The following is a 144,179-nucleotide window of genomic DNA, read 5'->3' on the forward strand; positions in this document are numbered from 1 at the left end:
AAGAGGGTGCTTATTTTTAGAAATGAATTTTCTTTTGATACAACGAAAAATGTTGGCCATTTCCCTTATGTTTATAACAACATTCCAATTTAATCTTCAGTTTAAAAATTCTTTAATTATTGCACAAGTTCTGTTGATTGCACAACACCCACATCGCTGTTCTACGTGTATGTGTGTACAGATTCCTTTCCGTTATGGTAATAATATACGTTAAAGCTAAGATTTACAATTTTCATTCTGCTTGCTTGGGAAAGCTTTAAACATGAATGATAGGGGGAAAAAGCTTGATAGAAAAAAAGTCTGCTATAAAAACATTATATTTTTACTAATTTCATTATTACTTACCCAAATTTTTTTCTGGTAACAACAGTGGAGCTGGAAAGGAGCATGGTATTGTACAGGTATCTGTTCCAAAAGTTAATTCTTCTTAATTCCACATCCCTATTCTCCACCACTTAATGTCATTGATTCTATGTCATATATATATATATACTGAAGGACTTCAAGTAAAAGTAACCAATAGGTGCTAGAATTATTTTTAGGGTGATTATTAGAATCTTGTACAGAAAAAGGCCTTCCAATCTAAATTTCCTTTGTTGGTTATCATGACTATCACTGAAAAATCTGGAAGAACATATGCCAAAACATACAACCGCATGTTTTTTTGTCCAGTCATACATAAGAACCCAGCATAATTATTCTTGAATTAAAAAGAGAGTTATGCTCTTTTAAATACTGAGGCCCCATCTAGTATTCAGTTGATAAATTCAGTGAAGTGTATTTACTTCACTTTTGTTTATAGTGAAATTAAAAGTTGAAAGACCAAAAAATGTCTTACCAATGTAAATAAATTATGTGAAAAAACACTGCATACCACTTTATACCTTTATATGTCTTTAGCATTTCTATTTTGAGCAAATATATTGTTCTAATGTAGGACAACTTTTTAATTTTCCTTGTCTTACATTGTTTTATAAAATTTAAGAGTGAACTTTTAAAAACAAACAAGCAAACAAAAAACAAAAGAAGTTTGTCTGCTCCTAGAAGACAAAACCCAAAAAACATTGGGTAAATTAAAAAAAAACACACACACATTAGTTTTGCTTCTCTACAATTTAGTCATTATAGTAGAATATAAGTTTCAAACACACAAAACCTCGAGTCTCCTGGTGCATCTTGTGTTACCATCTCCTATTCCACTGGCATTCCTATGTCGGAGCAGAGTGTTCTTAGGATAATTTAGCTGAAAAAAAGAAAAAGAAAAAGGAAAAAAAAAGCTACAGTTCTTCCTTGTTGTCTATTCAAATATCCAGAGATGCCAAAGGGAATTCTCTCATTTTTTCTTTAGATGCTCTAGAAGGGAGCAAACTGTTTTAGTATTGTTTTTAACTTTGATGAATGATGAACTTAAATTTCATTCTGTTTTCTAATAAGAGAATGTAATATAGCATCTTATAAGAGAAATAATTTTGTCAGTATGGGACTTTTTTTTTTTTTAAACTATATAGTCAACTGTTCTTCCCAGAGTTCCTTAAGTCACTAATGGTCAGATAAGAAAAGGCTGCCAGGTGATCAAATGATAAACCTGAACAATAATGTCCAAGTTATAAGACTGTTTTGAGACTCATTTGAGACGATGTAAATCATTACAGATGAATGTTAACAAAAAGTGAAAATGAAGCAAATATGAGGGATTATTACTGACTGTTCAGTGAAACCGCATTTGAGTCCTACAAATCTTCAAAGAACAAGGCCCAAAGTCCCATAACTGTGTCTAGTTATGCCTAGACAACCAAGAATGTTCTCTAATTATGTCATCTATTAAAACATACTGATCATGTAGAACTCTGGATGATTTCTGAATCAAGGAAACCATCCACAGTCTGCCCAGTATTTTCTAGGCCTGGTTATTCTAACTCACCAGCAGAAATTTAAAATTTTAAGTAAGAATGATAACAAAAGTTCCAATACCTGTCATAGCTTCTTAAGTTTTGTCCCTCTCAACGTGTTTACAATGACAGCAGCACATATAACACCGATTTACTGACCTTTCAATATACAAAGATAAAGCTTCTGATTTGCCATTATGGGATTCATGCTTTATGCTTTGTTTGCTTTGTTTTTAAAAGCTGTGATGATTTTAAGCGGATCTACGTGCACTGTTTTCTTGTCTCCTGGCATCTCATAGCATGCACTTAGGAAACAGCTGGCAAAGTTTCAAGGTGCAAATCTGTGGCTAGGAGTGGAGAAACACTAACTGGCTTATGCACAGAAGGTCCAACAGCTCTGTCCTAATTAGCCAACTGAACAAAGACACAACTAATCAGTGCTTCCTCTCTATGCAAACCATTTGTCTTTAAAATAAAATGAAAAGCTGCATACTCCCTAAGTTGAGGAAACCAGAGGGAATCACAGCAATGCCCTCTCTGCTAGACTGCTGCTTTAATATTTACCAAACATCACCTGTGTACCTGAATAAACAGATAGGTAGTGGAGTAAATATCTAAGCATCTACTATTATGCCTACTGTTTAGGGAGTACAAAGATGAAGAAATTATGGTTATTATGCTTAAAGGGCAATGTAGAAGGCAAGAAAAAAAAAGGTCCACAAATAAAAGCAATCCAATACTATATTTTATTCCCTCAGAAGAGCACCAGATTTCAAGTCCTGATTAAATAAAAGTGTTTCTGCGATCCAATTGCTTTTTCCATGCCATTGTGCACATAAGCCATACCTCTGGGTCCTCAAAACAGCTGCTGTCTACATCCACATGGAATCTTCGATGTATACGTTTAAGCCATCAGACTTACACATGCACATAAGCAATATTTCGTTTATTTACCTGGAATTGTGCCTAAGTACCCATGCTGTTTCCCAGTTCAAAATGTCAACTTCTCCTCAATTGTCCTCACAATACTTAAAAACTAAATGAATCAGTCTGGCATTGTTCTCCCAATCTCAGTAGACTAAATGGAAGTCAGCACAAGAATCAGTTTTAGAACCAAAATAGGAGATGCCTTAGATTAATGTTATTTCTTGCAGATTCTAATAATTCAACAGTTTATTAAATACATGAGATGAAAAATTAACAAAACTTAACAGTGTTTGTGCTACCTCTCCAGCAAGTTAACACTTTTCCAGAGGATGGCTTGTTCTCTGAGAGAATTAAAATGCATGGGAGTAAATTATGCATGGAAAACACTTAAAACAGTTTAACAGCAGGCCATTTTCTAAGAGTCTAATTAAAGACTCATTGGAAGTTTTAAACATTTCACTCTAGCAGATATTTTGGACCTGACCTTGGTTACTTCTCTTACTGACGGTTGTTACTACTCAGTATTTTACTACTGACGTCTACTGCTGAGGTAAATCTGATTTAGGGCTTCAACTGCTCCAGTGTTAGCAGTGATACTAGAACAAAAAGGTTTCTTCCCAAGTGACCTCTTCAAGATGCTTCAGGATTTTTGAGGATACCTGTACCTCTTCCTTTGTTCACACATCTACCAGATGGAAAACAAAACAGTGGTTAGATGTGGGGATCAACAGTAGGCTGACAAACAGAATTCTGAGTTCAGAATATTGTGATTTTAGAAGTCAATAGTTTTATATGTTGTTCAGCTGTTTTCCTGACTACTGGGAAGTAGAGAGGAAGGAAAACATCTGAGATCATTAGAATATCTGCCTCTATTTTCCTTCTACCATTACCAAGAAAGAGCCAAGACCCAGAGAAAGACAAGTTTGGAAACTTTTCTTAAATGGCAGTTATCATGTTGATTTTAACAACTTTTCAACTAACCTTAACCATAAAATAAAAACGTATCCTATAACAACAATTCATCAGTCTAAGTGTTTCCACATACAATAGTACTTACCAAACTGTATTATGTTTGTGTGTCTCAGACATCAACTCTAAATTCATGGAAAGAAGGGCTGTGGAAGTCTTTAAAAGTTTTTGAACAGGTACATTTATCAACCTTTCCCCCTCTAAGTCCACATTTTTTCCACTGTACAATTCTGAACAAGACTCATTCATTCATTCAATAATTTATCAAGGGCCTACTATAAGCCAGGCATTAGGGATTCAGCAATGAAAAAGACACGTATTATCCATAAACAAATGAAAATGACAGCCTAAGACAGAAATGAACCAATTAATTATAAAATATTAAATATAATTATAGTGGGCTAAATAATACAAATGAGACCGCGATTGTGACAGAAGAATCTAGCTTAGTCTGTGGGTAAGGAAAATCTTCCTTGAGAAAGGAAATGTCAAGTTTTCTTTGATGTGAGTTGAGTCCTGGAGGAAAAATAAAATATAAACTAAAAGTACACGTGTGCGGGGACTTCCCTGGTGGTCCAATGGTTAAGAATCCGCCTTCCAATGCAGGGGACTCGGGTTCAATCCCTGGTCAGGGAACTAAGATCCCACATGCCGCGGGGCAACTGAGCCTGCATGCCACAACTAGAGAGAAGCCCGCGCACCGTAACAAAGAGCCTGGGCGCTGCAACTAAGACCTGATGCAGCCAAATCAATAAATGAATGAATATTAAAAAACAACAAAAAAAAGTACATGTGTGCTTCTGGGAAGTGGGAAGTGGAAGCAGAGAAAATTTATTCCCAAGTAGAGGGAACAGCATTACAAACATTAAAGCATAGGGAAAGACTATTGTTCTTTAGAGAAGTATTTTTCAAATGTGAATTAATATCAAACAGTAGATTATGAAACCAATAGAACAGAACAGAATAAAAAGAGATCACCACATATCAAAAAGGTGGGTATTGTTTTATAAAACTTTTGCATCAAATATGTTTATTTTTATAGTATTGGGTCATGATGTAAAATGTTTTCCTTACTCTGCAGCAGTCAAAATAGCTTGAAGCTACTGCTTTAAGGACTGAGGTCAGTAGGGCTTGAGGCTGGCATATAATGAATGAGGCTGGTGCAGCAAGCAGATGCCAGATAATGAGAGCCAGGTTGAGGATTCAGTCTTCAGGCTAACAATGCGGAGCCACTGAAGAATTTCAGTGCAGAAAAACAATCAGATTTAAATTTGAAAAAATTCCTTGAACTCTAAAATATGGAAAGCGGGTGGGATTGGGGGGGTGTCAAGAATAGTTACAGGGAGAGTAACTCAGAAGTTATTGTGTTCATTAAGTGATAGATGCTAGCTTGGGCAAGAGTAGTGGCAGAGAAATATAGATTCAAAACATAAAATATAAAATAAATGTAAAGAATACAAGTGGGCATTGAAAGTACGATAAGAGACTACCAAAGATGCAGAAAATAACTGAAATAAGAAACTGAATGGATGTTTAACAGCAAATTAGACACAGTTGAAGAGGTTGTTAATGAATTAGAAAACAGATCTGAAGAAATTACCCAAAAAGCAATGCAGCACAGATGACAGAGGTAAAAAAATATGAAAGGGAGGGAGGTTCTTCTGGAGTGAGAACTCAAAAACTTGAGGACCCAAGAAAAGGAAATACCCAGAGATAATTTTCCAGAACTAATGCAACACAAAAGCCATTTTCGGCATCAGGAGGCCCAGTGAAAACTTTTCAGTATAAATAGAAGAAAATTCACTTAGACATCTCATTGTAAAACTGTAGAACACCAATGAAAAGGAAATGCTAAAAGCAACCTGAGGGGAAAAAAATGTAATTACAAAAAGAATGGGGGCTTCCCTGGTGGCGCAGTGGTTGAGAGTCCGCCTGCCAATGCAGCGGACACGGGTTCGTGCCCCGGTCCGGGAGGATCCCACGTGCCGCGGAGCGGCTGGGCCCATGAGCCATGGCCGCTGAGCCTGCGCATGTGGAGCCTGTGCTCCGCAACTGGAGAGGCCACAATGGTGAGAGGCCCGCGTACCGCAAAAAAAAAAAAAAAAAAGAATGAACAAGAAAAAGGGTACTATTGTACAAAATAATGTCTTATTTATGAGGTTACAATGAAAAGGACAGACTATGGACACAAATAACAAGCTGAGAGAAAGATGACTGCAGTCGAAGCTTTCTTCATATTGTTGGCAGGGGGCAAAGATATTAATTTTAAGACATTAAGTTAAAAAATACAAGTTAAAATTTCTAGGGTGACCACTATAAAAATAGAATGTTTAGCTACCCAACTAGTAGAAGATCAAAGAAAAATGGAACCATAAGAAGGCAAGAAATAGAGTGGAAAAAAGACAAAGTGGAACATATAGAAAGCTTATAATAAGATGGTAGAAATAAACCCATATATGTTAGTAATCATAATAAAAGGAATGGATTTAACATTCCAGTTAACAGGCACATGACTGTCAGGCTGGTTCCAAAAACTCCAGATAAAAAGCTGGAAACACCCTGTGTTCATCAATCCTTGAATGAATTAATTATGGTATATTCAGACAATGGAATATTACAAAGCAGTGAAAAAGAATAGACTACAGCTGAATACAGCAACATGAATAAATCAATATGGGTAAGTTTCAGTGTTTACAAAGCAAGCCACAGAATACAAAGCATGATTTCAATTAAATACATGTCAAAAACATGCAAAACCAGGCATTTTTGCTAGGGATGTACATATAAAGAAATTAACACAAAGGTCATGGTAATGGTTACTTCTCAGGGGCAAAGAGGAAAATACAATTAGTGAGGGGCTCACAAGCTCTTCAAAGTTACTAGAACCATTCAATTTCTTAAGCTGAGTAGTAGGTAGGAGATACTGGTAAATGCGTATTTTATTTTTCTTTAAACTGGAGATATTATTTATATATATTCTTTTGTATATTTCATATGTTAAAAAGCATAAACACACTGCTTGTGAATATATAGTAACTTTAAAAAAAGATACACAAGCAACTATTTAAGCTTCATGAACTCTTTTTCTCTGACGTGTTCCCAGTGCCTGTAAAAACTGCTGACACATAGAAGGGTCTATTATTGAATGGAAAAAAATAAAGAGCACAAAAAAATTAATCAGTATGTAATTTGTGCTCAACATCTTACTGGGACAGTTTACCTGTTATCAAAACTTAAGGTTAAATCCAGAACCAAGTAATTTGTTTTTATGCAAACCTCAAATGTGCACTTCAACAATGAACAAAGTTTGGTAATGTGTAAAAATGGCCATTAGTTATATATAGTTTGATTATTTTTCTGATTGATACTGGTAATCCATAGTGGCATCATCTTTCTTCAAAGGGCAGCAATATTTGAAAAGCAAAAAGTGGTAGAAAATGTGAACATTAACTATTCATATAATGTATAATCTTGAAGGAGTGGTACATAAATAGAAAAAAAAATCAGAGATATTCATTAAAGTTTTGTATGTTCCAATAGGTTCTTTTGTGAGGCCAATAGCATCAGATGATTATACTGGCTTAAAAAACAAAACTAAACTAAACACCCTATTGCTCTCATTTGAAGATAATAGTGCCAAGAGACTTAAATGGTTTTGTGGATCAAGATTCTCATTTACAACCTACTAAACATACATCCCATAACCCTACGTAAACTTAGTCTGGAAGGATTTATAAAGCAATAATGATGTAAGGCGAGACAGTGTGACATAACTGAAAAAGCCTGTTTTCAATTCCTTGCTTTAACATTTACTAGGTATGACCCTGAGTAACCATCTGTGTATATTTCCTCATCAACAATATATAAATATTTGCACAAAAATTTCAGTGTTTCCAGGCATAAGTGAGGCACTCAAATGTTAGATTCCTTTTCTTTTCCTTAGGGTTATTTAGATATATAGGTGTAAAAATGCCTGACACATAGTAAATGCTTACTAGTCACATACTATCTTTCCTCCCTGCAGTTTTTACAGGTCCACTAAGACGTATTAAATAACTGTCAGACTTGCTTTTAATTGCTAGTGATATAATCACCTAGAAATCTTTGCTATTAACATGGCTTGGTTGAGCTATTTTAAGATAAAAAGTGAATATTAATGATGCCTTTAAGAATGTTTTGCCCTTGGGTCACTGGTGAGGATGGAAACATAAGCATCTTAAACATTCTTCCCATTTCAACATAGCCTGAGTAATACATGCAACTTTATATAACTACTGCTCCATTTCTTATAGCTCTGTACTTTTGAGCCATGGAATTAGCTCCTACACATGAGGTAATGAGGGTCTGCTTCTATCTAGTTACTGATATGCCACTTTATGGTACTTTCTCTATGAACCTTGATCATTTTGTATTACAAGTGATCCTCTAAACTTGGCATTTTCACAACACTGGTTATAGATGAATCAAAAATTAGCATTTGGCTTACCTTGACCAGGAATCCTCCTAGCTTCAACACCTTTGGATTACAGCTTAGAAGAACCAATACCACAAACCACAGCACAAGGGCCAAATCTGGCCTGTATTCTCCAAATTTAACTGTATGTTGAGGGTGGCCTGACCAGGTGTCAAATAAAAGAACAGTATGCACGTATCTTTTATCTTTGTACCATTTGTTGAGAGCAGAAACAGAAACTTCTGTTGTGACTGGGTTTTAGTTCAACAATCAAAATGAAACATCAAACCACTTCTAGGTAAAGGAGACCCAACCAGGGCTTTATATACTTCTTGAATATCTTAGGTGTCTATTTAACTCTGTGTTTGTGTGTGTGCGTGTGCGCACATGCACAAAATATTCAAGGAGGTATTTATAAAATTCAACTTATATTCCTATTTAAGTCTCGGTAGCTGCCTAGTGAGTGACTAAAGAGCCACTTTAAGGAATTAAGAAATAGCAGCCTTATTTGTTAATAGCCCCAAACTGGAAACCACCAAAATATCCTAAAATACGTACATGGTTAAACAATCTGGTACATCAATGCCATGGAATACAACTTAGCAATAAAAAAAACACAAACTACTGATATATATGGTAACTTGGATAAAGCGATCTCAAGGGCATTATGAGTAGAAAAAGCTAATCTCAAAAGTCACATATTGTATAATTCCATTGCTGTAACATTCTCATGACAAAATTATAGAGACAGAGAACAGACGAGTGGTTGCCAGAGGTTAGGGCTGGTTGGAGTAGGTGTGACTCCAAAGGGGTAGCATGAGGGAGATCTTCATGATGATGATAGCTCTGTATCTGACTGCAGCGATGGTTACCAAAAAAGTGATAAAATGGTACAGAGCTATTCACACCATTGTACCAATGTCAATACCCTGGTTTTGATACTGTATTATAGTAACACATGAGGAAAAAATTGGGAGAAACTAGATTAAGGCTGCATAGGACCTCTCTGTACTATTTCTGCAACTTCCTGTGAATCTATAATTATTCCAAAATAAAAAGTTTAAAAAAAATCACACACTTACATACACAAGGAAATATAATGACATAAATGAAACATAGCCAATTTTATTCAAATTCTCCAAAACTTATGCTAAATATGTTAATTGTTTATAAAATGTTTCACCTTTGTATAATGGTTTTATTATTTCACCTTTCTTTTATAGTTTTTTCATTTTTTCTGTACAGTTCTTCAGTAGAAGCCAGAGTCCTGAGTTGCCCAGTTAGGAGCCTAAAATACACAAAGAGAAATCAACAGGGTGAAAAGAAATACTTTCTGAAAAGCCAGTTTCAAAAAAAAGTGATACTAGCAAAGTTTTTTAGCAATACTCCTCCCAAACCATTCTCTAAGATTTTAACAACCTCTTCAATTACTAAATGCGAGGTGTCTCAGAACAACAACAAAACACATCAAAATACCATGTGATACAGTTTCTCACCAATTATAAAGTATGACAAGGACAATATCACCAATATTATAACCAAAATCAATACAAATTGATCCTTAAGCATATGGAAACAACCATTACATAAAAGTTATTTTTCAGGCTCAGTTATTCTGGACTTGGATGGAAAAGGCAAGGACAATAATTTCCTAATTCCTCCTTCTCTTTTACAACTGAAGGACTATGCTAAGGACAAAATCTGATGCTAAAACTTCAATCAAATGAGATCTTTGAATGTGCCTCAACAGTTTCCTAAAAATGTCCTACCCTCCAGTTATACATAATCATAATGACTAAAGAGCATTAGAGGTAGTTTGGAATCCCAAAATTACAAGGCCATACAAATTCCTTTAGTATCTAATATGCAGGATTTCTACCAAAAAGGGGGATATATTTTTCTGAAAATTAAATATGACTTTCAGATAAAATAAAATTTTATAAAATCAATATATATAAGATCAACATTTTTACAGAAGTAGTTCTTTAGATTTACTGAATAAAAGGAAAATGAATTTCAAACACTTGAGAGATAACACATGTAAGTTATCATCTGCCAGTATCAAAATGATGTGTTAAAAACACTGAGGAAATGAGATAATGAAGGCACACAGGAAGGGTAAAAGAAAAATAACCCAATTATGGTTAAAACTAGGAACACTTAATTTTTTTTGCTGCCTTAACTAACGCATAATACATCTAAGAGAAACCTTTTCCATTTAGTAATTTCTTAAATAAAATGTTTATAGCCCCAAAAATACAGAATCAGATACAACCAAAATTAATTTGTTCTCAAATGAAGTCCATATAACAATTATATTACATTATTGCTAAATCCCAGACAGAAGAGAAGATGTGTGGTTCTTACCTCTGATCTACTGTTCTGATTAAGTTTCTTCTCAATATTCATGGCCAACATCTGGCTTCTAAATGAAAGGCTTTTGGTCTTTTCAATCACTTGCTGATAGGGTGAGACTGCATTGTTACCCATAACCACATGACCCTACAATGAGACAGAGGGAAACTGATCCTGTAATGTTAACAACCAAGTTTCTCAGGTAAGTCATGAGGATGACATCACAACCTACATGTCTGCTGCAAATATTTTTATGCACAGAGATGACAATATTCATCCAACAACACAAAATAGGAGGTTGCTGTTGCCTTCAGAAAATTATTATACATTAAAACAAGAATTCTTAATAGAATAAATGTCCTAATAAAAACTTCTCCCCAAAGTATCAAATAATCAGCAACTGATATCTAGTATTTTGCACAGATAACATAATACTCACTAATTTAGAATCAATCTTGGCATCCAGTCTTGCATTTCTAATCAAATTTACAATCCACCTTTCAGCTTCTTCTGGAGTCATGTTCAGTTTATCTGCCAACATGCTAATGAAAAAAGAAAAAAATGACATTAACTGGGTCTAAAAACTTAGTTTCACATACATAGTCTTTGACCTATGCTCTGAATAGAAACTTTTAGGTACTTATGGGTCACCTTCTCTTAAATATTATGAGTCTTAAAAGTGCACTATTGATGTTTGTGCTATTATCTTGTACCATTCACAATCTATCTCATTTCACCAACCAGACTGTAAGATCCTTGAAGGTAGGGCCCCATATTCTGTATTACAGAAATCCTATTACAAGGAACATCAGTAGTAAGAATAATAAAATGTAACACGTAACTAAAACTCAGGGCCGCTACATATGTTTGTTATAAATTCTAAGGACACTCCCTAGAACTAGAACACTATATAACCTAAATGACCACTGAATTTAAGGGAAAAGAGACAGACACACATACACAGAAAACCCGAAAGGAGAGGGGGAGGGAAAAAGATGACAGACACCAAGACCCTGATCTAAAGCCTTTGATGTCATCAACCAATCTGCATTTTCTAATTTATGGTCAGGTTGAAAAAGAGGCCACTGCAGAGCTTAATTTATCAGGATTAACACAAACACAAGCCTTGCTAGTAGGTAAGCCAGTCAGTCACCTGATGAAAGAGTATCTACATATGCATGTATAGTATTTGGAAGGATGGTATACATATATGCATATACACAGGTGTTAGACACAAACATTAACTGCCCCCTTTTACTTGTCTTCACTGAAGATATTGCACACTTGCTAGGCCTTTTAATGTTATCACTGGTTTAATGAAAAAAAAAAAACCTAGAATATCAGTAACAAAATAATTCCTTAGAATATTATAAACTAAAATTCCTGATCTGATTGCATTCCCAATTTTATAACATAAATATTCAAGACATTGCCAATCATATAATTATGTAATTCCGGAGCTCTCAACCTAAAAGTAACCAATCAAGTTAATAAAAATACCTTTATGGGAATAATATAATCTGTGCTATCCCTATTTTATATGTTTATTGTCAAAGAGAAGACTTTCATTCAAAATGTAAAAATTAAGTTAGGCTATCAATAAAATCATTACACACTAAATTACAAACTAAAGCTATGAAGACAATCATTTAAAATTTATCCCTAAAATATGCTTGATGTTAAAAACATCATGATGAGTATGAGCCAACTCAACCATAAAACTCCCTGGATTTACATGTCAAATTCTGTTGTCTGTCTTTTTATGGTTAATTTTGCTGTAAGTACACATTCTCAGCAAACACAAAGAATAATTAGTCCATGACTACTACTTCAATTTCATGATCAGGTTTCATCTTAGTCTCTTTGTTACTGCTCTCTAACCAAACCTTATTTTATTTAAGCTACTAGAAGTAGGGAAGTGTGTCATTTTACTGAAAGAACCAGGCTTTTTTTTTGACTAGGAAAAATTCCTGCAGCTGGTGTTTCCTGTGGCTTCCCAATAAACTCCTTGTGTTTCCTGCAGGTACTTGACTTAGAGATGTGTAAATTTCATTCTCCTGGGCTTCCCTGGTGGCGCAGTGGTTAAGAATCCGCCTGCCAATGCAGGGGACAAGGGTTCAAGCCCTGGTCCAGTAAGTTCCCACATGCCGTGGAGCAATGAAGCCTGTGCGCCACAACTACTGAGCCTGCGAGCCACAACTACGGACGCCCGCGTGCCTAGAGCCCGTGCTCCGCAACGAGAAGCCAACGCAATGAGAAGCCCATGCACCACAACGAAGAGTAGCCCCTGCTCTCCGCAACCAGAGAAAGCACGCACACAGCAAGGAAGACCCAACGCAGCCAAAAATAAATAAATTTCATTCTCTTCTGTGCTGCTAAAGTAACCAACTGCCTAATACTTTTATTTGAAGCTGCTACTCTAAAGGTAAAGAACATATTTTCCAAAAGATGTTACTTTATCGACTCTTGTAACAATTTCTCTTTTGTATGTCTCCTGCATTCCCCCAAAATACAACTCTTTAAAGTGAGGTCAAGACCATTTTACTCTGAAAAGCACAAATGAAAATAATTTATACTGAATATATTAAAACTCCAATCTTCAAGATCTCTATATACTGCTTTTCAAAATAGACGTTATTCCTAGTAGCTACTAATTGTGTATAGTTGGTTTTATACAGATTTTTAAAAATTATAATATAGAACCTGTTTATGCAGGCTGTTTACATAATTAAAATTATAATGAAACATTCAGTCTCAAGCCTAAGTTACTGATCAGATTCCTCTTCTTGCTGCCTATAACAAACTGAGAAGTCCTATCAATTATCTCTTTAACCACTGCCTCTAATCTAAGTTCCCTACCAAACTACTCTCATCTTGAAAGACTCTCCTCTTCACCAACCAGACTAAACCTCTCTGTTCATTAAACATACCATGTTTTTAACCACTTCAGGACCTTTGCACATGCTGTGCCTTCTGCTTAAAAGGCTAATCCACCTTTTTCTTCACTAAGCTATGTGTTACATGGCTATCAGCTAAAACAGCACCCTCATCAGCCTTCCAAGACACCTCTGCCAATCATGACAGATCTGTTTGATGCTTTCATGGCCCCCTATTTTTTTCAGAGCATTCATAGAGCTGTAGTTGTTTTACTGAGTATCGGCTTTCATGATAGACTGTATATGTACCCCAAGAGCATGCATCATAGCTTCTTTGTTCACTGCTATATATCCAGCAATTAGCACAGTCTACAGGAGGCAATTAAATAAATACTTATTGTCTGATTCCTACCCTAGTCACTACCCTAGGGCTCCATTACTATTTCCTAATTTTCTAATTAATCTACCTCGAGTCTCTCCTTAATCTATTTTACATAGTTGTCAGCTTAGTCCTAAAACTCAACTACCAGTTTATTCCTAAATTCCTTTCAAATCTTTAATAGAGCCCTTCTACCAAAACAATAAAATTCAAACTTCCAAGTTTCTCTTTCATGGTTCTCTACAATTTAGCTACAATCTACCTTTCCAGCCTTCTCTTATTCTTCCTCATTAATACCACACACCAACCAAATCATTCATTCAACAAAATATGAACTATGTTAGATGTTTGTGACAACATACAGTCTGCTCCCCACTTTCATAAAGTTTAAAGCTGGAGACTGGGAAATAGGGGACAATCACCTAATACCCCAAATATATAAACTATTTTTAGTGTAAGGATAAAAAAGTGAAAGGAGCTATGTGAGTGCAAAAGGGTTTAACCAGTTCCAGTCTGGAAGTTTGAGGACGGTTTAAGTAAAGAAATATTTAAGGTCAAATTTTAAGATAAAAGAAAGAAAATTCTACGCTGTATAACTCTACCTAGAATTTTCCATCCCTCTTTTTTCTTTACATACATATTCTAAGTCTCATATTCCATCATAGTTAGAGCAATCTGGCAACATGCAGCAAGACCCACAAATGTCTGCATACTCTGACCCATAATCCCACTTTGGGGATTTACTGTTTTGCAATGTGCTTGTTGATCCTTTACTTTTAAATCAAGTCAAAGAAAAACTTGAAATAAGGTCCGAGAAGTATCAGTAAATTATTGATGGTATCTCAGATTATCTAGGCTACCAATTACTCTGAGAATAAGTAAGAGAACGTGGCAATAATCCAGTTTCTTTCAAGTAACAGGAAAATATACACAGTAAAAGTAAATAATAGAAATCCTCAAAGTCCACAATTCTCTTACATTCTACTGATTTTATGAAAATATTAGTAAAGGTTTAAAAATAAAAATTTAATATCCTATTAAAGCTTAAAAAAACAAACTTGCCTTAAGCTATCCTACACCATGTTAATTTTGTGTTTTTAAAATAATTTAGTTTATCAATAAATTAAAAGACAAAATGTATCAAAAGGCAGAATTTCTGAGAAAAATACCTAATTCAATCTAGGTTTCAAACTCAAAAATAACTTCCAGATTATTTAGATTACACTAAAAATCTCAACCCTGTCAGTAGGCATCTTAAAGAAAATATTTTAGGCTTAAAGACTTATATTTAAGACATGACACCATAAAACTCCCAGAAGATAACATAGGCAAAACATTCTCTGACATAAATCATACCACTGTTTTCTTAGGTCAGTCTCCCAAGGCAACAGAAATAAAAGCAAAAAACAAACAAACAAAAAATAACCAAATGGAACCTAATCAAACGTAAGCTTTTGCACAGCAAAGGAAACCATAAACAAAACAGAAAGACAACCTACTGACTGGGAGAAAGTATTTGCAAATGATGCAACCAACAAGGGATTAATTTCCAAAATATACAAACAGCTCATACAACTCAACAACAACAACAAAACAACCTAGTCCGAAAAAATGGGCAGAAGACCTAAACAGACATTTCTCCAAAGAAGACATACAGAGATGGCCAATAGGCCTATGAAAAGATGCTCAACATTGCTAATTATTAGAGAAATGCAAATCAAAACTGCAATGAGGTACCACCTCACATCAGTCAGAATGGCCATCACTAAAAAGTCTACAAATAACAAATGCTGGAGAGGGTGTGGAGAAAAGGGAACCCTCCTACATTGTTGGTGGGAATGTAAATTGGTGCAGCCACTAGAGAAAACAGTATGGAGGTTCCTCAAAAAACTAAAAAGAGTTGCCATATGATCCAGCAATCCCACTCCTGGGTATATCCAGACAAAACCATAATTCAAAAAGATACATGCACCCCTATGTTCACAGCAGCAATACTATTCACAATAGCCAAAACATGGAAACAACCCAAATGTTCAATGACAGATGAATGGATAAAGAAGATGTGATATATATACACAAAGGAATACTACTCAGCCATAAAAAAGAATGAAATAATGCCATTTGCAGCAACATGGATGGACCTGGAGATATGATACTAAGTGAAGTCAGACAGAGAAAGACAAATACCACATGATACCACTTATATGTGAAATCTAAAATATGACACAAATGAACTTATCTACAAAACAGAAACAGACTCAAGGACAGGGAACAGACTTGTGGTTGCTGAGGTAGAGGAGGGCTGGGGGAGGGATGGACTGGGAGTTTGGGATTAGCAGATGCAAACTACTATATATAGAATGGATAAACAACAAGGTCCTACTGTATAGCACAGGGAACTATATCCAATATCCTGTAATAAACCATAATGGAAAGAAATAAAAAAAAGAATATATATACATATAACTGAATCACTTTGCTATACAGCAGAAATTAACACAACACTGTAAATCAACTATACTTCAATAAGATAAATTAAAAAGACATTTAAAATATTTTGTGTAAATCCCTTACTCCCATCTTTTAGTTGAAGAGCTCTCCTCCTCAAATGACACAACAACATGATATTGAATATGTTAAGTCAGTAATACATAAGACCCCAAGTAGCCCAAGCAATCTTGAGAAAGAAGAACAAAGCCGGAGGCATCACACACCTTGACTTCAAACTATATCACAAAGATACAGTAATCAAAACAGTATGCTACTGGCATAAAAACAGACACAAAGATCCATGGAACACAATAGAGAGCTCAAACCCAAGCATTAATTTATTTATGACAAAGGAGGCAAGAATACACGATGGGAAAAGAACAGTCTCTTCAACAAACGGTGTTGGGAAAACTGGACAGCTACATGCAAACAAATGAAACTGGACCACTACCTCACACCATGTACAAAAATTAACTCAAAATGAATTAAAGACTTGAACATTAAGACCTGAAACCAGGGCTTCCCTGGTGGCACAGTGGTTGAGAGTTCGCCTGCCGATGCAGGGGACACGGGTTCGTGCCCTGGTCTGGGAAGATCCCACATGCTGCGGAGCGGCTGGGCCCGTAAGCCATGGCCGCTGAGCCTGCGTGTCTGGAGCCTGTGCTCCGCAACGGGAGAGGCCACAACAGTGAGAGGCCCGCATACCAAAAAAAAAAAAAAAAAGACCTGAAACCATAAAAAAAAAAAACAAAAACAAACACAGGTAGTAAGTTCCTTGACATAAGTCTTGGTGATGATTTTTTGGACCTGATACCAAAAACAAACCCCAAAACAAAGGCAACAAAAGCAAAAATTAACATCAAACTAAAAAACCCCTGCACAGTAAAGGAAACCATCAATGAGAAGAAAAGGCAACCTACCAAATGGGAGAAATATTGCAAACCATGTATTTAAGGGGTTAATACCCAAAATACAGAAGGAACACATATAACTCAATATCAAAACAACAAGTAATTTAATTTAAAAATGGGCAGAGGATCTGAATATTTTTCCAAGGAACGTGAAAAGGTGCTCAGCATCACTAATCATCAGAGAAATGCAAATCAAAACTATAATGAGATCTCTCACACCTGTTAGAATGGCTATTACCAAAAAGATAAGAAATAAGTGTTAGCATGAATGTGGAGAAAGGGGATCACTTGTGCACTGCTGGTGGTAAAGTAAATTGGTATAGCCACTATGGAAGACAGTATGTTAGCTCCTCAAACAATTAAAAATAGAACTATCATATGATCCAGCAATTCCACTTATGAATATTTATCCGAAGGAAATGAAAACACTAACTTGAGAAGATATACCTAAACTCATGTTCACTGCAGTGTTATATACAACAGCCAAGACACAAAAGCAACCTAAGTGACCATCAATGGATGAATGAAGAAAATGTGATACACACACACACACACACACACACACACACACACACACACACACACACACACACACACAGAGGAATATTATTCAACCATTAAAAGAATGAAACCTTGCCATTTGTGACAACATGGAAAGAACTTGAGGGCATTATGCCAAGTGAATTAAGTCAGATAGAAAAAGACAAATACCATATGATCTCATTTATACGTGGAATCTAAAACAAACAAAAAATGCTCGTAGATACAGAGAAGAGATTGGGGAGGGCGGCGGGGACTGGGTGAAGGGTCAAAAGGTACAAACTTACAGTTACAAAATAAGTCATGGGATATAATGTACAGCATGGTGACTATAGTTTAGAGTAAATCTCATCACAAGAAAAAAAAATTTGCAACTATGTGTGGCGATGAATGCTGACTACAGTTATTATGGTGATCATTTCACAATATATACAATATCAAATCATTATGTTGTACACCTGAAACTAATGTAATGTTTTGTTATATGTTAATTATATCTCAATTTATAAAAAGAAAACTACAACAAAAACTATCAATATCCTTAGCAAAATTAAAAACCACTGTACTATTGCATTCATAAAATAAGAACAGAATTCTATAAAGGAAAAATATTCAGAGAAAAGAGTGACAGAGGGCTCTTGGAAATTAAAGAATAACATTAGAGATTTGTTGTTTTTAATCTACAGAAGATTTGAAAGATGTTGAGAAAATATCCCAGAGTGTAGAACACAAAGACAAAGTGATGGAAAATAGAGAAATGATAAGAAAATTGGAAGCCTGGTCCAGCAGGTCTAATACCTGAACAATAGAAGTTCCAGAAAGAATAAACAGTGAACATAAAGAAGAAAGAAATAATTCAAGAAAATTTCCCAGAACTGGAGAGCATGAGCTTCCAAATTAAAAAGGTCCTACATAAAGAATTAAAACAGACCTAAACTAAGGCATATCATTGTAAAATTTCAGAGCAATGGGGACCAAAAAAAAAAAGCTTCTTCCCCCCACATTTCTAGACAGGAGAACAAAACACCTGTATAAAAGATGAGGAATAAAAATGGCTTCTGACTTCTACAACAAAAGCTAGAAAGCAAGAGAATCACATCTTCAAAATTCTGGAGTAGTTTTCAAATGAGAATACCATGCCTGAGCAATACCACTACTCAAGTATGAGAGTCAAATACACAATTTTAGATGTGAAAAAATTTACCTCCAAAGTACTCTTCCTTATAAAGCCGCTGAAGAATATGATAATTACCAAATATGATAATAAACCAAGAAAAAGGAAGGCATAATGTCCACAAAACTGGAGCACTATCATAGTAGACAAGCTAAGGAAATCCCCAGAACAAATGACAAAGAGAGATAAATATGCACCTGGCAGAAAGAGCAACGAGTCCACATTTTTTTGAAGAAGATAAAACTAATAAAATAATCAATTTTCAGAAGAGATTTATAAACTGGCAAAGAACCTGAAGTAGAATTAATGAAAAAGACATTAGGAAGAACAATGAAGCAAATGAGGGAAAAATGGCAATTATCAATTACATGGAAAATAAATACTGAATACTAAAACATACTACAGATCTACCTTATTTGAAAAAAGGTACTAAGTTAACTTAGCACGTATTTTGTGCTAAGTTCAGAAATCAACACACAATTTATAAAAGATTAAAAAGTGCAGAAAAAGTCCCATATATAAATGAGAATTTAAAATGTGATACGGGTGGCATTTCAAATAGGTCGGGGGAAGGATAGTTTTTCAATAACTCATGTTGGCTAGCTATTGGGGGTGGGGGGAAACTATTCTCTATTCCCAAATAATCATTGATAGATTCAAGTAGAAGAAATAAAGCCATTAAGGTCCTAGAAAAAAACATATAAATAGCATATAAACCTATTATGAGAAAGAACTTTTTAATAAAATACAAAATCCAGTACCATAAAGGAAAAGCTTAGTAACTTTGACTAAATAAAAATATAAATCATTCCTTTGGGGGGAAAAAAATAGAATCCTAAGTGCTATTTCAAGGCATAGAAAAAATAAGTATTTCATTCTCTATTCAATTTCATTAATAAAACATATTCAAGACTCTTAGCACAAAACCAGATACTTTTCTTCTTTCTGGGAAGTAATTAAGACCAGTGGTCCCACTTAAGCACATAAAATATATAAATCTAAATCTAGAGAACCAATTAGGCTTTCATCAACTCTAGGCTGATTGTCTATCAGGTTTTCAATGACTAATCTTTTAGACAGTCTCCCTTTTCTGAACCCTCCCATAGCCCCTCCCTAAAATTAGTATCTTAACAAATAAGGATTTGGAGTCCAGCATTTCACAGGCATATGAATTACCTGTTTAAATAACCTGGCTTTCCAAATTTTATTTGATAAGCACAATTTATTTCAAATAGTATTGACTTTAGCATTAAACTATGGAAACTCTGGCCTGCTTTTCACTGAAGACTGTGGCTATTTAGCATATCCAAAGAGCAGCAGTCTTTTATAACTGTATGCTATGACAACTAATTAAAGAATAAGTGTTAAGTGTAAACTGTGTTTAACTGTAAGATTAGGAGGAAATAGAAAGAAACCAGGAGAAAACTGAGAAAATGCTAAATTCTGTGTGTGACAAATGAAAATTCTCAATGAATTTGGCAACATCGCATTAGTCAAAAATGAGAGTATAGAGCTTCCCTGGTGGTGCAGTGGTTAAGAATACGCCTGCCAATGCAGGAGACACGGGTTTGAGCCCTGGTCCGGGAAGATCCCACATGCCGCGGAGCAACTGAGACCGTGCACCACAACTACTGAAGCCCACGAGCCTAGAGCCCGTGCTCCCAACAAGAGAAGCCACCACAATGAGAAGCCTGCGCACCACAACGAAGAGTAGCCCCTGCTCACCGCAACCAGAAAAAAGCCCATGTTCAGCAATGAAGATCCAACGCAGCCCAAAATAAAAATAAATAAATTTTTTAAAAAAGAAACTTCTGATAAAAAAAAAGACAGTATATTACTTTATAGTTAACACAGAAATACAGTGATAATGGCTGTTAAAATGATTTAATCTCCATCTGGAAACACACCTTTTTATTTCTAACATCAGGAAGTATAATTAAGAATACAAATTGCTACATGGTAATAAAAACTTTAAGAAAAATATTAAGATCTAAAGTGTTACTTAATAAAATAAGCAAAGTAGAATGACTTCATAACTTAAATGCAAGAGCAGTTGGCAAATACATACTTTTGTGAAAAGCCAAAACTAACCCCCATAGGGAAATTATATTAATGTATGCTCCAAAATGTTTATCATACACATTCAAAATATTACTTCCATACTTTGCTTTTATCTACAATTGAAAACTGGTCCAAGACTTATTCTAGAACAGCTTTTAAATTTCAGACACACACCATATCTGATAAACTATTCAGCTATACTAAATTAAATCCCACCACAGTAATCTTTTTTGACAGATGTTGTATACTTTATGGTAAACAGATTCGAAACTTATCCTACAAATCTATAGGGTTGTATATAAACCGATAAAAACATTCTTAATATGCATTTTTACAAAGATAAGACTATCACATGTGCTTACAGCCACTTAGTGAAGAATCCTATCAACAGAGAATGTTCCAAATCACAAATGGAAAGAGTTATTTAATAAACAACCATGCGTTTTATAATACTGAATAGCATTTGATATGCGTCTGCTGGGGGACAGAAAGGAAGACAGAGACAAATCTTCCCCGCCCAACCCTAGAAAAGATCGAATATCAAATAACTTTAAATTAATTAGCAGCAGAGATAGGCCAGCATAAACTAGTGAATGGAGTAATTTGTCATAATTAATATATGGTGGAAGAGTCTACTTAAATATATCCCATTTGGAGAATTATCAGAGTTCACTGAACCTTCAATCCAAATTATTCTCTGATTTTTCAATATACAAATAATGTCCATGTCATTCTAATTACTCTGTATTTTTCTTCAAAATGCCTATCATAATTTGTAATCTTACCTTTATTTAATATCTGTTTCTTCCTCTGGATTTTAAGCTCTAAGGCTATGCTCCAAGAGGCACTCATTCACATCTGTAATATTTTCTTCTTCAACAACTGTACTAGTTACACTGCTCTTAACTAATTATATCTTAATGTATATCATATGTATTTATCCTCTTTAGAAAGCTGAACACTGGGCTTCCCTGGTGGCACAGTGGTTAAAAATCTGCCTGCCAATGCAGGGGACACGGGTTCGAGCCCTGATCTGGGAAGATCCCACATGCCGCGGAGCAACAAAGCCCATGCGCCACAACTACTGAGCCTGCGCTCTAGAGCCCAGCGGGCCACAACTACTGAGCCCATGTGCCACAACTACTGAAGCCCGTGCACCTAGAGCCCGTGCTCTGCAACAAGAGAAGCCCCACCACAATGAGAAGCCTGCGGACCGCAACGAAGAGTAGCCCTTGCTCGCCACAATTAGAGAAAGCCCCCGCATACAGCAACGCAGCCAAAAATAAATAAATAATATTTATTATTTAAATAAATAAATAATGTTTATTATTTAAATAAATAAATTTATTTAAATTTAAATAAAAATTTAAATTAAATCTTTAAATAAATATTTAAATTTAAATAAAGACTCAATGCAGCTAAAAATAAAATAAATAAAAGCAAATCGTATTAAAAAAAGAAAACTGAACACTATCTTTTAAAAATTTTGCACATTCTTAAAATGACAAAATTACAGAAATGGAGAACAGATGAGTGGTTGCCAGGGGTTAAAGAGAGGTGGGAGGGAAGTGGGTATGGCTATAAAAGAGCAATTTGAGGAATCCTTGTGGTGACAGAAATGTTCTGTACCTGAATATATCAACAACAATAATGATGGCTGTGATATTTTACTATGGCTTACAAAATGTTACCATTGAAGGAAACTGTGTAAAGGGCATAGGGGATCTCTTCATTATTTCTTACAACTCAAGGTGAATCTATTATCATCTCAAAATAAGAAGCGTAATTTAAAAAAAGAAGTTTTGCATCAGAGTTACTTAGAGGAGCTTTGAAAAATACAGATGCTGAGATCTCCCCCTCCCCACTCTGAGAATGCTTCATTTTTGGGGGGTTGGACCTGGGAAGTTTTAAACCAAATTCTCAAGCCTTGATCCCAGAGATTCTGATTCAGAAGGTCTGGGGTAAAGCCAGAAAATCTATTCTTCTTAAGTTTAAGTTGTTGGTGGTTTTTTAAGTTCTCCAGATGATTCTGATGTACAGCTAGGTTTAAAAACCTCTGGACTAGAGAACAATAATTTTTTCTATGGATTGTTTGAAGGTAAACATTAGCTATTTTGGTCATTATTATGGATTCCAAGTCCTTGGGGTCTGAATTAAGACATTTGTTGTACTTATAAAAGCCCAACTTAGATGCTTAACATAATTTTCAGCCATATTCCTAACCCATTAAAGCAGCTCTAAAAACATGAAGGGGGCTTCCCTGGAGGGGCAGTGGTTGAGAACCTGCCTGCCAATGCAGTGGACACGGGTTCGAGCCTGGTCTGGGAAGATCCCACATGCCGCGGATCAACTAGCCCCGTGAGCCACAACTACTGAGCCTGCGCGTCTGGAGCTTGTGCTCCGCAACAAGAGAGGCCACTACAGTGAGAGGCCCGCGCACCGCGATGAAGAGTGGCCCCCGCTCGCCGCAACTAGAGAAAGCCCTCGCACAGAAACGAAGATCCAACACAGCCATAAATAAATAAATAAATAAATAAATAATTTTAAAAAAACATGAAGAAGTGTAGCCCCCTGGACTGAGCCTATTGGCCACATACTCTCCACTATCACCCCGTAAACCTTACAACCTGAGATCTCACTGTTACTCTAAAAAGAATTATTTCTTTGTTCACATGAAGCTATACTTTATGCTCTGCCTCTACCTTCTTAATTCATTATATACTAAAAATATTAAATCACTGGTTTTTCACTTCATTACCCTAGCAGGCTGTAATTATGTGCCTAAGAAAAACTGGTGACCTGATGCAATGGTTCTCAATCCTGATGTGCTTTGGAATTATCACCCTAAATGGAACAGCATAGTAGCCCTATTTATTACACAGCATAGCATAGCATACACAGAAAATCTGACTCAGAAAGTTCGCAGTTGCTTCAGGGAATCTCTTTGTAAAATAAAAATCAAAATTCTACAGATTTTGCACAAAAAGATTAAACACTGTCTTATGGTTTCCATCTTTATCCTCTGGCTCAAGTGATAAACTAATGACAAATTAGTCTAAATCTGCTGTTTCTAAAAATATCAATTGCTCACAATGAAAAAGAAAGAATTTATAATGAGGGTGAAGACAATGAATGTCAGAGAGCTATTAGCTCAGCCTCTTTCATTAAATAAGCCCTAAGCTGCTTAATGTCTCTGAGCCTTCAGTTTCTCAGCTATAAACAGGGAGTTACAAAACAAAGGAGTTGTACTGAATCAGTGTTTTGTAAAATTGGGTTTCCAGAGTCAGAGTCGTATGGTTCCATAGAGTCAGGAGGAAAGCTGAATAGAGGCACAGGCTAAACAAGGTGAAGGGGCTCTTATTTTATCTGCATATATGTATACATAAATATGTATACTCATATACATAATATTGCATTTCACAACGAATGACATTTTAGGAATTGCCATGTATTCTTTAAGAGAATCAGATTTGTAAAATTATATGTCTGCTAGCTAAAGTACTACTAAAACAGGTCAAGCCTTCAACTACCATAGAAAAAGCCTCACACTCACACAGTAATTCTAACTCTGAGTAACCACTTCAATGACAATCCACTAAAATTAGGCAAGCAAGTATGGATGCCTTACAAAAACAAATGGCACTAAAGAAAAACTATGGTCTACATACAATTCCTAAGAGGCAAACATTAAAGTAGCTTAGTTTTTAAACATTAAGGAGCATTTACCGTTCGACTTCATCTGTGGCCAAAGGGCACTGTTATTTTTCAAATTCTAATATGTAATATTAGTTTCTAGTAGGTTATGTAAGTTTCACAATTATTTTTCCTAATAATTTCCTCACACAAGAGAAAATTCCAACTGAAATTCACCATAATTTTTCCATGTTTCAACATTTTAGAATGTCACAAGAGTTTACTATATGAGAATTCAAATATATAATTAAATAAAACAAATTCAATTAACTGAAATGATTACCAAATGTGGTCTTTTCAACAGCATTTCCAATTTACTAAGGACTAACTCCTTATTTGAACCCCTGTTAAAAACCATTCTAAAACTGGTCACTGCTCTTTTCTCCCTACGTAATGGTATAATAGTATTATTTTAAAAGGTAACTCTTTAAAAAGGTAACTGACAATCATAATACCGCCTTGAAGTTATCATTTTCAAAATTCATGCTTTCCCACACACATGGAAACTAAAGAAGATAAAGAAGGACGGTAGCACCCCGGAATTCAAACAAAAGCTAGGATTTTTAATAAATTACTAGGACAATGTTTCCTTTTTCTTCTAAAGCAAAGAGAAATAAAATAAAAATCCAATTAACTGGAATTCTATTAAGTATAACTTTACAATAAATGAAAATTTACAGGAATTTAGAAGTAGAAAATACAAATCAAATCAGAGTGCTCTTACTTAATGCTGATACATTGATGGATGCGACAAAAAGTCTCAAATATGAAGAGACGGGCATTTTCAATGAAATCCTCAAGACAAGCCACCAAGAAGAAATCATTCACTAGCACCTATGCATATAAAAAAAAGAAAAAACGGTGCTGACAAGCAATTTTGACAAATTTGTCACAAATACTTTCTTTGTACTTTACTCATTATTCCATTCACTATAATTCTCTCATCTATCACAAGCTGTACACCACAGCACTTTCTAGAACACTATATTCAAGTCTCTAACAATTTAACCAAGAAGTAAACGAATGCTACAGGAAAAAGAGCTAAGAACTGCACTGTTTCCTTGTTCCATTGATGACTTGAGCAATCTTGTGACAAAGCAGCTTTGTCCTGTCTCTATCCTACATAAATGTTCTGTAGATAACATATTTCCAGCTATTTAAGATAGTTACAAATGGACTAAAGATATGCATATTTTTGTGATAGTAAGTAGACCTGAAAATCTACAAAAGAAAAAAATTCAAAGGGTGGCACCTATTCCACAGATGGTATTATACTTAGAAGGGAATATTCTAACTTCAAGAATAGCAACCAAGTGCCCCACTGCCTTGGCAAGGCCTAGATACTTAGTATTACAATATACACCAATATTTAAATAACAATGTCACATTTCACTGCAAGTACACAAGTTATTAAACTGGATTCTAATTTTGTCCAATGTTTGAAAATCACCTCTAAAGGTATACTTACATAATTTCCTTTTCCTTAGATAAATAAGATCTTAAGTCCTTCAACAAACTCTTCCAATTTTTGTGCTAATATCTGGGTTCAAAAATGAAACTGACAGCTAGTAACTTGTAGATTTGGTAAATGCCTTAAACAGGTAAATTCTTAGTTTCTCAAAACTTGCAAACTAAGTTATTCAAAAAAAACCCGTAAATCTAACTCTTGCAGTTGCTCTCACAGAACTTTAGTTTCTACCAACTAACAGAAGACATTGTAGTTAAAAAATTCACACTCTTAGCTTGACTGATTTATAGCAAATGATAAATACAATCATGAGAAAAATTCTGAAGATAGGCCTGCTTACGTAACACACTGGAATTACAGCTGTGATGGAAAATTCCATATAATCTTGCCCATACATATAAAATATTTCACATATTTACTCATTCAGGATAAGACATGTGTGAATTTATAAAGCCACCATGTTTTAACAAACTGTCCTAACAAAAGGGATAGACTCAGGCAATAAGATTGAAAATGTCTGCAACCCAGCACATTTCTAAATAATCTGCATATTAAGATTAATAAACATTTCTGATATAATCACTTTAATAAAACCCTGTAAGGTTAACTTTTATAATATTCAAAATTTTAAGAATATTATTAATTTGTAAGTAAAAATTTGTACTTACTGATTCACATTCCCTTAGCTTTTTCTGAGCCCCATCAAAGTCAAAGTTAACATATAAGCATTCAACAAACTCTGTAATTGGGTCTTTATATGTGTAAGACTCCTGTAAAATTAAGTCAAAGGTTAAGTTGGATCTGATTCAACACTGTTTAGTAGACGGTCCCCAGAATAGCCCAATCTTCCTATTTTCTCCTCCCTTACCATTAATTTCTAACAAATTACCTAGTATTATCTTCTCAAAGCAATTGCTCATATCCTGATTGCAGGCCACACCTTAACCTTATAATGCCTTCCAGACCAAGTTCTCTAAATTCTCATCCTAGAACCATTCCAAAAGCTTTCAAATTCCTCTACTGCCAAAAGTCTCCCTTAGTTAATAAACAGTGATGAACTTCTCCAAGTAAAAGGGTATTCGTATCTTTCAGGATAAAACTGTCTTTTCGTACTTAAATTATTCTTAGATCAAATAAATGTTTAAGTTCTTTTTTAATCCATAGTTATTGCTAAGAAATTCACTAAAAATCAATCAGTAGGGCTATAGCTTTCGTACAACTTGGGGACTATTAAAATTATATTCTATGTAAAGATCACTACTCTGGAACTATGTAGGTAATGACCTTCCAACAAAAAGTTCCAAGCTCCAGATCTCCTTCACCCTTTGCAATAAGAGCAACACTAATACACAATGCATAGTAAGTATCTAACTAGCAGAGAGTAGTATTCATTCATACCACATCTACCATAAGTATATCATGAACTTAAAAGTAGTATATGCCCATTTGGGGTTCTTGGGCTCTTTTCTCTTCATGTATACTTCCCTCCTATTTTTAAACATTTTTACCTTAAGAACTAAGAGTCCTACTTTTTCAGAAAAAGAGGTTAGACTTAAAGTTTAGGCACATTTTAAAAATCAACAGATTTTAGTTTTTACCTGTTGAATAACTTTGACCAGATCTTTTAGCACTTGCCGGCGTTTTCGGACATCTTTGTTTGTTATGACTGCTGTGGTCAAATAGCGGAGAATATGTGGACACATTGTCTGAATTGCATTAAGATACCTAAGGTAAAAATATAAAAGTTACTTAATATTAATCACTTACCCAGTTTTTTTAGATCTATAATCACCTGTGATTTAAAAAAAAAACACTTGGGGCTTCCCTGGTGCTGCAGTGGTTAAGAATCCGCCTGCCAATGCAGGGGACACAGGTTCGAGCCCTGGCTGGGAAGATCCCACATGCTGTGGAGCAACTAAGCCCATGTGCCACAACTACTGAGCCTGCGAGCCACAACTAGTGAGCCCATGTGCCACAACTACTGAAGCCTGAGCGCCCAGAGCCCGTGCTCCACAACTAGAGAAGCCACCACAATGAGAAGCCCGCGCACTGCAACGAAGAGTAGCCCCCACTCGCCGCAACTAGAGAAAGCCCGTGCGCAACAAAGAAGACTCAATGCAGCCAAATATTAAAAAAATTAAGTTATAAAAGAATAAAAATAAAACACTTGAGCAGCCCATTAGATTGCACTGTTTCAGAAAACTAGGATTGCAAAAACTTAAGAATGAATACTATAAAGCAGCGGTTCACAACCTTTTTGGCACCAGGGACCAGTTCTGTGGAAGACAATTTTTCCATGGGAGGGCGGTGGGGGGGAGTTGGTGTGGTTCAGGTAGTAATGTGCTCGATGGTGGGGAGGGTTCAGGCGGTAATGCGAGCGTGCAAGCGATCGGGAGTGATGGGGAGTGGCAGATGAAGCTTTGCTTGCTTGCCCACCGCTCACCGCCTGCTGTGCAGCCCGGTTCCTAACAGGCCGAGGACGGGTACCAGTCTGCAGACTGGGAGTTGGAGACCCCTGCTGTAAGGGCCATCTCCTCCAAGAAAAAGTCTAAATGATGAGAATGCCAGCTGGTATTTCCCAATTTGGAGTGAGATGACAGACTCACTTAAGAGGTAAATAATCCTATTACCATTGTTGAATAAGAGGATTTTGCAAGGCCCTTATACATGCTGTCATTCTGTTTCAAAAGATTTCATTTCCCTAGAAGAACAAATGTGTGAAAACCTATGTGCAAAAAAACACTACTCAATTAGAGAATCAGGCACTCAACACAAAGAATTAAAAAAATAATTTCAGGAGATGAAAGACTGGAAACTATTTTGATGATCCCCAGCTGGTTACCCTCTGTCATTCAGTGTTTATCCTGTGTTTCTCCTGCTCAATTTCCTTATATAGCTCCCCAATTTTTATCCAGTAAGAACCTCTGAGCACCAGGTACTATGCCAAGCTTGGAAACATTTGTCAATAAAGTCCATTTCTCTTAGTTAAATCTTCAAGTCCCAAAGTACCCATCCAGATGCATCTCCCACCACACCACCGACTGCCTCTTGCTTCCCTCACTTCTTAAAACTCACTCCATATGGACTGCTCTTCCAAACACATCCCTCTAAAGGCCTAAATTCTAGCCATCCTTCAAGGTCCAGCTCAGATACCTTATCTTCCAAGTTCTCCCAGACTGTAATGTTAATAAATCTTTATACTTTGTCATATTGCAGATTCCCCATAAAATGCTGTCTGAACTCTTTAGAGGACCCTAGAATCTGATAGTAACCTAACACTTAAATAAAATCTAGTCCCACTTAGCCCTCCCTAAATTTCCTCTAAAAAAGGTAAGGTATAAAAATAATCAACACTCACTTAAGAATAAAACAATTTCTAAGAAAAGATAACTACACAAATCAGCTAAAAGTTTCATTATCTGAAAAATTAAGCCTGAGTTTTAGACAGAAAATTTTAAATGCAATGTTCACTCAGTACAAGTGATTGCCTCAATATTCTTATCAGAGACATCATGTACAGCAGAGCATGACTGGTGTTCTTCATCAGTTTTGAAGTAGGTAATTTTAGTAGGCATTTAGGAAACTCATTCATAGATTTTTCCATACAAAATAAAAAATTGTAAGTTTATTTTATATGATGTTAAACATTTATTTTTACTTATCCTTTCTCTGTATCATTGCACCACGTGTAACTTCACTGTTTTTATTGGAGAATGACTTCCTTAAAAAATCACCTCTCTTATGTGAGTATATGGTAGGGGTTAGCAAAATTTTTGTAAAGAGCAGATAATGAATATTTTAGGTTCGCAGGTTGAGAGGCAAGACTGAGAATATTAATCAGGTACCTAAATAACCTAAGTAACAAGAAAACAAATTTCCAAAATATTTTACTGACAAAATGCAAAATATAATAGTTGACTATAATTTTTTATAATTCAGGTCTACTAATGAGAAGAATAAAATTCCTTTAATAGGGTAACTTTGCTTAACTGTGTTCAAAGTTAGAGATCCCTATCACTAAAATTTATTGCAAATGTTTATCTGTTAATGCTGATCTGTAATGAGATTTTACATATTTGACCTCTGATATCAATTGATAAGATTTTAATTGAGCATATTTATCACTTGGAAGGCTTTTATGGAAGGCTTTTACAGAATTCTGTTAAGTTCTTTTGATACTGCCTTTTAGCATATCATTACACTACAGATAAATTGCTTTTGTTTCAATTGCACAGTTAAATGAATTTTCAAATACAGAAATTTCCTTTGTATTGGGTTGGTAAAAAGGTTCAGTTTTTCTGTAAGATCTTACAAAAAAACTCGAATGAACTTCTTGGCCAACCCAATACTTACAATGAGGTCTAAAACTTTCTGGAATTGTAACTTGAGCCCAAAAAACGTGTCCACTACAAACATGTGGGAATGAGAGTCTCATTTCTTCTTTTAACTTTTGAAAGAATGGAAAATGTATAAAGCAGCTGGACATAGGATTTATGCTATGTTAGGCATTATCAAAGTGACTACCAGAGTATAAGTTTTGCATATAAGTACTGTTCTGATTTGTAATTTTAGGTTGAATTCAGAAACATTATCAAGTCTATAGCTTAACGTCCAGAGCCATTCATGGCTTGATAATAGTGGTTGAGGGCAATTTTTTGTTCAGGAAAATTTCAGTCTTGCTCCAACCTCAAAAAAGTCACAACAAAACTTTGCCACTGCAAAGCCATCCTATCACTGTGGTAGCAAGAAAAATCAAGATATTCTATTGATCTGACAAAAATTCATGGACTGAGAACAGTTAAGTCCACAATAGCAAATGAAGTTCACTGTTGACACGAATGGTTCAGTAATACACCATGGATTCAAGAATTTTCCCCACAAAGTACCTGGAAATGAACAATGCAATGGATAACTATAGGCTTTGAACACCTCACATTTTCACAAGCTTTGTAAATCTGTTCAACTAATAAGCATTTTTCTCCTCCACACATATTTGCCACCAAAAGTTTTAACACATCTTAGCAGATTCCACTTCAGGCTGTACTAAATTAGTGTTTCCTCAATTTTGAAAACATTTTCACCTGTAGTTGTTCCAGACTATTCGTAGAGGCATGTTCTTCAGTCACTTCAAATCCATCACTGACTCCTCAAGCCAACAACTAGCCATATTGGTAAACATCTCTCAACTCATCAAGAGCCCAGGAAAACCACTAAAAATCATATACTTTATATTTTAATTGACTACTGATGCTGCTCCCAACATTTTCAATTCTGAGGAGCTGTTCTCACCAAAAGGCTAAAAGTTTTAAACAAGTTCATTTTTTCTGGACATATTTCTTTGGCTACTGCAACTGAACAGAATTTAACAAAATCACCACTGGTAAATGGCTTTCCTTACCTGGTTAACAAAAGAGCCGCTCAGAAACTTACTTTGGTTGAAGCCTCATTTTCATTAATTTTTGTGAGGAAATTCTGCTGTGATGAGATCTTCCGTTTTAAATTTCCTAATTTTTCTGACAGTTGCTTTGTAATCAGTTGGGAATATTGTAATGAGTGCTTACAGTCTGGTTATGTAGATGTATACTGTATTCTCTTAGCATATCTACATTGTCAGTTCAATGCTTTGCTTTCTAATTTGAAACAAAATAATTCCCACTGCACTGTGCCTTAAAATTTATGCACATTTGGTACTTCGCTGGTAGCACAGTGGTTAAGAATCCTCCTGCCAATGCAGGGGACACAAGTTTGAGCCCTGGTCAGGGAAGATCCCACACGCCACGGAGCAACTAAGCCAGTGACCACAACTACTGAGCCTGCGCTCTAGAGCCCATGAACTACAACTACTGAAGCCCACGCACCTAGAGCCCGTACCATGCAACAAGAGAAGTCACCACAATGAGAAGCCCGTGCACTGCAAGGGTAGCCTCCACTTGCTGCAACTAGAGAAAGCCTGCGCACAGCAACAAAGACCCAACGCAGCCAAAAATAAATAAATTAATACATTTATTAAAAAAAACATTTAAGCACATTTGAGTCCACTTTTCTAAAAGAAGTAAAATGTTGCAGTACTAGTGATACACATGGCACTTGAAACTTTGTCCAGGTACAAGGGCAGCGTCACTGGGATTCAAAGAGCACTGAGTAGCAGAGTGAGGCAGGGAGAGTGCAATAATATATGATCTCTGTCACAACAATTCAACTCTGCCATTACAATCCAAAAGCAGCCAAAGATGTGTGTGTGTGCGTGTGTGTAGATATATCCATATATAAATGTGTGTTCCAATAAAAATTTATGGACACTAAAACTGTAATGGCATATAATTATCACATTGCAAAATATTTTTCTTTTCATTATTTTCCCCAACCATTTAAAATGTAAAAGCCATTCTTAGATTGCAGGCCATAAGAAAAAAGGCAGTGGGCCACAAGACGTTTTAGCCCATGGTCCATAGTTTGCAGACTCCTGGTATACAGCATTACCATGGCTGACTTCGAAACATGCTAGGGCAGAAGTGATCCTTCCTATGTATGTATGTATGTATGTTATGTATATAGATCAATATATAAAGGAAGGGAGTGGGGATTAAGGGTGATTCTGGGGACGTTACCTTACTTCACACTTGTAGGATCCGTAATTATATATTTAGTTCGAACAAAAGCAAAACCATAGATATAGTTATTTAACAGCCTGTACATAACCATTGTACTCTTTTGTTCTACTTCTCTTTGTCATCATCCATCTCCTTTCATCTCTAACAATCAAAATTTAAAAGTCAAATCAATTTTCATCTTCACTGGACTCTAACTTCTCGAGGTCTCACTGGTAAGTGTTATATATTTACAGTGTGTTTAGCATGCATAATACATCTGTATTTAGCTAAGTAGGTTCTTAAAATACTTGTTATTTGTTTGGATTATAAATTAGGCAAGAAAGGAGGCTATACCTCCCCTATTTTTGAAATCTAACTTAAAATTATTTTTTCCTTTAAACAAGAGCTTCAGTATTTACTGTGTCTGGAAGTGTAATTTCATGATGGTTAAGTAAAAATGTTTATTTTTCCTCTAGCACAGCCCTGCTCTAATTGTACAATTTTATGGAAGTTTTTTCTACAATATTTTCTAATTGTAAGTCAGAACATTTAGAAATCAAAGGATAAGACAAAATATGCCACCAAATAAAAAATATTTAAGTATTATATGGGGGATACTATAAGGACATAAAGAATAAAAATTCTGCTCTCAAATATGCTTATAATCTAGTTGGGGAGATAAGGCAATTATAAGTTTTTTAAAAAAGACAGTAAATAATTAAATTCCAAATTATCAATATAAGGTAGGCACAATATACAGGACCTCATGTAGAAGTAAACCTGAGCTGGAGCTTGAAAAACAGGCAGGCTTTGAATTGGTACAAAAAAGGGAAAGGTACTTCCAGAAAGGCTTAAAAAATCAAAAAGGCAAGACTTAGTAGAACTGCAGAGGATGGATTTTTAGAGATCATCCTGAGCTAAAGCAGGTAAAACACCTGCATGAAAAAGTTTTCTTATCAGGAACAATTAGAAAATTTAGGAAAAATAAAGCAGAGGGTAAATCAGGACAAATTCTAGACACGATCTAGTTGACTGTTAACAGTAAAACTTGAAATTTCTTAGGATATTTATGATATCTTTATTTAGAAAACAAACATTCTTTTGCTAACTGAAGTTTGAATCTTTCTTTTTACAACTGGAGAGTAACTAGGGCATTGTATTACAAATGCATTCTTCTCCCTAATAGCATCTACATTTGGTGGCAAAGCCTCATCTCTAATAGCCTATGAACACTGTTCTAGCTTACACTTGATACTTTATCTTACATATTATATTACATTTAAAAGTTCAACATTTTTCAAATGTGTAAATCATCTCCATTTTGGATTCAGAATAAATTATGGCAGAAATGATAATATATATGATGTAAGAGACTTAACCTGCACTGGCATCTAAACTTTCACTTCAAGGACAAAAGTATAAATTATCTCAACAGTACTTTTGTATTTTAAAAAAAGCCTGAAATCACAATCTATATAAACTATCAATTTAACATACACTCAATGAACCACATTAAATTGTATTCCTGTGCTACTGGAAATTAAAAACAGAAAAATATGATACTTTCTCCATTAATACCTACTACCTATCAGAGACAACTGAAAAATGCATACTGACTGTAGACATACAAATGCAAATTACACACTTACTAGAAGCTATTCTACTTAAAGAATATGCAACCTAGGAAAATGGCTGAAACAATGATCTGTCAAGCCAACTGGGTGTATTCTCACGCGAAAAAAGTTAGAATCAAGCAAAAACCAGAATAAGTCATTAAGACATTACTAATGAGGAAGAAAATACGATGGCAACCTGACCCTATGGCAAGTGAAAATGGTAAGCACCGTATTTTGGTGAAATTTTAAAACTGTAATACTACTGAGTTTTCTTTTTCACATTTTGCGAACAGGCTACTTCTGTTTAAAAAAAAAATAGTCCAAATGGCATCAGGGTTCTTATTGTGAGGATGAAAATGTTCAAAAATTGACTTATGGTGATGGCTGCACCACTTGGTAAAGTAACTAAAAATCACTGAACTGTAAACAAAAAATGAAATCATCTGGTACCTTAGCACAAACCACGGTAGTGACATCATACTATAATAGTCACGGTTATTAATAACCACACTCTTACAGTTAAAAAAAAAGCCAATTTCAACTATATCTTTGATTAGGCAGTACAAATTATTAATTTTCAAAAATTTCAACCCATGCATACTTATCTTTTTAATATTCTGTATGACTAAAATGGGAAGTGTGTAAAAGATCTTCTGCTGTACACTACAGTGTCATGGTTGTCTTAAGGAAAAGTACATGTTCAATGATTGAGTTGCAAGGTGAACCAGCTGCTTTTCTCACAGAACACTATTTTTACTTGAAGGAGTGACAGTCAAACCAAAGCCATTCAGACTTGAGTATTTGGCAGACATTTTTCCAGATAATAAAGTTGAGCCTATCCTTCAATAAAAACAAATGATAAAAATCAGAGTTTTCAAAAAAAGGGTAAAATTTTGGAAAATCTGTATCTGTCATCAAGAGTTTGACTATTATCCAATACTTTTTGAAAAGCCTTTTCTAATGGGTTTAGTAGTGAAATTAATGAATGTGATTTTTTTGGTGTTGTATAATGGTGCTGTATATGTTGGAATACCTGCATAACTCCCTGAACCAGTATTTCCCAAACAATCAATGCATACGGTCATAAAATCATGCATGGGTAAAAGATCCATTTAAATTGCAAAATCAACCAATATAGTTTAGAATTCTAGTATAGTTTAGAATCCAAAACACTGAATGATATGGTTTCAAATCCCACATTTCAGTACCTTTTAAGAAACCACTACTTGTGGTTACTTCTGGTGTATGGTCAAAAAAGGATATTCACAATTATCTGAAAAGGCTAGTAAAACATCTCTCTTTCCCAACTATATGTATGTGTGAGGCTTGGTTTTCTTCTTATCCTTCAAACAAAATGACATATCACAACAGACTGAATGAAAATCAGATATGAAAAAAAACAAGAAAATCTAGCTGTCAATTAAGCCAGAAATGTAAAGGTCTGCAAAAATGTGAAACAATGCCACTCATCACTAAATTTGGTTTTTTAAAGTTATTTTTCATAAGAATATATATAACTATAATCAATTTACTATTTGTCAATTAATAAATATATTTTAGAATTTCTTAATTTCTAATACAGTATATATATCAATAAATTTAGCCAACACATACGAAACTACACTCAAAAACTCTTAATAGTGTAAGAGTTTCAAAACTAAAAAGTTTAAGAACCATTCACCAGTAACAATAATATTGCCAAAGATAATTCTGATGTCAGTACTATTTTCTTCTCAACATCCAATGTTTTTTCTCCTCAGTGTGTATATCTGATTTGGGTCTTGGAGGGGGTAAGAGGATCTTACTGAATGTTCTAATAGAGCTAGTCCTATTTGACTCACAAAATTGGATGCAGAATATCTCCCCATGTACACCTAGTTCTTTTAATCCTCCAAAATTAGTAATTTCAACATTTACTAATATATTACTAATTTTGTTTTCAGTGCCTTTGTTCCATTTTTCTGTACTTTTTACTCAAGTTTTTAAAAGTTGAACAAGTACTCAAAGCTATGAATTAATTTCTGAGTGCTGCTTTGGCAGGTATTTCATAATTATCAACATTTAATCTCTTCTTTGATTCAGTTACTTATAAAACTTTTAATAACTCCTAGTTTTACTGTTTTGTGTCCGGAAAGTACATGTTATAAAATTTCTAGCTTTAAAAATTTATTCAGGGGACTTCCCTGGTGGCGTGGTGGATAAGACTCCCTGCTCCCAATGCAGGGGGCCTGGGTTCAATCCCTGGTCAGGGAACTAGATCCCACACGCATGCCGCAACTAAGGAGCCTGCCTGCCGAAACTAAGACCTGGTGCAACCAAATAAATAAAAATAATAAAAAAAAAAAATTTATTCAGAGATTTTTAATGGCATAAGGTATTGTCTTTTTTGCATATGAACCATGGAAATGCAAATGAAGGCATTAAGCCTACTTGTAGAATACAGTTTGATAATTAACTGTCTTAATTCTAAGTTGTTATTTTAATTATATTTCTATGACCATGAACCTTTATCTTACTTTAAAATTTAAAAAACAAATCTACTTTTTTGCATTGTTTTCCTTTATAAAAGTTTGATTTTTTTATCTTTAACAAAATTTTCTGCAATCTCAACTGAACTACCTTTCTATTTCTAATATCTATAATAAATGATTCTACTAACGAATTAAATAGATTGTTTTGATTTCATATAAGCCATAAGGTTGTCAGGGATTAATCCATACTGTTTCCCCCTTATTTGTATTATAGAATTTTTACAGTGGGCTTGAATATTTTCACTTTCCTTGTTTGTATACTTCCTTTCATTACTTAAAAATATTTTTAAAAAATCAGTTGAATTTAATGTTCCTTTCTGGATACATACGTAACTGCAAAAACTACAGCAGAAGGCTTCCCTGGTGACGCAGTGGTGAAGAATCTGCCTGCCAATGCAGGGGACACGGATTAGAGCCCTGGTGTGGGAAGATCCCACATGCCGTGGAGCAACTAAGCCTGTGAGCCACAACTGCTGAGCCTGTGCTCTAGAGTCCGTGAGCCACAACTACTGAGCCTGCGCGCCTATAGCCCGTGCTCCGCAACAAGAGAAGCCACCGCAATGAGAAGCCCATGCACCACAATGAAGAATAGCCCCCCCTCGTCGCGACTAGAGAAAGCCTGCGCGCAGCAACAAAGACCCAATGCAGCCATAAATAAATAAATAAATTTATCAAAAAAAAAAATTCAGCAGAGTGAGTCTACCTGTAAGCAGTAGCATGGAAAGCCAATGCCTAGGGATTCCTATGACTGAGTTCAAGAAGAGCTGTCCTTATCGATCCTTAACCCACCTACTAGGTATCAAGATTAGAGCCAACTATTACAGTATCCAATGTTTGAGTCAAATCTGCTCATTCAGGGAAGGCTCTTACTCCCAGCCATGATTCTAGGGATATCAATCAACTCCTAAGACAATCGTACAGGCTGTATTATTCAGGAGGGAGGCAAAATACTACATAATAATGTTACTTTTAATCTCTTGAATGCATGTTCGATTAATCTCCATAAATACTGAGAAATATACCCTTAATTCTTGAGTTTGAAATTCTCATCAAACATCTCTTTTTATAAGATGCACGGATAGTTTAACATTAAAGATAAGTATGTAACTATTTTATATTCACCAACATCCCCAAATTTCTTGCAATGTTTTACCAATCATTTTTCTGGGTCCTCCAGATTCATCCATTATTGGTATGTCTCAACTACTGCATAAGATTGCAACTGTCAGTATCACAAATAAAAAAGCCTCTTCTAAAATATAATGGTTGCCCAAAGGGTGCATGAAAAAGGTACTTCTCAAGAATCAGAGTATAACAGAAATAAGATGGCCCTCAGAGGATTAAATAAACAATGCACCAGAGCAGAGAGAGATTAATCAATTTAGTAACAGAAAACTACCAGATCAGGAAGACTTGAGAAGAACTTGATACAAAATATTAACATATTTAAATCAACATAGGGGGACAGGGAAGGAAGATAGGAACAAAGTGAGAGATACTGATATGAAATGGAATCATAAAAAGAGAAGTAAAAAGCAAATCTTGGAAATGCCCATCCAAATGTTTAGGGTGACATAACATGTCAAAAAATGTTCATGATCTGGTCCTTATGACAAGGATATTCCTATTGTGGAAATGGAAATGTTAACCCGATGCTTAATCTGATGGTGCCATGAAACATTCCAATCACATAAATTAATTTTCTATTCTGATTCCAAATATTCATAAAGGAATCTTCTGTAGAATACAGAAGATTCTATGTATTAAACCTATAGGGTCAGAACAATCTGGCCATGTTTCATGTACTTAGTCCTCTAAGCACTTCTCATTGCAAATAATGATGGCATTCTGGTTTTATACTCAGTCTTTTTGAGGTTGGTTCAGCTTTGTTCTTCACAAATCAACCCCCAGGATACTGTAAAAATAAAGTTGCATGCTTCCTATACCAAAAGCCAGAACAAAATAATACCACCCTTGTAGGATCTTACTTTAGTACACAGTGGCTTTTCTTTTTTAACCTTTCCCAAGAGTTTTTTACTTAATGCAACATATGGACTACAACTTATATATAACTTTCCAGATTACAATCTATCATAGCATCCAGCAAACAGTAAAACATATAGCTTTAAAATTTTTAGATTTCCCACAAAATAGGGTTTCTTCAATAAAGGAGGAACAACAGCTCAGACAGAATGAAGCTTTTATGTTCACATTAGTGAATAATGTGAATCTAGAAGGCATACTTGAACATCTCTAATAAAAGAAGAAATAACTATAATACCATGTAAATTACAAAATCTTATCTCTTATAATTTACATTTAAAATTTAATGCTGGAATCACCATCTTCTACCTCACTTAATGCCATGTAGTTTTGTTTTTTCAAGGGAAGACCGAAATAATTTCCTATTACGAAAACTTCTTTGCCTGTGTTCAGTTTTAACAAATTGGACCTGCGTGTCATGCAAATACTAACTAAATACATTAATACTGAACTTAAGTTGTGATGTTAATACAAAAAATAAGCCAAGCATATTTCTGATAAAAGTGCTTCTATTTGACAGATTCAGGCGAACATTTAGCATTTAATGCAGAAAACACAATTTAAACCATTTAAAAATGGCTCCCTGGGACTTCCCTGGTGATCCAGTGGAATGCAGGGGTGTGGGTTCAATCCCTGGTTGGGGAGCTAAGATCCCACATGCCTCGTGGCCAAAAACACAAAAGCAGTATTGTAACAAATTCAATAAAGACTTTAAAAAATGGTCCACATCAAAAAAAAAAAAAACAAAACCCCTCCATTTCTACATTTAAAAATCACTGGCAATTCTTGGTTGGCAAATATTTTTCATCTGTATCGTCACCAATAACTTCATTTCTCTTAAATATAAAGTTCAGATGATTATGTTAACAACTTAACTGAATAGGTCAAATATTTTATAGTCTCAAAAATCTTACTACACGGAGTATTTAAAGAACATGTTTATTCATGTGACTCAGTTTAGATGATTATATTTCATCAACTTATATAAAAATATCACTAACGTATTATTACCTTATTTTCAAGACTTAAAAAATTACAAAAAAATTTAAAAATACACTGTTCAATGTTCATTGATTTTCTATTAGATGGGTATTACACCATCTATTCCTAAACTATACTTCTGTAAATTAAATATGCATTTTAGAAAAAAATGTTAAAATCTTAATTTGACAGACAATAAGCAGATATCAACTGAAATGTATTAGGATCTCCATCTTAAATTGAGTTAAAAATAACAAAAATATGGCTCAAAGTGTTATGTGAGACTTAACCAACAATGCAGTCAATAAGTCATACCAAGAATGCAATCTTGGGCTAAATTAAGTATATGTACTGGTCATAGGAGCTAATATTGCCACTGTAATCTATACAATCCTAGAATAAGCTTTCAATTTTAAAGATCCAGATTTTTAAAAAGCTGTGGATAAACTGGTGGTTACCTAAGAACAGCAGCCAAAATACTAAAGAATGTGACAAACTACATTACTTAATAAAACTAGAGATATTTAGCCTGAAGGAAAGAAAAATAAGGAAAATTATCTTCAAGTATCTGAAGTATTTTCATAAAGCAGTCTAGTTTTCTGTTGCTCCAACCAAATAAGAAATAATAGAATATTCAGAGGCATTGACCTCAAATGGAAGAATAAATTTTTAAAAATGATTTCTAGCTTATAGTAGAACAGTCTAGTTCATAAAGCAGCGAATTTCTTATCACCAAAAGCTGGATGATGGAACAAATAAGATATAAAAGGAATTCTCTTGGAATGTGTATCTTCCTTCCAAATAATATGGCCTAGAGCCTTAATTCTAAAGCTTTAATGTATACATGAATTACCTGGGTTCTTCTTACGTTGAAGATTCTGATTTAGTTCTTCTAGAATAAGGCCTGAGACTCTGCACGACACTGATGCTGCTGGCCCAGGGACCAAACTTAAATAGCACTTTAAAGGGCTTAAGAGTATACTTTTATCAAATAATTTACTTAAGAGTTACATGTAAGCTTTTTCAATTAACAAGCAAATCTACCACATGAAGAGGGGAAAAAAAATGTGACAACAAATTCAAATGTTAGAGAGAAGTACATTTTAAATTTTAAAAATCCTATTTGATTTCATATAATTAAAGTCAAAACTATACAGTGAAATAACTTACTGTGGCTGGTACAGGAAGAGATCAATAATGTTATCACGCCCTTTAGGGTGATTGAAGAAAACAAACAGAGACCAATGAATGAGCCATGTTCGCTGCTGAAGAGACTGAAGTGGAGAACTCACAGACTAAAGGATTAAAAAAGGTATACATAGGAAATATTAATATATGAAAAAGATGAAAGGGAATAAACATGCCTGATCTCAGAATTTTACTTTAAATGAGAACCTTCTAAAGCGTGCACAGTGATCATTATGATCAAAGTCCAATCCCCCAGACCACTCTACTCTCTGCATGACCCCTGACATTCAAAATTTCCCTGTTCTCAGAGACAGATTCAACAATGTCCACTAAGCCATTTTTACAGAGGCTCCAAGTTATTATACTTATTTCAGAAAACATTTCATAAGCAAGGACTAAATTAAACACTTCATAATAAGTTTTATTAGACATTAATAGTAGATGAAAACTGTCATCTTCTGCATTAGACTTTCAATAATGGGTGGCACTAAGAGTATTATGTCATTTCCACTGGAACAGATCAAAGAGGCACCACAGCTCTAAGAGCCAAAAGAAGTTTGACAGCTTCCTTCAAGGAGATTCAGTAAAACTAATCAAGCCACTAACCCACTGTGATTTTTATATCAGGTCAACATTTTAGTTTAGTCTCCCTCCCTTTCCTCCTTCCTTTTTGAAGTACACAGTGTTCTCCTTATCAGAAAGTATGAAGGATACATAGAAATTTCAGAAAATCACCCTGAAAAAGTGTAACTCACATTATTATCTATGGTCTCTTTTAGCCGTGTAAGGTCTTCCATGGCTGCATCCCAATTCTGCATTAAGATTTCAGAGGCCAGTTTTCCCCAGAGTGAACTCAAAGCATTTCTATCTGTTGCTGGAACCTGTTTAAGCAATCATAATTAATTGTATTCTGAATACTCTGGAGGAAAAAAAGATAATGTATATTTTATACCCTACATATCCCTCGGGCCTACTAAAAGATCTATAGCACTCTTCCCCAAACTCCAGTTATATAAGCCCTTATTTGGATCACACTGGTTAAGCTGATTCAAATAGATTTCATTTAACTTGATTTACTAAAAATACTCAGGTCTTTGATAGTCAGTCTAGATCAGAAGATAAATAACTTAAAACTAGGATATAGCACCAGTGTTTTAGTGTAACCCATTTCAGACCATTTATACACAATTAATCAAATTTTAGGGACTCAAAACTTTGCAAACAAAGTTAGATTCAGAGGCAATTTGCTGCTAAAAATTCCTGGAGTGAAGATGTGAAAATCAAGAATTGAGTGTCTCATCTAAAATTTAGAAAAATTATTTCCAGAACAAAAAAACTTCCAAATTATGATATAAATGGAAGAGGTCATAGAGAGAAAAAAAAGCAGGTCTACTGGTTAATAACATTAATAATTATCAAAGGAATATGTACTGAGAAACAGAAGTTCATTTTCTTATATAACCCTAAAACCCTGGAAGGTAAATAATAATTTTTATCCCTATTTTAAAGAGGGGAACTGATGCACGGAGAGCATAATTTGTTGAAAATTATACTTCTAATCATAAAAGCTATAAAATTTCATACTGCAGTCTTAACCCTACAAAAAAGGAGGAATGAGGGTCACTCTATCTCTTCTTGCCATTGATGCAAGTGGGTCATAAACCCAAACACCTATAAGGACTAGGCTAATAACAAAAACAAGTAAAGCAGGACTCTCAAAACAAAGCAAAGAAAGTGGATATAATGACTCTGAACTGTGCTAAAGCAGCAGAAGCAAGTGAGGGTACTGGAGGGAGAAAACATTTCTATACCCCAAGCTGAAATTTTGAATTTTTCACTGAAGCACTTACATGGTACTATTAATTGTAAAGTACTATTGGTACATATTATAATTACAAGTTAAATAAAATCATATGGGCAGGACTGGAAATCCAACCACCAATAATTCTGGCTCTACCACTTACTATAAGCAGCTGAACCATCTGTGCTTTAGCTTCCTCATCTATAAAATGGGGCTAGTAACAGAAGCCACCTCAGTTGTTGTATGACTTAAATTACATAATACATGTAAAAAGATTACAACATCATCTGACACATGATAAAAACTTGGGAAATGTGAGTCATTACCACAATGATAATGAGAATAGAAATGATTATATCAGAGTATTATAGGTTGCCTAAACTATGAGGATCAAAATCATACCTAAGTCAGACTCTGCCTATACTGAAATTCTTCCTTTGATGTCAGTAATTAATTCAAATGTACAGGAAAACACTTTAGCAAACTCTCAGAATAGGCAAATAGTAGAGACTAAATCTGCAAATTAAAATTTGTAACATAACCATGAAATCACTGGTTCTTATTATTATTACAATGTATGTCCACAAGAAACTTGTATATGAATATTCATGTCTTTATTTGAAATAGACAAAACCCAGAAGTAATCCAAATGTTTATCAATAGATGAATGAACTGCAGTATATTCATAGAATGGAATACTAGTCAGCAATGGAAAGAATCAAACTTCTGATACATACAATAATATAAACGAATCTCAAAAAACTTGCTAGTCAAAATAAGCCAGGCACAAGCTTACATATATCATTCCACTTACATGAAATTCTAGAACAGACAAAACTAATCTACAGGGATGGAAAGCAGACCAATGGATGAACCAGAGATGAGGTATGACTGCAAAGGGGAACAAGGGGTCTTTCTGGGTAACAGAAATATTCTTTATCTTGATTTGGTGGTAGTTGTACAGGTATGTGCATTTGTCAAAACTCACCGAAATCAAAAAAACCTTATATAAAAATCTGTAAAATTATTGTTCAAATTACAAAGGATAAAACGTTTTATCCTTACAAAGAAATCTAAGTACTAATATTTCATTGAATCTAAGATGTCATCAATTTTATGGTATATTATTTTAGGTCAATTCAGGACACGTCCTAATTTTAGATGTTAAAGTGGGATAAAAATATATCTGAGAATCGATATGAAATAGATGTCTTTTACAGTGACATTATCAGAGTACATCAGATCCAAATCTTCAGTCAAGAGCCTAAAACTTCACCAAATCATCATTACTCAAGCTTTCTTGAGTCAAGGGAAAGTACCTTTAAATCGAATGGCAAGTACTTACAGTAGATAAACTTTAAATTCTGAGTGAAACACACACACACAAATATGATCACCAACAGTCCTAGCATCTTAAAATCACTTTTATTTCAAATAGCTGCTGGATGAGGAGAGGGGTTATATTTTGGAGCCAGACCGAAGGCCACAGTGAGGGCAAATTCTAACAAAATAATTACAATACAGTTATAAATTAATAACTTTTAAAACAAAAATGTTCAAAAATTCCTAACAAATCTGCCCCACCATTTCAATTCAAATTAATGCATTTCTTAGAGCATGATTCAAAGAAGCTTCACAATCAAATAGGGTGCATTTAAGCACTTGGTGTATTCTAAAAGCCATGAAGTCTTTTAAAAATAAAAGTAGATTCTAGGGTCATACAGCTTTAATTTATACAACACTAACCTACAATAGGTCACTCAGAGAGTCAAATTCTAATCTCAGATCATAGTTACAATGGTTCTTTCATAGCTTATGTTTCCCTAACCATAGATTTAAAAGAATAATCAACCACCAGAAAAGAAATGAAAACAGGCTATTTGCAAAAAAGTAAAATTAAATAACTAATAAGCAAAAACATTGACATTATTTATCCCAAATCCAAAACAGGATTTTTATCTTTGCTATTAACAAGATTTCATTAGTGGTGTCTATCTTAATCAAAAGAAAAAGTAAATAATCCATTTTTAAACTTAGCTTAGTTAGCCTTTATCAATATGCCAACATGAAGTAACCAACTCCCACGTAACTCAATTGTTCTGTGGCACAAGATGGGACAAAAACTAAAATGAACTGCACCTAATTTCTGAACACTATCCAATCACTATATTTTGACTGCTCTTAACGTAAAACATTAATTTTGTATCCAGACCATGGTATTCAATCACTTAAACATCATTTGAGTTCCATCATAAGATCTGCTAGGCAATGTAAAAGCTTAAGATCAACCCAGAATTTTTTAAGACAGGAAACTTAATTAGATCTTTGTATTTTACAAAAGTAAATATAAAAACTCTGCAAACTTTTAAGTATATACCTATCACATGCAGAAATTTTTAGACTAATTATGAAACCATACTACATAAACATAATAATACTATTAAAACTAAAATATGTTACATGTGTTAGGATAAAAGCTTTTTGCAGCAGTGTAGCAAGTTTTTTAATCCCCAAAAGATTCATGCATACTACTCTGGCTCAAGTCCATGTCATTACAGTTGGCTCTTCATACCAATCTGCTTTCAAGGGTGGATATGCTAGAAGAGTTTCAATATCTGGATTTCCAGCAGTTACCTTAAGTTTCCATGTCTTAGCAAAATGGCACATTCACTCACTGACCAGCAACAATAAATTTACTGTGCTAGAACTCTAACATGACACTAAATCTTCATTCTCAAAATTCACTCCCAGCATTAACAAATGATATGAATAACCAACTCTTTTCATGTACCTGTAATCATATCAGGCTTCTGATTTTACAATCCTCGTCTAAGCTGTTTACATTTCCAAAGTAATCAACTTTTGCTCTCCTAAATCCTTCATAATATTCAAAGTAAAACTGATGGAATTTTCTGATAAGCTGCTACAAATTTAGCATCACCCATTACCTTCAATGCACTTGCAAGCTAACCACAGCTAAACTGTAAATTAAGAATTCGTTTACAAATGGGATAATTTTTTTTTCAAATCAAACTTGGAAATAAACTGAAATCTTTATTTCTTTGAAGGAAGGATGGTACTTTAAAAAATGAAGTTGTCTAAGCACTTTTTTTAAGTGTAGGATTTATTCGATTTAATAATACTGAACTCTTTCCTCACTTGCAAAAAAGGAAAATTTAATTTCCTAGAGAACAACCAAAGATAGCAGCCATTGAGTCTTTTCTTTGTGACTTGCAGGGCTAAAAGAAAAAAGGCACCAGAAAATAGAGACAGAAAGAACGGACTCTTCCAAGGTTGGAAGACAAAAAGTCCCTGTCTTAAAGAGGTCACTTCCCAACTTCTAGAGTTAACTAGAGATATCAGAGATGTAGGTACTTGCTTACTAATCCAAAGTAACAAATTATAATTTCTCAAATGAGACGCTAGTTAAAACAAGAGAATTTTGGTAACTTTAGAAGGCATTTATTAATATAATTACCTAAACAGAAGGCAGAATAAGAAAGAAATCTGTCAATGTGAAATCCTGATTTTTCCTTTGGCTTCATGCAACTCTCCTTCCCTAACAAACACAATGAATCTAGGAAACTTGTCAAGTAGACAAATGAAGAAAAAAAGGTTAGGGATTTTTTCTAGCAGTACTATTTAAATTCATCTACTCCCTACATAATGAAAAGAAATTGAGCTTTGTAGTCTAATACCTGAGGGCAGAAGTAAATAGAAAAAAGTTACTATTAAAGCATAAAATCTTTTCAGATATCATTAGAATTCCACAGCTGTTTAGAACAAATTCAAGGAATACATGCAGCATAAAATACTGAATTAAAATTAGGAATAATGGATTTATTCAGTAAATATTAAGCACCCACAATGTGCCACTCACTGTGCTGTACAGTAATACTGTAACAAATTCACTACATGATAGAATTCTAATGCTAAAATCATACAATTATACATAAAATGAAAAATTAGTGGCTCCTACTTTTGGATTTCAAGGACAAGTTAAATCTCCCTCCAAATTTTGAGGCCCTGAAATAAGGTTTCCTATTTCTATTTGGTTTTGTTGAAAGTTTATTTTTTTCTCCTTTTGCCAATAACTGTTGAAAACTTAATGGACAGATCAAATCTACAGACATGTTTTAAGGCACCAAGGCAACCTACAAAAGAGAAGAAAAAGAAAAAAAAATTACTTACCAACACTCTAAAGAAGTAAAGATATTCTGCTGCTCCAGAGTAATTTCCACATTCATATTGGAATTTTGCATACCTGTAGAGTGTATCTAAATATTCCTGCCTAAACTAAAAAAAGGAAAAATGCTTAAATTCTGTTTTTTAATTTTGAGTTTTAAAATTCAAACCATTTACTCTTTCAAATATCCCCAGATATCAATTCTTCCAAAAGTTACTACCCTCTCCCCGCCCCCCCAAATCAGAAAAGCACATGACCGTTAAAATACATATTAGGAATTGTTGGATTTAACTTTCATAGTTCTGAACTGTAACAATACCTACTTTGTTGTGATACAAACTTGAATTACAGCTGAAGGTCTGATGTGTGAGTCCCTTAGCTGGTGAATGAGCTTAGACAACTACCAAGCATGTGCATCCCTGTGAGGATTTTGTGATTCCGTACAAATAATGTGTACAGTAAACTTTAGTTCTCTGAAAAAACTGGCCCCCAAATTACACCAACTTTTACAGTTAATGATGCAAGCAAAGTGAAAGACAAAAAATCAAGAGAAAGGCTCCGAACCAGAACATTAACAAATACACCAAACATTCTATGTGGAAACCAGACAGAGTAATTTTGCAGTGGTCAGCATGTCTCTTGTTACAATAATTGTTAAATGAATGATAAAACCTGAATGCAAGTTAAAGAACTGATTATATACATAGCCTCACACTTTGAGTTAACGCAAGGGGAAGGAGACTGGGAGATGACTAGGAAAGCCTATAACAACATTCCTTATATATGAAGGTCTTGGTAATGTCCTACTGTATTCCACAAGGCAGCTTAATGCTATTGCTCAAGGTATTCTAATTCAAATTTAGTTCTGTTTTTACCCACTTGTTTATCCATCAGAAATATAAAATGCTAACTATTACATGATCATTCTGGAACAAACAATTTGAGAATTTCTGTTATCTAAAAAGGTAAGGATATTATTTTCCAATCAGGACCAATTTTTAAAAACTAAAGTTTCAAAAACATACCAGGTATTATGTCTAATAACTTAATCTGGAAATTATACTCTTGTCAAGCCATGAATCTATCTATACAGCACTATTCTTTAATTAGCCTTACTACAATATGACAACTAAACAATTTTTTAAAAGACCACTTACACCATGCTTGTCTGCGAGGTAGTCAAACAGCATCCGACCATCCCTTAATAATAAAAAAACAAAAATTATTGTAATTTATAGACCACAGAAAACAAAACAAGCCTATTCAACTTCTATCTTATTACCCACATAAAGCCAATTTAATTATATTAATACTTAAACACTAAAAATAAAACTTCCGGAATAAAATAAACAGAACATTACATGTTTTGAACATAAGGAATAGGAACTCAAGGACAACTGCAAACTTAACATTTCACTTTCAGATTTCTTTAGCTCTAATTGAAAATCATGTGTTCTGATTCACCACATGATCTAAGTTTTTTAGGTAATAAAACCAGAGCATTCTGACTATTCTTATAGTGAGGTCAGTGAGGTCTACTTAGGTGTTTACCTACTGAGAATGGAATCTGTTCTCTTGAGGATACTTTTCTAATAGGTAATATATTCTTAAAATAGGATAGAGATGGAAATAATGTACTATACAAACAAGCAGGAATTAATCCTGTACATAAATTTTGTCCCCCTCCACAATGTTAGTATTTCTCATACGGACAGTGATTTGGCAAATTTACAAGACTAATAAATCATGCCTAACTCACATGCTATCTATGCTACATACTCTATATGATCATTATTCATACCAAAGTGTCAAATAACCCAATGTAACATTTTTAAAATTAGCTTTGCATAACTTGAGATGTTGGCAGCCTTGTAAAAGACAAATTGATGACAAAGACACCAAGGAACAAGTGACAGGTGGCAGAGTTGCCCGCCTTCTGGGCATTTGCAAAAATGAAACCATTTTCTTATGCTCATTGTAAGAATGAATACCGTGGCATGTCTTTTGGGAGCATAATTTTACTTGAAGGTTTAATGGGGAGGGGATATGTTACCACTAAAATTAACATGAACATATTATAATACTAAATAAAAACATGCATGAAATTTTAACATAGAGATCTCAAAAAAAACCACTTAACACTTCCTGTAGGTCACAGTGAATAACTTTGTGTTATACGCCTTACACCTCAGGTATATAATCACTGTCCTCTGGCTGATACGGTATTTCTGGGAAAGTATGAGAAGTACAAAACTACATATTCAATGAAATTTTAAAATGGGGAATCGGCAGGGAGAGGTTATTACTTTGAAAATGAATAGGTTATAAATTAGATTACAAGTTTTTACCCCATTTCCATCCTTTCATTTATCTCCAATTTATTGCCTATTAAGCTAAAAGGAGTTATCTTTTTCTAATATTTAGTGAACAAATCTATATTCATCTTATTTATACCTTAATCCAATTACTTCCCAGTATTTAAGTGACTAGAATAAACTTAGAATTAAAATCCTAAATTTTCTGTCGTACCCTAACATCTGGATTATTTCAGCTGTCCCTTTGTGGGCACTTACACGTGACTTGAAGGGCTACAATTACTCATGATATTCTAAGTGTATACTAGTATACACAGACACACAGAGATAGCTATATACAAGCTATATACATATATATGAAAATACATATATATAATAGCTTTGTTAAGATATAGTTATCTTTGTATATATATACATACTATATAACATGGCACATTATAGTAAGGTATAGTAATTGTATAGTATTTGCTGCTTTTCTAAAACATACCTGGTAACACTTTCTCAAATCACAAATGAAAACTTAGAGCCAATCGCTCTAAAAATTTGGTTTGATGACATATCCTAAGAACTCAAGGTGCAACATGGTAAAATCCTAAACAATTCCTCAGGTGAATATATTGATAGAAAAGATTTACCACAATGGCAATATTCAATTTTAGTAGAAGACTATTTTTAAACATTTTTAATGACCCAAAGGGCTTCAATTAGTGAAGCCAGAGTAGGGTAACATGCTTTCTTTGTAAACTAAACAATAAGTCTATTTCTAGCTAAGAGGAAATCAGGAATAAAATATAACCATGTCAGCTCTATACTACCCTCCTTGGGCTGAGCATGGAAGGATATGAGATAACGTAGCAAAGTGATAAAGTGAGCTCAGTTCTCCCATACATTGAGCAACCCATGTACTCTAGGTATTGCCCAGGCACAGTTTCTCAACCTCAGGACTAATGACATTTTGAGCTGGGTAATTCTTTTGGGGGAAGTGAGGGTACTGCCTGATGCACTGTAGGATGTATAGCAGCATCCCTGGCCTCTCCTCTTTAGATGCTGGTAGCACCTCTCCAGCTGTGACAACCAAAAATGTCTCCAGACATTCCAAATGTCCCCTGGGAAGGGGGGAGGAGGGGGGAGCGGCTCAGCATAATCAGATTTGGATTAACTGGTAAAGAAGTTCTAAAAAAAATTTAGTTATTAACATTTATAATTAAGGACTTCCTGGTCCCTACACAATAAAGATAAATGAAAAAAGCAGATAAAGCTATCTCTTAAACTGTGAACTTTTAGACTGGGTTACTAAAGTATGAATTAACATTTGTATTAATCCAGAAAACAGAATTTTTAGAATTCAAATTAAGGAGAGGTTACCTGAAGGCAACAGAAATAAAAGCAAAAATAAACAAATAGGACCTAGTCAAAATTACAAGCTTTTGTACAGCAAAAGAAACCATAAACAAAACGAAAAGACAACCTACTGACTGGGAAAAAACATTTGCAAATGATGCAACCAACAAGGGCTTAATTTCCAAAATACACAAACAGCTCATACAGGGAATTCCCTGGCAGTCCAGTGGTTAGGACTCTGCGCTTCCACTCCAAGGGCAAGGGCTCAATCCCTGGTCAGGGAACTAAAATCCCGCATGCTGTGGCAAAAACAAACAAACAAAAACACAACAAACAGCTCGTACAACTCAACAACAAAAAAAACAACCCAATCGAAAAATGGGCAGAAGACCTAAATAAACATTTCTCCAAAGACGGCATACAGATGGCCAACAGGCACATGAAAAGATGCTCAACATTGCTAATCATTAGAGAAATGCAAATCAAAACTACAGTGAGGTACCACCTCACACCAGTCAGAATGGCCATCATTAAATGTCTACAAACAAATGCTGGAGAGGGTGTGGAGAAAAGGAAACCCTCCTACACTGTTGGTGGGAATGTAAATTGATACAGCCACTGTAGAAAACAGTATGGAGGTTCCTTAAAAAACTAAAAATAGAGTTACCATATGATCCAGCAATCCCACTCCTGGGCATATACCTGGATAAAACCATAATTCAAAAAGACACATGAAACCCTATGTTCATAGCAGCACTATTCACGATAGCCGAGACATGGAAACAACCTAAATGTCCAATGACAGATGAATGGATAAAGAAGATGTGGTACATATAAACAATGGAATACTGCTGAGCCATAAAAAGGAAAGAAATAATGCCATTTGCAGCAACATAGACAGACCCAAAGATTATCATACTAAGTGAAGTAAGTCAGAAAGAGAAAGACAAATACCGTATGATATCACTTATATGTGGAATCTAAAATATGACACAAATGAACTACAAAACAGAAACAGACTCACAGACACAGAGAACAACAGACTTGAGGCTGCCAAGGGGGAGAGGGTGGTGGAGGGATGGATTGGGAGTTTGGGATTAGCAGATGCAAACGATTATATACAGAATAGATAACCAACAAGGACCTAGTGTATAGCACAAGGAACTATTTTCAATATCCTGTGATAAACCATATGGAAAAGAATACGAAAAATAATATGTATATATATGTATAACTGAACCACTTTGCTGTACAGCAGAAATTAATACAACACTGTAAATCAACTATACTTCAATAAAATAATTTTAGAAAAAAGAGGTTACCTGGTTGACTGCATTTGCCTTGTAGTTTCTGGATCTTCAAACATCTTCACAATAGGTTCAGTTTCTGCCTGAAGCTGTTTCAGTTGTGCAACAACGGTGGTTCTTTTTTCTCTCAAAGCTAATTAAAAATGCAAAGGAGTACTACAATGTTAAACTATATTGCTCACTATGAGGATGTCTCTGGAAATTTTTCAGTCTATCTAAATTGTGCATTTATTTATCCCCAATATATGCATATGCCAGGAGCCACCAACTCAGTAACTTCCTCAGATCCAATTTCTTCTTTCTAGCACTGCAAAGGCACATAAAGGAACAGTGAATCCTCTTCTTACTCTTAGAAGTAACTGAGGAATATACAGATACAGCTAGGAGAAGGAGCTGTTGAGGAAACAATTATCTAACTCTACATTTCAGACACTTCATCCTCGGTGTTTTTATTTGTTTTCATTGAATTCTTTCAGGAGATTATCCCACAGTTTCTGAAGAGGCTCAGAGGGGTTTACATATTATTACTACAGGTTTTCAACTAGGTTGAATGGAATTTAAATCCAGTCAATAATTTCTCTTTTCACTTTAAATCTAGTTCTGTAATCTCTCAAAACCAATTCTATAGTTTCTTTTTACCACATCATGAAGTCAGAGAAAACTTGCACATAATTTACCCTGTTAGCATGTTTTAAAGTTTCACTAAGAAATAGTTTACTTTTTTACCACAAACCAAAATTTAAAGAGCTACTGTTCTTGCAGGGAACTATAATAGAAGTCAAAATAGTGATTATGTTTTATGTAATAATTTCTACATTATATATTACAAAGTACTAATACTAGGAGAGTGTTTCTCAAACACAGACGGGATCTGTGATCAAATTTTGAGAAATGTCAATTTAAACAAAGTAAACTGTATTTCTCTACTGAGTTCTTATAATCTTTTAAAATACTATGTGCATAGTGGGTTTTTCTGTTTGCTTGTTTTAAGAACATCTATTACTACAGAAAACAAGGATTTCGAAATATACCACAGTAGTTCCCTAATTTGAGTGCTGGTCTTCAGCCAACATTTTCTGGTTAAGTAGATCTGTGGTATGGCACAAGAATTTGCATTTCTAACAAGTTCTCCCAGGTGAGCTGAGGATGCTGGTTCTGGGGACCATGCTTTTGAGAACCCAGATGCTTCAAGACAAAAAAGAAATCTCTAAGGCACACAAGATGCCAACTGAAAAAGTCAAAAACCTGCAAAATTCCCTGATAATTCTAAGGAAGCAATCTGATTAATAAGTACAACTTTGATGCTGCATACTATGAACTGCAGACATTTGATGACCATGTTTTAAAGTAGTTTCACACCTTTTACAGGGTCCCCAACCCCCCCCCCCCACTGCAGACCAGTTGGTTAGGAATCCAGCTGCACAGCAGGAGGGAAGCAGCGGGCAAGGGAGCAAAGCTTCATCTGCAGCTCCCCATCGCTCGCACTGCCTCCTGAACCATCCCCTTGCCACCCCCAGACCATGGAAAAACTGTCCTCCACAAAACCGGTCCCTGGTGCCAAAAAGGGTGGGGACCACTGCTTTAGAAGACCTGTAACCTTCATACTACCTTTCATCCAAAGAACTTTTAAATCATTCAAATACTTATTAAGACTTCTGGCTAAAGCACTTTTATAAATCACAAAACTTTTAATACACATGGCCTCAGCTCACAAGTCAAGCTTCAGATGTAATGACAAAACTTACCATGAGGAATATCATCAGAATAAAGGTTTTTGTATACATCCATAGCAAAGTCTACCATGTTGGTATCACTAAGAAGATCCAATTTCCCTTGTAACAATTCTTTTTCATTATATATCTGCAAGAGAAAATTACTTTCTAATGAATAAATTGAAGTTCCCTCAAGTAAAGTGGTTAATATTAAGATAGTGTACCTGGAAACATATGTCCTGAACTATTTTTTTAATAAAATATATACTATTAATTCACCCTCCTACAACAAAGGCAAGCAATCAGCCTACAGAGACATAAAATACTTTGTTTACCTAGCAACTTTAAAATAAAGGCAATTACATACCACAAAGCCATTCCCACCAACTTCATTTTTTAATGTGTCCCTACAAGTCATCTTTTAGTCTTTCTAGAACAAGGCTGTGAGTAAATAAACCACACCAACTCCACTGATAAGCACATAGTATTGTTGACTCCTCTCCACATTCAGGTAACTAAGAATCAACCCTTAAATGTTTTACCTTCTTAGTCTCTCTCACAACCACATGATGCCTACCCATTTCTCGTTGAGGTGGCCTCTCCTTTTTCCCCCACATACTTTTCCACTAAATAGTTAAAATCCTTTATAATGCTTCCCATCCACACCCCTGAAACAAATTGGCACCCATTCTTTCAGTCAACCTTGTCATATCAGGTTTTAGCTTTTGCAAAGAGTTCAAGAAATGTAATTTAACCCACAGTTCAGGAACCAAATAGATACATAAGCAAACTCACATAAACATGAAGTGTACTGAGCAATATGTTAAGGATTCTACACAATAGCATTCAAGGAGAGAGACAGTAACATAATTCAAAACAATTTTTAATCAAATAGTCAAGATAAGGTTTCAGCAAAAGAAAAGATTTTTGTACTAAATCTAATTTTGTCAAGCAAAGAAAAATGAAGGAAGATTATACAACATTTTACTACCCATGAAAAGAAAAGATAAAGGTGGTCAAACGGTATAGCCATGAGATCAAACCTGAACCTTCCAAACTACATAAAGAACTCCTACAAAACAGTAAGAAAAAATAGACAATCCAATTGAACATGGCTAAAAGATTTTAATAGGCACTCCACAAGAGCACAACCAAATGGCCAACAAACACCAGAAAAAGCCCTCAACTGCATCAGTCATAAAGGAAATGTAAATTAAAATCACACTAAAAAAACTGGACAATACCAGTGTTGGTATAGTTGCAGAGTAACTGAACACCTTCTCTTCTGGCAGAACTACAACCACTTTGGAAAACTGTTTTTATCTTCTAAAGCTAAAATATTCTTTAACCCAGCAATTCTACTCCTAAGTACCCAAGAGAAATGGGTACGTATACTCAAAGGACATTACCAAGAATGTTCCCAGCAGAACTATTTGTAACAGCCAAGTCCTATCAACGTTAGACTGGATAAATAAATTGCAGTTATTCAGGATGTTTGCAACGTTTTATTTATTGATCTGGATGGTGGTCACACATAAGTGTGTTTCCTTTGGGGAAAAAAAGCATTTATATTTGCTCACTTTTCTTTTTTTTCTTTTTTTCTTTTTTTTTTTTTTTTGCGGTACGCGGCCCTCTCACTGCCGTGGCCTCTCCTGTTGCGGAGCACAGGCTCTGGAGGCGCAGGCTCAGCGGCCATGGCTCACGGGCCCAGCCGCTCCTCGGCATGTGGGATCCTTCCGGACCGGGGCATGAACCCGTGTCCCCTGCATCGGCAGGCGGACTCTCAACCACTGCGCCACCAGGGAAGCCCAGCTCACTTTTCTGTTCACATATTATACTTGATAAAAAGTTTACTTTAAAAAAAAAAAGAAATTTCCTTTCAGTTTGCCCCATAGAAACCCTAATCTTAGGTGAAAACATCCTCTTCCTGGCATGCCACCTCTCCTCACCACTTCATCAATAGCTTTTAATTTGTAATGTTTCTCCCAACTGCAGATCCAAAGCATTTCTCCTCTGCCATCAGACCTCACTGGGCTCTTCTTAAATCTATATCTGCTTATATCATCCTCTCTAAATTTTATCTCATAGGCACATTTATTCTGTAAAGAAGAGACAGTAAGATTTTGTGAGCCAAAAAGCAAAAATCAAGGATACTATATATAAGTACCATAAGAGAGAAAAGCTTCAATTTTCTTTTTGAAATAAAAAATATAATATGTTATAAAATTTTCTGTAATACAGTTCTACTAATGAGAAGAATGGAATTCTTTTTGGGCAGGAAACGTTTCACTTAACCTGTGTACAGTTATTGTTCTATAATTGAGAAAGGTTGCAAATCTTCACCTGTTAAAAATTTTTTTTAGCTGAGACTATACAAAACAGGCAGAGAGGGTTGTATCTGGCTCACAGGTTATAGTCTGCCAACACAGTCTATCAACCTCTTGAAAACAACTTCTACTTTTTAATAGATTAAAAATCTTCTTTTGACATCTCCTGCTATCATCCTCCACAAATCCAACATCCATACTGATAATTCTTTAAAACCCCAAGCCTTAAAATTCCTTTATCCCGCAAATCATAACTTTCATCAGCTCATCTCTAACACTTTTAACTTACATTCATCACCTCTTCCACTATTACCTCTAAAATGGTTCATCACCCTCAACATACCCTCTGTTCTTCCTAATTTTTACATCACCCTATTTGGTTGTCACTTTCTACATTAGTTTGGATATTGTTTTTGGCTATTTCAAAGCCCTTCTCTTTAGCGGTTAACATTTATTCCATTCATTTTCTCCAACCAAATACAATCAATGTCTATCTCTAGCACTGGAAAAAAGTTCCCTCTTTTCTATGTTATGGCTAAGGTCACCTATAAAATGTTTCAGAACTAGGCAATAATGTTATTCAATCACATCTGTGCTTTTCTCTAATCAGCAAACCTTTTCATCAATCTCTAGATGGCATTTATTTATCACCAGCCTACCTCCACATGTTTCTATACTACTCAAATAAACTACCATTTCTCTCACTCCAAGAATGACCACTTATAAATGTGTGATTTCCAATCTCAGTTAGGCCCTCCAAACTTACCAATCCTTGCATTTGTCTTTGGTCAGTTTCCCCAGTCACGATTTCCAGTCTTTATTTCCCTCCTCAAAACCCCAATTGAGGAATTCCCTGGTGGCACAGTGGTTGAGAATCCGCCTGCCAATGCGGGGGACATGGGTTCGATCCCTGGTCCGGGATGATCGCACATGCTGTGGAGCAAATGGGCTTGTGCACCACAACTACTGAGCCTGCGCTCCAGAGCCCACGGGCCGCAACTACTGAGCCCACGTGCTGCAAACTACTGAAGCCCGCGCACTTAGAGCCTGTGCTCCGCAACAAGAGAAATCACCGCAATGAGAAGCCAACGCACGGCAAAGAAGAGTAGCCCCTGCTCACCGCAACTAGAGAAAAAGCCTGCACACAGCATCGAAGACCCAAAGCAGCCCAAAACAAACAAAACAAAACTTAAAAAAACAAACAAAGCCAATTGAATGCCTCACTTCCCTCTCATATAGGATGGCCTAGCCTCCTAATGGAAAACACTTAGGAGTACCTACTCTGTCCCAGAAGGCTAAATACTTTATATGTACTATTTCATGTAATTTTTCTAACAACCCTATGAGGCTGGTGGTAGTACCAACATTTTATGCATGAGAAAAGGCTTAGTTAAGATGGGAAGGAGGGGCTTCCCTGGTGGCGCAGTGGTTGAGAGTCCGCCTGCCTATGCAGGGGACACGGGTTCGATCCCTGGTCCGGGAAGATCCCACATGCCGCGGAGTGGCTGGGTCCATGAGCCATGGCCGCTGAGCCTGCGCATCCGGAACCTGGGCTCCGCAACGGGAGAGGCCACAACAGTGAGAGGCCCGCGTACCGCGCAAAAAAAAAAAAAAAAAAAAAAAAAAAGATGGGAAAGAAACTGTTCTCAAGTGCACAAAGGTATTAAGTGACAGAGCCAGGATCCTAATCCAGGTCCCAATTCAGTACCCAGGCTGCTAAACACTATCTGGCCTTCCACTTCACTTGAGAATAAAGAACACTAAGGTTCAAATATATATTCACTCATTTATTAAATAGTCATGAGAAGCCCTTATGCCAGACTCTATCTGCTGAGAACACAGCAAGGAAATAAAACAAAGCTCCTGCTCCAATGGAGTTTATATTTTCCAACATATTGATACTATAAATATATTCAATTGATACCCTCATGTGTCATGATCATTGACTATCCTAACCATCTAGCCTTCAAAACTCAACTTCAAGCCTCTCTTCCTCAGAATCCTTTCTGTACCTCTTCAATTTTGATAGCACTCTGCCACTACTTCTGACATTTATTACTCTTAGCCTTATAATTACAGACCTCTAGCTCCACGAAAGGATGAGTTTTTTAGTGATGAGATGTCTGGATTTTATCTTGGATTTCTCACAATTCCACGGTAGTCCTATACTTAGTAATTGATAAATAAATACTCCAGCATCTGTCTTCCCCTTGGTGTATCACAGCCATCTTACCAACATTCTCTCCAAGGAAACAGGTTTTGAGCAGTTATTTTCCACTGATTCTCAGCTGCCGTTCACAGTTTTGGTCTTGCCCTATGAAAAACTAATTTACACTTATGTATTCCTCCCTTTCATCTGTCTGCATTGAAAAACAAAAGTGTAAAGACACATTACAAAAATATGAAGTTTGGCTAGTTCAGAAGCATAGAGGATATTTTTCTATTCCTTGATCTTTGGTAAATTATCCTAAATTATCCAAAAAAGAAACAGAAGGCAGACTGGGCTGTTTTATGCAAGTTCTACAATACAGGTTAAGTACATCCTATAAAAGAAAAATCAAGACAAAAGCATTTCAAGATAAAGCTTTATATGGCAAGGCATTCTTGAATATTTATTGAAAATAAACTTTGCTGTTCCCTAATATCATTAACTTTAGAGTTGTGTGTAGGTGTTTAGAAAAGGTTCATATAAATTTGAGGGTTATACCTATCCAATGAACCATGGGAAAATTTGAAAACTTATCAGAAAAATTTAATGTTTATTTGTAGGGCTTTTTTGTTTTATTGCTGTTGGAACACACAAAATCTACTCCCCAAATCTAGAGTGCCCTAAGTAGACTTGCGGTTTAATCTGCTTCTAGAAATGGAACGCATTTTTCTGACCAATATTCTAATTCCTTCATCACAGTAATATTACTTTATTGTAACTATTAAAATATATCAATTTCCCAATAAACTACGGTATAACTAAGCCTAATATCTCCAAACTTTTAGGACTGAGATATTTTTAAATGAGGTACTAGGACCAAATACTTTTTCAAGATATCCGGAATAGCTCAATGAACATTAACAACCAATTTAAATCACTCGAAGTCTGTACATCTATACACTGAAAAACAACTCTTAAGATAAAATTACTGTCGGATTATTTTTTGGGTTCCCCTCCCCACTAGACAAAATTTGCTACGCTTGGGCTTCCCTGGTGGCGCAGTGGCTGAGAGTCCGCCTGCCGATGCAGGGGACACGGGTTCGTGCCCTGGTCCGGGAGAATCCCACATGCCACGGAGCGGCTGGGCCCGTGAGCCATGGCTGCTGAGCCTGCGCGTCCGGGGCCTGTGCTCCGCAACGGGAGAGGCCACAGCAGTGAGAGGCCCGCGTACCGCAAAAAAAAAAAAAGAAAAAAAAAAAGCTACGCTTCTAGGAAGTGGCTATTTACCGAAACACCGGTTAAACTCCTCGCAAAGAACTCACAACTTTACGGAAACCAAAGGGCTAGATATTTAAGTGTAAGAAAATCATTCCAAACGATCCGGCAAGCAAAAACACAAAGCCAAGGCCACCCCTCCTACTGTGCCCAAAAGAAAAACTTAAATCTCTAACAGTCCAATTTGCTTCTCGAAGCAAGCTTTATGTTAAGCTCAAGCATTAATACAGGGAAGCCAGCCAATCGTCAACTTCCAAGAGGAACGATGCGCAAGTCCCAGCGGCACTGGCACCTCAAGAAGTGAAGCAGAGACCCCTCCCTTTCTCCCCTGAGTTTCATATTGTCACCTCACCCCCTACTCACGGCCGAATTCCGCGGTGCTAATCAACAGGGACGACGCTTAACTACCAGCAGATCCTTATTGCCCGACTCGGGACCAAACTCAGGGCCGCCTCACACGTGGGTAAGGCCTAAGGCTACCGCCACCGCCTTTCGGCCTTGCCCCGCATCTCACGCGCTCCCACGCCTTCCTCGCACTCAAAAACCCACTCACCTCTTTTACGGAGAGAAACTCAAGCAACGGAAAGACTAGATGCCGATCCAAAAAGTGCGCGATGCGAGTAGTCAAGTCGTACTCCGCCATCTTGCCAAGGAAAAGAGAAGTGTGCAGTCGCTAAAACTTTATTGATAGCGCCGACAAACGAACGGACAAGACCCTTACTGCGCATGTGCAGTGGTTAAACCTGCCAAAGGAAAGGGGCGGGGTTCAGCCTCGAGCGCTCAGGGAACAATGGCGCATGCGCGAGGTCCTCCCTCCCTTCCTCCTTCCCGGCAACTCTGGGACGGGGTGGATGGGCGGGCAAAATTCCTTTTGTTTGCAAGTTTGTTGGTGTCCCGCAATCCGTTCCGTTAACAAATACTGAAAACTCAGAATTGATTGCTGAGGCAATGTCATTTGTATTGGAGATGCGGCAAAGGACAAGATAATAAGGCCCCTGCTCTCCAGAAAATTAAGTACAAGGAGGAATAGCTGAGCTTTTATTTGGTGTATAGTAATCGTTTTGTAAGCATTTGTTAAATTAAGATGGGATGGTCTTCTAGACAAAAAACAAGTGAAATAATTTCAGATTATATTAAAAGCCATAACTTGGTGTCGGGGGGGCAGGGAGGTGAGGGAGGCGGTGCCAGTTTGGGGCTTTTCAATTAGGGTGTTTAGATAAAACTCAGGGTTACAATTTAGTCGAGGTTGTGGTAAGAGAAGCAGGTGACCAAAATTAGAGCCTGGGTGGAAACATGCCTGGTGGAAGCACAGCAAAGACAAAGTCCATGAGACAGGAAAGGGCTTGGTGTCCTTCAAAAACTGAGTATCCTACCAGACTGGAGAGTGAGGTTACAGACATGGAGAAGGGCCAGGTCTCCATTAAGGTAGGGAATGTGAGTATTTTATTCTAAGTACTCTTGTCTCCTTGTCGTCTTTCAGACCTCTGCATTTTGGAGTGCCTTTGGAGTGTCTTGGACCTTTTCACTCTCTAGCCCAATGCCCTAAGTGATGTCATTCAACCTAAGGGCTTTAAATGCAATCCACACATTGACAACTCCTAAATTAGAGCCCCAGCACAAACTATTAGTTAACAGCTAATAGTCCACATATTAGTTAACAGCTAATACTCCATATATCCAACATCTCAACATTAACGTGTCCAAAAGCAAATTCCCCATGTAGCTCATCAAAACCTGCTCCTTTTAGACTCTTCTCCACCTCAGTGAATGCCCACTCCATCTGTCCAGTTGTTCAGACCCAAAACCTTGGAGTCGTCCTTGACTTTTCTCTTTCTCTTATACTCTACATTGACTTCACCAACAAATCCTCTGGTTCTACCTTTAAAGCATGTCCTGATCAATCAGTTCACACCACCTACAAAGTTAATCCCTACTCCAAAACACCATTATCACTTGCTTTGGTTTTTGAAATAGTCTCTTCACGAATCACCTTGCTTCCCCTCTTTTCCTCCTGTGGTTTATTCTCCATATATAAGCCAGAGTGACTTTTAAAAGTCAGATTATGCTCAAAACCCTCCAGGCCTTGTAATCTCACTCAGAGAAAAACATGTCTAAATTAGCCTAAAAAGCCCTGCACCATCTGGACCTGTTACCGCTCTTACCTCATCTTCTCTATCTCCTCCTCTTGCTCATTCTACCACAGCCCTAAGGAACCACTCTGTAGATTTTCCCATTCAGGACTTTCAAATGAATGGAATAACATGATATATGGCCTTTGGGGTCTGATTTTTTTCACTTTACTTAATGTTTTCAAGGTTCATCCAAGTTGTAGCATGTATCAGTACTTCATTCCTTTTTAGGTCTGATTAATATTCCATTATATGGACATACCACATATTATTTACCCATCCATCCACTGATGGACATTTGGTTTTTTCCTACTTTCTGGCTACTATGAATAATGCTGCTATAAACATTCATGTACACATGTTTATGTGGACATATGTTTTCAGTTCTCTTACATATATATTCAGAGGTGGAATTGCTGTGTTATACAGTAACTCTACGTTTAATTATTTGAGGAACCATCAGAGTATACTATAAGTTTGTACGATGTTACCACTGGAAGAAACTGAGTAAAGGGTACACGGGATCTTCATGTATTATTTCTTACAACTGCATGTGAATCCACAATCAGAATAAAAGTCTAATTAAAAAAACAGTGACTCCTAGACTTTGGGCTTAAAAAACTGGATACCTACTGGTGACAGTAAAAGGTGGGTGGGGGAATGGCAAAGGAATATGTATGAGTGCTAAAATCAGGAATTCTGTTTCAGACAGAATAACATTCCTATTAGCTACCCAAGTGATGCTGTCTAGTATGCAAATGGAGATACTGGGCTTCCCTGGTGGCACAGTGGTTGAGAGTCCGCCTGCTGATGCAGGGGACACGGGTTCGTGCCCCGGTCCGGGAAGATCCCACATGCCACGGAGCGGCTAGGCCCGTGAGCCATGGCCTCTGAGCCTGCGCGTCCGGAGCCTGTGCTCCGCAACGGGAGAGGCCACAACAGTGAGAGGCCCGCGTACCGCAAAAAAAAAAAAAAAAAAAATGGAGATACTATTCTGGATCAGTTGATATAGTTGTTAATCACTTACCATCCGTGTAACCTTGTACTAGCTGTTTTCAAGGATTTGGGAGTATGATATGTCTCTGCCATAGTGTCATTACAGTATTGTTGGGAAAGCAAGGCTGCATTTCCATGAAGCAAAGAATAAGTGGTGGTATAGGCTGCTGTATTGTAGGGGATAGTCTTTGTAGCCTCTAAGAGGTGATAGCTGTAATATGAAGTTTCCTGTAAGCCCAGAGACCAAAGCTGTAATAGAATATAGACAGGAAAAGAGGAAGTTAAAGAGAGAAAAAGCAGGAACTGAGGCTTCCAGCAGAAGTGAGCCGCAGCAGAGGAAGGAAGGAAGCAGGTAGAAGTACGGAAACTTGCCAAAAAGGAACAGAGAGCATCTTTGAGAAGCAGTGAGAAATAAGATGCAATTCAATTTGATTAACATTTTGAACTTTTAATATGCCAGGTACTAAGCTAGGTGTTAATGGGACTATATAATCCGTAAGAGCTAGTCTCTGGCCCAGGAGCTTTCAGTCTAATAGGTAACAATTATTTGTTCATTCATTCAATATAAATTGAACACCTGCAATATGCTAAGCACTGGTCTAGGTCCTGGGAATATAGCAGTAAAGAAAACAAATTGTCTTCTCTAAAGAAGCTTATATTCAAGTTGGGGGAGACAGATAAAAACGTATTAACAAATACATAATTTGTCCAGTGGTGATAAGTGCTATGAAGAACAATAGGCAGGGTGAGAATGATGGGAAAAAGTTGCTAATTTATATAAAGTGGTCAGAGAAGGCGTCTCTAATAAAGTAGAATTTGAAAAGAGATATGAAGGAAGTGAGGGTGCCTGTGGCTGCCTAGAGGAGAAAAAGCCAGGTGAAGGAACATTAAGTATCAATGTATGGAACTGATTGAGCAAGGGGAAGTGTGGAAGAAGATGAGTTCAGAGAGGGAGTGGTGGGACAGATGACATAATGCTTTGTAGGCCACAGTAAAGACTTTGGGTTGCATTCTGAAGGAGGTGGGAAGGTACTGGAGGGTTTTGAGCAGAGAAGGCATATAATCAGTGTTTATGCTTTTAAAAAAGGCCACTTTGAGGGTTTGGAAGGGGGTGGGGGAAGAAGCTCATTCACAGAGAGACCAGTTAAGGGACTATTGAAATAACTCAAGCAAGAGATGATGGTAGCTTAGATCAGCATTGGTGGCTTAGGTAGCATTGAAAGAGTTATGGACAGTAGTGAAATTCTGAATATATTCCAAATGCATAGCTAGCAAAATTTGTGCATTAGGTGCATTAGATGAGAAGGAGAAGGGTCCAAGATGCATTAGATGAGAAGGAGAAGGGGCCAAGATGACTCTAAGGTCTAGAAGAAATGAGAGGCCCTTTGCTAAGATGAGGAAGGGTGTGATAGATGCATGTTTAGAGGAGAGAAATCAAGAGTTAAGTTTTGGACAGATTATGTTTGGGATGCCTATTAGACACCTAAGTTGAAATACTGATTAAGCAGTGGTACATATGAATCTGGAATTCAGGAGAAAGGTAAGAGCTGGAGACAGAAGACTACATCTTGTCAACCTCCTGATGAAATTTAGAACCATGGCACTGGATGAGATCAGACTGTGAGTATGTTGGGAAAAGAGATGAGGAGGGCTAAATCTTAGGCACTTCAACTTGTAGAGGTTGGGATAATTCAGATCAAGTAAAGACACCAGAGAAAGACTGGCCAGGAAGTGGAGGAGGAATGTGGAGGAACAAGAGAAAGTGGTGTTCCAGGCACCAAAGAAGGAGATTGGTCCAAGCACCAAGGAGCAATTAACTGTGTCAAATGGTATGGTTTGTTCAAGATGACAAATGAATACAGTAAGTCCCCTCCATAGGGACGAGTTCCATTCCGAAAGCACGTTCATAAGTCCAATTTGTTTGTAAGTCCAACGAAGTTAGCCTAGGTACCCACCTAACACAATCAGTTATATAGCACTGTACTCTAATAGCTTTCACACAAATAATACATAAAAATCAAACAGACACAAAAAATAAAGAAAACATTTTTAATCTTATAGTACGGTACCTTGAAAAGTACAGTAGTACAGTACAATAGCTGGCATACAGGGGCTGGCATCGAGTGAACAGGCAAGAAGAGTTACCGACTGGAGGAGGGAGAGGAGGTGGGAGATGGTAGAGCTGAAGGATCCTCAGCAATAGGAGACGGAGGGCAGCTGCAATTTCACTCATGCCTGACGTTGATGGCATAGGTTCTGGTTTCTTGCTGGATTCAATTCTATCTACCCTCTTAAAAAAAGTGATCCAGTGATGTCTGAGTAATAGCTCTTTTTTTCTCATCATAGATGACACAGTAGCACTGGATTGCACTCTGAACAGCTGCTGCAACCTTCCTTCATGTACCATTCTACACGGTCCTGTGCCTCAAAAACTAATAGTCCCTCCTCAAATAAAGAAAATCCCCTCGCCACTTCCTGCGTCATGAATTTCTTCAGTTCTTCAGTTACTTCTTCTTCCTCTTGTCTCTCTTTGTCCTTTCTCTGGGCCTCCAATTCCTGGCGCTTCTTAGCAGTACCAGCTACATCACCGCCGCTTTTACGCTTGCTTCCAGACATCCTGGGCTTGAAATAAAGGTACTGTACTACTGTACTCTATATAGTACTGTACAGTAAAGTACACAAAAGCACAAGCACGTGTAGAGGATGCATGTGACAATGTACACCAGACATGTGAACTAACATATGTGATTGGACATTTGAATGCACATTCACATCTTTGAAAGCTCGCAACTTGAAGGTTTATACGTAGGGCACTTACTGTGTTGCTCTTTGACTTTCTAAGATATGCAGGTTATTGATGACTTTGATAAAAGCAATTTCAGTGAGTGGTGGATGAAAGTGTGTTTGATGTGAGCTCAAAAGATGGGAGGAGAGAAAGTGAAACACCATATATAAACAGATCTTTTGAGGAATTTTACTAGAAAGGGAAGCAGTAAAATGGAACGATAGATGTGGGGTCTAGGGAGCGTGTTTTAAAAGATGTGTGTATGCTGATAGACATGCTACAGTACTTACATAAATAGCTATCATGGAAGGATAGAGTATTATGACAAGCTGTAGGGAATATAAGAAGAGCATGTGGTCCTAGGCAACTGGCTCCAAATGGAGATTGATTCTCCATGAGGGTAGAGAAAATGGAGAAAGCTTGGTGGATTGGATGTCTTTTGTATTGTAACTGCTGACTTTTAAAACAGATGTGGGAGAGAGCATTACAGGTGGTTCAGGAACGATTTGAACAGTAGAGAGACACAAAAACAGAAGAATATAAGAAATATCTGGGAAAGACAACTTGGGAAGTTGACTGAAGATTGAAGACTATAGAAGAGGATATGCCAGAAAACACAAGACCAGGGCCAAACAGTAGAAAGCTTATGTGAGGAATTTGAAATTCATCTGAAGTCATGAGGAGGCTTAAAATATTTTTGAGTGTGAGAGTGTTTCAGGAAGGTAGTTCTGACTGTCGTGTGGACAGTGAATTGGTTAGGTGAAATGCAGCCAGGCTGTGGAAGATCTTCAAAACCAGACTGGGAAACTTGGATTTGACCAGATAGGCAATGGGAGCCGCTCATTAAGTTCTTAAATAGAAAAAGACATGAAGACAGTGGTGTTTTGTCCTTTACAATTAAACTGGAAGTGATTTACAAGAAGGATTAAAGTGGTGACAGATTGGAAACTCTGCTGATTTGCCTGGCTTTTCCCCTGGAATTTTCCTTGCTGGTTTGTGAAAATATCTTATTTCTTTTTATAAGAGAGATTTAGCCCCAAATATGGAAAATCTGACTTTCTTGCTTTAGTCTCTTCCTAGTGTTTTAGTTAAAAAGAGATATTACAGAAGAAAGACAGGCAAGGCCTCACCTGGTAGGATCTAGGTGGTATCAGGTGAAGACTTTCTCATACATTCATCAGATATTGATGCAACACTTTTCATTTGCTGATCACCATGTCAGGCTCTGGGGAAACAAAGAAAGGAAACCAATCTCAGCCTAAAAGGAATTTACGGTTTAGTGGAGGTGACAAGCATGTAAAATATAAAATAATCATAGCACCATGTGAGAGAGTCTATGCACAGAGTGTCCGGAGGAGGAAGTGATTTGCTGCCAGAGAAAGCTGGAGTTTCATGGGGAAGGTAACACTGGACTACCTCTACCTGAATAGATGTTTAACTGACTAAGAAAAGGGAAAAGGGGCTTCCCTGGTGGCGCAGTAGTTGAGAGTCCGCCTGCCGATGCAGGGGACACGGGTTCGTGCCCTGGTCTGGGAAGTTCCCACATGCCGCGGAGCGGCTGGGCCCGTGAGCCATGGCCACTGAGCCTGCGCGTCTGGAGCCTGTGCTCTGCAACGGGAGAGGCCACAACAGTGAGAGGCCCACGTACCATAAAAAAAAAAAAAAAAAAAAAACCCGGAAAAGAATGTTTTAGGCAGAGGGAAGAGCAGGCACACAGACTTGACCTTGAGTAAAAGCATAGTGTGATCAGAGACATTGAGAAGGTCTTTATGCCTAGAAGGTAGCATGTGTGATGGCAAGTGGCAGGACATGAGTCTGAGTTGAGGGGTCAGGGCTGAATTGTCAAGGGCTCTGTGAACTATGCTGAGGAGTTTAGATTCTATCCTGCAGGCCCTTTCTCCTGGTAACTCTTTTATCATCTGTCTTTGACACACTTTCCTCTATCTTTCTAGTTCAGGCTCTGATCATCCCCCACACAGATGGACTATTGCAATAGTCATCCAAAGGGTCTCCCTGTCCCTAGCCCTGCACCCATCTAGCCTGTCCTCCGCCCTGCTGTCCTGGTGACCTAAATGTACATCTAACCTTGTTATGAACTGAATCATGCCCCCCTCTCCTGAAATTCATATGTTGAAGCCCTAGCCTCCAGTACCTTAGAATGAAACTGTATTTGTCGATAGGGTCTTTAAAGAGGTAATTAAGTTAAAATGAGGTCATTGTGGTGAGCCCTAATCCAATAGACTGTGTCCTAATAAGAAGAAGAGATTAGGATAGAAACATGTACAGAGGAAAGACCTTGTGAAGATACAGGGAAAAGATAGCCATCTACAAGCCAAGGAGAGAAGCCTTAGAAGAAACAACCCTGCCAACATACTGATCTTGAACTTCTAGCCTCCAGAACTGAGACAAAAAATTTCTGTTGTTTAAGCCACCTAATCTGTGGTACTTTATTTTGGCAGCCCTAGCAAACTAATACACTCTGCACTTCTAATTTCATATAGTATAACATAAAAACATCTTAGCACACTGTAGGATGTTCTTTAGAACTTTATCTCTCCAGAGCTGTACACCCCTTCCATGCTAACTTCTGCTCGAATAAGCCATCAAGTTTTTTGCTTCTCTACATTAAGAAGTGAGAAATAGCCCCAAAAAGCAACCTAATTCTACACCTTAAGGAACTAGAAACTGAGCTCAAAATTAGCAGAAGAAAGGAAATAATAAAGATTAGAGCAGAAATAAATAGAGGATAGAAAAACAATAGAAAAGTTTAACCAAACTGAGAGTTGGTTCTCTGAAAAGATAAACAAAATTGACAAACACTTAGCTAGAATAACCAAGGGAAAAAGAGAAGTCCCATACCAACAAAATTATAATTGAAAAAAGAGACATTACAACTGATACCACAGAAATACAAAGGATCATAAGAGGCTACTATGAATGACTATATGCCAACAAATTGGACAACCTAGAACAGATGGAAAAATTCTCATAAATGTACAACTTACCAACGGAAAAATAGAAAATCTGATAGACCAATTACTAGTAAAGAGATTAAAACCATAATCAAAAAACTCACACAGGGGCTTCCCTGGTGGCGCAGGGGTTAAGAATCCGCCTGCCAATGCAGGGGACACAGGTTTGAGTCCTGGTGCAGGAAGATCCCACATGCCGTGGAGCAACTAAGCCCGTGCGCCACAACTACTGAGCCTGCGCTCTAGAGCCCGCAAGCTACAACTACTGAAGCCCACGTGCCTAGAGCCCGTGCTCCACAACAAGAGAAGCCACTGCAATGGGAAGCCTGTATACCGCCATGAAGAGTAGCCCCCACTCACCACAACTAGAGAAAGCCCGTGCACAGCAACAAAGACTCAACGCAGCCAAAAATAAATAAATTTATTTTTAAAAAAATCTCCAACAAAGAAAATCCCAGGACCAGATGGCTTCACTGGTGAATTTTAACAAAAATTTAATAAGAAATTAACATCAAACCTTCTCAAACGCTAACAAAAAATGAAGGGGAGGGCACTCTCAAACTCATTTTATGAGATCAGCATTATCCTGATACCAAAACTGCAAGGGACACTGCTAGAAAAGAAAACCACAGGCCAATATCCCTGATGAATGTAGATGCAAAAATTCTCAATAAAATACTAGCAAACCAAACTTAGCCACACATTAAAAGAGCCATTCACCATGATCAAGTGGGATTAATCAATGGGATGCAAGGATGGTTCAGCATATGCAACTCAGTTAATGTGTTACATTACGTTAATAGAATTAAAGGAAAGAATGATATGATCATCTAAATAGATGCAGGAAAAGCATTTGGCAAATTCAACATCCATTCATGATAAACACTTTTTAACAAGTTAGGCATAGAAAGAACATATCTTAACATAATAAAGGCCATGTATGATAAGCCCATAGCTCAATGGCAAAAGGTTGAAAGCTTTTCCTCTAAGATCAGGAATAAGACAAGGGTGCCCACTTTTACCACGCCTATTCAACATAGTAGTGGAAGTCCTAGCTAGAGCAATTGGGCAAGAAAAAGAAATAAAAGGTATAAGAATTGGAAAGGAAGAAGTAAAATTGTCTCTATATGCAGATGACAGTGATTTTATAGACAGAAAATCCTAAAGACTCAATCAAAAGACTGTTATATTTTATCAATGAGTCCAGTAAAGTTGCAGGATACAAAATTAACACACAAAAATTAGTAGTGTTTCTACACACTAATAATGTAATTTCTGAAAAAGAAATAAATTGATCCCATTTACAATAGCATAAAAGATGATAAAATACTTAGGAATAAATTTAGTGAAGATGTGAAAGATCTCTACTCCGAAAACTACAAGACATTGATGAAAGAAATTGAAGAAGACACAAATAAATGTAAAAGCATCCTGTGTTTATGGGTTGAAAGAATTAATATTGTTAAGACAACAATACCACCAAAAGGCATCTATAGATTCAGTGCAATCCCTGTCAAGATTCCAATGCTATGTTTTACAGAAGTAGAAAAAAACACTTCTGAAATTTATACAGAGTCACAAGTTTATGATTTCTTTGCTTGCTCTCTAGCAGCTCCTTCAGACTAAAATGCCCTTTTGCCCTCTCCCACCCTGTTGACCACCTCTTCACTTTTTTTTTAAAATAAATTTATTTTTATTTATTTATTTTTGGCTGCACTGGGCCTTCGTTGCTGTGTGCGGGCTTTCTCTAGTTATGACGAGCGGGGGTTGCTCAGCAGTTGTGGCGCAAGGGCTTAGCTGCTACGCAGCTTATGGGATCTTCCCGGGCCAGGGCTCGAACCCGTGTCCCCTGCATTGGCAGGCAAATTCGTAACCACTGCGCCACCAGGGAAGTCCCAACCTCTTCACTTTTTAAGACTTGGATTAAGCATCATCTTCTTTATTCTGTGTCTCCCATTAGCAGAGCATATCTGAAGTAATCCCTCCAGCCTCTCACTACCAGTAACAAACTTTTATCACAGAGTCTATAACATTTTAGCCCACCTTTTTTTTTTTTTTTTTTTCGGTACGCAGGCCTCTCACCGTTGTGGTCTCTCCCGTTGCGGAGCACAGGTTCCGGATGTGCAGGCCCAGCGGCCATGGCTCACGGGCCCAGCCGCCCCGCGGCATGTGGGATCTTCCTGGACCGGGGCACGAACCCGCGTCCCCTGCATCGGCAGGCGGACTCTCAACCACTGTGCCACCAGGGAAGCCCTCTTTTATTATTTTTTAATGTTTGTTTCCCCCTATTAGGCTGTAAACATCTTGAGTGTAAGGACTATGAATATCTGTCTTTGTAGTCCTAGTTCCTGTCTCAGTACCTGACATATACCAAGTACTCAACAAATGCTATGGAAATGAATAAATGTGCATAGAGCCTGGATATCCAGACCTACATGTTCTTGAAAGAAATTCTTTCATATTTTGTTTTTGTTTTTTGGCCGCACCGTGCAGTATGTGGGATATTAGTTCCCCGACCAGGGATCAAACCCATGACCCCTGCAGTGGAAGCATGGAGTCTTAACTACTGGACTGCTAGGGAAGTCCCTCATCCATATCTTGGAATAGCCTAATGAATACCTGTCACTACTGTAGTGGACACTTTCAGAATGCTCATGCCTTCTGATTCAATAGCTCTCTTAGATATTTCTAAATAACACTAAATAATATTATATTTAATCCAATTACCCTTTTTACATACTGCATGCAGATGCCTATTGCAGTGTGCCTTCTTTAACTATATTTCCCACTCATTTATTCAACACACATTTATTCAGTCCCTATTCTAGCCAGACACAGTGCTAGATTCTGAGAGTGAGAAAATAACTAAAATGCTGTTCCTACATGAAGGAACTCATGATTAGGCAGAAGGGACAGATACCTAAACTAACAATTTATATTTCAGTGTGGTAAGTGCAATGATAGAGGTGTGCATGGGATATTAATGTAGTGCTTTAATTAGATTGAAAGCATGGACACATTGTACAGCTAGGTGTTTTCAGTCTTTCTTTCCAAAATAATTATTGCTTCTGGGAGTGTGTATCTTCAGAAGCTGACTTTTTCCTGACCTTATTCCCTTGCTCTGGGGGACCTTATTGGAACTCTTTATGTACTGATTCCACCTAATTCCTGTGTGAGAATTTCCAGAAGCCTCAGTCCTGCTGTCATCCTCATTAAAGAATCACACAGAGAGAAGGTGCCTTTGGAGGACTTAAATCTCCTTCTTTCTTCACTTACCACCTCATATAAAGCTAGGATTGACAGCTAAATCTACTTCACTTGGAGACGTTGTAATATGTGAAGTGAAGGATATCGGGCAAAGGGAAACATCACTGCTCTTTCTCATCTGTCCCTGATGCTAGCACCTGGAATGCGGCTACCCCATTATTTGGGGGAAGGTAGCAATTCCCAGTAGTTGGAAGTATCTCAGAGGAATCTGAAAGAGTTGTGATGAATCTTAAGAGTTGACAAGCTAAATAAACCACTAGCCACTTCAGAACATAATTAAAATACCTATGTATCTGTTCAAATACTTCTAATTCTGTGTGTCTTTTATAGCATATTCTGTGCCTGTGTTATCGGTCTTTAAAAATTCCTGCAGTCCAAATAAATGTTCACTGCCTGGTTACCAGACTAACATGGTTACTGACAGGAAAACGGTGACACCGAAATGCAGTACAGGCTTCTAATCATGACAATTATTATTTGACTACATTCTCTTGTGTGATAACAGCCAGCTTCAATTATCTGGCCAGACATCTTATTTAGCATTTATTTGAAAAATCTGACATGAACAATATGGGCTCTTTAAGAAAGTAATTTTTTAAAATATTTTCCCCAGTACTTTGTTATGTATCTCAAGCCAATGTTGGGATCTACCGGCTATGAGGGAATTAAGCTAGTAATGCATGCAAGTCAAGTTACTTCTGATATAGCCCAAAACTTAAAAGTAAATATTAAGATGATGTAGGGAGCCAGGAAGAATTTTCAGCCTAAAACCCAAACAGGTAAACAGGGTTTTCCAGGGACACCAGAGGCCCAAGACAGAAGAGTTAACCAGGAAGAACAGTAACCTTGTTCGTGCTTGTGGTATCCCCTTTGCCATGTTGTATTTTCTTATCTGTTTGCATGTCTGTTCCTTCTACTACACTATAGGTTCTCAAGGTCAGGAATGAGGCATATTTATGTACCTCTATATCCATGTACCTTTTGGAGGAAATGAAGTCACGGGAAAGAAGGCCTGTAGGTCGTCCCAAAGGGGAATAACAACTGGGATTCATATGAAAGCACTTAAATATCTTAATATTATTCAACTAATCAGATGATTTAAGACTAGGATGTGGTTAGAGTGATCTTCCCTGACTTTCTTATTTAGAACAGCGTCCCCCAACATTACCTCACTTTGTTAATTTCCCTCCCATTGCTTATCACAACCTATAATGATCTTGTTTCCATGTTGACTGGTTTACATCTTTCTCAGCTCATGGTAATTCCATGAAGGCAGGAACCTAATCTTTGGTCTTGTTCATTACTGCCCAATAACTATTTGTTACTTGACAACTATTTGCTGAATGAAGTTTTGAATGAATTAATATGTCTGATTTAGGCCAAATGAATATGTTTGTATTCTGAAAATTTCTTACATGATAGGAAAAGCTTGCTTACATACCAGGATACAGTGGGCACAGGGGGAAGTAGAACTATTGAAAAAGGAAAGAACATGAAAAATGCCTTAAGTCCTGGTATTTGATCTCTGAAAGGGAGGTCTCCCCTTTTTTATTCTCCTAAGTGACAATAGGAAATTAACTCAGTGCCATGGAGGACGGGAAGTGGGTTAGTGGTATTCCTATCTTTGAAGACTCCTGTGAGTCCTGGAGATTGGGAGTAAGGGAGTTGTCACAGGAGTTAAGAACCACTTATTTAACAAAGGTATTCTATACTTGCCATGTGACAAGAGCTGAGGGGGCCCACGAGATACAAAGACGCCCAGGAGGAAGACTGTGAAGCAGCAACAGGTAAAAAGCAGAGCTCCCAGTCTGTAGATGCTGGAAAAGATGTGTGCACTAGAGTCACTGTTTTTATCTCTTCATTTCTTTTATATTTTTAAAATAATTTCTCTCTTATTTTTTTCTTTTTTGGCTACATGTGGCTTTCAGGATCTTAGTTCCTGGACCAGGGATTGAACCTGGGCCACTGCAGTGGAAGTGCAAGCCAAGTCCTAACCACTGGACCACCGAGGAATTCCCTAATGTCTCTTTTAAAATGAAAAACTTTCCCTTGGCACTTTCTATTTCTTTTAAGGCATTCATTAATCTAATTCTTTTTAATTAATAAATTAATTAGTCTAATTCTTCACTGAGGTCTGTCACCTCAATGCTGAGCTTTTCTAATCCTGATTCATGATGTTCTTTCACATCTTGAATCATTTTCTTAATGTGTTTTATGTTTGTTTTGAAATGGTAGGTTACAGTTTTGAGCTCTTTTGTGGGCACATCTTCCTGGCCTGCTTTCCTTGTCTGTAAGGATGTTAGTTTGCTCCTTATTTTTTCTTATAATAAATTTTGTATGGGATTTCCCCTGGATATTTTCCTCATGCTCATTTCTATGGGAAATTGGGGGGGGGGGGTTGTGGGGTTATTTTGTTTTTCGGTGTCTTTTTTTTTTCCCCCCCTTGAACTTTTACAGTGAGGCTGGTGGAGAAAATGTTTTCTGACTCTAGCATGCTCCCTCTTCTGTTGCTTTTGTGTAGCAGTCAAAACCTTGGTGGCTTTCTCTCTGGAGTTCCCTGGCCCTGTTTCCTGCCCCCTGAAACTTCCTTTACTTTGTCCTGGTTGTTCAGGTGCTGCTGAGATTTATTCTACTCTCAGCGGCTTCTCCTTCTTCAGTGTTGGGCCGTGTCTCACATCGGAGCACCGACGAGTCACAGGGTGGCCCAGCTGCTCCGACCCCTGCAGTCCTGCGGACTCGAGCGCCGCCGGGGCGGGAGCCGACAAAGCGCTCGCTCCCTCGCCGGCTGCGCATTGCCCGCTGCTGAGCCGGGAGCCAAGCGCTCCTGGCGGCCAAGGGCACCTGCCCGCACCTGCTTCGCAGCCGTCGCCCGCTAGCTTCCTTCCTCCCGTACAGGCCCTGAGAATCTGACTGTTGGGGGTTTGGCCGCACCCACGTGTATTTTGGGGTCCCCTAGCTTTGTGGTATATGTTGCCCAGGCGTTTTGGCTTCGCCATGTATTTGCTCTGTTTATGTAGTGGTTGTGGTTTGCTTGTTTTTCCTTTCTGTTTTGTAGAAATTCAGAGATTTAAAACCTGGGCTTCTGCCATCTCTCCCAAGTACCCGTCAACTGCATTTAAAGCTGGGAGAAACCTGGGACTAAGCAGATAAGACTTCACACAGGCCCTTTGAATTAAAGGGTAATCTTAAATGTTTATCAAATGTGATGTCCCCTCTTTACCCCTATCACCACTTCCCATACATGTAGCAGCTTCTTTCTTTCCTAGGCAGCTTTGCTGTGTTCAGCTTTGCCTTCACCCTCCATGCTTGGTCTACGTAATCTCCCTAACGTAGAAATACACACTCCTCTTTCCTACCCAGTAAATCCTAAACTCCTGAGAAGGGCAAGCGAGACAGTCCATAACCGGGGCCTTTCTCTCTCTTTAGTCTGACCTCCTGTTGCACAACCTTCAAACCCTGCGTGTTAATGCTACTGGACTGCTTGTGATTACTCACGTCCACACTGTTTCAAGACTCAGTGCTTTTGTGCATCTTATTGCTTCTGCCTGGAATGCCTTTTCCACCTTTCGCCTTATGACTGATTCTTATTCAAGTTTCCAGCATTAACTGCACCCCTCTGGGATCTCAAAGCATCTTTTAGTTCTTGTCATTTACCAGGTAAGATCTATATAATCTAAGTGTTTCCTCCACTTCGCAGTAAACTAGGGACCATATCTTACTTGCCTTTGTGACCTGCATCATGTATAGTGCCTTGGACATAGATAATATTAACATTTTCACTGTGTTTTGCTTCTATCTGTCCTTTCTGAGTCATTTTATCTGCCCTTAGTACTTCAGATATGCTCTGTATCATTTACTGCCATGGTACATTAAAAGAAAAATATATCAAATTTCTCTCGCTAGATCAGTACGTCTTCTGAGCTCCGGATCATTTATTCAACTGCTTGGGTAACATCTGCACTTGTGGGTTTTAAATAGTACATTTAAAACAGTGAATCTAGTACACACATCTTTTCCAGGAGTCCAAATCAAGATCCAGTTCCTCACTAGTGTTCCTTTTCTTGATTAATGGCACCTTGTTGATCATGCCAGAAAATAGGAATCATGATGACTCATTCTGTTTTCTAAACTCCCTAAGCAACACGTCTTATTGATTCCATCTTCCAAGCCCATCTCAGATCCATCCTTTTCTTAACCACTCTCACTGTACCACTTGAAGCCATTTAAAATAGGTTACTAACTATACTCCTGTATCCACTCTTGACTTTCCCTAATCTGTTTTATATATAACAGACAAAATTACTCTTTGAAAATGAAAATCTAATCATATTGCTTACAACCAATCAGTGGCTTTTCATTGCTCTTAGCACGAAGTCTGAAAATCCTTACATTGGCCTCTAAGTTCCTGTTCTTCCTTTTGCTCACTGGCTTCCTTTAAACTCCTCAAATTCCGTCATCTCCTTCCTATTGCCCAGTTATTCTTTTTCCTCTGCCTGGATGCTCCTCTCCATCCTCCTTCCCCCTTACCAGGCCAAACACATACTTTGGCTTTAATATAGTAAACATTTCTCTGCTGTTCTTTATAGTTCAATTACTTATGTATGCATCCCTAAACAACATAGTTTACTTTTGCTTGTTTTTGAACTTCACATAAATAAAATCAAATTCTATGAATCATTTTATGACTTGTTTTATTTTTTGGTCACGCTGCGCAGCTTGTGGGATCTTAGTTCCCTGATCAGGGATTGAACCCCGGGCCCTCGGCAGTGAGAGAGTGGAGTCCTAACAACTGGACCGCCAGGGAATTCCCAGGACTTGTATTTTATATTCAACATAATGTTTGAAGGATTCATCTATAATGCTGAGTGTATAGTTTGTTTATTTTCATTGTTCTATATTTTCCATATATTCTATTCTACAATATAATGTTCTAGAGTCAATAAACTTTAGGTTGTTTTCAGATTGAGGCTGTAATGAATGATGAGGCTATGAACCTCATTGAACATATATCCTGGTCTACCTGTGCACCCATTTCATGGGGGTATATACCTATGACCTTTGGCAATTAATGACAAATTGTTTTGTAAAATGAGCATCAAGATTACACCTACACCAGGAGTATATGACAGTTGTTGCTATACATTCTTGCTGACACTTTTTAACTCATGCCAATCTGATGGAAGTACATTTTGCATATAACCTTTATAATAAATCTATGCTTTATAAAATAATAATATGGCAGTATGTGGTCATTTGTTTCCAGATAGGGCCTTAGCAATACCTCCAACCCCACATACCCTTCTGCAACATGATTTTGGAGCTCTTCCAGTAAAAGGTGGAGTCTTTTTCTCTTCCCCCCAAATCTGGGCTGACGCCATGACTTGCTTTGGCTTCTAGCTCTAGGTCTTAAGAAGCCTGACATTTCCACTTTTATTCTCATGGGATACAGCTGTGATATAAACACGCTCAGGTTAGACTACTGAATAACGAGAGACTATGTAGAAAGAGGTCAAGCCAGCTCCCACCTATTCCATCTACCCCCAGCTAAGGTCCCAGACACATGAGTGAAGCCATCTTAGACATTCCAGCCTCAGTCAAGCTTTCAGCTGAATGCAGCTGCATGCGTGAACCCAGTCAATACTATGTATTGAAAAATGATTGTTAATAAATGGTTGTTATATTAAGCCACTAAGTTGTGGAGATTTTGTTATACAGCAATAGGTAACTGAATCACAATATATATCAAAAGCCTTAAAAATGCTTATACCCTCCATATCAATTTCTTTAACAATCTATCTTAAAGAAATATTTTAAAATGAAGTTTTAAAATGTGTACAAAAATGTTCATCATAGTGTTCTTTACATTTTTTTAAAGTGGAAACAACTGCTATGTTTAAAATTTTAAATACAGAGTAGTAAAATAAATTATGATGCTTTCGTAAGTCAGAACATTCTACAGACAAAACTACATTGAAAGGGTTTTTAAGGACATTGGAAAATGCTGAAGAAAAATCGGGTGGTAATGGCAGGAACAATATATATTAATACATATATATATATTCTTGTTAAAAAAACTGTACATAGAAAAACACTGGAATAAATAAATCAATATATTAACAATGGTTTGGTTGTCTTGATTTAAGTTTTCCCATTCTTTGAAAGTTTTCTACAGAAAGGATATATTACTAGGATATATTCACTAGGGACTTAAAATTTTTCATTTTGCCATGGACTAGTAGAAACTTCATATGGGAGATGCTGCCTCAAGAAAAGAAAAAATCACACTAAAACTTAAAATTACACAAGGACACCAAATGTCCTATATATGTTGGTAGAAAACCACCTAGATTTCCTAATAAAATTATCTTTAAAGCTGAGAGTAATGGAACTTTTAGAGTCATAAGTCAAGCTAGGCCTCCTTTGAGGGCAAAGTTTCTCCAAGTGGAGGTGTTTATTTAATATTCAGTCTCAGGGACCCTATCCCAGACGTATTATTATTGAATCTCTGGGAATGTAGCCTAGGAATCTACATTTTAAACTACATCCTAAGGGAGAGATTTATACACCTAAAATTGAAGGAAACGTGATCTTTTAAGTGTTCTCTATCTTGATCTGGCTGGTGGATCATGGCTGTAACATGTAACAATTCATCAAGGTATACACTTAACTTTTCTACTTCATATTAAGTTATATCTTAGTAAAAAGTAAAAAGGAACAAAAAATACTAGGAATTCCATATTGCTTTAGCATAATAAGTAAATCTAATATTTAGTAAATTTTAGTTAACACCAGCAGTCATAATTTATATATTTCCATTGTTTTGAGGCAGATTATTTTGCATTTTTGTTAGAAAACTAAGCACTGGTCATTTTAGAAACAATCTTTTACATATTTCTGGTTAAAATAGTTTTATTTTTCAATGGAAAAATAATTCTAGTTTATAGCCAAATCTATTTGTTTGAAAAACAGGCCATCGTTTTGTTTTCTTTGAGATAGATAAGTCATTATTTTAGATTTTAAAAATTTTGTATTTCTTTAGAAAGTTGATGTTTCAAGTAAATGGTACATTTAAACCCCTGTAGTTTTTGTTTTTTGAATATGAAAGAGTGAAAACATCTGTATGAAAGAGGGAGGAAGAAAAGAAGGAATAGAGGGAGGGAGGAAAAGAAAGAAAAGGGAAGGGAAGGGAAGGGAGAGAGAGAGAAGGAAAATGGAAGAAACCAGTGCTCTTAAAACAAAATATTCCTGCCGATCTTCTCAACGTAAATCGCCTCAAAGAGCTTAAGACATTTCACACGTTTTCACTGTTAGTTACACCTCTATTTATTGATTCCCAACTAGACCAGCCTTCTTAACTGCATAATAGGTTATTGTAACACTTTATAGTTGAACATATTTTATAGTTGTTTCTACTGATGTGTATTTGCAAGCTTTATTATCATTATTTAGAATATATGACTATTTCTGTGTTGGAAAGAGAGGAGCAGGGACTCACTGTAAGAGGCAGAGTATATTTAAGAATTTGTGGCCTCTCATTTTGATGCCTGATTTATCACACACCTTCACAATTTTACTAGTGTCAGAAGGAGGCCTGTTTCTCTTGGAATGCTACATTCTTTGCGGATGAAGTGTTCAGAGTCTTTAACACTGTACTGGAGTGTCTCTTGAGTATTTAGCATCTGGATAGGGCTGTCATCACAGTAATGAGAGACAGAGCAGGCCAGAACTGACTCTGTCCAGAGGAAAAGCAGGATCAACACCAAATCTACCATGGCTTTTCCCAGCGTTGCAAAAATACTGGGTCAGGAAGACATCCATATGGAATACCTCTGCAGTCTCGCATTTAAATTGTGTTATTGTCACCCAGCCTACAAACAGGAAATTACTCTAATAGTTAATAATATAACTATTAAAATTTAAAGGATCATAGACCATAATTTTCATAACAACAGTTACAGGCTGTTATTGTAGACTCTGTTATTTTCATTCGCATATAACAGTATCTTTCTTTTTGTCAATGACAGTGCTAAAAATATTAGAAAGGTTTTTGAAATATAATAAATAATCCATGTTTGCCCAGAAATTATTACCTTAGTGTTACCAAGAGACAAACTTGTAAACTAGATGGACCATCTGACTTATTTTGTATTCATAAAAAAACCTTCTATTGCTTTTATTATGAAAATCATACATATATGTAATAAAAAGATTTAAAAACTCAGATAAGGGACTTCCCTGGTGGTGCAGCGCTTAAAAATCCACCTGCCAATGCAGGGGACACAGGTTCGATCCCTGGTCAGGGAAAATCCCACGTGCTGCGGAGCAACTAAGCCCGTGCGCCACAACTACTGAAGCCTGCGTGCCTAGAGCCCGTGCTCCGCAACAAGAGAAGCCACCTCAATGAGAAGCCTGAGCACCACAATGAAGAGCAGCCCCCACTCGTTGCAGCTAGAGAAGGCCCGCGTGCAGCAAGTAAGACCCAACATGGTCAAAAATAATAAATAAATAAATAAATAAATAAATTTATATTTTAAAAAAACCTCAGATAAGCTGAGAAGAAAATGATTAAAATCTCTGGGAGGACATCTACTTAGAAATAATCTGTAAATATTTCTATGTAGAGAATCTCATCTCACAATCTCAATCTCACTCTTCTATCAAGAGTGAGATTGATAGGTCACCATATTTATTTAGCACAATGTACTAGACCTTGTTTTATGAATATTAGCTCATCTAATTCAAAAAACAGTTCTATAAGGCAGTATACTATTATAAACTCTCTTTTACAAAGAAAGCTGAGGAACAGCTTTATTAAATGACTTGCCCAAGATCACATCACTAGTAGGTGGCAGAGCTGGGATTTGAGGCCAGGTAGTCTGACTTTGGAGTCTTATTTTCTTAGTTATTTTCTTAGCTAAAATAGTTCACCAATATATTCTTTAAACAGCTTTATTTATTTATATATACAATAAACTGCAAATTTTTAAAAAACACAGTTTGATTTTTTTTTAACCAGCTTGACTATTTCTAAGTGTACAGTTCAGCAGTGTTCAGTATATTTACATTGTTGTGTGACAGATCTCCAGAACTTTTCACCTTGCAAAACCAAAACTCTATAACCATTAGACAACAGCTCTCCATTTCCCCTCCCTCCCAGCCTTTGGTGATCACTGTTCTACTTTCTGTTTCTATGGATTTGACCACTTTAGGTAACTTATATGTATGGAGCCATACAGTATTTGTCTTTTTGTGACTAGCTTATTCCACTTAGCATAATGTCCTCAAGATTCATCTATGTTACAGCATATGACAAGTACTCCTTCCTTCTCTTCCTTTTTAAGGCTAAATACTATTCCATTGTATGTATGCACCAAATTTTGTTTATCCACTTATCTGTCAATGACATATGCCCTGCTTTCACCTCTTGACTGTTGTCAATAATGCTGCTATGAACATGCCTGTGCAAATATCTCTGAGATCCTGTTTTCAGTTCTTTTAGATATAAACCCAGAAGTGAGATTGCTGGATCATATGGTAATTCTACTTTTAATTTCTTCAGGCAGCTGAACCATTTTATATTCCCACCAATAGTGCACAAAGATTCCAATTTTTCCATGTCCTTGCTAACACTTGCTATTTTATGTTTGTTTCTTTTTTGATAGCAGACATTCTAACAGGTATGAGGTGATATCTTGTGATTTTGATTTGCGTTTCTCTAATGATTAGTGATGTTGAGAATCTTTTGGTATTTTTTTTTTGTCATTTGTATATCATCTTTGGAGAAACGTCAAGTCTTTCGTCTCTTTTTTTTGGCTGAGCCACGCGCCTTGTAGGATCTTAGTTCACTCACCAGTGGTTGAACCCCGGCCCTTGACAGTGAGAGTGCAGAGTCCTAACCACGGGACCATCAGGGAATTCCCTCCTTTGTCTATTTTAAAATCAGGTTTTTTGGTTTTTCTGTTGTTGAGTTGAAGGAGTTCTTTATATATTCTGGGTATTAATACCCAATATATGTTTTTAAATAAACATGGAATAATACTTATACACTACACGCTGTTTTTCAATGTGCCTTTTCATTTCATTTTATGTACTTTGAATATATTATTTAACATTATTTTGCTATAAGATTTATATTATGACATATGTTTATAATTTTTTTAATTAATTAATTTATTTATTTTTGGCAGCATTGGGTCTTCATTTTTGCGCGTGGGCTTTCTCCAGTTGCGGCAAGCGGGGTCTACCCTTCGTTGTGCTGTGAGGGCTTCTCATTGGGGTGGTTTCTCTTGTTGCGAAGCACGGGCTCTAGTCACGTGGGCTTCAGTAGTTGTGGTAGGTGGGCTCTAGAGCTCAAGCTCAGCAGCTGTGGTGCCCGGGTTCGTTGCTCCGCAGCATGTGGGATCTTCCCGGACCAGGGCTCGAATCCGTGTCCCCTGCATTGGCAGGCGGACTCCCAACCACTGCACCACCAGGGAAGCCCTATAGTATAATTTTTTTTTTTTGTGGTACGCGGGCCTCTCACTGTTGTGGCCTCTCCTGTTGCGGAGCACAGGCTCCGGACGCACAGGCTCAGCGGCCATGGCCCACAGGCCCAGCCGCTCCGCGGCATGTGGGATCTTCCCGGACCGGGGCACGAACCTGTGTCCCCTGCATCGGCAGGCAGACTCTCAACCACTGCGCCACCAGGGAAGCCCCCTATAGTATAATTTTTAATGATCCCTCTATTATAGATATGCTATTTCATAAGATGTCATTTTCATCTTGCTATTATATATTAAACTACACTTATCATATTTATTGATTTTATGGTAGTTTTTGTATTAGTTTCCAGAGTTCAGTTAACAAATTACCACAAACTTGGTGGGTATAAACAACAGAAATTATTCTCTTATAGTTCTAGGGGCTAAAAATCAGAAATCTGGCAGAGCCACACTGATCCTAGGCTTCTAAGGGAGATAACGTTCCTTGCATTTTCTGGCTTCTGGTGGTTCTTGGCATTGCTTAACTTGTGGCTGCATCATTTCATTATCTGCCTCTGCGTTCACATTGTCTCCTCCTCAGCTGTCTTTGTAATCTCCTTTTGCCTTAATCTTACAAGGACACTTGTCATTGGATTTAAGGCCCACCAAGAATGATTTTATCATCACTAGATCATTAACTAAATTACAACTGCAAAGACTCTTTTTCCTTGTAATGTTAACAAGTTCTGGGCATTAGGACATGAATTATACCTTTTGGAGGGGGGGCACCATTCAACCCACTACAGTTTTATTAAGATAAATTTCTAAAACTAGAATTATTAGTTCAGGTTAGGTAAAATTTAAATGTTTTTAGATAGATATTTCCAAATCGTGCTTTAGAGTGACTTTGAATTGTGTTTTTAATGTTCTTAAACATATGTGTGTGCTTGTATACACACCATGCAAAAACGTATGTGTACTCCATAAAAATTTAAAAAGGAAAGAAAAGAGAAGAGAAAATTGGAAGTGGAGAGAAAACAGAAAAAGAATTGGGAGGGGGCTTTCAACTTTACTCCTTTATAATTTGTCTGTCCATAGTTGTATCAGTAAAACATACCTTATTGGTCTAGGCCTAGAAATACAGCAAAATTTGTGTGCTTTCGATTTATTTATTTGATTATCCCTGTTTTGTTTCTGTCTAGAAATATGTTTTATTTTTAAATATTTGCATTTTATGTAGAATCATCTTCAATTATGACATGTTACATTTTCCCTTTGAAAGAAACACTTTTTCTGTTTTCTTCCATTGTCACATAATCTTTACACTGTAGAGTATAAATACTGGTACTTTTAAAATCATTAGATGAATGAGCTAAGAAAAGCTTTATATGTATATATGTATGTGTGTGTTGATGCGAGGTAAAATACCATCAGGATTTGGCATTTCTTTTCTTAAACATAGTTGAAAATTTCACCAAAAAGGAACTATGTCTCAGGATAAAAGAGCATTTGGGTAATAAATCATGTGGAATTGTATTTTCAATACTTTATCATGAATAGCAATGAATCACTAGCTTCTTGATAGAGGGTGACTTTGTGTAACCAACTGGCAGAACCTACACACCCTGTTGAGTGTGAGCCCCTTGAAGTTGGAGGCAATGCACTTATTCCAGGGATGCAACTGTTGCTCGAAAATAGGTTTTAGAGGTCTCTCTTAACTGCTTTAAACTTGTGGCTTAAGATTCCCCAAAATAGAGAGCAGAGAGAAGAAGCAAGAAGAACTACAATCCTGCAGCCTGTGGAACAAAAACCACATTCACAAAAAGACAGAGAAGATGAAAAGGCAGAGGGCTATGTATCAGATGAAGGAACAAGATAAAACCCCAGAAAAACAACTAAATGAAGTGGAGATAGGCAACCTTCCAAAAAAGAATTCAGAATAATGATAGTGAAGATGATCCAGAACCTCGAAAAAAGAATGGAGGCAAAAATGGAGAATGTGCAAGAAATGTTTAACACAGACCTAGAAGAATTAAAGAACAAACAAACAGAGATGAAAAATATAATAACTGAAATGAAAACTACACTAGAAGGAATCAATAGCAGAAAAACTGAGGCAGAAGACCAGATAAGTGACCTGGAAGACAGAATGGTGGAATTCACTGCTGTGGAACAGAACAAAGAAAAAAGAATGAAAAGAAATGAAGATAGCCTAAGGGACCTCTGGGACAACATTAAATTCAACAACATTCGCATTATAGGGGTCCCAGAAGGAGAAGAGAGAAAGGACCCGAGAAAATATTTGAAGAGATTATAGTCAAAAACTTCCTTAACATGGGAAAGGAAACAGCCACCCAACTCCAGGAAGCACAGGGAGTCCCATACAGGATAAACCCAAGGAGAATCATGCCGAGACACATAGTAATCAAATTGGCAAAAATTAAAGACAAATTATTGAAAGCAGCAAGGGAAAAATGACAAATAACATACAAGGGAACTCCCATAAGGTTAACAGCAGATTTCTCAGCAGAAACTCTACAAGCCAGAAGGGAGTGGCATGATATACTTAAAGTGATGAAAGGAGAGAACCTACAAACAAGATTACTCTACCCGGAAAGGATCTCATTCAGATTCGATGGAGAAATCAAAAGCTTTACAGAAAAGCAAAAGCTAAGATTATTCAGCACCAACAAACCAGCTCTACAACAAATGCTAAAGGAACTTCTCTAAGTGGGAAACACAAGAGAAGAAAAGGACCTACAAAAACAAACCCAAAACAATTAAGAAAATGGTAATAGGAACATACATATCAATAATTACCTTAAAGGTGAATGCATTAAATGCTCCAACCAAAAAACACAGGCTTGCTGAATGGATACAAAAACAAGATCCATATATATGCCATCTACAAGAGACCCATTTCAGACCTAGGGACACATACAGACTGAAAGTGAGGGGATGGAAAAAGATATTCCATGCAAATGGAAATCAAAAGAAAGCTGGAGTAGCATTACTCATATCAGATAAAATAGACATTAAAATAAAGAATGTTACAAGAGACAAGGAAGGACACTACATAATGATCAAGGGATCAATCCAAGCATAAGATATAACAATTATATATGCACCCAACATAGGAGCACCTCAATACATAAGGCAACTTATAACAGCTATAAAAGAGGAAATCGATAGTAACACAGTAAGAGTGGGGGATTTTAACACCTCACGTACACCAATGGACAGATCATCCAAACAGAAAATTAATAAGGAAACACAAGTTTTAAATGACACAATAGACCAGACAGATTTAATTGATATTTATAAGACATTCCATCCTAAAACAGCAGATTACACTTTCTTCTCAAGTGCAAACAGAACGTTCTCCAGGATAGATCACGTCTTGGGCCACAAATCAAGTCTCAGAAAATTTAAGAAAATTGAAATCATATCCAGCATCTTTTCTGACCACAACGCTATGAGATTAGAAATGAATTGCAGGACAAAAACATAAAAAATGCAAACACATAGAGGCTAAACAATACAGTACTAAATAACCAAGAGATCACTGAAGAAATCAAAGAGGAAATCAAAAAATACCTAGAGACAAATGACGATGAAAACACGACGATCCAAAACCTATGGGATGCAGCAAAAGCAGTTCTAAGAGGGAAGTTTATAGCTGTACAAGCCTACCTCAAGAAACAAGAAAAATCTCAAATAAACAATTTAACCTTACACCTAAAGGAACTAGAGAAAGAAGAACAAACAAAACTCAAAGTTAGCAGAAGGAAAGAAATCATAAAGATCAGAGCAGAAATAAATGAAATAGAAACAAAGAAAACAATAGCAAAGATCAATAAAACTAAAAGCTGGTTCTTTGAGAAGATAAACAAAATTGATAAACCATCAGCCAGACTCCTCACAAAAAAGAGGGAGAGGACTCAAATCAATAAAATTAGAAATGAAAAAGGAGAAGTTACAACAGACACCGCAGAAATACAAAGTATCCTAAGAGACTACTACAAGCAACTGTATGCCAATAAAATGGACAACCTGGAAGAAATGGACAAATTCATAGAAAGGTATAACCTTCCAAGACAGAACCAGGAAGGAACAGAAAATATGAATAGACCAATCACAAGTAATGAAATTGAAACTGTGATTAAAAAATCTTCTAACAAACAAAAGTCCAGGACCAGATGGCTTCACAGGTGAATTCTATCAAACATTTAGAGAAGAGCTAACACCCATCCTTCTCAAACTCTTCCAAAAAATTGCAGAGGAAGGAACACGCCCAAACTCATTCTATGAGGCCACCATCACCCTGATACCAAGAACAGACAAAGATACTACAAAAAAAGAAAACTACAGACCAATATGACTGATGAATATAGATGCAAAAATCCTCAACAAAATACTAGCAAACAGAATCCAACAACATATTAAAAGGATCATACACCATGATCAAGTGGGATTTATCCCAGGGATACAAGGATTCTTCAATATACACAAATCAATCAATGTGATACACCATATTAACAAATTGAAAAATAAAAACCATATGATCAACTCAATAGATGCATAAAAAGCTTTTGACAAAATTCGACACCCATGTATGATAAAAACTCTCCAGAAAGTGGGCATAGAGGGAAACTACCTCAGCATAATAAAGGCCATATATGGCAAACCCACAGCAAACATCATTCTCAATGGTGAAAAACTGAAAGCATTTCCTCTAAGACCAGGAATAAGACAAGGATGTCCACTCTCACCACTGTCATTCAATACAGTTTTGGAAGTCCTAGTCACGGCAATCAGAGAAGAAAGAGAAATAAAAGGAATACAAACTGGAAAAGAAGAGGTGAAACTGTCAGTGTTTGCAGATGACATGGCACTATACATAGAGAATCCTAAAAATGCCACCAGAAAACTACTAGAGCTAATCAATGAATTTGGTAAAGTTGCAGGATACAAAATTAATGCACAGAAATCCCTTGCATTCCTATACACTAATGATGAAAAATCTGAAAGAGAAATTAAGGAAACACTCCCATCTAACACTGCAATAAAAAGAATAAAATACCTAGGAATAAACCTACCTAGGGAGACAAAAGACCTGTATGCAGATAACTATAAGACACTGATGAAAGAAATTAAAGATGATACTAACAGATGGAGAGATATATCATGTTTTTGGATTGGAAGAATCAATATTGTGAAAATGACCATCTTACACAAAGCAACCTGCAGATACAATGCAATCTCTATCAAATTACCAATGGCAATTTTTATGGAACTAGAACAAAAAATCTTAAAATTTGTATGGAGACACAAAGACCCCGAGTAGCAAAAGCAGTCTTGAGGGAAAAAGATGGAGCAGGAAGAATCAGACTCCCTGACTTCAGACTATACTACAAAGCTACAGTAATCAAGACAGTATGGTACTGGCACAAAAACAGAAACATAGATCAATAGAACAAGATAGAAAGCCCAGAGATCAACTCACACACCTATGGTCAACTAATGTATGACAAAGGAGGCAAGGATATCCAATGGAGAAAAGACAGTCTCTTCAATAAGTGGTGCTGGGAAAACTTGACAGCTACATGTAAAAGAATGAAATTAGACCACTCCCTAACACCATACACAAAAATAAGCTCAAAATGGATTTGAGAACTAAGTGTAAGGCCGGACACTATAAAACTCTTAGAGGAAAACATAGGAAGAACACTCTTTGACATAAATCACAGCAAGATCTTTTTTGATCCACCTCCTAGAGTAATGGAAATAAAAACAAAAATAAACAAATGGGACCTAGTGAAACTTAAATGCTTTTGCACAGCAAAGGAAACCATAAACAAGACGAAAAGACAACCCTCAGAATGGGAGAAAATATTTGCAAATGAATCAATGAACAAAGGATTAATCTCCAAAATATATAAACAGCTCATGCAGCTCAATATTAAAGAAACAAACAACCCAACCCAAAAATGGGCAGAAGACCTAAATAGACTTTTCTCCAAAGAAGACATACAGATGGCCAAGAAGCACATGAAAACCTGCTCAACATCACTAATTATTAGAGAAATGCAAATCAAAACTTCAATGAGGTATCACCTCACACCTGTTAGAATGGGCATCATCAGAAAATCTACAAACAGCAAATGCTGGAAAGGGTGTGGAGAAAAGGGAACCCTCTTGCACTGTTGGTGGGAATGTAAATTGATACAGCCACTATGGAGAACAGTATGGAGGTTCCTTAAAAAACTAAAAATAGAATTACCATATGACCCAGCAATCCCACTACTGGGCATATACCCAGAGAAAACCGTAATTCAAAAAGATGCATGCACCCCAATGTTCATTGCAGCAGTATTTACAATAGTCAAGTCATGGAAGCAACCTAATTGCCCATCGACAGGTGAATGGATAAAGAAGATGTGGTACATATATACAATGGAATATTACTCAGCCATAAAGAGGGACGAAATTGGGTCATTTGTAGAGAGGTGGATGTATCTAGACACTGTCATACAGAGTGAGGTAAGTCAGAAAGAGAAAAACAAATATCGTATGTTAACGCAAGTATGTGTAACCTAGAAAAATGGTACAGATGAACCGGTTTTCAGGGCAGAAATAGAGACACAGATGTAGAGAACAAACGTATGGACACCAAGGGGGGAAAGCCACGTGGGGGTGGGGATGGTGGTGTGATGAATTGGGCGATTGGGATTGACATGTATACACTGATGTGCATAAAACTGATGACTAATAAGAACCTGCTGTATAAAAATGTAAATAAAATAAGATTCAAAGATTAAAACAAAAACAAAAAAAATAATAAAATAAAATAAAAAAGATTCCCAAAAATAAATCAGTTTCATTTATTTGATAAACCCATCTCATATTTTGTTTAAAATTTCTATATATTTTTCAGTTGTACCATCCATTGGATTTGGGTCTGAATAACTTTTGGTCTAGTTCCAAAAATCAAATCCGCTTTCATGGAAAAATAATTTGCCACCAGAAAGGATATTCAATATGTTGCTATGCTCTCCAAAAATGATTTAAGCAACAGCACTATCATCAAAATAAGTATATGGCCTCCTGAGGAGTACGCTTTGGGAGAGAGAGAAAACATGTTATTTGTGAGCGAAGTGTCATTTGTGATATGTTTTCATTAATATCCTGATACCCTTTTACAGAAGAAACACAGTAGAGTTATATGACACTAGATTTTAAGAGGAAGAAGGCACTCAAGATTTTCTAGTCAAACCTCTTAATTTTACAAATAAGGAAAGGTGAGATTCAGGCAACTTAAATTGCAGAAGGCTAGCTACATCCTTAGTTGGTGATGGAGTTTAGGTAGATACAAGATTTAAAAGTCGATTTTACGGCTTTATTTTCTTTTAACTGTAATATGGTGCAGCTTAAGTTGTGAATTGGCAAGTGGCTAACAAATTTCAACCTGCAGATGTGTTTGTATTGGCTAGAAATATTTAAATAACTTTAGGTGAGGAAGTAATTCGCCACTTGAAATTAGCAACAGGTTTTAGTCATGTATGAAACCTATGAATTTTGGGTAATGTTGCCAGATTTAACAAATAAAAATTAAAATTTCAGATTAAAATAATGGTTAATTTTTTTTTTTTTTTGGCCATACCGCACGGCAGCAGTGAGAGTACAGAGTCCTGAGCACTGGACCGCCAGGGAATTCCCTGCTGTTCTTGTTTTTTAATATTTATGGAGTTGCCATCAACTTTGTAGATTTGTTTGGAAGACTGAATGAGAATTACAGGTGAAAAGCTTTAGTGCTCTGCTGTATGGTAGGGTGCAACAAATGAGAATGATATTTAATAATATCATGCCCATTATGATTATTGTTTTAATTCTTGTAACAATCTTATAAAATTGGTGTTATTATAATTTCCATTTTATAAATAAGGGAAATGAGGTGGTTAAGCAATTTTCCCAAGGTTATTTCAACAAACCTCTAATTAAATATAGAGCTAGGCCTCCATTACAAGCCAGTCTGGCTCCAAAATCTGTATCTTCAAATCTATATTGCATAAACATTTGCCTGTGACATAAAGAAAAATCTCTATTCCATTCATTCTTTTAAAAAACATTTATGGGCTTCCCTGGTGGCGCACTGGTTGAGAGTCCGCCTGCCGATGCAGGGGACACGGATTCGTGCCCCGGTCCAGGAAGACCCCACATGCTGCGGAGCGGCTGGGCCCGTGAGCCATGGCCACTGAGCCTGCGCGTCCGGAGCCTGTGCTCTGCAACGGGAGAGGCCACAGCAGTGAGAGGCCCGCGTACCGCAAAAAAAAAAACCAAAAACAAACAAACAAAAAACATTTATTGATTGCTTATTGTGTCAGATGCCCTGTATTAGCATTAAAATACAAAGATGAAAGACCAGGCAAATCTTGCCCTTAAGAAAGTCTCAGTCTTGCACAGGCAAGTAAATATATAATTACAGATTGGTACAGTAAGATATGTGATAGAGGGAAGCACAGGCTTCTGAAGGAACACATGTTGGGAATGGAGGTGAACACATGTTGAGAGGAGGCTTCAAGGAGGTAGTGAAACTGAGTCTTGAGCTGAGTCTTAGAAGATGAATGTGAGTTGGCCTGACAAAAACAGCCTGGGTACTCGAGGCAGGGAAAACACATACTAAGCATGTACAGACCCTTTTGGTATGTTCAGGAATTATAGTTAGTTATACGCCTGGGTACAGCCACATAGTGAGTTCAGGATATTGGAGACAATATCCTGTTGTCTCCACCTGGGTTTCCTCAGAAGCAGACCTTGAGATGGAGATTAGTGTATGAGAAGTTTATTGAGGAATGCTTTCAGGATCAACACTCGTGGAAGAGAAGAGAATGAAGTCGGATCAGGCAGAGGTAGAAACTGAGGTGCAATGCAGTCAAAGTGAATCCTCAGCTGACCCCATGTGTAGGTGTGCAACTGGGACAGCCCTTCAGAGCTGTCTCCGGTTGGAACACTGGGATCAGACCTTTACACTCCCATGCTGATAAGTCATTGGATACCAGCTATCCTGGAAAGGAGTCGTGACCTTGGGCAAGGCAGTTTTCTTCAGCTGAGGGAATCCCTATAGAAGGCTGACAGCTGAGGATCACCTTCCAGCAGCCTTCCCAGAAGCTGGGGAAATGTCACAATGGCTACCACAATCTACCCCATGTGTCCCTCAATCTTTGCATACTTTCCAGAAGCAGCTCCCCATGTGCCTTTCTTCCTGAGGGAAATTTGGAAAAGGAAGGTTAGTGGGACAAGCTGGAGTGCTCACTGCTGCAGCTGGTCATGGCTGTCTCCCTCCTCTACTATACGTTCTAGATCCCCTCACCCTCAGCTATCAACTCTTCTGGTCTCAGTGGTTTACCTGGCATGACCCAGACCCTTTCTTCTGAGGTCTGAGCACTGCTTACCATGCCCTTCTCTGGCCAGAGTTACTACAGTTGGTAAATTCAGTTTACCATCAGAATTGGTCAAGGAGTACCAAGGGTCACCCAAGTGGATCACCTGGGCTTCACACATATTCTAACCAGCCCTACCTCCTCTTGATGATCAGGGTCAATTTCCCCTGCAAAAATGGTGACTCCTTATCTTGCTGACTGGTCCCTGGACACTAGGAGCTAGAAGTGCCCAAAAAGCAGCCATACTTTGTAGTTCAACTGGACTCTTGCTATGTCCCCTGGTTGAAATGTTCTCCCTCTGGGAAGCAGGATCTCTATCCACAGAGCCCTCAGCTTGATGCAAACAGTAACAAAGAAACCTTACAATTTCAGTGAAGATAACTTTGGGGCTCTTAAAAATTTAGAGGCCAAAAAAAAAAAAATTAGAGGCCAGGAAGAGTAAGAAAAAACAGAAAAAAGGTCAGTTTTGTAGAAGGGAAAACAGGTGTATGATGTCTCTGAAATCAAAAGAAGAATGTTTTTCAAAAAGTAGGCTTGATCAATTATTGTCAAATCCTGCTCTAGGAAAGGTACAATAAGATGAAGATTGAGGATAAACCACTGGATTCAGCAAGAATAATGACCCTGAAGAGCGTATTTTCAGTGGAGTGGAAGAATGAAAGCCTGACTAGAGGGGTTTAAAAATAGGAATAGGAGGAGAGCAAGTGAAGATGGTGAGTATAGATGCTTTTAAGGGATAAAGTGGAAGATTGGGATTGACATATACACACTACTACATGTAAAATAGGTAAGTACTATGGAGCTACTGTATAGCACAGGGAACTCTACTCAGTACTCTGTAATGGCCTATCTGGGAAAAGAATCTCAAAAAGAGTGCATATATTTATATGTATAACTGATTCACTTTGCTGTACACCTGAAACTAACACAACATTGTAAATCAACTATACTCCAATAAAAATAATTTTTTTAAAAAAATGTTTTTAGGAAAGTAGAGGAAAAGAAAGTAACTTGAGGGAAAAGGCACAAAGCATGTTTTTTAAAGGAGGCAGACATTCCAGCATGTTGATGAAAATGACCCAAGAGAGAGGGAATGATTGAGACCTAATTATTATTTGTCACAGATGCCTAAAAAGAAATGTTTAGTAAGCGCTAGCTACTTTGTTTTGTACTACTTTTTTTTTTTTTTTTTGCGGTACGTGGGCCTCTCACTGTTGTGGCCTCTCCCATTGCAGAGCACAGGCTCCGGATGCGCAGGCTCAGTGGCTATGGCTCACGGGCCCAGCCGCTCTACCGCATGTGGGATCTTCCCGGACCGGGGCACAAACCCCTGTCCCCTGCATCGGCAGGCGGACTCTCAACAACTGCGCCACAAGGGAAGCTCTGTTTTGTACTACTTTTAAAATGAGCCCTTGATAATTATAAAATCATCTGCCTACTTCCTTGAATTTTTAATTGAATTTTTGATTTCTAGGAAGTTTCTAGGTAATGTAACCAATATACCAAAAATGTAAGCTCCATGAATGCTGCTGTGAAAAATAATAAACAAGAAGTTTACTGTTTCTTATGACCACATGAAAATAAAATTACGTACATTTTTGGGGAGGGAGAGGTTTATGTAGGCTAGACTATGCATCTGAACATAAGCCTGTTATTTCCACAAAATAGTTCACAATTATGATAAGGTTTATTATTTGAGAAGATTTTTGTCTACAGTCAATAACAGAGTGCTCTGTGGATGTGTAGGGTCACAAAAACAGAGAAATATAAATAACAAACAACATCACACAGAACAAAGGATAATGTCAATGGAACTGTTGCAAACCATGAAGCACACTCTGAGCACTCAGATCAAAACTCTCCCTTTTTAAAAGTAGCTATGGGGAATTCCCTGGTGGTCCAGTGGTTAGGACTCGGCACTTTCACTGCCAGGGCCTGGGTTCGGTCCCTGATTGGGGAACTAATATCCTGCAAGCTGCAGGGCATGGCCAAAAATTTTTTTAAAAATTAAAAAAGTAACTATGGAGACTGGGTAACTAATCAGGGTGTCTGGGATTAGACCTAATACTTTGGTGACTCTAGGACAGAGGAAAAGGGAGAGTATGATGTAGAGTTTTTGTTATTTTGAATGAAAGGGAAAAAAAGTGAAGCCTCTTTACTTGTGAAATTGTTCAATTTGTGTGTGAGGAAAAGCCATGACTATAACCAATCAGAGCTTTTGTCCAAGTAAAAGATTACAGAGAATTATTGTCAGATGCTGGGATTTTCCTTCCAGAGGAAAAACAACCCTATACCTTGAAAATTTCAAGAGCAGTCTTCCAAAACCCCTATAAAATATTAAACTAATATACTTGTAATTTTAGTACCAATCAGGAAATGCAGAAATTACAGTACTCATAGTTATATTAAATAAGTTCACAGGGCACACATGTAGGACTTTTTATTCCAAAGCAGCCCAGTTTGATGAGTTATATTTCTTTAGGGAGAGAATACTTGTATTTTCCATCTTCTCTGAATTAAGATTAGAAAACAAAAATAAGTATTTGCATACTTCATTTAAAGTATAATTTCTTAAGCATTGCCAAGATGTTTGGCTGACCTCTGATTCTGTATCAATATTTAAGGGAAGGTATTAAATGGGAAATCATTTTGAGGCAAATTCAAAGATCATGTCATATACTAGGGCTTTTACACTTTTTCTATTTATACTGCAGTAATTTTATTTTGTTACTAGTTTCCATTATTTAAAAAGAGAAAAATAATATGTTTCCAAGGGCAAATATCCAGTATTTCACTTTCCTTTTCTTTTGGCCATGCCAGGCAGCTTGCAGGATCCTCCGACCAAGGGATCGAACCCAGACCCTGGGCAGTGAAAGTGCAGAGTCTTCACCACTGGACCACCAGGAAATTCCCAATTTTTCACTTTTTATGCTAAAACATTGAACAGAGAGAATCATGCAATTTAACATTTGATTTACTCACATTTCTCATTAAAATTTTTCTCATGCTGTGTTTACTTTTTTAATAGTCCAAATATTTTGATTTGTTTAAATATTCTGGAAAATATGCATATTGATTTGGGAGCTGATAAAATACTTCTTAAAGTCATGATGGCATATCTACTTGCCAATGTAAAAATGGGCATAACTAAAATATTCCTAAATCTCACATTTTTCAATTGAGGGGGAAAAAATTCCATTTAAGAAACATAGCAAATCAACCAATGTGATCTTATCATACGGGAACAGTCTGAGGAGCTGTGTGGAACATGCCTTAGAGTTCTCCACCCAAGGGGTGGAACAGGGAATTATTTCTCTACTGACTCTTGTCCTACATTTTGTTAATTCCCTCACAGTTCCCAGTTCCAGGTTTGTGTGTGAGTCAAAATTTAGCTGAACAGATTCCCACAGGCGCTACAGCAAAAATTTCCTGATGCAGAAAGCAAGGAATTGCAGTGGAGGTAAGTGCTGTCACATTATGCTTGTGTACGCCTGGTTGTTATAATAACACCCAGGCTAGAAGTATGTTAAGAGAATGTGAGGTGGGGCACAAGAGGTTTGAACAACCTCTCAAGATGAATTTTGGAAAAATAACATGGTGTAACTATCAATAGATGTGCTTACTTGCAAATGCAGAGTTAAGGTAATACGGGAATACCCAAAATTTATCAAGGTGACTACAAGTAAGAATGCCTGAGTCCAAACATTTACATTGTGTTTAAGTAAAGAAAAGATAGGCTATAGTTAACAAATATATCCCATGTTTTCAAGTCTGCACGGGACCTATTAAGAGGAAGGCAAAAAGTACTATAGAAGTTTTGCATGCCTTCAATATAGTTATTGTCTATATTGTCTCCTGTGAACTGGTCAAATATCTAGTCTGTTTAGCAGCATTTCTTTAGTGAAGGGGAGCATCAGGCAGTCATAGCTTAAAGGCATTAACTTGGAATATCATCTAACATTATCTACTCTGCTTCCATGTTCACTAAATAGCCTCTGATTCTGCCAAGGCTTCCTCATAAATTCCTGGTCTCCAGGGATAGGATGGACTCATTTTCAACATGAGTAGTTGCATTCTCTTCACAGTCATATTTATCACTATATGTTTAAAAATTGAACCATGGTTTATATAGCAGTCTTTTGTGAACTTGGATGGTGTGAGATGGAGAAGACTGAGCATGGGTGGGATATTGTTCAAAAATACATCAAGCATGAATGTGACAAGGAAACCAAGATGATACGACAGGGTTGAGTATATTAAGTTCTAGTAAGAAAAAGATTCTGATTCTTCTTCCCTGCTCTGCGGGCAAAGTGAAGGGAGTTTGGGAGACAATATAGTTTTCAATTATTTGAGAAAAAGTTCAACACTATTGTTTGGCTATTTTGACAGTAGAAGGGGTTCTACAAAATATTGTAGACCAAATTATCCTAAATTTTCAGTTGGCGTGTGGTGTAATGGTGCCTTCTATCTCAACAAAATCATTTCTCCAAGGTGGTGGTTTGATTTGATCCATTATCAGAAGTCTTTGGAGGTGGGAAATAAAGGTGACTGCAAAGCATTTGGTAAACATAAGTTAATATAAAACTCAACATTAGCAACTTTCTAGCAAATGTCTCTGAAATAAGTGGTGTATTTTGTGTAAAACTTCATAGAGCGGTTTTTTGATACATTAAAATGTTTTTCTCTTATTAGTGATGCTTTCATAGTTGGCTTGATTCACTTGATATCAATGATCTCCATTATAATAAAATTTAAGCAGAGAAACTTAATACAGTCTGAACTAGGAACCACAGCTTCATTGGGACTTAATGTATCATGTTGCAGCATAACATTCTAATATACATAATTTCCTAAATCATGCATTGACTTCAGGGAGTACTTAAATATTCACTTAATTCACTCTTAATTCTCTGGAATACAGTTAACAATATAATGTCCTGCATGAAGAAGGTAGAAAAGCTTCCCTCCACACCAGATTCGCCAGCCAGGCCAGAAAATGAGGCAACAGCTATGAAAAAGCTTCCTGGTAGAGTTATTTCCAGCACATTTTAATGGGACACAAAAGGAAGAAGAATCAGCACTTCCTGAATGCCTACTATGTGTCAACCCTTTTACCAGTATTTTGACACATTTTGTCATCAAAACAAATCTGCAAGTATATTTATTCATTATTCCCATTTCACTTTTAAGGAAACTAAGCTCAGAGATACTGCTGAGGTTAATACAGCTGTGGTGGAACTGAGACTGGAATACAATCCTGTCTACATTCTGTTCATGCACTTGACCGAGGACCAAATCTATGAATGCAAATGACTTCTGCTCAAGCATCCATCAGGGGTATTTTAGTATTATACCTTCTTAGGACAATCCTTTCAGTGCTGTCCAAGTAGGCATGCATTTAAGAAAGGAAAATCTTTACTGCTGCCTTAAAAGCAAGAAGGGAGTTATCAGACCAGTGTTTGCTTTCTTAGTGACAATAGGGATGGTTTCAGGAACCAAAGCTCTAACGTATTCACCAGCTGTAAATTCCTGAATGACAGAGGCCATGACCTTGACTTCCAATTTCCAATTTATACCTGGCTTAAAAGAATCTTGCCCCAAGTCAAATCATGGCAACAGTAGGTTATGTTTGAGTTGCTGAATTCTTGCTTCCTCTAAACACTGAAGACTCAAGCCCTGAATTATCTCAATTATTTATGAAATGAACAAATGCTCACATTAATAGAGTTCTTTATTTATTCGATGTAAGTAAACCAAAAAAAACATTTGGCAAATGCTAGCTTTTACAGTGAATTGGGTTTGGCCTGCTGACTGAATGGCGAAGGACTTGGATATGAATATTTTCAGTTGGCAGCAAGGAGGAGAAGGAATTCTCTGTTTGCTTTTTGACATTGTCAGTTTAAAGAATGTTTTGTGCTGTTATCCTGACAGACTTACAAATCAAAATAAGCAAGAAGAGGTAACCTACAGCTTTCAGAGGAAGACAATATTGGGTGGAAACACAAGTATGTTTTCATTCTCAAAAAGGTAAAATTTGTCAGTAGGAGGAAGCGGAACTCTTATTTTGAGGCTACCAGATAAAATATTGACTTCACATAGTTTCACAGGCAAACAGATTAGAATTCACTTTAATTCCATGAGGAAGTTAATAAATATATGAGAAAACTAAGGTAACTACTTCAAATGAAGAATGGAGAAGTCACCTTATAAAGGGGTGACTTTATAAAACAACCCCTTAGAACCCTCTTGCACTGTTGGTGGGAATGTAAATTGATACAGCCACTATGGAGAAGTGTGGAGGTTCCTTAAAAAACTAAAAATAGAACTACCATACGACCCAGAAATCCCACTACTGGGCATATATCCTGAGAAAATCATAATTCAAAGAGTCATGTACCAAAATGTTCATTGCTGCTCTATTTACAATAGCCAGGACATGGAAGCAACCTAAGTGTCCATCGACAGATGAATGGATAAAGAAGATGGGGCACATATATACAATGGAATATTACTCAGCCATAAAAAGAAACAAAATTGAGTTATTTGTAGTGAGGTGGATGGACCTAGAGTCTGTCATACAGAGTGAAGTAAGTCAGAAAGAGAAAAACAAATACCGTATGCTAACACATATATATGGAATCTAAGAAAACAAAAAAGGTCATGAAGAACCTAGGGGCAAGACGGGAATGAAGACACAGACCTACTAGAGAATGGACTTGAGGATATGGGGAGGGGGAAGGGTAAGCTGTGACAAAGTGAGACAGTGGCATGGACATATATACACTACCAAACGTAAAATAGATAGCTAGTGGGAAGCAGCTGCATAGCACAGGGAGACCAGCTCAGTGCTTTGTGACCACCTAGAGGGGTGGGATAGGGAGGGTGGGAGGGAGGGAGATGCAAGAGAGAAGAGAGGTGGGAACATATGTATATGTATAACTGATTCACTTTGTTATAAAGCAGAAACTAACACACCGTTGTAAAGCAATTATACTCCAATAAAGATGTTAAATAAATAAATATATAAATAAAATAAAAGTACAAAAAAAAGTAATAAAACAACCCCTTATAGGACTTCCCTGGTGGTCCAGTGGTTCAAACTCCACGCTTCCACTGCTGGGGGCACAGGTTCGATACCTGGTCGGGGAACTAAGATCCCACATACTGTGTGGAACAGCCAAAAGAAAAACAAAAAAAACCCCAACCCCTTATGCCTCTTGGTATTCACATCCTTGTGTAATCCCCTCCCATTGAATATTGGCCAGACTTAGGAACTTGCTCTTAATGAACAGAAAAAGGTGGAATTAATAGTGCATGTCCTAAGAAGCAGTGTTTCTCTCTCTCTTCCTCTCTCTCTCTCTCTCTATCTCTCTCTCTCTCTCTCATCATTCACTCTGGAGGAAGCCAGCTGCAGTACCATGAACAACCCTATAATGAGGCCCTTGTGTGAGGACCTGAGGCCTCTTGCCAACAGTCATGTGAGTGAGCTGGGAAGTGAATCCTGCAGCCCCATTCCAGTCTTTAGATAACTGCAGCCCCAGCTGACAGTGTGACTGCAGCCTCATGAGAGACTGAATCAGAACCGCTCAGCTAAGCTGCTCCCAGATTCCTGATCCTGAGAAACTGTATAAGATAATAAATGTTCATTGTTTTAAGCCACTAAATGTTGGGGTAATTTGTTGTACAGCAACAGATAACTTGCACAGAGGGGCAGGAGTGATAACACACAGTCTAGCCTGGAAAGGACAGGCAGGAATTCATTTCAGCAAGAGGACTAAACAGGACTATATCATGTTTAAGTAGGTCAGTTAAGAGAAGCAAATATATGCCGTAGGTCTCGTCCATCACCATGTCGAGGCTGGAGGATTGGACAGCCAGCAAAATTGGCACACTTTGGGAAAGTTGGCACCTAAGACTTTAACTCCAAAGGTCAGTAGAGGACACAGGTGAAATGACCTAAAGGAGGCAGTTACAGAGAAGCTAGAATTACTTTATAGATTAGGAGACTCTGTAAGACATTTGATGTGTAAGTTGTCCTAGCTATCAGAGTTTAGTCAATCGAATAGACATGGTTGCTACCCTCTAGGAACTTATATTTTTAAATGAACAAATTGACATAGACAAGCATATAAAAGGATGTGACACTAAATTCAAAATGCACGTTCTTCTTCCTTCTCCTCATTCTCTCTGCTTCTTTCATATCTCAGCCTCTCAGCACCTCACGCCTAGAACTTAATTGCTACCAGGTTGTTTCTTGTTCTTGAGCCTTGTCTCCTCAGCTAGACTGTAGGCTGCTGAAGTAAAGGATCATGTCTCATTCAGTAATCCTCTTCTAACCACAAGTTCTTCTCATTTGAAATGTGAGTGTATGTGGACTTATTTCTGTATACCTTCTCTGAAACCACAAGAATTTTGGATCACTATGCATTTCAAGTTGCCACCATTTTATCTCCAGTAAAATTCCAATTCCTCGGTTTATTTGTTTCTACCCTCTTCTGCTTCCCTATACTATTGGTTACATCCTCTCCAATTTTTGCAAAGGTGTATTATCATTTTCTTTATATTATGGGCATTATGATGTGGTATAAGAAATGGTACTAGGTGTTGGGAGGACATTCTGCTATAGATAAGATAGACATGGACCCTGCCTTCCTGTTATTTGCTACCCAAGTAGTCTGTACAATATTGGGGGAAAAAAGTAATTGATCAATAATACACATAAACTGCAGTAGCTCCCAGGAATGTTTGAAGGCAACACTTGTGGTATGTCATGATACTCCCCAATGGAGGATCCATTTTTTAAAAAAAATATTTTGGCCAGTCATTTTTATTTTCATTTTTAAACTTGTATGTTTATGTTGTTAAATTTTTTAAAATTAATTAATTAATTAATTTACTTTTGGCTGTGTTGGGTCTTCGTTTCTGTGCGAGGGCTTTCTCTAGTTGTGGCAAGCGGGGGCCACTCTTCATCGCGGTGCACGGGCCTCTCACTGTCGTGGCCTCTCTTGTTGCGGAGCACAGGCTCCAGACGCGCAGGCTCAGTAGCTGTGGCTCAAGGGCCTAGTTGCTCCGCGGCATGTGGGATCTTCCCAGACCAGGGCTCAAACCCGTGTCCCCTTCATTAGCAGGCAGATTCTCAACCACTGTGCCACCAGGGAAGCCCGGATCCATTTTTTGATCTGACATTATGCCATAGTGATATTTCTTACCAAAGAAAACCTTATAAGATCTTGCAACACAGAATGCTTTTCAGGACAGAAAGATATACTCACATAATAAGATACAAAGAACACAAATGTTGGAGAGACAGAAAAGTGAAGTATTTTAAAAGCAGGTAGCTAGCAATTGTCAAGAGCATATTGAAGGAGGTAAGTCCTTAGAAAATAACTTCTTAAACCTTGGTATCTAAAACTTTTTATTTGAGCAAGTAGATATAAAGCTATTTTAAAAAGACCTTAACACATATATTAAATGATTCGCTACAATTCTATAAAATGACTAACTCTTTCTAATCCCTTAGGTGTCCATTTAAAGTTGTTCCTTCCAAGAATCCTTCCTATGTAGTCCAATAGTCCCTTGTTCTGTACTTAGCATAATTTAGAGCAATCTGATATTTAATTTTCCCTTTCCATTCAGTATATTGTGGGCTTTCAGTGAGAGCAGGGACCTGTCTTTCTTAATTAATTTTGTGCCACCAGTCCCTAGCACAGTGCCTTACATATGGAAAGTGCTCTCAAAACATTTGTGTAGTGAAAAAAGGAATAAATAAATGGAGGTAAAAGAGGGTTTAAAAAAAAAAAAAAGACCAGTTATCATATTCATGCTTTCTTCAAAAAAAAAAGAAAAATATCAGAAAGACATGAAATCAACACGTAGGGCTATTCAAGCATGTCTGATGATAAATCTGCTAGGAACACAAGCATTCATTAATTATTTTTCATTTAATTCTTCATGTACTTATTACCTTCCTCCTTGATACTCAACAATGCCAGATTTTGCCTCTCCTGTTTGTCCTCTGGAGCCTTCCTGGGGGCCTCTTCCTAGATGTGGTCCTGGCAGAGACCTGACACTCCCAGAATGCCCTCTCTTTCCTATCTTTTGCTTTTAAGGGTCTGATATTGAACAGCCCAGTTTGTTCATTCCTAACAGGCTGAAATATTTGAAATTAATTCTGGCCAGCAATAGCAACATTCAAGGTGTACCAGCAAAGAAGCAGCATTACAAAGTAGGATTCAGGAAGATTTTTCTGTTGATATCAATTAGAATCATTTTTCCTCTGGAGAGTCTGATGTTAAAAAGCCACAGTTTTTAAGGAGAGGAGGTCCATGCAATGTTAAGGGATAAGGGAGCAATGCAATGTTTTGTACTTAGTTCCAAATGCGCACACTGGTATGAGTTCAGTGAAGGAGGAAATGATGTGCAATGGCAGGGTCAGGGGGCCCTCAGTGATGAAGGGGAATGTAAGTTAGCTTTGCAGGATAGAAAGGATTCAGATAAGTAATAATGCATATGACTCGTTTACAGGAAAACACACAATGTTCCTGTTCTTGTCTGTGCTGATGCTTGATTGCAGGGTGGTTGTCACGGCCACTGTGGAGCCTTGTCTGATGTTGGTGTTCTGTGACATGGCTCATGTTCAACAAGAAAACACAGTGCCCAGCTGTGAGGGCCAGACCAGATCCTGGATGTCAGTGACTGCTTTTCAGTTTTTCAAATGAGCGTGAGAAACTGATTCACTGGTAACAAGAAATCTGTATTCCTGAAAAAATGCCTGTGTGGTTCTGATTGAGGGAATCTGAGTACCAAACTTTCCGAAACACTCCTTTGGTAGGAAATAAAGCTGAACAAGAGGAGCAGGTTGAAAAAAAAAAAAAAAAAAGAGGAGCAGGTTGTAGAGATCCTTGAAAATTAGCTTAATGTGTTTGAACATAATTCTGCCAGCAATAGCAGGCATTAAAGGCATATGGGCAAAGAAGCAACACTGCAAAGCAGGGTTCAGGAAGAGTCTGCTGTTGGTAGTGAATAGAATGGTTAGATGGAGCACAAGGAATGGGGGCTCAGACTAGGGATGAGCAGAGAATAGAAGCCACAGACCACCAGTTAGGAAATGCTTGCAAAAGTCTGATCCTGACAAGATTATGAATTGGATTAAAATACTGGTAGTGGAGATGGAAAGAAAGTATTGGATGTGAAAGACATTAAATAAGACTCTGAAATCCATTCACTGTGAGCCTAGAGGGAAGAGACTTATCTTGATATTCTTAGCTCCCAGGCCTGTGCTTGGGGGCACAATGTATACCCAGGACCTATGTAAAGACTGAATCAATTAACCAATTAACAAGATTATGTGACTGATAGGATGTAAGGAAAGAGGAAGAAGGAAAAATCAAAAACAAGAGTGATTTGGGGACAGTTTGGAAGGGAAAGTTATTTCAGGAAAAGAAGCATTCAGTTTGGTCAGGTTGAGTCTCTGTAATGGTAGAACATCCAAGAGGAGACACCCAGCCAAAGGTCATCAATGTGGGTTTGGAATTTGAATTCAAGACAGAGGTTGAGGTAGGAAGTGCATGTTGAATACATGGGCAAATTAAGGTCATTGGAACACATGGAATTTCTAAGGGTGGGTAGGTGAAAGAATGGAAAACAGAGCCAGCCTCCTCCTGATTTGGCCTGGCAATTCTTGTTTTCTACCCTGGAAGATGAGTTGCCATTAGGGGAAAAAATATTTATTAACTATTTCAGGAATATGGTGTTGCTCTTATGAGCATGGTTCTGGAGTCATTAGTTGGGGTTTCCATTTCACCTTTGTCCCAATCAAGCTGTGAATTTTTATCTAAGTTAAATTTCCTTGATCTGTTAAAAGGAGATAATAAAAGTAGAGCCAAGTTCTTAAAAAGGTGTCTAGAAAGAAAACTATAATACATATCTCATGGGAATCAATGAGTAATGACATCCAGTAAGTATGGTGAAACTTTAGTTTGCTGCTAAGGCTATTTCTGCTTTACTAAACATGGCCTCCTAAGTAGAAGTCATCATCTTCAGTGACTATGCCCTTCCATATCATAGGACAAAGACTGAGAATTTAGACTTACCTAGTTGATAGTGGCATTTTTCAGAGCATTCTCCAGGAACTAAGTAGAAATAAGAGGGAAAATCCTTTTGAGTTGATCAGATCATACTGCTCCCTAAAACTGGGTTCACCCCTTGGTGAGTGTCCAGCCAAAAGAACACCACCAAGCCAAAGATTGGGAGAAGGAAGGAGTTATTATTTGCAGCAAGTAAGGAGAACACAGGGGGCTTTTCCAAAGCAGTGTCTCCCTGAATAGCAAAATTGGGGAAATTTTAAGGTAAGCGTATATGCATATTCATGAAGGGGCTTGGGTGGTAGACTGAGTCCAAGCTTTAGTTGATTGAATTCATGAGGGTCAGAAAAGGTCAACATCATCATACCTTAGGTTCCACTGTTCTGGTGGTTAAGTCCTTCAGGTTAATCTTTCCATTGAAACAGAAATGGGAGTCTTCACAACTGATATATTATCTTTGCTATTGTTACTTCTCTTGCCTGATAACAGTCTTCATTCTTTGTTCAAGATCATTAATTACTGAGACCTGTTCAAAGGCAAGCATGTGGCCAGTTTTAGATCACAAAATGGCTTAGGCCAAAAATGGCTTCTATTTTGTCAAGAAAGCCATGCCTGGTTCTCTTTCTCCCGGGACCCCTACCCTATCTGCTTACACAACCACTAATGGAGTTGTTAAATAAAAGTAAATATATTTGAGATAGCTCTTGCATAGCCTTTTCTGAGTTTTGTAAAGATGTATTTCCAGACAGCTCGCTTAAAACATATGCTTTTTCATTAAAACCTAACCAAAGGTGGCAATGTTCTATACAAATGCTCACCAATCCCTTAACTATTACCTGTACAATTTGTAAAATAAAATATCTCTATGCATACATTATAAGAATCAAATTATTAAGAATCAGAAAACAAAAATACCAGGCTTCATTGAGAAAATTTGAGATTAACAAGAAAACACCTTTAAAATAAAGGCAGAACACAACGCAATGTGTTAGGGTACTTGTGTTTCCACAAAGATTCCTATGATGCACTAGATATTGGAGATACAGAAACCTGAAGCATCACTTCCATACTTGATTCATACACAGTCTTCTTGCTTACTATACTGTCTATCTGAACACTTTAAACTTGATGAAGGTTTCTGTTTTCTTTTCTTTTTTTAACATCTTTATTGGAGTGTAATTGCTTTACAATGGTGTGTTAGTTTCTGCTTTATAACAAAGTGAATCAGCTACACATATACATATATCCCCATAACTCCTCCCCCTTGTGTCTCCCTCCCACCCTCCCTATCCCACCCCTCTAGGTGGTCACAAAGCACCGAGCTGATCTCCCTGTGCTATGAGGCTGCTTCCCACTAGCTATCTATTTTACATTTGGTGGTTTCTGTTTTCTTTAGACAAATATTTACTCTCCAGCCTTCTTCTCAGGGTGGCCCTCCAGCTGACTGCAACAGTTTGTGTAATCTACAGGAAAAGAGCACTGGCCTGCATTTAAAGAAATCCAGGTTTTAATTCAAGCTCTATCCTAATCATAAAAATGTAAGAAATAAGCATTAATTGAGCATCTACCATGCTCTAAGCCAAGATATATGCAATCTTGCTTAAGTGGTAAAGGAGACCCAATAAGATAAATATCATTAGTTCCACTGTATATATAAAGAAAATGGAGGCTTAGAGAAGTTAAGCAACCTATCCAAGGTCATTGACTAGCAACTAGTGTAAACATTTAAACTAACTTTGAAGGCCCCAGTTTTTCCCATTATGTCAACTCCTATGACTAGATTCTATTTATGTTTCTTGGTTGTTATTTGATACTAAAGTTAGGGGAAAGCTACTGCAAGTTAAGAACTTTTTTGGGGATATCAGCAGAAACTTTTATAGAAATAATTTTAATAGTTCACAGCATGAATTAGATGTGAAGTACAGCGATCTGGAATTGTGTGTTTTTAGTGAGTGCATTTTAATAATATTATAATAGATTAATTAGCTATGATGTGACAGTGTTCGATTTTATTCTTAAAGCTTAATGTGAAAAAAAGAGACTGAATTACAACATATGATCAGTATCTATACCTTATTTTTATGCATTAGCCTCCATTATTTTTCCTAGGGGCTGCACTTTCCAGTGCTGTTTAAAAATTTTAGATTCTCTAGTGTTGTGTTTTTCCAGCCCAAGTCTTTGACAGTCTCAGTCAAAATTCAATTGATGTCGTGGGCTGACTTTTTTCCCCTAATTTTTTGTTGAAGTAGTCTATTTCTCTGGAATATTTTATGGCTGTTCTTACCATTTCCTGCTGGGTGGAACTTTTTTTGGGGGCTATGCTGTTTGCTTAAACTATGAAGCCATTTCAAGTAGATGTGTTTTATCATCCTTTTTTCCCCTTCAGGGGAACCTCCCTATAATTTAAGGTTGTTAATAACCTCACCGAAGTGACATTTCTAATAGTTATTTATTTTCTCATTGGAAACACAGAATGAAGGAGAGTGGTTTTTTTAGCAGTAGTTCTAAACCTACTGAAAAACAGTGAATTGTTGATAATGTATCCTTTTAATAAAATTGTGTGTCATAAAAGGGAGTTTTTAAAAAACATAATAGAAATAAACCTAATAATTTTTAAAATACATGAGACAAATATCTAATATTAAGTAAAGTTAATAACATCTTAAAATATAGCTTATCCACTGGGGGTTGAATTTCCTAAAGTTGCTTTTGGAGAGCAAAAGGCATTGGGTTTAAATCACTTAAATGAGTATTTAGGGCATGTGTGTTATTATCTTCCCCATTATCATTATTATCAAGGCACTTTATTCACAGCAAGAATGTGGCATGTGTACCCATTTATGCTTATCATATAATTAAAGCAAGTAACATGCTTTTTGGGAACCTAGTAACGAAATGGAACAAAAATGACAGGAACTATATTATTAAGCCAACAAATACATGGGATCATTTAAGGTAGAGAAAATAATCGATATCCTTTCTCTTTCAGAGATGAAAACTAATACTGTTTTATAAATTCATTCCAATGTATATATTTTTTCTTCACTGGGGGTAGTTTCCCATTTTGAAATTCCCAGGCAAGGGTATCCTGACTTATTTTTAGTAAAGTTACCATTAGCTGCATCTTAGCATGATGCTAATGAAAGCAGATTAAACTTTCCATACCTCTTTATCTATCTGGCCAGCTGTCCTTCTAATGTGTTTCAACATTCTAGACCACTGGATCAAAGAGTGGGAGGGTTAGGCACCCTCAAAAAACAACTCACAGTGCATGTTATACTGATGTAAGCAAGTATTATGTCCTCTCACACCATGTAACATATAATCATCTCCTATTTCCAAAAATTGTAGGGGAAGTACGCTGATAGTCATTAAACTGAGGTTCTAGTTCTTCCTCTATTTCGTACTTATGAGGAGATACTTGGAAGTCACCTAGCCTCCCCTGGTCTCTGTTTTCCAACTGGTAAAATGAAGGACTTTTAGGGTATATTGTCTCTAAGATGTCCTCCACGTTTAAGACTTTAACAAAGCCCACAAAAATCTGTACTTAGTACAGAATCCAATTGGAATAACTATAAATTTACTAAGTAAAACACTGAGCACTATGAGGGGTCTGCACTCATTTGCTGAGTGATGTTTTGAAACTCTCTAAACTGAGTGACCCTTTCTAAAAATCAGAGCATTACACAATTCCCTTTATACTATTAGCATAGAAGCCACAAGAAGGAGTGAAATTCCTAGTTACAAAAATGCTTACAATTCTTTGGAAATTGACCTTACAAGAAATGTTAAAGGATCTTCTTTAAGCTGAATAGAAAAGGTGCTAATTAGTAACAAGAACACATATGACAGGTTAAATTGCATTGGAAAGTAAATATATAGTAAAGACAATGGATTAATCACTTATACAGCTAGTATGAAGGTTAAAAGGCAAGAGCAGTGAAAATAACTATGATTATAATAATTAGTTAAGGGATGCTCAAGCTAAAAAGATGTAAAATGTGACACCAAAATCATAAACCATGATGGGGGTAGAGTAATAATGTTGAGCTTTACAATGTGATCAAACTTAAGATGTTATCAACTTAAAATAGACTGTTATAGATATAAGCTGTTATATGTAAGCCTCATGGTAACCACAAAGGAAAAATCTATAGTTACCACTGAAGAAAGTCATCAAACCACAAAGGAAGAGAGCAAAAGAAGAAACAAGGAACAGAGAGAAACTACAAAAACAGCCAGAAAACAATGAACAAAATGGCAATAAGCACATAAATAGTTACTTTAAATATAAATGGACTAAATTTTCCAGTCAAAAGACATAAAGTGCCTAAATGGATTAAAAAAAAAATTAGATCCATCTATATGCTGCCTAAAAGAGGCTCTTTAGATATAACGACACACACAGACTAAAAGTGAAGATATGGAAAAGGATATTCCATGCAAATGAACACCAAAAGAAAGCTGGAATAACTATAATTATATCAGACAAAATAGATTTTAAAACAAAGACTGTAATAAGAGACAAAGAAAGGTATTACATAATGATAAAGGGGTCAAACCTGTGAGATATAACATTTGTAAGTAGTTATGCACCCAACATAGGAGCACCCAAATATACAAAGCAAATATTAACAGACCTAAAAGGAGAAATAGACAGCAATACAATAATAGTAGGGGACTTTTAATACCCCACTTACATCAATGGATAGGTAATTCAGAAATAAAATCAATAAGGAAACATTGGCCTTGAACGTAAGACCTGAAACCATAACACTCCTAGAAGAAAACATAGGTGGTAATCTTCTTGACATAGGTTTTGGCAATGATTTTTAAAATCTGACACCAAACAAAAGCAACAAAAGCAAAAATAAACAAGTGGGACTACATCAACTAAAAAGCTTCTGCACATCAACAGAATGAAAAGACAACCTACTGAATGGGAGAAAATGTGTGCAGATCATCTACCTGTCGAGGGGTTAATATCCAAAATATATAAAAAACTCATGCAACTCAATAGCAAAAACCAAACAATTCAATTTAAAAAATAGGCAGAAAATCTGAATAGACATTTTTCCAAAGAAGACATAGAGATGGCTAATAGGTACATGAAAAGGTGCTCAACATCACTAATCATCAGGTAAATGCAAATCAAAACTACAGTGAGATATCACCTCATACCTGTTAGAATGGCTATTATCAAAAATGCAAGAAATAACAAGTATTAAATAGGATGTGGAGAAAAGGGAACACTTGTGCATTGTTGGTGGGAATGTAAATTGGTGCAGTCACTATGGAAAAAAGTATGGAGGTTCCTTTAAAAATTAAAAATAGGACTATGATATGATCCAGGAATTCCACTTTGGGGTATTTATCCAAAGAAAACAAAAACTAACCCCAAAAGAAAGATATATGAGTACCCATGTTCATTACAGCATTATTTGTAATACCCAAGATATGGAAACAACCTAAGTGCTTATTGATGGATGAATGGATAGGAAGGAGGGGAGGAGGGAAGGAAGGAGGGAAGAGAGGAAAGAAGGAAAGGAAAAAACAAAAGGAGGAAGGAAGGAGGAAGGAAAGAAAGAGAAAGAAAGAAAGAAAGAAGAAAGAGAAAGAAAGAAAGAAAGGAAGGAAGGAAGAAAGAAAGAAAGAAAGAAAGGTATAGCAATCAATAAATCCAAGCTCATAGAGAGAATGGACTGGTGGTTGCCAGAGGCTGGGGGGCGGTAGGGGCGGGATGGGAGCAGTGGGGAAGTGGGAGTAATGGGTGAACTGTTTTTTTGTTTAAATAAACTGAATTATTCTTTGAAAAAAAATTCTTTGGAAATCATCTTCAGTAAACATTCAATACCTCTTAGAATGCCTAAATATGTATTCTAAACAAAGAGGCTAAGATAGTTACTACTTTGAAGGAAGAAAACAATTCAAGTGAAAAGCCATTTTATTTTCCTTTAGAGAAGCCCCAAATGTTTCTTTTATCTATTTTTAAAATTAAGAACACGGAATATTGCCATATACTCAATAAATATAACAACCATGAAGGAGAGGCAGAGATTAGAGGCAACAGAAGGTGGAAATGGAGAAAAAGAAAAATGAGAAAAAGAAAAAAAAGATAAAGACACTCACAGATATAAATAGGTGGACAAATCAAGAATAAAGAGACAAGGAAATGTATCAGAAAGACTCTCATAGGAGTTAAGTGGAAAGGCAAAGAGACAGACACTCAACAAATGGAACATGGGTCATTCTAAGAGAAAGGTTTTCATGGAGAAATAGCTTAATCAATAACATTTACTGAAACATTTAATAAACATTAGTGTTAAGCAATGATGGGTATATGGCAGATGATAACCTCTTGGTATTTACCTCTGGGCCAACTGAAGGGAAATTGAAGACAGAGATACCTAAACATTATTTCAGTTAATTAAAATTAAATTCTTCAATGGGTAGTCCCTACACTATTGTAGGATAGGAAATAACTTCATGATCATACCTCCTCTAGAAAAGAAAAACAAAATTTAGGGACAAAATAAAAAGTGATTTTTAAAACGTATTTTGTTCTCCATGGGAAAAACAAATAATTTACATTTTTTTATGAAAGTGATTCATTTGTTAACATCAATCTCTTTTCACATTATTAATTTAAAATAGAATATTTCTGATATTAAATAATTGCTCATTTTAAGTGTCATAGATAACAGCACAATTGTTACATTTAGAGAATCCTTACCAATTAGAGATGTAGTAGATATATGACTGAAAGGACATGATTTACTTTAATATAATTTGTCAAAAGAAGTTTGTGTGGGTTTATAGATAAAACACATGTAAAAGTATTGATAATAACTGAATCTGGGAGGTGAGTACATAAAAGTTCATTGTACAGTATTTTCCATTTTTGTTTATATTTGAAATTTTATGTAACAAAAAAAATGAAAGCATCTTTCCTTTAATTGAGTCAACTATGTATAAAACATTCACTTGCTCAGAAGAAGTAGCTCAAATGAATGCACAATCTCAGTTTCAGGGCATCACAAAAGACTTTTAAGGAATTTTTGTTACAGAGATTTCTTTGGTTCCTACTTTTTTGTGTGTGTGTGCAGTGACTTCTATTACTTTATTTTCATCATCATCTAAGTTTTATTTTCAGAACATCTGAACTGTGTTTTTATAAATTTCCACTTCAGAAACACAGGAAGTCTTAAGAAATGGATGAGAACCAGGTACTTAGTGAACATTTTTCCATTGTGCTTTATTTAGCCTAAGTCCCAAATTCGAAAAGCAGCAGTGGAAGTATCTTTATGCCTTGTGCAAAGATGTCTCAATCGTTCCATGAAAACCCGGAGAAAGGGTTGCATTTGGAAGACTTTCTTTGGCTATGGCCTCAGCCTGGTATCCTGCAAGTATAATGTACTCAGTCTCCTGGAGGAGAGGAACGCTTGCCTCTTACTCACACACTGCTTTATTTGCAAGTTAAAGTCTCAGAGGAGACTGTCTGTCTACCCAGCTGCAGAATGTGTATGCAATGACTGCATCTGTTGCCATAGAAATTGAAATATAACCGATAAACTACACATCCCAAACAGATTAAAATTGATTTAGAAAAACTACGGAGGGGTATTACAAAATGTATGTAAAACATTTTGTATACATTTCTTTACTGTACTTCCCTATTTAAAATGCTAGCTTATGAGGTTGAATTTTCATAGAATTATTATCCCTAACACAGTTTGTGGTGGTAGCAAGATTATTGCTGAATAATCCTTAAAGTGGTTAAGAAAAAAGGAAACATGACAGCAGATGGCTGAATGGTTAAATTATGTATATGCTATGCATATATGTATAAGGGTAATAATATAGTTATGAAAAAACAAGTCCTAAAAATTCAGGCCCAAACGTGTTTGAACATAAGAATACAACTGATTTCTATTTTAACATTCAAAGATGTGTATCCACTGTCTTGTTGAACTTATAGCAACCGGAACTTAATAATAACTACCACTTAGCATTTATTCATAATGATAAAAATCATAGATGTGGAGAAGTAATAATCAACACTCTTGCAGAGCATTAGTTGGTTGAAATGGAGGTATACTGTTTTATTCCTGAAGTGTGAATATCATACCTAGGGAGCTAAAATTAGTCATTTGGGGAAACAAAAATTATGGAATGATAATTATTTAGGTGGTATACATTTAGCAAAACCTTATTTTGGGGAGTCAAGGGTCAAAGTCATTTGATAGCAACAATAATTTATAAAAAAGTTTCCTAGCAAACATAATCAATGGTAGTGTATACTAAGGGAAAGTAACAAAGATTGGGATTGCATGTAAACGCTTTTGGATTTTCACTGTATAATGAATTAGTTCTGCATTAGAGATTTTTAAAAACAACTTTCCCAGTTACTCAAAGCAAGAGGACAACTTATGGAGGACATATCCCACGGAAATTTTGAACAGTTAATTTTGCCATCTTTTAAATCAAAGTGGGACTGAAAGTTCTATTTTCCTATTTGTTGCTCTGATGATTTATAGGAAGGGGAAGGTTCTTTGGGAGATGGCTAAAGCAAAGTTCCAACATTCTAAATTCTGTCTTTGGAAATGATGCATAGCTTCTAAAGTAGGACCTTTTAAATGTCCACGTGCAGATGTATGTAACACTTGATGGCTTAGGAATGGTAATAGCTGGATCTTAATCTAGTCTCTGTTCTGCCATTACCTGGCTATGGATCTCAGACATTTCTGGCCCAAGATTATCTTGGCTGTCAGATCTCGGTAGGGGGGTGCCAAATAATCTGTAATACTCATTTCAAGTCTAATTAGAATAAAACCTTATGGTACAATGTTTCTGGCTGGCTCAACCCCTATGTATAATTCTTTTTTCCCTAATCATCTTTTCAGTATTGGTCCAGGGGTAACCATGTGTCCAATTCTAACCAATAAGCAGTTGCTGGCTAAGATTCCAGGAAAGATTTTTAAAAGGAATGATTGGGTTGGAATGTTCCTTTGGACATTTTGAACATGTCCCCTTCTTGCCTGCAAAAAAATGCAATGCCTAGAGGTATACCAGCCACCTTATGACCATGAGGTGACATGCTAAATAGTAACGACAACAGAATCAGAGAGATGGAAAGAATGTATTGCTTCCTTGAGAAACTGTGCCAACCTTGGTCTGCCTGTATCTGGATTTCTTTTTTTTTTTTAATTTAATTTTATTTTTTTGTACAGCAGGGTCTAATTAGTTATCCATTTTATACATATTAGTGTATATATGTCAATCCCAATCTCCCAATTCATCTCACCACCAGCACCACCCCCGCCACTTTCCTTCCTTGGTGTCCATAAGTTTGTTCTCTACATCCGTGTCTTTATTTCTGCCCGGCAAACTGTTTCATCTGTACCATTTTTCTAGGTTCCACATATGTGCGTTAATATATGATATTTGTTTTTCTCTTTCTGACTTACTTCATTATGTATGACAGTATCTAGATCCATCCACGTCTCTACAAATGACCCAATTTCGTTCCTTTGTTTTTTTTTTTTTTGCGTTACACGGGCCTCTAACTGTTGTTGCCTCTCCCGTTGCGGAGCACAGGCTCCAGACGCGCAGGCGCAGCGGCCATGGCTCACGGGCCTATCCGCTCCGCGGCATGTGGGATCTTCCCGGATCGGGGCATGAACCCGTGTCCACTGCATCGGCAGGCGGACTCTCAACCACTGCGCCACCAGGGAAGCCCCGTTCCTTTTTATGGTTGAATAATATTCCATTGTACATATGTACCACATCTTCTTTATCCATTCTTCTGTTGATGGGCATTTAGGTTGCTTCCATGACTTGACTATTGTAAATAGTGCTGCAATGAACATTGGGGTGCATGCATCTTTTTGAATTATGGTTTTCTCTGGGTATATGCCCAGTCGTGGGATTGCAGGGTAATATGGTAATTCTAGTTTCAGTTTTTTAAGGAACCTCCATACTGTTCTCCATAGTGGCTGTATCAATTTACATTCCCACCAACAGTGCAAGAGAGTTCCCTTTTCTCCACACCTTCTCCAGCATTTGTTGTTTGTAGATTTTCTGATGATGCCCATTCTAATGGGTGTGAGGTGATACCTCATTGTAGATTGGATTTGCATTTCTCTAATAATTAGTGATGTTGAGCAGCTTTTCATGTGCTTCTTGGCCATCTGTATGTCTTCTTTGGAGAAATGTTTATTTAGGTCTTCTGACCACTTTTGGATTGGGTTGTTTGTTTTTTTAATATTGAGCTGCATGAGCTGTTTATATATTTTGGAGATTAATCCTTTGTTGGTTGATTCGTTTACAAATATTTTCTACCATTCTGAGGGTTGTCTTTTTGTTGTTTGTAGTTTCCTTTGCTTTGCAAAAGTTTTTAAGTTTCATTAGGTCCCATTTGTTTATTTTTGTTTTTATTTCCATTACTCTAGGAGGTGGATCAAAAGAGATCTTGCCGTGATTTATGTCAAAGAGTGTTCTTCCTATGTTTTCCTCTAAGAGTTTTATAGTGTCCAGTCTTACATTTAGGTCTCTAATCCATTTTGAGTTTATTTTTGTGTATGGTGTTAGGGAGTGTTCTAATTTTATTCTTTTACATGTAGCTGTCCAGTTTTCCCAGCACCACTTATTGAAGAGATTGTCTTTTCTCCATTGTATGTCTTTGGCTCCTTTGTCATAGATTAGTTGACCATAGGGGCATGGGTCTAGATTTCTTGCTACAGGAGAAAAATAAACCCATGGTTTAAGCCATTGTGGTATGGTTTACCTTATTTTCAGTAGAATTTATGCCTAAATGATACAGCCTAACCCAACAAATAAAACTAACATGCTCTAATTGAAGAAGGTTCTGTGAGAAGCTTCTCTCAAGGCACTTCTAATTAAGTAGAAGGCAAAGACAAGCGCTGAAATAGCCGCAGTACCAGATAGAATGCATTAAGAAGAAGTACAGTACCAACAATGTCTTAAGCAGAATGAAGTCATACTTGAGTTCAGGGAACAGTGTGGGGAAATCAAGCATAGAGCTTTAAAAATACATATTTTAATATGTGGAATCTAAAAAATGGTACAAATTCTGTTTTATTTACAAAACAGAAATAGAGTGACAGATGTAGAAAACAATCTTATGGTTAGCAGTGGGGAAAGGAGGGGAGGGATAAAATAAAAAACTTCCAAGTATTCTTGGAAGTTTATGCTGCCTCCTAAAATATTAGCTAAAATTTTAGCAAAATATTGTTTTCTAAGATATCCTTTCAAAAGAATTCCATATTTTTGGAATGAAAATGACTATCATAACCCATTTCCTTCTGTTTGATCAGCTACTGGTTTATACAACCACTCCTAGTGCCCTAATAATTTGCTGTTTGAAAAAATATGAACTAAACTCAATGCCTGTCCTCTATTTTTTTTTAAAATTAGATATTTCCCCTCCCTCTTCCCATAAAAGAATTTAAGCTCCATTTTTAAAAAATTTAATTTATCTTTTAAATCAGCAGGTTCTTACTAGCTTATTGAAGAGACTGCCTTTTCTCCATTGTATATCCTTGCCTCCTTTGTCATAGATTAGTTGACCATAGGTGCGTGGGTTTATCTCTGGGCTTTCTACCTTGTTCCATTGATCTATATTGCTCTTTTTGTGCCTGTACCATATTGTCTTGATTACTGTAGCTTTGTAGTATAGTCTGAAGTCAGGGTGTCTGATTCCTCCATCTCTGTTTTTTTCCCTCATGACTGCTTTGGCTGTTCGGGGTCTTTTGTGGATCCATACAAATTTTAAGATTTTTTGTTCTAGTTCTATAAAAAAATGCCACTGGCAATTTGATAGGGATTGCATTGAACCTGTAGATTGCTTTGGATAGTATAGTCATTTTCACAATATTGATTCTTCCAATCCAAGAACACGGTATATCTCTCCATCTGTTGGTATCATCTTTAATTTCTTTCATCAGTGTCTTATAGTTTTCTGAATACAGTTCTTTTGTCTCCCTAGGTAGGTTTATTCCTAGGTTTTGGTTTTTTTTTTTTTTTTTTTTTGGTGGTATGCGGGCCTCTCACTGTTGTTGCCTTTCCCGTTGCAGAGGACAGGCTCTGGACGCACAGGCTCAGAGGCTATGGCTCATGGGGCTAGCCACTCCACGGCATGTGGGATCTTCCCGGACCGGGGCACAAACCCGTATCCCCTGCATCGGCAGGCGGACTCTCAACCACTGCGCCACCAGGGAAGCCCCTATTCCTAGGTATTTTATTCTTTTTGTTGCAATGGTAAATGGGAGTGTTTCCTTAATTTCTCTGTCAGATTTTTCATCATTAGTGTATAGGAATGCAAGGGATTTCTGTGCATTTTGTATCCAGCAACTTACCAAAATCATTGATTAGTTCTAGTAGTTTTCTGGTGGCATCTTTAGGATTCTCTGTGTATAGTATCATGTCATCTGCAGTGACAGTTTTACTTCTTCGATTCTAATTTGTATTCCTTTTATTTCTTTCTCTTCTCTGACTGCCATGGCTAGGACTTCCAAAACTATGTTGAATAATAGTGGTGAAAGTGGACATCCTTGTCTTGTTACAGATCTTAGAGGAAATGCTTTCAGTTTTTCACCATTGAGAATGATGTTTGCTGTGGGTTTGTCATATATGGCCTTTATTATGTTGAGGTAGTTTCCCTCTATGCCCATTTCTGGAGAGTTTTTACCATACATGGGTGTTGAATTTTGTCAAAAGCTTTTTCTGCATCTATTGAGATAATCATACGGTTTTTATTCTTCAGATTGTTAATATGGCGTATCACATTGATTGATTTGCGTATATTGAAGAATCCTTGTATCCCTGGGATAAATCCCACTTGATCCTGGTGTATGATCCTTTTAATGTGTTGTTGGATTCTGTTTGCTAGTATTTTGTTGAGGATTTTTGCATCTATATTCATCAGTCATATTGCTCTATAATTTTCTTTTTTTGAAGTATCCTTGTCTGGTTTTGGTATCAGGGTGATGGTGGCCTCATAGAATGAGTTTGGGCGTGTTCCTTCCTCTGCAATTTTTTGGAAGAGTTTGAGAAGGATGGGTGTTAGCTCTTCTCTAAATGTTTGATAGAATTCACCTGTGAAGCCATCTGGTCCTGGACTTTTGTTTGTTGGAAGATTTTTAATCACAGTTTCAATTTCATTACTTGCACTTCGTCTGTTCATATTTTCTATTTCTTCCTGGTTCAGTCTTGGAAGGTTATACCTTTCTAAGAATTTATCCATTTCTTCCAGGTTGTCCATTTTATTGGCATACAGTTGCTTGCAGTAGTCTCTTAGGATACTTTGTATTTCTGCGGTGTCTGTTGTAACTTCTTTTTCATTTCTAATTTTATTGATTTGAGTCCTCTCCCTCTTTTTCTTGATAAGTTTGGTTAACAGTTTATCAATTTTGTTTATCTTCTCAAAGAACCAGCTTTTAGTTTTATTGATCTTTGCTATTGTCTTCTTTGTTTCTATTTCATTTATTTCTGCTCTGATCTTTATGATTTCTTTCCTTCTGCTAACTTTGGGTTTTGTTTGTTCTTCTTTCTCTAGTTCCTTTATGTGTAATGTTAGGTTGTTTATTTGAGATGTTTGTCGTTTCTTGAGGTAGGATTGTATTGCTATAAACTTCTCTCTTAGAACTTCTTTTGCTGCATCCCAGAAGTTTTGGATCATTATGTTTTCATTGTCATTTGTCTCTAGGTATTTTTTGATTTCCTCTTTGATTTCTTCAGTGATCTCTTGGCTATTTAGTAACGTATTGTTTAGCCTCCATGTGTTTGTGTTTTTATGTTTTTTTCCCTGTAATTGATTTCTAATCTCATAGTGTTGTGGTCAGAAAAGATGCTTGATATGATTTCAATTTTCTTAAATTTACTGAGGCTTGATTTGTGACCCAAGATATGATCTATCCTGAAGAATGTTCCATGTGCACTTGAGAAGAAAGTCTAATCTGCTGTTGTTTGAGGGCATCTCTTATAAATATCAATTAAATCTATCTGGTCTTTTGTGTCATTTAAATCTTGTGTTCCCTTATTAATATTCTGTTTGGATGATCTGTCCATTGGTGTAAGTGAGGTGTTAAAGTCCCCCACTATTATTGTGTTAATGGTCAATTTCCTCTTTTATATCTGTCAGTAGTTGCCTTATGTATTGAGGTGCTCCTATATTGGGTGCATATATATTTATAATTGTTATATCTTCTTCTGGGCTGAACCCTTGATCATTATGTAGTTTCCTTCCTTTTCTCTCCCTTGATCATTATGTAGTTTCCTTCCTTTTCTCTCCCTTGATCATTATGTAGTTTCCTTCCTTTTCTCTTGTAACATTCTTTATTTTAAAGCCTATTTTATCTTATATGAGTATTGCTACCCCAACTTTCTTTTGCTTTCCATTTTCATGGAATATCTTTTTCCATCCCCTCACTTTCAGTCTGTATGTGTCCCTAGGTCTGAAGTGGGTCTCTTGTAGACAATATATATATGGGTTTTGTTTTTATTTATTTGTTTGTTTTTATTTTTGGTCATGTTGGGTCTTCATTGCTGTGCACAGGCTTTCTCTAGTTGTGGCAAGAGGGGGCTACTCTTCGTTGTGGTTTGTGGGCTTCTCATTGTGGTGGCTTCTCTTGTTGCGGAGCACGGGCTCTAGGCATGCAGGCTTCAGTAGTTGTGGCACGTGGGCTCAGTAGTTGTGGCTTGTGGGCTCTTGAGCACAGGCTCAGTAGTTGTGGCACACGGGCTTAGTTCCTCTGCGGCATGTGTGATCTTCCCGGGCTAGGGCTCGAACCCGTGTCCCTTGCATTGGCAGGCAGATTCTTAACCACTGCGCCACCAAGGAATCCCTGGGTCTTTTTTTGTATCCATTCAGAGAGCTTGTATCTTTTGGTTGGAGCATTTATTCCATTCACGTTTAAGGTAATTATCGATACGTATGTTCCTATGACCATTTTCTTAATTGTTTTGGGTTTGTTTTTGTAGGTCCTTTTCTTCTCTTGTGTTTCCCCCTTTAGAGAAGTTCCTTTAGCATTTGTTGTAGAGCTGGTTTGGTGTTGCTGAATTCTCTTAACTTTTGATTGTCTGTAAAGCTTTTGATTTCTCCATCGAATCTGAATGAGATCCTTGCCAGTTAGAGTAATCTTGGTTGTAGGTTCTTCCCTTTCATCACTTTAAGTATGTCATGCCACTTCCTTCTGGCTTGTAGAGTTTCCTCTGAGAAATCAGCTGTTAACCTTATGGGAGTTCCCTTATATGTTATTTGTTGTTTTTCCCTTGCTGCTTTCAATAATTTTTCTTTGTCTTTAATTTTTGCCAATTTGATTACTATGTGTCTCGGCCTATTTCTACTTGTGTTTACCCTGTATGGGACTCTCTGTGCTTCCTGAACTTGGGTGGCTATTTCCTTTCCCATGTTAGGGAAGTTTTCGACTATAATCATTTCAAATATTTTCTCGGATCCTTTCTCTGTCTCTTCTCCTTCTGGGACCCCTATAATGCAAATGTTGTTGTGTTCAATGTTGTCCCAGAGGTCTCATTGGCTGTCTTCATTTCTTTTCATTCTTTTTTCTTTATTCTGTTCCGCAGCAGTGAATTCCACCATTCTGTCTTCCAGGTCACTTATCCGTTCTCCTGCCTCAGTTATTCTGCTATTGATTCCTTCTAGTGTAGTTTTCATTTCAGTTATTGTATAATTCATCTCTGTTTGTTTGTTCTTTAATTCTTCTAGGTCTTTGTTAAACATTTGTTGCATCTTCTCGATTTTTGCCTCCATTCTTTTTCTGAGGTCCTGGATCATCTTCATTATCATTATTTTGGATTCTTTTTCTGGAAGGTTGCCTATCTCCAGTTCACTTAGTTGTTTTTCTGGGTGTTTATCTTGTTCCTTCATCTGGTGCACAGCCCTCTGCCTTTTCATCTTGTCTATCTTTCTGTGAATCCTCTCTGTCTTTTTATACATTTTTCTTTACTGCTTCTGATGCTACCCTGACCCTACCATACTGTTGAAAACTTTCCCCAAACTGTTTAATCTATTAATGATTCAACATAGATGAGTTAACAAATAAAAATGGCTTAATGTTCTAGCAGTTCTTCCTCAGTGTTTGTATTTTCATAACATCTAACCCAGTTATAATTCCTGACTACATTTTAGAATTATCAGAGAAGCTTTAAAAGAATATCAAATGCATGAGCCCTCCTATCCAAGCCAGTCTGAATTTCACTGGTCTGCAGTGGGATGCGTGCATTGGTAGGTTTAAAAGCATCTTGGGTGTTCCTGATGTACAGCCAACATTAAGGACAAGGAGTCCAACCCACATTCAAAATATATATAGCAGGTGCCTGACATTGCAAGTTACTCTGAAAAACTACTCTCAGCCTTGTGGGATTACATGACTAAAGCACAACTCATTTTGCCTTGAGTGAAAAAGGAGTTTTGGGGAAGAATACTGGATTTTCTCAGGCATATGCAATGGTATCTCAATAGGGACTATACCCAGTTTCTGGAAAGCTGACAGGAACCAGGCAGTGGCTTTGTCTTTCTCTCTCTCTGTCTCTCTCTTTCTTTGTCTCTTTCGTTTTTGGTTCATTTTGCTCTGTCTGAAACCCAAATTTTTCTGCCTCCCCAGCTATGAAGAAAAATGCTATGGCTGCCCAAGGTCACTACATACATTTGTGCCCTGCATCTGAAGCTACATCTACCTAGAGGGCTGCCCTTTTCTTATGGGAACAAAATGGTCCCAATGGAGGGACACAGCCTTACGAGTACACCGGTAATGCTTCACAATTCTCTAGTTCCCAGCTCCTCCATTTAGGAGACAGATCCAGGCTAAGAGGTTTTTTTGTTACAAGTGCATAGTCTCCGAAAGGAGAATCTAGCTGGCCCAGCATGGTTAGGTCTCCTCCCTAATCTACTCACCCATGTTCTAAGAAACCGACTAATGTGGCAGATGCACAGCTGTGGAGGATTCACCCTCATATGGGGAAGGGGGCACTTATTTGAAAAGGGAATTTTCTATGAGGTGGGTAGTTAACTGAAAAGGTCTACTTGATCCCTCAAAGAGCTAACTTTTTTTTTTTTTTTTTTTTTTTGCGGTACGCGGGCCTCTCACTGTTATGGCTCCTGTTGCGGAGCACAGGCTCCGGACACACAGGCTCAGCGGCCATGGCTCACGGGCCCAGCCGCTCCGCGGCATGTGGGATCTTCCGGGACCAGGGCACGAACCCGTGTCCCCTGCATCGGCAGGTGGACTCTCAACCACTGCACCACCAGGGAAGCCCAAAGAGCTAACTTTTGAATATAGGAGAAAAATCTAAAATTCAAATGTCTCTTATAAGTCTTCTATCACAGGAATAAGCATATAGGAAAAATAAGAGGTCATTTCTGACTGGTGTGTTCTAGGAAAGCATCTAGACAGTACAGGGAAACAGGCCAGCCCAGACAGGCAGAGGGATTACAATCAACAAAGACATGGAAGTGAGAATGGCAACTATTTCAGCTTGATTGGACCAGAGCATTTAAAATGTAGTAGGAAATAGTTGAGACCAAATTGTGAAGATTCTTGAAAGTCAGGCTAGGGAGAAAGGATTCCTTTTAAAAAACTGTAAGATTTTTGAGCAGGGGAAATATATAATCAGACTAGTATTTTAGGAAAATTGATCTCTTCCATGGTGTCTAGTAATAATTAAAGAGGAGAAGATCTGAAAGTAGATCAAATAAAAGGCAAGACATGGTCTAATTTTGGTTGATGGCAATAAGAATAAAAAATAAAGACAGGGCATTCTTGTGAATCCTGGGGATTTCAGGCATCATGCCAGGAGCAAGAAGGGAGATATTTGGATTAGGAAGCATATTCCCAGTGCTCTGGCCATGTAAAATATGGTAAAGCCAGTTCTCTCTAACAAGTTAGTCTTTAAAGCACCCTATTGTTTATTTATTTCACTTTATTCATTCCATCATTCACTCACTTAAAAAACATTTATTGAGCACCTGATTTGATCAGTTACTATAGGAGGAGGTGGTTCAGATAAGATGAATAATACCAATCTCTTCTAATGAGGATATGGACGTGAAAACAATGAATGAGAAGACAGTGTGAAAAGTGCCACATTACCTCATAGGGCTGCTGGGAATATTAAATGAGATCACGTCTGTAAAATGCTTAGTTAGGCACAGTGCCTGGTACCTAGTAAGCGCTCAATAAATAGTAACTATTCTTCCATGTAAAATCCTGTGAGAGCAAAAAGAAGGAGTGATGGGCTGTCTCAAGATACTGAGGACAGCTTCAGAGAGGAAGTGAGATCATTAACCGGCAAAGACCAAGATGGGCACTCTAGGTTAAAGGAGCCATCTGAGAAAAAGCGTGGTGTGTTCTGAGAAAATGAAGTGGTCCATCTGGACTGTGGGATGTGTATTTAGGATTGGCAGGTATTGGGCCTATATTTTTGATAGCTTTTTATGGCCAGCAAAATTTAGACTTTATATTTTAGGCAATCAAAAGCAATGATTCAATTTCAAATAGAGAGTAGGTGAGCAGATTCCTCATTAGAAAGATCACTCTGGGGACAGTATGGAAGATGGACTATGGGTGGGAGGTGAGAAACAGGTCAGAGCAAAGAAATCACTACAGATCTTCCTTGACTTTCCAATAAACCCATTGTAAGTTGAAAATATTGTAAATTGAAAATGCATTTAATACACCTAACCTACTGAACATTATAGTTTACTCTAGCCTACCTCAAATGTGCTCGAAATACTTCCATTAGCCTGCATTTGGGCAAAATCATCTATCACAAAGCCTATTGTATAATGAAGTGCTGAATAGCTTATGTAATTTGTTCAGTACGGTACTAAAAGTGAAAAACAGAATGGTTGTATGGGTACAGAATGGTTGTAAGTGTATCTGTGGTTTACCCTTGTGATTGCCTAGCTGACTGGGAGATGTGGCTCCCTGCTGCTACCCAGGATCATGAGAGTGCATTATACTGCATATCGCTAGCCTGGGAAAAGATCAAAATTCAAAGTATGGTTTCTACTGAGTGTGTATCACTTTCACACCACCGTAAAGTCAAAAAATTGTTAAGTCCAACCATTGTAAGTTGGGGACACCTGTAGTCTACCTGAATTGTTTAGACAAGTCACGTAAGGCAAGAGCTTGAATCAGATGATTCCAGTGGGATGAAGGGGCAGAAAAAGACAATGATGTATTGGGAAAATGCAGTTCTTTCTTTCTAATGTAGGGAAAAACCCAGTTCTTCTCTACTGTGCACTTTTTCTCTGTGTATCTCTTTTAATACTCACAGAGAACACTTCATTTCTCCTGGTCACCAAGTGTGTGAAGGTTTTTCTCCACACCAACCAATTCTCTGTGACACCAGCTGGGTGTCCTATAATTTAACTCTATTCTAACACTATCTACCTGGACATAGTGTCAGATCCCACAGGTTAAGGTCTCAGTCCCATAAGACTGTTCCCATCCCACTTCAAATGTCAATACCAAATAATAGGAGTCCAGTTTACTCACAACCTCTATCTGATTTGGCTACAACTTGGAGTTTCCCAGTACCCCCAACCTCGGGTTAGATTAATTTGTTAGAGCAGCTCACACACCTCAGGGAAACACTTACATTTACCCGTTTATTAAAGGAGGTGATGAAGAACACAGATGAACAGCCAGATGAAGAGATACCTAGGGCTAGGTCTGGGAGAGTCCCCAAGCATGGGGACTTCTGTCCCTGTGGAGTTGGAGTATGTCATCATCCCAGTGTGAATGTGTTTGCCAACCTGGAAGCGCTCCGAACCCTATACTACCGAGGTTTTAGGGAGGCTTCCTTACGTAGGCGTCATCAATTATTAACCTCACTTTCAGCCCCTCTCCCCTCTCTGGAGGAGGGGGTGTGGGGCTGAAAATTCCAAGCTTCTAATCATGGCTTGGTCTTTCTGGTGACCAGCCCCCATCCAGACGCCATCCCAGAGCCCACCCAGAGTCACCTCAATAGAACAAAAGATACCCCTAGTACTCTAATCACTTAGGAATTCACAAGGGTTTTAGGAGCCCTATGTCAGAGATGGGGTCAAAGACAAATATTAGAACAAGAGATGATCCTAATGCTCTTATCACTAAGAAATTAGAAGGGTTTCAGGAGATCTGGGTGAGGAACCAGGGGCAGAGATCGATATATATTTTCTATTATCTCACAAATGATGATTTCTTTTTACTTTTCCAACTTTGTTTTGATAAAGCATTTTATGAAGCATTTCCAATAATCTATATACTTCTAAAACCCTAAAAATTTATGAGATGATGTTTGAAAACTTTTTATCTAATTCAAAATGAATTGCATTTTACCATCTCACTGTTTAATGTTAGTCTCTTCTAAAACACAGAAAAGCTCATACTTCAGGGAAAAAACAAAACAAAACAGATATAACATCCATTATAACATCCCAGGTTAGATTACTTTTGAATATATTATGCAAAAATAATCTCATCAAATATTTTAATGTTGTGTTCCAATTTTGTATATTCTTGACAATCTTATACATTTCAAGATTGTGAAATAGATACTTAAAGGCAAAAATATGTCTTCTGGTGTGCTAATGAAGAACATCCTTTTCTTATTGCATTACATGAGAAATGGTCAGATGACCAAGACATAGGTAATTCATGGAGGCACCAGCAACTTTCTAGGTTGACAAATTGCTAAGTTTCACCTTTCTCATCCCTGGAAAAGGTTACTGGGTAACTTCTAGAACTATCTGAGGTCTTTTTACTGCAACTCTTGTGTACAGTCAATGCTTATTCATTGACAATTCACTTAACTAGACATTTCAAATAATGAGTTTTTTTTATAGTCCTTATGTGTGATAACTCATCTTTTTAATGAAAGCCACCAAGAAAAGTGAAATTTTGTATTTAATTTAAAAGCAAACCAGAAAAATTCTATTTCATTTGCTACTATTTTAGCAAATTTTTTAAACTGAAATTTTATTTTGAGATAACTGTAGATTCACATGCATGTGTAAGAATTAACACAGAGAAATCCCTTGTACACTTTCCCAGTTCCTCTCTGTGGTAACATCTTGCAAAACCACAGTTATATTTAACAACCAGGATATTGACATTGATAGAGTGTAGGTCCATTTCTGGGTCCTCTGTTCTGTTCCCTTCCTTGATCTATCCATCTTTTCCTCCATCAATACCACACTGTTTTGACCACTGTAGTTATACAATGGGCCCTAATATGGGAAGAGTGATTCCTCACACTTTATTCTTCTATTTCAAGATTGTTTTAGGTATTCTAAGGCCTCATTTTAGTGTCTTTCATAATACTTTTTCTTTGAAAAATTAGAAACCCGGCATACTGTATATGGCATTCCTATTAACAAGAATATTAATTATTAATATCTCATTCATCAAAATTCCAAATAAGTAAGAATTTACTCTGCTTTTAATACTTACTTTAAGGTAAATTACAGTAAAATAGATTACAAAAGCAAGTTATGGAATCTTCTCTGTAGGTATTTAAAAACCATCTACTCCTATCTAGATATGTCATGAACATTTCAGGTCTAGTAATTCTAAGATATTCATTATTTAAAATGATTTTAAATGCCAGAAGTTTTACCATATTAAACCAATGGGGTGTTCTGTAAAACTGTTCTGTTTTATCAACCTTTAGTCATATTTACCTACCTATATAACCTTTATAAAGCAATAAATAACTGCAAGCACAGAATATGAACAAATCCTAAAACCAGCTTGTTAAAATGCAACTTTGTCTTTAAAGAATCTGCTGTGCCATTTACCTTCGGAGAAAGGTGAAAAAGACAAACAGAATCTTCAGCAAACTGATGCTCAGATATTAAATGTACTTAAGTGTGTAGATATATTTTTAGCCCTGAGAATGTATACTCACCAGCAGTGCTCTCTCATAATTGCCTGTTTTAACAAATGGGTCAGAATACATAAGATAAATCTGCAAACTATTGAATAAACTTGCCAAATACTGAATTTCAAAACAATCAGCATTGTAAAAGTTTATGCAACCGTCTAATCCATTGTACTCCCAATTTCTTTTTGAGGGAGAAGGAGTTTTTGTTTTCTCCCAGAAAATTGATTAAAATATTTGTGCTGTCTTTAAGCAATAAAACAGGCTTTTAACGAGGTATTCTTTTATCACTGAAAAATGAAAAGTCAAGCCATATTAGAAATCACTGCAGCATATAATCAAAATAAATAAATATAAAAGAAAAATGTCCCCACCATATGCAGTGCTTTTCTATTCTAACAAAGTCTTTAAACAAAAAGAGAAGAGCTTTAACATTTTAAAAAATCTTCCACAGTTTCGTTGAGATATAATTGACTTAAAGCAAACTGCACATATTTGAAGTGTACTAAAAAATATGTAAGTTTTGACACATGCAAAGCCCTGTGAAGCCACCACCAGAAGCAAGATAATAAACATACTTATCACCCTCAAACGTTTTTTTGTGCCTTTTTTATAACCCTTTCTACTTCTCCTACCCCAACCTAGGCAACCACTGATTTGCTTTCTGTCACTATATATTAGTTTGCATTTTCGAGAATTTTATATAAATGGAATCATACAGCATATATTCTATTTTGTTTGGCTTCTTTCTCAGCATAATTATTCCCAGATTCATCCATGTTGCTGCATGTAAAATAGTTCATTAGTTTTTATTCCTGAAGTATGGATATACCACAATTTGTTTATCCATTCACCTGTCGAAGGGCATTTGTATTGTTTCCAGATTTTGGCTAGTACAAGTAAAACTGCTACAAATATTTGTATGCAAATCTTTGTATAGACCTATGTTTTAATTTCTCTTGGATGAATATGTAGATGTTGAATGGTTGGATCACATAGTAGATTGTGTTTAACTCTTTAAGAAGCTGTCCAACCTTTTTCCAGAGTGGCTGAACCACTTCAGTTTCTACCAGCAGTGAATGAGAATTTCAGTTGTTTCACATCCTTACCAACACTTGGTATGGTCAGTTTTAATTTTAGCCATTGTGTTAGGTGTGTAGCAGTATCCTCTTGTGGTTTTAATTTGCACTTACCTAATGACTAATGATAATGAGCATGTTTTCATTTGCTCATTTGTTATTCATATAGCTCTTTGATGAAGTGTGTTCAAATACTTTGCTCCCTTTCTAAAAAATTGTGCTGTTTTCTTATTGCTGAGGGTTTTTTTTTTTTTTTTTTGCGGTACATGGGCCTCTCACTGCTGTGGCCTCTTCCGTTGAGGAGCACAGGCTCCAGACGCGCAGGCCCAGCGGCCGTGGCTCACGGGCTCAGCCGCTCTGCGGCATGTGGGATCTTCCCGCACCAGGGCACGAACCCGTGTCCCCTGCATCAGCAGGCAGACTCCCAACCACTGCGCCACCAGGGAAGCCCTGTTTTTTGTTTTTTTGCGGTACACGGGCCTCTCACTTTTGTGGCCTCTCCCGTTGCAGAGCGCAGGCTCCAGACATGCAGGCTCAGCAGCCATGGCCCACAGGCCCAGCCGCTCCGCGGCATGTGGGATCCTCCCAGACCGGGGCACGAACCCGTGTCCCCTGCATCGGCAGGTGGACTCTCAACCACTGCGCCACCAGGGAAGCCCAATTGTTGAGCTTTAAGAGTTCATTAATATTCTGGATATAAGCACCATGTTCTATATATGATTTGCAAATATTTTCTCCTGGTCTGTGGATTACCTTTTCACACTCTTAACAGTATCTTTTGAAGAACAGAAATTTAAAATTTTGATGAAGTCCAATTTATTGTTTTTTTCTTATGGATTCTACTTTTGGTGTTGTATTTAAGAAATATTTGTCTAAACCCAAGGTCTCAAAGATTTTCTCCTATGTTGTATTTTTTAGAAGTTCTATAGTTTTAGATTTTTACATTATATCTAAGATCCATTTTGAGTTAGTTTTTGTGTATTGTAAGGGGTATGGATAGAAGTTCTCTGTTTTTTGCATACGTATTTTCAAATGTTTCAGCATCATTTATTGAGAAGTTTATTTTTTTCTACACTGAATTGCCTTTACACCTTTGTCAAAAATCAGTTGTCTATACATGTGTGGGTCTATTTCTGGGCTTGCTCTTCTTTTTTTTTTAACATCTTTATTGGAGTATAATTGCTTTACAATGTTGTGTTAGTTTTTGCTGTATAACAAAGTGAATCAGCTATATGTATACATATATCCCCATATCCCCACATCCCCATATCCCCTCCCTCTTGCGTCTCCCTACCACGCTCCCTATCCCACCCCTCTAGGTGGTCACAAAGGGGTTCTTTACTCTTTTCCATTGATCTATTTGCCTGCCTATGCCAATATTGCACTGTCTTAATCACTGTAGTTTTATAATAAATTTTGAAGTCAGATAGCATTTGTCTTCTAACTTTGTTCCTCTTTTTCAGTTGGTTACTCAGACAACCAAGTAATGTTATGGCAGAGAATAGTCATGTTTAAAGATGCTTTTCACTAATTCTGGTCTGAGAAGATGGAGTAAAAACTCCAGTTCAGAACTGATGCATGAGGGATATGCTCACAGTTAATACGTTTGATGCTTTATCACTTCGCTTATATCTTAGTTTTGTTGAACACAGACCATGTTTCAATTATGTGGCTGAAAGCTACATTAGTTCAGTTCTTTACAAGTATTAACTATTGTATAGATAAGTGAAATTAAGTGCGGAGTATAACTTCCAAAAGACATCTTTGTATTTTGAAATCTTGATGCATTTAAAAGGAAGCTGGAGTGAGTTTTCATGCAAATTCCTATTAAAAAGTTAGACAGAACTAACATCTACTGTCTAATGTGGAATGATGAGAAACACATCTAATCTTATTGTCCAATTTCCTGCAACAATTTTCAGTGGTCTTTACCATCCTTTCAGCCTGACCATTTGCTTGAGACCATTGGGAGATGTGATAAAACAGTTGCTTCTATGATTTATTGGGTACTTACTAATACAACTCTGAAGAGATTTTTGTTTTGTTTTTCTTCTTTTTTTTTTCAAAACTGAGATTGTCAATATGCTATACCTTACTTGCATTGGGAAATTTATGAATAGGAAACTTGCTTAGGGCTAAGTTGTGTTATAACTGCGTGCTTGGACCTTGAATTTAGGCAAACAGGGTTTAAATATTGATTCTGCTTTGTACTAGTTATCTGGCCTTATGTTATCAAATATCTCTAAACCCTGTCTAGAAATTGGGGATAATATGGTGTCTGCCTCTTAGGATTATTATAAATATTAAGTTTCATAATGTTTATAAAACACTTAGGCCATATGAACTTTATGTAGATATTGTTATGCTCTAAGTCAGTGGTTTCCTAACTTATCTGTATATTAGCATCATCTAGAGACCTTTAAAAAATTTCAAAGTTCAGGCCACACCCATGACCACTTAAATCACAGTCTCTTGGAATGGGACACAGGGACCAGGAGGACTTTTCAAAGCTCCCCACGAGAGTCCAGTGTGCAGACAACTGCAGTAGATGACATATAAATTTTCGTATTTAATTTTACAATAACTCTCTGAGTTGTGCTTTCATTCCTTTTTATACATGAGAAAATTGAGGTTCACACTGAATATGTTGATGAGGGTCATGTAGCAAATCCAGCTTAAAGGATTCAGACCCCAGGTCTGTCTGACTTCAAAATCCTTGCTTTTAGCTACTTCACTATATTTATTTAAGCAAGATCCTAGATAATCCTAAATTTAACTAAAAAAATTGCACACACATACAGCAGAAGATTTATTGCAAATATCTGACCCATAGTTATGAATAAAGCAGTAGGGAAATTGGAAACAGTTTGGTGGCATTTGTGGAAAAGTCTACCATAACCTATTAATATAATCTTAAAAAATCAATAGGGATTCTTGATCAAGGTTTTGACATTATCTATCATGGAATTAATTTTGGTAAATAATACACTGGATCTTGACATGTGCTTTATTTTTTTCCAGTCTTTGCAGTAGTCAGATAAAGTCCAAGCTACTAGTAAGCAAGAGCTTCTACCCAATGTTTTCCCAAGAATAATTCCCAGATGTGCTACATGTACAATGGTCAAGATAACCTGATGACTAGTTTCTAAAACAATACTGTTAGCTATAAAACGCATTCCTATGGCATGTAATTTTTTCTCTACACACCTAATTTAGGACATCGATGAACCAGCATCACAGCTCTAGTGGGAGCACTACAACAGGTTTTGGTATCTAAGGGACAGATGGCTCTGGACATCACCATTAGCTATTGCTCTTCCAGGCCTGTAAACAAGTTATAAGAACTGAGCAAAAATGACATTTCTGCATACAGGATGACATAATTATGGGTGTAGACTTAATCTTAGAGAAGAATTCCAAAAGAGCTTATGTCAGTACAAATTGTAAAGACACTGCCACAGCAGTATTTTTAGGATTTCTTTATTCCCTCAGTAATTGCAAAGAACTCAATGTCATTTGACAGTAATTCTATCAATATTATTGTGAGAACTTTCTGCTTGACTAGTAGGCAACTATTCTTCAGTCTACCTGGCACTTTGAGGCTAAGGACTCTCCAGACTTTATCAACTGAAACAACAGTGGTTTGCATTCAGTGTAATATCGTGATGCAAACCAAGAAGTTAATAACACTTTGACATTCTGAAAAGTTTTCCCACCAGATAGTTCCAACACTACCAGATGTTATTTTCCAGTAGGCAACAAAGTACCTCAACAAGGTTGATTTTTATTTGAGATTTTCTGTTTTTGAAAGGGAAAACAACTTTATTTTCTTTTTACAGTTATAAAAATATTGTTAGCCATACTGACTGGTGTAGTGAAGAAAGAAATCATCTGAAATCTCACTATGCAGTGATAACCTCTAGGTATGTTGGTTTCCCTCCCTCCCTCCCTCCTTTTCTATTATCTTTCTATTTATCTCTCTATCTAAAAATAATGCAATAAATACACATTATGGAAAAATCATATATTAGAGAATGGACACAACATGTAAAGCAAATTCCTTCCTCCCATCCTTAAATCAGTTTTTCAGAGGTTAAATTGTTTATGTTTCACTGCTATATTTTGATTTATCGACTTTGGATATTATCTGTTGATTCCCAGCTATAAAGGTAAGAATTTAGTCCACCCATGTTACTTGCTACTTGTCTTTTCTTCCTACCAGTTTTAATAATCCTATTATTACTTTCATTTCTAATGGTTACTTACTGACTTATTTTTTTGTTTTTTTATTTGTTATTTATTTTCAGCTTTGAGGTATAATTGACAAATTTGTAATATATTTAAAGTGTACATTGTGATGATTTGATATATGTATATATTATGAAAAGATTTCCCCCATTTAGTTAATTATCACATCCATCACCTTAAAGCTGTTGACAAAGTACTTGGCTCCTAGTTGAATAAAAAAGGCATAAACATCACATTCATGATAAACACTAATTATTTCAAATTGGTGAAAAAAGTCATAAAGTACAAATTAACTGTGGTCTCCTCTGTGAAATGTATCTTAAAAGAACTATAATTTCTATGGTACTATTGCAGGAAGACGAGGCTATCATCCTATTCTGTGGACAGTACAAGCAAAGAGAACCATCATTCCCAAGGTAGGGAAAAAGTATGTGCTATCTTTTTTTTTTTAATTTTTATTGGCACATAGTTGATTTACAATTTTGTGTTAGTTTCAGGTGTACAGCAAAGTGAATCAGTTATATATATATATATATATATATATACGTATATGTATGTGTATATATATGTATATATATATATACGTGTATATATATATATATATATATATATTCTTTTGTTAGATTCTGTTCCCATGTAGGCCATTACAGAGTACTGAGTAGAGTTCCCTGTGCTATACAGTAGGTTCTTATTAGTACTGAAATTTCTATTGTCTATTGCATCAACTGCCAACTCTCTTTTCACTTTTTGTGTTAATAAGATGACACTAACATTACTATTCACACTTCCAGCTCTCCTGCCCATTTTTTAAGCCTCAATTTCTGTATTTTTGCAGTGTCAAGCTTTATCATATTTATATTTTGTTCTGCAAGGATTCAAATTCAAGAGACCTGGGTTAAAATCATATTTCTACTATATATAAGCTATATAATATAATTTCACTAGGTCTCAGTGGCAAGTATGTGACTTTTTCATTTTCCTTAAAGGTGCCTTTTGATGAACAGGTTTCTAATTTTGATAAAGTCCAGTATATAATTTTTTTCTTTTATGGTTATTGCTTTTTTAGACACCAAGAAATCTCTGCCTACTGCATGATTACAAAGATATTCTTTATGCTTCCTTCTACGGATTTTATAGTTTCGGCTTTTATTTTTAGATTTTCAGTCCAACTCAGGTTAATTTTTAAATATGTTGTGATGTACATGTCAGGATACATCTAGCACCATTTTTTGAAAATATTTTCTTTTCCCCATTGAATTTCTGGCATCCTTTTCAGTTAGCTGAAGTTATGGAGGTGGGCCTAATTCTCGATTCTCTCCTCTGTTCAATCTATTTGTCTTTTCTTACACCAATAATGCACTGTCCTAGTTGCTGTAGTTTTATATTAAGTCTTAAAACCAGGTAATCTAAGTCTTCCAAGTTGTTTTCTTTTTTTTTTTAATAGCTGATTCACTTCATTGTACAGCAGAAACTAACACAACATTGTAAAGCAACTATACCCCCATTAAAAAAAAAACAAAAACTTGTTTTCTTTTTCAAGATTATCTTGGCCATTCTAGTCCTTTGTATATCCATATAACATTTCATGTTACACTATCAATTTACAACAACAACAACAAAAAAGCATTAAGAGTTGGAAGTACATTGATTCTATAGATCAATTTCGGCTGAAATGACATTTTTATAATATTGTCTTGTAACAAAGTATGGTGTATCTTATTCATTTAGGTCTGTCTTTCTTTCTACAATTTTGTGACTTTCAAAGTAGAGATATTTTACACCTTTCCTTAAATTTATTCTTAGGTATTTAATGTTTTTTGACACTATTATAAAAGATATTTATTTTTAAATGTTACCTTCCAATTGTCTGTTGAAACAATATAGGAATACTGACTTTATATCCTACAACTTTGCTGAATTTACTTATTGACCCTAATAGATTTTTGAAGAACCGTGTAGAATCATGTTGTCTGTGAATAAAGACAGTTTCATTTTACCTTTTCCAATATTTATTCCCCATTACCCATTTCTTTATATGTTATATCCATCTTTTCTTGTAGACTTTTCAACATATTTATCACAGTTATTTTAAAGTCTTTCTCTGCCAAATCTAACACCTATGTCCTTTGTTGGTTTCTTTCTATTGACTATAAGTCACATTTTCCCATTTCTAGTAATTTTTTATTGTTATGCTGAGGGTAATACATTGCAGAATCTCTGAATCTTCCTCTGAAAAGTGTTGTTCTAGCAAGTAGTTAAATTACAGACAGGTTGCCTTCAACTTGGGGAGGCTTGGTTTTTATTTTGTTAGGGCAGCTCTATGTTTTAGTTTTGTGATGTAGTCTTTATTCCTAACTTTATGGAAAGCCCAAGGTGTTTATCAAGCCCTTCTAACTTAGTTGGATTTAATCTCCAAAGTGTGTCTTACCTGTGGTAGATAGCAGCTAAAATCTCTGCTTAGTTCTTGGAGTCTTCCCCAGATGTTACTTTCAGCTAGGTTCCTTAGATTCTCATTGGCACGTTCACAGTTGAGGCAGTAAGACAACATTTTGAGGGGAGCTTAGATACAGATTTTGTGTCTTCTCACCCAGAAGCTCCTTCCTTTTGGGGATTTCCCCCTAGATTTTTAGTTGTTCAGGCAGTCCCAAACTCAGTTCTCTAAATTCTTAGACCAGTAGGATTGTAGCTTTCTTTTAGAGTTCTGTCTTCCCATGCTGCACAGACTGAAGAGTAAGGGGCGCTATTTTTATAGATACTACTCTATTTATAATTAAATATATATATATAGGAAATCTGATGGGAATATATTTCCAACCTTTACAAAGTTTACCAAACTTTTCCCATTTCCTAAATGAATCTTTTCTCTCCCAAATCTGATCAAATGATTTGTAAGTCTTTTATTTTTCCTTTCTGTTCTCATCATCATAACTAGATCATGCTTCTTAAATTCTTCATTTGTATTCATAATTATCAAAACTTGGATCTCCTTTACTACTGGTGTCATAGAAGTAGAATGGGACTGAGGATCAGGAGACCACTGCTTTTTCACCAATCAGCTGTGTCATATTAGAATCAGGGAGCCATTAAACCATTCTGTTCTTCAATTTCCTATTTGAACAAAAGCTAAGAATGAACTAACTAACATCAAAAGACAATTCTAATCAGAGCCTATATACATACACACACACATATATAACATAGACAAATTATTTTGAACTTCTCTGAATTTCAAAAGAACTCTAAATATTTAAAAAAAAGATTTTTTAATATCTTATTAATCAATATATCACACCGCCAATATAAGTAACACCTTACTTAAGTAAGAAAATTGCCAAAATATAAGAACATTTTTTGTATTTTCCCCCTGGATCTTTTAAGGCTAGAGTAGGCAAAATAATCATTCTTTTTAAATGATAAATGTGAATGGTGTTTGATAACTTCTTAAAATGATTATATATATATATAGTTCCTAAAAATGAAATATTTTCTTTTTTATTGTGAATTGAGGGTATCATATATAAATATTTTCTACTTTTTTATTGAGAATTGAGGATATATATATATATATTTCATTTTTAAGAACTATTTAATCATTAAAGTTTTGAAAAATATGCCAGAAAAGCCAAGTGCTGTCTTTAGTAGGAAGCTCTATTATAAACATCTATAAGTCAATTTTTACAACTTGCTTGATCTTAAGGAAAATCATAATAATATCACAAAATTTGTAAACAAATTTGTACAGAAATACTGTCTTATCAATGTGTGACCAAACAAAATAATGGGACTCACATATTTGACATTTCACTGGATTCAACTCAATTCAAGCTAAATATCAAAGAAATATGTGGCAGTGTAGACTTAAAAATTAATATTGAACAATGTTTCTAGGAACCCTGCAAATTATTAAATATTACCTCACTTTGTGTCTATCTTTTTAATCTATTTCATCAGGAACTACTGATAGGAATATTACAGTTTTAGTTAGACAGTCCATGTCCCTAGGGCTTTTGCCCTCCCTCTCCACACACAGATGCAGACAATTTCAATGCATCTATACGTTCATTCTTCACCTCGCTTTAGAGTACCATTTACAATTTGTTCAAAATGGTAAGTTCTTTGTAAAAGCCAACTGCCTTCCTCTTGGCTTTTCATCAGAGAAGAGGATAACATCAAAATTATTAGACAAGATTGGGCACATTCAGGGTGGTGTGGCCATAGACAATATCAAAATTATAATTATGAAGAATCTTAAGCTAGCTAGCTAGCTGCTTCTTTTTCCGTTCTTAATTTCTTTATATTTAAAATTTTTATATAAGATAAGCATGCACATAGTAAACTTAAAGAGTTAAGTGATTCTTTGAAGCAACACTTCCCTCTCCCTTACTGCTCCTCTATTTTCTAATTCCCAGAAGCAATCATTTTATTTCTTTTCAGTATTTAAAATTTACCTGAATAGTTCTAAATAACTTGGTTTTATCGCTACATCGTGTAGATTTTATCTCGTGTCATCTCTGTCCAGATGAGTATTTAGCATATGTTTTTGTTTAAAACCGTTCACCCGGTGGGGAAGGATCGCCAGCGAGATCCCGAGGCGAGGCTCGCGCGCCTGCCCCCACCCTGGCCCCCAGCTCCCACCCGGTCGGCCCTGCTCAGCCATGATCAAGGCGATCCTCATCTTTAACAAACAAGGGAAGCCGCTGCTCTCCAAGTTCTACCAGCCCTACAGTGAAGATACACAACAGTAAATCATCAGGGAGACATTCCATTTGGTATCTAAGAGAGATGAAAATGCTGTAATTTCCTAGAAGAAGGATTATTAATTGCAGGATCTGACAACAAACTGATTTATATACATTATGCAACATTGTATTTTGTCTTCTGTGTGGATTCTTCAGAAAGTGAACTTGGCATTTTAGATCTAATTCAAGTATTTGTGGAAACATTAGACAAGTGTTTTGAAAACGTCTGTGAACTGGATTTAATTTTCCATATAGACAAGGTTCACAATATTCTTGTAGACATGGTGATGTGGGGGGAATGGTATTGGAGACCAACATGAATGAGACTGTTAAACAAATTGATGCACAAAATAAACTAGAGAAATCTGAGGCTGGCTTAGCGGGAGCTCCAGCCAGTGCTGTATCAGCTGTAACGAATATGAATCTTCCTGAGATCCCAAGAAATATTAACATTTGTGACATCAGCATAAAAGTGCCAAACCTGCCCTCTTTTAAATAAAAAATTTAAAAGGCCACTCCCAGGTAAAATCCAGGGAAAAAGTTGTCTAAGTTTACCATGCAGTTGTTTACCAAAAATAGAGGAGGAGAGTCAACTTTCGCTCTTGGATTTAAGTCAAGGTACTGTAAAGAAGTTATGTAAAGGCGGTATGGAAGTTCATTGTTGCTTTTCTTGCTCAGTGATTTTGAAGAAATTGAGTAGTTACAGTGTGATTTTTTCCTTTATTTTCTAAACTGCATTCCTATGGCCACCTAAGGCATGCCTCTATGTATTGGCTACTACAGTATTTTGAAAAGTGTTTGGGACATTTCTTTAAATTATGTATAACCCAAAATGTTGGTGTTTTGCATGGATCACAAATACAGCATTCTTTAATTCTTTCTGTTATTTTTCACAATTGTTATTTAAAGAATGAAGTATGTATTGCATGAAAACATTATGACCTTTTTCTCTTAGTTTAAATAAACTCCAAGGTAACTGGAAAAAATAAATAAATAAATAAAACCATTCACCCTACTGCCTGTATCTCTATTCCCCCACCTATATATTTGCTCCCTGTGCTCTCTTCCTCCAATATAGTTACATCATGTTAAGTTATATTAACATTCAAGGTTTGCATTGTTATACCTAGGTAAACAACATTTCCTGCTGAGCCACATAATATATAGGATTAATTTTACTTTCCTTTCATTAGAGTTCATTGTCATTTTTTTTATTAGTGATTTTATATACATAATCCTTTGGTTAATATATATGTATACTTAAATATATAATTCAATTTCAATCACTTTTAGTTGTTTATATCCCTCTAAATACATCCAGACATATTAAGTATTCTACCAATTTCATCTTTCTTAAAGAAATCTTTCCTAGATTAGTTTGACTTTTTCTAATATTCTATATTTTTTCTATAGCCTGTATCTTTTCTTTCCTAATATCCTGTATCTTTTCTTTCTTGGTTTATGCTCTCATTTAGTGAAATGTAACCTCTAACAATTTACTGAAGGGTTCATAGAAGATCAATTTTGGAGAGTTTAGATGTCTGAAATATACTTAGTTTCCCTCACAGTTGATTAGTAGTTTGTCATACTACTAGTATGTCAAACTACTAGTTTGTCTAAATACTTAGATTAGCAATCTCAGTATTTTAAAGTCATTGCTTCAGTGTTTTCTAGATTCCAGGGCTGCTGTTGAGAAGTCCAAAGCCATTCTGATACCTGACTCTACTAGGTACCTTCTCTTTGAAAATGAGTGGAATTTTCTCCTGCTCCCAGTGTTCAGAAAATGCATGATAATAGACATTAGTATGGATCTATTTTTTCCAGTGTGCTAAGGCATTGTACATCCAGCAGGCCCTCTGCATCTGTAAATTCATATCCTTCAGTTATGGGAAATTATTTTGGATTATCCTTTGTTGATTTCTTCTACTGTATTTTCCATTCTCTCTCTTTGGAAAATTTTTTATTTGGGTATTGGACTTCTTAAATTACTTATCTTTTCTCTCCTATTTTCTGTCTTTTTACTCTATTACCTGAAAAGTTTCTGTATTTTTATTTTCCAGCCTTTCTATTTTTTTTTAAATTTCTGCTAGCATCTTTTTTAAATTCTAAAAGCTCTTTAAGAAAAATTATGAATGCTCCCCCCCCCTTTTTTAATAGCATACTGACCTTGCCTCATGGTTATAATATTCATCATCTTATGATGATTTTTTAAAGAGAACTTTTCTTCTATGCTGTTTGTTTGTTTGTTTGTCTGGTAATCCTTAGTTGCTTTGGTTTTTTTTTTAAAAGGGGGCATTGAAAACCAGACCAAGTGTGAGTGTTTGGATGGTGCTTGTCAATTGTGGACCTCACTACTGGTGGTCTAGCCTTTTCACTAAATTTCTGATGTTCAGCGTCTTTAGTCTCTTCTTTTGGGCTGGTCACTTTGCCCAAAGAAAATTCCAATCACTTGCCTGCAGGATAGAGACCTGTCTTTCAGAGTTCTGGAATCTGAATGAGGGAAGAAGGAAGGATAGCTCTACATTTGGTATGTAAACATTGATTTAATCTCCATAATTTTAGTGTGATATTAGGGATACTAGTATCTCTGGTATCACCTGCTCCAGAGACCTTCTGTTTTACTCTTTCCAGAGAAATACCTTCAGTCCTCTACTAAAGATGAAGACTGCAGTTGTCATGCAGTTTACAGTGGAGTGAGGGATGTGAGATCTAACTGTTTCGTAAACAGATTTTCAAATAGTTTTCTGTATTTAGACTCATCTTCATTTGCACTTTTTCATTTGCCATGGCCAGAGACTTAACGGTGTTTTACTGTGGCCCTAATGGTGGTATTTTGGCTATCTAAACAGAGAATTTGGATAAAAACTTTTGTAGCTTTTCTTTACTGAGTGTCTGCTTTGTACCAGGTACATTACAGATGTTATCTGCAACTTTCTAAACAACCCGAAACTATAAGTTATTATCATCCCCACTGCATATAGTTGAATAACTAGAGTCACTAGCAAGCAAGTCAGTGGTTTGGGGATTCAAAACTAAGTCTGAATCATTGACCCAAAGTTGATGCTTTGTCCTACATGATTTGTTGGTCTTAAAAGAGTCAGCCTCTTAAGTCAGAAACAGTAAGACCTATTGGCACAACTGAAAAGTGTTACATAAATGCCTCTGCTCTCTACCACATTTCATGTTCATCAGGTGTTTTAAAGCTTAAAATTCTCAAAAAAAAAAAAGCTTAAAATTCTCACAGTGGCCTTGTATTTTTGGGTGTATCTGGAGTGGACATTGGGAGTGGAGGGTGAGAGATCACGCACCATCGGAATGATGACTTGAAAAGACTGATGGTGCAGCAACTAGTAGGAAATGGAAATGACCTGTGTAGGGGGAAAATATATTCATATTCTTTGTATTTGGGTAACGGTAAAAACCCAGATGATGAAATAAAATATAGGCTTTTTTTTTGGTGTTATGAGTCTTTCTTGGTTGAGTTTGCTTCTTAAGGCTAGGAAATTAAATGAGCCTTCCTTAGAAACAGAAATCAAGATCAGATGATCGTAGAGGTAATGCCCAGCTTCACAACTCAAAAATGTTTATTAATTAGGCAAGTTTCCCCACTCACAGACCTAGACTTCCTCTTCTGTTATAATCAAATATTGATTGCTATCATTTGTACCCCACACTTCCACTCTGTCTCCTGGACCAAGGCACATCTTATAAATTCTGAACCAATATCTACCGATCACCTATTATGTGCCAGGCATTATTAGACATAAGTGGCCCAAAAACATATAAGACAGACCAAGGTCTGCCTTATAGAACTTAGAGTTCAATGGGAAGGACTTATCTTTAATAAGCAACTGAAATAAACTAATAAGTAAACAATAAGGGGGCAGATCATACCATCCTTTCCAAACTTTTCCTCTTATATGTACTAAAGAATATGTTTTATTAAAGAATATACATTTATATTCCTTTCCATTTTATATTCAACATTTACCTAAATGACTTTCTCAGTCTTCCAGATTTTATTGTCCTTAACGTAGCCTGGCATTGCTCCTCTTCCAAGGGGGCATGCATTTGGTTTTCTTTCTCTGAGTACAGCCTTCTCCCTTGTTATCTGCCTCCTTTACCCAACAATTCTGACCCTTAGTAGTTCTTCTCTTTCATTTCATCTATTCAGCCCTCTTTTGGTATTACCCTAAAAATGTTCCTTACTCCCCAGATAAATTATTCCCACTCTCCAGCATCATTCCTGGACTGCCTCATTGGCATATTCTCATCAGTCTTTGCATGGGCACAGATTTCTTACTATTGGTAATTTTTCAACTGACACAGACAACTCATGGAGTCACTCTTCTCCTTTCAATCATTATCTATTATTCATATTCATTTCCCTCACAACATACTTCTTTGGCCTCTATTATACATTTTCCTTCAAACCATTCCATCAAAACTCTTTCAAGGGTGACAACTGACCTCTTACTAAATCCAATTACCTTTTCTAATCCTCTTTTTTTGGCTTTGGCCTTCTTAACATTTCTGCAGCACATGACCACCTTGTCCTTCTGAAACCCATTTGAAGGTTGGCTCCTGTGATCTTCTCTGGCACTGAACTTCCACGATCATCTTCCATTTGTCAGACAGTCCCTTCTCCAGCCTCTCCTCTGTCATAGTTCAGTTCTTAACCCCCTGACCATCACTCTCAATCTTCTTTTCCATTTTTGACTGACTCTGTGTTCTGACTTTAGCTAATAGGTTTATTCTTGATGAGTCTCCTCTTGCATTTTCCAAGTATGTCATGATATAAAGTATGTCAAAGGTTGACCACAGTTTGGAATGCTTTGCTTTAGCAAAATTATATAGGTTTCCTTACAGAAGGATCATTTTGAGTGTTCATTACCGTAATGTGCACTATGGATATCCAAGAAGGAGCAAACATTTTCCCAATTTATTTGGTCTCAAACTCTTTGAATGGGGAATTTGAGAAACACATTTTGGGAAATACTGATTAATATTGTGGTTGATAATGTCACACCTTAATTCAGTTTTGTGCCAGAAACTGGGCATGGAGTATTTCTACTTGGATATTCTACTAACTCAGTAGGTCTAGAACCACATTTTCATCATCTTTCAACCCAATATCTCTTTTCAATTTTTTTCTATCAGTGTCACCACAGTTTTCTCATTCATCCCAACTCAGAATCTCAGCATCATCTCTGGATTTTCCTTCTTCATTTCCTTTACCCTTTCAGTCATCTCTTAATTATTTATTAGATTGTTTCTTGAATTTGTATGTACTTAATATCTCCATAGTCTAAATTCTCATAACCTCATATCTGGAAATCATCCTAACTGGCCCTGCTGTGTTGAGTTTTTTCTTAAACCAATCCATTCTAAAACAACTATTCAATAATTTTGTTAATATACTGATTAAATCATGTCACTGTCCTGCTCAGAATCTTCAGCCAACTTCCTGTTGCCTCTTGAATAAAGTCTGCACTATTAACTGAGACATTTAAGGTTAATGCCTCTATTGACCTTCCCCCATCTAGTTCCTTGCTACTTTTCTAATTTTGTTATTTATTCCAGCTAAGTAGACCTCACTGTTCTAAAAATGTAAAGATACTTCCAGCTCTGAACCACTTACTGACCATCTGCCTTGCATTACTTCAGGCAGTATTTTTTTTTAATTTCATGGATCATGAAATCAATTTTTTTGGTGTTTAAATTAAATTCACCTTTATTTTTATTCATTTCCTTAAAGATCACATCCATATTATAGTTCTTTATTTTCTTCTCATAAGCAAGTAATGACCTCTGCAAGATGTTCTTATATTTTTAAATCAGTTATTCATCACTATGTAACACAGTACCTCAAACTTAATTGCTTAAAACAAAAATGGTTTATTTATTCATGATTCTATGCATCAGGAATTCGAGCAGTGACTGGCTAAATAGGTTCTCTTCTTTGTCAGGGGTCTTTTTGTCAGTGTGGGTGCTGAAAAGACTAAAGGTCTAATATGGTCTCACTCACATGTCTAGCAAGTTATTTCTGGCTCCTGACTGGGGACTCAGCTGAGGTTGTAGTCAGGGACCTTGGTATTTCTCCACATAGGTCTCTCCATGTGGCTGCTTGGGCTTCCTCACAGCATAATGGCTGAATTCCCAGAAGATGCATTATAAGAAGCAAAGATAGAAGATGTATAACTTTTGAGGCCCAGGCTCAGAAGTCAAAGCATTACATCTCCCATTGGTCATAATAGGTACCAAGGCTAGTCCAAATTCAATGGTAGAGGAAATAGACTCTACCTCCTGATAGGAAAGTAGCAAGGCCACATTGCTAAAGAACATGTGAAATGGGTGATATTGTTGTAGCTCTCTTTGGAAAAAAAAAAACCTGTTTACACTATCATGTTCTAGTTCTTTTTTTAAAAAATTAATTAATTAATTTTTTTTGGCTGCACTGCATGGCATGTGGGATCTTAGTTCCCCGACCAGGGATCAAACCCATTCCCCCTGCAGTGGAAGTGTGGAGTCTTAACCACTGGACCACTGGGGAAGTCCCCTTTCTAGTTGTTTTTTTTTTAAGTCAAATTTTTTAAGAAAAATTTTAAACATATATAATTATAGAGAAAACAATGTAATGTACCCCATGTATGTATTTTCTTAGATTCTGTATTTGTCTATTGGCATCTGTTCACCATGGGGCCAATTACTTTAACTATATTTTCTTTTCTGTATTGATATGCTGGCATTTGGGGGTCTTACAGACCTGGGGACAGACTGCCCCTTCCAGAGCTAGCTAATTCCTAAAGATAGTAAATAATTTACTTGGGAGCCCCTTCTCATACACAAGCCAACCACCTCCTTATCTAACTCTCACATATGAAGCCAGTATTTCTCCTGTCCTAAATCATCCCAGGGCCAGCTATCAAGTAACTAGAGACCATCCCTATAGTACAAAGCCTGCCAGAATTATTCAAACTGGCCAATCCCAAGCTGTTTACCCTACCCTCCCTCGCCTTCCTCATGTAAACCCCGCTACAGGCTCTTCCCCTTGTTCCTGTCTTCTGTCTTCTGACCACCTGATGCTTCTCTTGTGTAGCACAGTGTGCCCCTCCTCTTAGAAAATGTAAGTAATAAAAATCTTCTTTCAATGGCATTAGCTCTGTGTTGGCAATGATTCGCCTTCATAAATTAAAATCCTGTGAGTATAAATGGGAGAGCATTCATCACCCAGTTCAACAATTCAGCAGTTATCAACTCACAGCCAGTACTGCTTCCTCTCTATACCCATACTCTTTATCACCCCACCTCTAAAATACTTAGGCAAATTCTGGACACCGTATAATTTAATCTGTGAATATTTCTGAGTGTATGTATTTGTATATGTACGTATACTTTTTTTCAACTATAACCACAATATCATTACCTCAGCAAATGACTTTTTTAATATCATAAATATCCAGACAATGTTGAAATATTTCCAGTTATCTCTTGGAGTGTTTTTTTTTTAATGATTTATTATTTGAATTAAGATCCAGATGATGTCTATACATTGTAACTAGTTGTTATATCTTTTTATTTTCTTTTTATATATAGGTTTCTTTTCCATCTCTTTTATTACTTGCAATTTTTCTTTTTCCCTATCTCTCTCCCTCCCTCTTTCCTTCTCTCTCTCTTCTCTCTCCCTCTCTCTTTTTCTTCAGTATGGTTATTGAAGAAAGCCAGTAGTTGGTTTTTTCTGTGGAGTCGCTACTCCCCGCATTCTGCTTGTATTCTCATGGTGTCATTTAATGTGTTCATCCATCCCCATTATTTCCTATAAATTGGTAGTTAGATTTAGAAGTGTTGACAGATTTGGGCTTGATTTTTTAGCAAGAATTTTTCTTGGGTGATGTTCTGTACTTCCCCAGGAATTACATAATGTCTGTTTGTCTCACTTTCAGTGATGTTAGCAGCCACTGTGATTATTGCCTAGATCTATTAAATTATTAGGGACTGTAAATAGTGATATTATAATTCCACCATTCCTTTATTGTTTATTAGCTGGTATAGTTCCGTAAAGTAAAACTTCTTGACATCAATTATTTGCTTTCCCTGATGTATAGTCCATTTAAAAGATATTGACAATCAATAAAGTTTTTTAAAAGTATCATTTTGAACTTATAAATTTAAATATATTGGATTTGTATCAATCCATTGCACTTATCTTTTTGACAAGACCCCAGTAGTTTTTGATAATTTTCTTGCCTTCTGGTTAACAAAATGTTCAAAGATCCTCAGTACATTTCCTGTTACGGCAGTGGAATCAGCCATCTGTCTAAGAATCACTAATTCTTTTTAGTGGGAAATGGTATTTAGAGAACACAATCTGTGTTTTAAGAGTACTCATTGATACTAGGTTCATTGTTTCTAGAACTTTTTAGTAGACACAATTAGAAAGTGTGCATTTTTAAAAAGATAAGATGAGTCTATATTAATACTTCCAATTTAGGTACTAGGCTAGAGAGATTTGCCTTAACCTCATGTAG

At 36.6% G+C, this 144,179-nt stretch overlaps 1 protein-coding gene and 1 pseudogene across 3 annotated transcripts; one reads left to right on the forward strand and one right to left on the reverse strand.

Moving 5' to 3' along the window:
• Positions 1–1,145: 1,145 nt before the first annotated feature.
• Positions 1,146–60,209, reverse strand: EIF3E (eukaryotic translation initiation factor 3 subunit E). Of its 3 annotated transcripts, none has more exons than XR_009536351.1 (14): positions 60,101–60,209; positions 53,830–53,944; positions 52,100–52,217; positions 48,279–48,321; positions 47,127–47,231; positions 41,890–42,015; positions 41,117–41,241; positions 27,784–27,910; positions 26,854–26,955; positions 25,442–25,551; positions 11,033–11,135; positions 10,606–10,740; positions 9,422–9,526; positions 1,146–1,243 (listed from the first exon to the last, which is right to left on the reverse strand). XR_009536351.1 is itself a non-coding variant. In XM_060127606.1 (13 exons), exons 1-13 carry the CDS (start codon positions 60,188–60,190, stop codon positions 9,488–9,490), a joined length of 1,338 nt encoding a protein of 445 aa, XP_059983589.1. In that variant the 5' UTR covers positions 60,191–60,209; the 3' UTR covers positions 9,334–9,487. The 3 variants fall into 3 exon arrangements, 1 of the variants encoding a protein (XP_059983589.1); XR_009536350.1 differs by lacking the exon at positions 1,146–1,243 and adding an exon at positions 2,617–3,501; XM_060127606.1 differs by lacking the exon at positions 1,146–1,243 and having other exon boundaries at positions 9,334–9,526.
• Positions 60,210–135,567: 75,358 nt separating this feature from the next.
• Positions 135,568–136,167, forward strand: LOC132508123 (AP-3 complex subunit sigma-1-like; annotated as a pseudogene).
• The last annotated feature ends 8,012 nt before the right edge of the window (positions 136,168–144,179 follow it).

The sequence above is a fragment of the Lagenorhynchus albirostris genome, chromosome 17 (assembly GCF_949774975.1).
Source record: "Lagenorhynchus albirostris chromosome 17, mLagAlb1.1, whole genome shotgun sequence".
NCBI classification, from domain to species: Eukaryota; Metazoa; Chordata; class Mammalia; order Artiodactyla; family Delphinidae; genus Lagenorhynchus; species Lagenorhynchus albirostris.

What these genes read in the sequence shown, in the direction of transcription:
- EIF3E (XM_060127606.1), bottom strand. Translation starts at nt 60,190, where the DNA reads ATGGCGGAGTACGACTTGACTACTCGCATCGCGCACTTTTTGGATCGG. An exon ending in ACCTCGCAGACAAGCATGGT is followed by an intron (nt 47,232 to 48,278) that starts GTAAGTGGTCTT and finishes TCCTTTTTTTAG; the next exon opens with TTTAGGCAGGAATATTTAGA. An exon ending in AGCTAAGGGAATGTGAATCA is followed by an intron (nt 25,552 to 26,853) that starts GTAAGTACAAAT and finishes TTATATGCATAG; the next exon opens with GTGCTAGTGAATGATTTCTT.